This window comes from Acanthaster planci, linkage group LG01, assembly GCF_054643075.1.
Source record: "Acanthaster planci isolate LZ-2023a linkage group LG01, COTS_SCS, whole genome shotgun sequence".
Classification (NCBI taxonomy): Eukaryota; Metazoa; Echinodermata; class Asteroidea; order Valvatida; family Acanthasteridae; genus Acanthaster; species Acanthaster planci.
The window spans coordinates 6,296,591-6,420,682 of record NC_141777.1 but is presented as its reverse complement, the minus strand read 5'-3'; the positions used below and the strand labels follow the sequence as shown (position 1 = coordinate 6,420,682).

At 39.4% G+C, this 124,092-nt stretch overlaps 6 protein-coding genes across 12 annotated transcripts; 3 read left to right on the top strand and 3 right to left on the bottom strand.

Annotated features, from left to right (window-relative positions):
• Nucleotides 1-8,958: 8,958 nt before the first annotated feature.
• On the bottom strand, nt 8,959-11,683 carry LOC110986247 (lactadherin-like). The gene is made up of 4 exons (XM_022247980.2): nt 11,427-11,683; nt 11,090-11,224; nt 10,624-10,838; nt 8,959-10,080 (listed from the first exon to the last, which is right to left on the bottom strand). The coding sequence occupies exons 1-4, from the start codon at nt 11,620-11,622 to the stop codon at nt 9,943-9,945; spliced, it is 684 nt and encodes a 227-aa protein (XP_022103672.1). The 5' UTR covers nt 11,623-11,683; the 3' UTR covers nt 8,959-9,942.
• A 4,072-nt stretch (nt 11,684-15,755) lies between these two features.
• On the bottom strand, nt 15,756-24,781 carry adck1 (aarF domain containing kinase 1). Of its 4 annotated transcripts, none has more exons than XM_022248015.2 (10): nt 24,571-24,781; nt 23,257-23,395; nt 22,986-23,069; nt 22,491-22,694; nt 21,980-22,138; nt 20,840-20,998; nt 20,115-20,231; nt 19,251-19,397; nt 18,448-18,645; nt 15,756-18,054 (listed from the first exon to the last, which is right to left on the bottom strand). In XM_022248015.2, exons 2-10 carry the CDS (start codon nt 23,362-23,364, stop codon nt 17,686-17,688), a joined length of 1,545 nt encoding a protein of 514 aa, XP_022103707.1. In that variant the 5' UTR covers nt 23,365-23,395; nt 24,571-24,781; the 3' UTR covers nt 15,756-17,685. The 4 variants fall into 4 exon arrangements, with proteins under 4 accessions (XP_022103707.1, XP_022103705.1, XP_087001902.1 ...); XM_022248013.2 differs by having other exon boundaries at nt 23,257-23,444; nt 24,571-24,780; XM_087145776.1 differs by lacking the exon at nt 24,571-24,781 and adding an exon at nt 24,383-24,508 and having other exon boundaries at nt 23,257-23,444.
• A 1,155-nt stretch (nt 24,782-25,936) lies between these two features.
• snw1 (SNW domain containing 1) lies at nt 25,937-39,368 on the top strand. The gene is made up of 15 exons (XM_022247991.2): nt 25,937-26,083; nt 27,838-27,895; nt 28,610-28,687; nt 28,893-29,054; nt 29,594-29,689; nt 30,529-30,635; nt 31,800-31,904; nt 32,634-32,703; nt 33,293-33,358; nt 33,510-33,626; nt 34,481-34,616; nt 35,459-35,558; nt 35,978-36,098; nt 37,411-37,574; nt 37,882-39,368. The coding sequence occupies exons 1-15, from the start codon at nt 26,067-26,069 to the stop codon at nt 38,090-38,092; spliced, it is 1,608 nt and encodes a 535-aa protein (XP_022103683.1). The 5' UTR covers nt 25,937-26,066; the 3' UTR covers nt 38,093-39,368.
• A 799-nt stretch (nt 39,369-40,167) lies between these two features.
• Nucleotides 40,168-89,258, top strand: LOC110986243 (serine palmitoyltransferase 2-like). Of its 2 annotated transcripts, none has more exons than XM_022247974.2 (13): nt 40,168-40,381; nt 40,602-40,913; nt 50,402-50,572; nt 59,789-59,943; nt 65,491-65,636; nt 71,355-71,479; nt 72,622-72,715; nt 73,645-73,750; nt 76,381-76,600; nt 79,032-79,158; nt 79,878-80,013; nt 80,873-81,002; nt 81,470-89,258. In XM_022247974.2, exons 2-13 carry the CDS (start codon nt 40,644-40,646, stop codon nt 81,578-81,580), a joined length of 1,791 nt encoding a protein of 596 aa, XP_022103666.1. In that variant the 5' UTR covers nt 40,168-40,381; nt 40,602-40,643; the 3' UTR covers nt 81,581-89,258. The 2 variants fall into 2 exon arrangements, with proteins under 2 accessions (XP_022103666.1, XP_022103665.1); XM_022247973.2 differs by having other exon boundaries at nt 40,169-40,388.
• A 488-nt stretch (nt 89,259-89,746) lies between these two features.
• LOC110986235 (reticulon-1-A-like) lies at nt 89,747-117,588 on the top strand. Of its 2 annotated transcripts, XM_022247957.2 has the most exons (8): nt 89,748-90,388; nt 92,374-92,409; nt 107,006-107,213; nt 107,911-108,049; nt 109,103-109,172; nt 109,689-109,735; nt 111,063-111,121; nt 113,934-117,588. In XM_022247957.2, exons 1-8 carry the CDS (start codon nt 89,941-89,943, stop codon nt 113,974-113,976), a joined length of 1,050 nt encoding a protein of 349 aa, XP_022103649.1. In that variant the 5' UTR covers nt 89,748-89,940; the 3' UTR covers nt 113,977-117,588. The 2 variants fall into 2 exon arrangements, with proteins under 2 accessions (XP_022103650.1, XP_022103649.1); XM_022247958.2 differs by lacking the exon at nt 92,374-92,409 and having other exon boundaries at nt 89,747-90,388.
• Nucleotides 117,589-118,730: 1,142 nt separating this feature from the next.
• Nucleotides 118,731-121,920, bottom strand: LOC110986249 (32 kDa beta-galactoside-binding lectin lec-3-like). 2 transcript variants are annotated; one of them, XM_022247982.2, is made up of 7 exons: nt 121,783-121,918; nt 121,301-121,375; nt 121,003-121,056; nt 120,677-120,813; nt 120,230-120,434; nt 119,710-119,820; nt 118,731-119,568 (listed from the first exon to the last, which is right to left on the bottom strand). In XM_022247982.2, exons 3-7 carry the CDS (start codon nt 121,042-121,044, stop codon nt 119,551-119,553), a joined length of 513 nt encoding a protein of 170 aa, XP_022103674.1. In that variant the 5' UTR covers nt 121,045-121,056; nt 121,301-121,375; nt 121,783-121,918; the 3' UTR covers nt 118,731-119,550. The 2 variants fall into 2 exon arrangements, with proteins under 2 accessions (XP_022103674.1, XP_087002334.1); XM_087146208.1 differs by lacking the exon at nt 121,003-121,056 and having other exon boundaries at nt 121,783-121,920.
• Nucleotides 121,921-124,092: the final 2,172 nt, after the last annotated feature.

The following is a 124,092-nucleotide window of genomic DNA, read 5'->3' as shown; positions in this document are numbered from 1 at the left end:
GGTTAGAGATAGGCTTAGAGTTACGGATGTGGCTAGGGGTAGGGTTAGAGATAGGGTTAGGGGTAGGGTTAGGGTTAGTGATAGGGTTAAGGTTACAGATAGGGTTAGGGTTACGGATAGGGTTAGGGTTAGGGTTAGAGAAAGGGTTAAGGATAATGGTTAGGGATAGGTTTGGGGTTAGAGATAGGGTTAGGGGTAGGGTTAGGGTTAGGGTTAGTGATAGGGTTACGGATAGGGTTAGGGGTAGGGTTAGGGTTACGGATGTGGTTAGGGGTAGGGTTAGAGATAGGGTTAGGGGTAGGGCTAGGGTTAGTGAAAGGGTCACAGATAGGGTTAGGGGTAGGGGTAAGGGTAGGGTTAGGGTTAGTGATAGGGTTAGGGTTACAGATAGGGTTAGGGGGATAGGGGTAGAGATAGGGTTAGAGTTACGGATAGGGTTAGGGTTGGAGATAAGGTTAGGGATAATGGTTAGGGATAGGGTTAGGGTTACGGATAGGGTTAGGGGTAGTGTTAGGGTTAGTGTTACGGATAGGGTTAGGGGTAGGGTTAGGGTTAGAGAAAGGGTTAAGAATAATGGTTAGGGATAGGTTTGGGGTTAGGGTTAGGGTTAGAGATAGGGTTAGGGGTAGGGTTAGGGTTAGGGTTAGGGTTAGTGATAGGGTTACGGATAGGGTTAGGGTTACGGGTAGGGTTAGGGTTAGAGAAAGGGTTAAGGATAATGGTTAGGGATAGGTTTGCGGTTAGGGTTAGTGTTAGGGTTAGAGATAGGGTTATGGGTACGGTTAGCGGTACGGTTAGGGGTAGTGTTAGGGGTAGGGTTAGAGATAGGGTTAGGGATAATGGTTAGGGATAGCGTTGGGGTTAGCGATAAAGTTAGAGATAGGAATAGGATTAGGGATAGATGGGTGGGGGATATTGTTGGCGTTAGGGGTAGGATAGCGCGAGTGTTGGGGATAGGGTTAGAGAAAGGGATTTTTTGAGCTATATATGTACATCAACATTTGACACAACGGAATATACTACTATATCCCTATATATCCCTAACCCTTTCCCTATATATAGGGAGAGGGTTAGAGATAGGGTCAGGGATAATGGTTAGGGATACCAGTGGGGTTGGGTGTAACGTTACGATATCGTTAGGGGTAGGGTTAGGGTTAGAGATAGGGTTAGGGTAAGGTTAGGGTTAGGGGTAGGGTTAGGGTTAGAGATAGGGTTAGGGTTACTGATAGAGAGAGGGTTAGGGATAATGGTTAGGGATAGGTTTGGGGTTAGGAATAGGGTTAGAGATAGGGTTAGGGGTGGGGTTTAGGGTGAGTGTTAGGGTTAGGGTTAGGGGTAGGGTTAGGGGTAGGGTTAGTAATAGGGTTACGGATAGGGTTAAGGTTAGGGATAGGGTTAGTGATAGGGTTACGGGTAGGGTTAGGGTTAGAGAAAGGGTTAAGGATAATGGTTAGGGATAGATTTGGTGTAAGGGTTAGGGTTAGGGTTAGAGATAGGGTTACAGATAGGGTTAGGGTTAGGGGTAGGGTTAGGGTTAGAGAAAGGGTTAAGGATAATGGTTAGGGATAGGTTTGTTGTTAGGGTTAGGGTTAGAGATAGGTTAGGGGTAGGGTTAGTGTTAGGGTTAGGGTTAGGGTTAGGGTTAGGGGTAGGGTTAGAGATAGGGTTAGGATAATGGTTAGGGATAGGTTTGCGGTTAGGAATAGGGTTAGAGATAGGGTTAGGGGTAGGGTTAGGGTTAGTTTTAGGGTTAGGGTTAGTGATAGGGTTACGGATAGGGTTAGGGTTAGGGGTAGGGGTAGGGGTAGTGATGGGGTTACGGATATGGTGAGGGTAAGGGGTAGGGTTAGGGTTAGGGTTAGAAAAATGGTTAAGGATAATGGTTAGGGATAGGTTTGGGGTTAGAGATAGGGTTAGGGTTAGTGATAGGGTTAAGGATAGGGTTAGGGTTAGGGGTAAGGTTAGGGTTAGAGAAAGGGTTAAGAATAATGGTTAGGGATAGGTTTGCGGTTAGGGTTAGTGTTTGGGTTAGAGATAGGGTTAGGGGTAGGGTTAGGGTTACGGATGTGGTTAGGGGTAGGGTTAGAGATAGGGTTAAGGGTAGGGTTAGGGTTAGTGAAAGTGTCACGGATAGGGTTAGGGTAGGGGTAGGGGAAGGGTTAGGGTTAGTGATAGGGTTAGGGTTACAGATAGGGTTAGGGGGATAGGGGTAGAGATAAGGTTAGGGTTACGGATAGGGTTAGGGTTGGAGATAAGGTTAGGGATAATGGTTAGGGATAGGGTTAGGGATACTGGTTAGGGATAGGGTTAGGGTTACGGTTAGGGTTAGAGGTAGAGTTAGGGTTAGGGTTACGGATAGGGTTAGGGTAGGGTTAGGGTTACGGATAGGGTAAGGGGTTACAGGTAGGGTTAGGGTTAGAGAAAGGGTTAAGGATAATGGTAAGGGATAGGTTTGGGGTTAGGGTTAGGGTTAGGGTTAGAGATAGGGTTAGGGGAAGGGTTAGGGTTAGGTTTAGGGTTAGAGATAGGGTTAGGGGTAGGGTTCGGGTTATTGTTAGGGTTACGGATAGGGTTAGGGGTAGGGGTAGGGTTAGGGTTAGAGATAGGGTTAGGGGTAGGGTTAGAGATAGGGTTAGGGTTACGGATAGGGTTAGGGTTAGAGATAAGCTTGGGGTTGCGGGTTTGGTTGGGGGTGGGGTTAGAGATAGGGTTATGGGTAGGGTTAGGGTTCGTGATAGGGTTACGGATAGGGTTAGGGGTAGAGGTAGGGTTAGGGTTAGACATAGGGTTAAGGATAATGGTTAGGGATAGGTTTGGGGTTAGGGTTATTAATAGCGTTAGGGTTAGGGGTTGGGTTAGAGATAGGGTTAGGGATAATGGTTAGGGATAGCGTTGGGGTTAGCATTAAAGTTAGAAAGAGGAATAGGATGAGGGACAGATTGGTGGGGGATATTGTTGGCGTTAGGGGTAGGATAGTGCGAGTGTTGGGGATAGGGTTAGAGAAAGGGATTTTTTGAGCTATATATGTACATCAACATTTGACACAACGGAATATACTACTATATCCCTATATATCAATAACCCTATCCCTATATATAGGGATAGGGTTAGGGTTAGAGTTAGGGTCAGGGATAATGGTTAGGGACACGTTTGGGGTTAGGTGTAAGGTTACGGATAGGGTTAGGGGTAGGGTTAGGGTTAGGGTTAGAGATAGGGTTAGGGGTAGGGTTATGGTTACGGATAGGGTTAGAGTTAGAGATAGGCTTATGGTTACGGATATGGTTAGGGGTAGGGTTAGAGATAGGGTTAGGGGTAGGGTTATGGTTACGGATAGGGTTAGGGTTAGAGATAGGCTTAGGGTTACTGATGTGGTTAGGGTAGGGTAAGAGATAGGGTTAGGGATAATGGTCATGGTTAGGGTTAGAGTTTAGGGTTCGGGGTATGGTTGGGGTTAGGGGTTCGGGTTAGAGTTGCAGATAGGGTTAGGGTTAGGGTTAGGGTTAGAGATAGGGTTAGGAATAATGGTTAGTTTTAGGGGTAGGGTTACTATTAGCGATAATGGTGAGGGGAAGGGTTAGGGTGAGAGGTAAGGTTAGGGATAGGGTTAGGGGTAGGTTTGGAGATAGGGATAGGGTTAGAGATAGGGTTAGGAATAATGGTTAGAGTTACAGATATTGTTAGGGTTAGGGTGAGGGCTATTATTAGCGATAATGATGAGGGGTGGGGTTAGGGTTAGGGGTAAGGTTAGGAATAGGGTTAGGGTTAGGGTTGGAGATAGGGATAGGGTTAGAGATAGAGTTAGGAATAATGGTTAGAGTTACAGATAGGGTTAAGGTTAGGGTTAGGGCTATTATTAGCGATATGGATGAGGGGTAAGGTTAGGGTTAGGGGTAAGGTTAGGGTTAGGGTTAGGGTTAGTGTTGGAGATAGGATAGGTTTAGGGTTAGAGATAGGGTTGGAAATAGGGTTAGGGTTAGAGATAGGGTTGGAAATAAGGTTAGGGTTGGAAATAAGGTTAGGGTTAGGGCTAGGGGTAGGGTTAGGGTTATTATTGGCGATAATCGTGAGGGGTAGGGTTAGGGGTAAGGTTAGGGATACTTTTAGGGGTAGGGTTGGAGATAGGGATGGGAATTATTTTTAGGGTTAGGGATAGGGTTAGGGGTAGGGTTATTATTAGCGATAATGGTGAGGGGTAGGGTTGGGGGTAGGGGTAGGGTCAGGGTTAGGGTTGGAGATAGGGTTATGGTTAGGGTTGGAGATACGGTGAAGGTTAGGGGTAGAGATAGGGTTAGGAATAATGGTTAGGGTTAAGGGTAGGGCTATTATTAGCGATAATGGTGAAGGGTAGTGTTAGCGTTAGGGGTAAGGTTAGGGATAGGGTTAGAGGTAGGTTTGGAGATAGGGATTGGGTTAGAGATAGGGTTAGGAATAATGGTTATGGTTAGGGTTAGTGTTAGGGGTTGGGTTATTATTAGCGATAATGGTGAGGGGTGGGGTTAGGGTTAGGGGTAAGGTTAGGAATAGGGTTAGGGGTAGGGTTGGAGATAGGGATAGGGTTAGAGATAGGGTTAGGAATAATGGTTAGAGTTACAGATATTGTTAGGGTTAGGGTGAGGGCTATTATTAGCGATAATGATGAGGGGTGGGGTTAGGGTTAGGGGTAAGGTTAGGAATAGGGTTAGGGGTAGGGTTGGAGATAGGGATAGGGTTAGAGATAGAGTTAGGAATAATGGTTAGAGTTACAGATAGGGTTAAGATTAGGGCTATTATTAGCGATAATGATGAGGGGTAGGGTTAGGCTTAGGGGTAAGGTTAGAGATAGGGTTAGGGTTAGTGTTGGAGATAGGATAGGTTTAGGGTTAGAGATAGGGTTGGAAATAGGGTTAGGGTTAGAGATAGGGTTGGAAATAAGGTTAGGGTTGGAAATAAGGTTAGGGTTAGGGCTAGGGGTAGGGGTAGGGTTATTATTAGCGATAATGGTGAGGGGTAGGTATAGGGGTAAGGTTAGGGATAGTTTTAGGGGTAGGGTTGGAGATAAGGATAGGAATAATTTTTAGGGTTAGGGATAGGGTTATTATTAGCGATAATGGTGAGGGGTAGGGTTGGGGGTAGGGGTAGGGTCAGGGTTAGGGTTGGAGATAGGGTTATGGTTAGGGTTGGAGATACAGTGAAGGTTAGGGGTAGAGATAGGGTTAGGAATAATGGTTAGGGTTAAGGGTAGGGCTATTATTAGCGATAATGGTGAAGGGTAGGGTTAGCATTAGGGGTAAGGTTAGGGATAGGGTTAGGGGTAGGTTTGGAGATAGGGATAGGGTTAGAGATAGGGTTAGGAATAATGGTTATGGTTAGGGTTAGTGTTAGGGGTTGGGTTATTATTAGCGATAATGGTGAGGGGAAGGGTTAGGGTGAGGGGTAAGGTTAGGGATAGGGTTAGGGCTAGGTTGGAGATAGGGATAGGGTTAGGAATAATGGTTAGAGTTACAGATAGGGTTATGGTTAGGGTTACGGCTATTATTAGCGATAACGGTGAGGGGTAGGGTTAGGGGTAAGGTTAGGGGTAGGGTTAGGGGTAGGGTTGGAGTTAGGGTTAGGGATAGGGTTAGAGATAGGGTTAGGAATAATGGTTAGAGTTACAGATAGGGTTAGGGTTAGGGCTATTATTAGCAATAATGATGAGGGGTAGGGTTAGGGTTAGGGGTAAGGTTAGGAATAGGGTTAGGGGTAGGGTTGGAGATAGGGATAGGGTTAGAGATAGAGTTAGGAATAATGGTTAGAGTTACAGATAGGGTTAGGGTTAGGGCTATTATTAGCGGTAATGATAAGGGGTAGGGTTAGGGGTAAGGTTAGGAATAGGGTTAGGGTTAGGGTTGGATATAGGATAGGGTTAGGGTTAGAGATAGGGTTGGAAATAGGGTTAGGGTTAGAGATAGGGTTGGAAATAGGGTTAGGATTAGAGGTAGGGTTGGGGTTAGGGGTAGGGTTAGGGTTAGGGGTAGGTTTGGAGAGAGAGACAGGGTTAAGGTTACAGATATGGTTAGCGATCATGGTGAGGGGTAGGGTTGGTTTGAGGGGTACGGTTAGAGATAGGGTTGGAAATAGGGATAGGGTTAGAAATAGGGTTAGGGATAATGGTTAGGGTTAGGGATAGGGTTAGAGGGTTAGGGTGAGGGTTAGGGGTAGGGTTGGGGTTAGGGGTAAGGTTAGGGATAGGTTAGGGTTAGGGGTAGGGTTAGGGGGTTAGGGTTAGGGTTAGGAATAATGGTTAGGGTTAGGGTTAGGGATAAGGTTAGGGATAGGGTTAGGGTTAGGGTTGGAGATAGGGATAGGGTTAGGGTTAGAAATAGGGCTGGAAATAGGGTTAGGGTTAGAGATAGGGTTGGAAATAGGGTTAGGGTTACAGGTAGGGTTGGGGTTAGGGGTAAGGTTAGGGTTGGAGATAGGGATAGGGTTAGGGATAGGGGTAGAGATAGGGTTAGGGATAATGGTTAGGGTTAGGGATAGGGTTAGGGTTGGAGGGTTAGGGGTAGGGTTGGGGTGAGGGGTAGGGTTAGGGTGGGAGATAGGGATAGGGTTAGAGGGTTAGAGATAGGGTTAGGAATAATGGTTAGGGTTACGGATAAGGTAAGGGGTAGGGTTAGGGTTATTATTAGCGATAATGGTTAGGGGTAGGGTTGGGGTTAGGGGTAAGGTTAGGGATAGGGTTAGGGTTAGGGGTAGAGTAAGGAATAGGGATAGTGTTAGGGTTAGAGATATGGTTAGCGATAATGCTTAAGGGTAGGGTTGGGGTTAGGGGTAGGGATAGGGTCAGAGTTAGAGATAAAGTTGGACATAGGGATAGGGTTAGGGTTAGAGATTGGGTTAGGGATAATGGTTAGGGATAGGGTTGGAGTTACGGATAATGTTAGGGATAGGGTTAGGGATAGGGGTAGAGATGGGGTTAGGGATAATTGTTGGGGATAGAGTTGGGGTTAGAGATAGGGTTAGGGACAGTAGGGTGAGGGATATTGTTGGCGTTAGGGTTAGGATAGTGCCAGTGTTGGGGATAGGGTTAGAGGAAGGGATTTTTTGAGCTATATATTTACATCAACATTTGACACAAATGAATATACGACAACTAAAGTCAACATATTAAAAAATATCTCATAAAAATGACAGAAACAGTGCTCACTTTTCAAGTACATAAGGAAGTTCCTGTAAAGAGGCTCGATTCACAGGGCAGGGTATCTGAAGAAATAAACCACGTATCAGATTCACCACAAAATATAACATGTTATTTAGCAGAACTGCTCGGTTCCCGATTCACCTTCCCCCGGAAAAAATAGCCTGCATGATACCATTGAGGGTGCATTTCGCGAAATGGTTGTATTTTGTGATCCCACGGGTTCTTACAATAAGACATGCCATAATCAGGAGGGATCAACGAGTCATTTCTATAAATCCCGAATTTGTTACTGGCAGTTTCCAGTTTGGGTTATTTCTTTTGCTAAAGCCCTAAATTGCGGGCATATTTGGATAGAGGCGGGCGGCGACAATCACAGCTGGGCGAATAGTTTTACTACTTTGGAGGTATCTTCCAGGAAAGGCGAATAAAAACTAATTGTGGCTAAAACCCATAAAATTGAGAGGAAAAGTGATCTTCTGGCATGGCCATAATCTTGAATTTCCGCTGCAAAAAAGGAGACAAACCTCCTCCGAGAGTCAAGAGGCGGCGTTTTTACGCTCTGATATTTTACTGCTTTCTATGAGCGCGTATTATGGTGTAGTGCAACCTGCCAGAGTTCAGGGCTGTACCACTACAGATAAATTCCCATAGACAGCAATGATAATGCCCACACTTCACAAATATTTAAAAAATACTCACCCCTCTCACAGGTGTCCATACTGCTCAGAAAAACGATGATCGATATGTCCCCTTTCATTTTCCTTTCAATTTTCGGGGGGTTGACCAATGGATTTTTGAGAAATTTTCACCAGAAGCAGACCACCCCTAAAAAGAAGAAAATGTCCCTGCCCAGAAAAGTGGCCATTTGGAAAAACCATCCCTCTGAAAAATGGCCAAAATAGTGCCACTTTCGGACCCGACTGCACCCAAATTGCTCATAATTGCAAGACCAAAGTCCGGGCTGGAGGTTCAGTGCCACATTTCTCCAATTCCTCGATTTCACGGCTCTGAGGACCTCTCTACTATAGAATATTTTGAGTTTATAACTTTCATTAATGAGCTTGGCGGACAAATTTTGGCCTTGTTTGCAAGGGTGCACCCTCAGACGTGTCCGGACGTACGTGTAGTCCGTCCGGGAACTCTCTCATATTGATGCACGCATTTAATTTACCAAGGAGAAGCTGTCAGGGAGATTTGTGCGCGGGGCCCCTTGCGCATTTTGCTACGTGATGCACTATTGTAGCGTTGTAATCACTCAGTCTTTGCAGAGCAAAATTCTGTGCGGTATTACTTGGTTAATGGTTTTGTTATCTACGTAAATATGAACGGCCAAAAGCAATTCTCTGAAATTGCCAAATGGTTAAGCTGGTGGTTATCTGATCGTCAGATGGTGGGTTCGAATCCCACTGGTGACTTTTATTTTCCCAAAGCTTGCTGTCAGTCAGTAGCTATAAGAGACTCTAATTTACCCCCGCCAAATACCAACAGTACCTTAGCCCACGGGATAAGCTCTTCTGCTGGGACTGTCCGCGAAGTCCAGGTGAGCGCCTTAGTACAGGTTCGAGACGTATGGCCGACTCGGTGGCCAGGGCTCAGGGGCTTGTCTCGTTTCCTCTCTTGCATGGTCGCTCGAACTCTTTTTTGGAGTTAAATGGATGGGCAGGGAGGAAGTGTGGTGGGCCGGGAACTTTGAGATCCCAGAAGAGTCCTATATGGAAGCCGGTAACTGCGATTCACATAACTTTTCGATTTTTCCCTCACTTCTTTTTTTTCCTTTTTTCTTTTTTTTTTAATTTCCTGAGCGCAAAACTCCCAAGGCAATTTTTTAGGTTGAATACATGCATTTTTAAAATCTATAATCTGAATTTGAGGCTTTTTATTTCAATGACAGCACACAATGAAAAAAATATGAACCTCTTACATTTTGAAAGCAAGGAACAGCTTGATATAAAATGTCATAGAAAGCTAATTTTTAACGGATTTTTGTTTGTTTTTGGCATCTTCTGGGTACAAATATTGTATAAGTTGTGTTTAGGAACATTTAGTGACATTTTGTTCCTGCATACTTTCTAAGTACTTCTAAAACTCGGGAATGGAATACAATTGAATGTCTCCAAGGAGGAGAAGAAGCATAATTAATAATTATAATAAATGTATAATTGTCATGAAATAAAAAAAATAATAAAAATCATGAAATATTCCTTGAAGTCTAATTAATTCTAATTTTCATTTTACTGTTAAGGTTACTTCGCCCGTGAAGATCTCTTTGTGTCTACATGTAAAATGTAGGCCAACTGTCAGTACTTTTAAATTGTGTAACCTTAGGATCATCGACTCTAACCATCAACATTTCTTTATAGGTCAGATTGGACCTACATGGCGTATGGTGGGAGCCACCTCGATTAACACCTCACCCGAAACCACGGTTTTTCAGGAGAATTCCTCGTTCAAAAGCATATCCCCTTTTCCTAAGGGTGAGAGGGGTTCATCGCTAACAGGTAATTTGAATTAATTCATCACTTTTGGAAATTAGAAAATGTGTTCTGAAATTAAAAAAAATCATATGTCAGATGTGACAGGGACACAAAAAATGGACCCCTAATTTCTGGCATTACCCGCTTCTCCCTTTCCCCGAAAAAAACTTAAATTCTCAGTGAATGAAAACCCGGTTACCTACCCACAGCGTTAAACTTAAAGACCTAAGCACTTCATATGTTTATCCAAGTCCATTAAAGTTTGAAAAAAAGATTCTCACCAAAACTGCCATTGTTTAAACGTGGCTAATAACAACCTACGACCTCAAACCTCATGCTGCAGTGCGAGGTCCAATCAGTGGGCAGAATGCGTAAGAATCTAGTATGGATGGCTCGCGAGAAACGAGTGGTCACCTCGCTGTCTATGACTATGTTACCGGGGAACTGTTGAGAAAACATTATTTGAAATCAGAAGACAATCTTCAAAGTGGAGTACATATTTGTTAATTTTTGGACGGGAGTTTAGTGACCGAGTCCTTACCTTGAGAGAGAGATTTACTTTTCAACAGGGGTGTACCGGGAATGGTTAGGTTAGTAAGTAAGTTAAAATAAGATTTACACAGTACATTTACCAATTTTTCTTATATAACGTTTTAGAAAGTTGTCAAGGGAGAATCGTTCACAACGTATACTTTGGCTGTACTGAGATCATCCCGTTCCATGTGGATTGGTTCTCTTTAGCCTGCTTAACCTGTAGACCACGTAAAAGTGCGGGGTTTTCAATTCACCTGGTGGACTGACGAGTTTGTAGGCGGCAAATGCCATATTCTTAGCACCAGAACACGAGGTAATGGCCATTAAAATGGGTGGTTGACTTAATGTTTTCAACATAGGCCTAAAACCGGTTACATTCTGTCCAATTGACGGATCGAAAGATTTTGGTTGTTATTTTAATTGGAATTTAACACCCATCTTGCATGGGTTTACCTTTGTGGGTGTCCCATCTTCGTTGGATTCTTGACTCCAAGCCTCGCCATCGTCACTAAACATTACTTGGTACTGTGTAACCCGTTGGACATTATAAGGCGGATCACCACGGCCTTGGGTAATGAGAGCAGTGACGTAGACGAAGGTATTGAAATCAACCTGAATCCAGGGATTCGGGTCACTTTGTCCAGCGTCAGCCCAGGCTGCCGGAAATCCTATTCAGAAGTAAGCGGGAAGTGCATGTTTTATAAAAGGTTATGCAACAAAATCCATTGTAAATTAACATGTAGGAAAGGGTGTAGCTTTTTCAATTTTTACTTGTTTGTTTGCTTGTTTGTTTGTTCGTTCGTTCGTTCATTTGTTTTATTAATAATAAACTGCTCCACAAAAGGTTATGAGAGCTGCACTGATCGTCTTTGCTATTGTAGAATTCAATGCGCATATCTTTTGTTGAATTGTAGCTTACCTTGAGTATTAAGCCTTGCTCTCGGAGGCGCATAGTTCGCGTCGTTACTAAAAAATGACGAAGCTGTGATGCTACCATCCGGAATTCGACCATCCTCCATCCCAAGAGGCCCCTCCTCAGAGCAAACACGTACACCTGTATAGTATCGATGATTTTGCACGTTGTTAGGGCTGGTTATTGGATACCATTATTTTCTAAAACTAGAAGCAATTAAAAAAGTTATTAGGAGGCCTGACGTTTCGGTCAACGTTGTCATGGTCAACCGCTATCACCAATGAACCTGTTAGGAGCACAAACACATTCTTTTACCTCAATTTATACAATACATTGTACATACCAAGCCTGCAATGGAAGGGGATAAGTGCCTTGACGACATGGAGTTGATTCTTGAAAGTCTCCAGTTGAGAGTACAGTGGTCGAAGCGCTATTTCAAGAGCGGAGGTTGTGTTATGTTGGTGTGAGCATTCACTGTTGGCACAGCTCAGAACCAAGACCACGACACTAGCAACCAGGAGGCAGGCCATCTTGACCATTGGAGAGCAGTGTTCATCCCTAGCCTCGATCACTTTCAGACCCGCGCTTAAATAGGTTTACCGGTGCTCTTGAACCCTTGAACCTGAAAAGTGTGCACGCCAAGGCACCACAAAATGAGAGCAAAACAATTTTATCAGGTCATGTTTCCTCCAACTGTACAAAATCAAGTAAATGTCAACAGTCGTGGTATCTATAGCTAGGACTACAAAAAGGTGACTGAATCTATCAAAGGCGAAATTGTACGGTGGTTCAATGGTGAGTCATACGAGGAAAAAATGTAAGCAAACAGATTTTGTTGAGGGAACAACAAAATTTTGTGGAGGCAAAATTAAAATTTATTTAAGGGAACAACAAATGTTGTTACTTTACAAAAGCGGACACATCGGACAACTGATCTGACTATTCACCACTGTTAACAAAACCGTTAAGTTCCTTAAAATTTAGAACTTAGAGAAAAAAGTCCCTGTTTGGAACGGAGTCGACAGAAAGTGCCTGAGCGAGAACGCTCTGAAATGAAGTTTAGTCCTTAAAATATACTTGAAGGCTAACGTGAATTTGGGCAGTAGATATTTGTCACAACCTTTCAAAATTGATCTTTTCAAACAGAAGATTCCTCTTGGAATTTGAACCAACTCACCCACAATACTATACTTTCCTCTTATACCTGCAATGCCACGATTATGTTTATGTCCAAGACCCCACATAATGACGCTACAGGTACAATTCAGGAAATGCCAAAATATATCTCGGCCCAGTTGCAAACATGGGCTTTTCCCCATCTGTAAAATCAGTGGGTAGTCAGATAGAGTGCATCTAAATAAAAAGCAATGTTACTGATTAGAAGTTTGAAACAAATCCCAGGGTACGTGCAGCTATCACGGGGTCATCCGCCGGAAAGAAGCCCGACGCCCCATCCAAAGGGTTTTTAGTAAATTCATAAAAAATATTTCTATTCCTGGTTCCTTTAAGAAACGTGACCGACATTTGGTCAAAAGCAACCAGGGGCGTTAGTTGTAGACTATCGCCACCAAGTGCGCACGATGTGAATTGGTCCACAAAATTATTTATCACAAAGTCGAGAGATACACCGTGTACTATGGAATAATGGCTTAATTGCCAGTCTTGAGAGGAGAGTAGTCCTCATACCTCGTAGAAGCTTCCCCTGTTGACATGTCAGACCGTACCCTCCCCCCTTTGAAAAAAATCAATCAGCCAGAGTCACAATTTTATAGTCTAGTGTCCCCAACGTGTTGTTAAAAAAGACGTGTTCACTCGGTCGGTCCTCTGATTTCCTGGAACAGGAACGTACTTACAGGAACACAGAGGAAGGTACATGTCTAGACTTAAAGGAACCAGGAAATAAATTTTCCTGAGAATCACTTTTTGTGTATCTCAGTACTCTTCTTCCATGTATAAAGACTGTTCAAGTTGACATCTTTTTTGAGTTACATAACTGAAATGTGCACTTTTGCAAACATTGAAAATTGACCAAGCATTTCTGGACAATTGAGGGCACTTTTGCTTTGAGGTAAATCCAGGAAGACATAGTTCAGGTTGCATGTTCTCATGTTCAAATTGTGAACCCCAAATTTGCCATCTGGGAGCATTTCTGTGAAAAGGATTTTTGCTGGATTATTGCCATATACTTGTGCAGCAATAAATTGCCAAAGAAAATAAAATCTGCCACAGCAGTGGTTAAAAAAATCTAGAAATTTTCTGTGCACAGATCAGTGCAAAATTAAGATTCACTGCCTTGGATGACATCATAGTTCTTCTCATGAATATGCAAATATGCATTAATATAAAACCACAAAAAGCATCAGAATATGGGTTAAAATTGCAAAACAAATATTTAAAATCAGGTTAATTTGAAACCTAAAGATGCAGTTTCAAGGGTTTTTAGTAAATTCATAAAAAATGTTTCTATTCCTGGTTCCTTTAAGAAACGTGACCGACATTTGGCCAGATGTCATCGATGTATTCCCCGAGAAATGACCATGAGTACCAATGACGTCCCAGTGGCTCGTCTTTGACATGTTGAGAAGCCATTAGCCCATTTAAAGGGTGTTTTGTCAAGTTTTTATTATAACTTTTTCACTTTTTAATGTTTTATAGCTCGATGCATGTTACATATAACTTTTTCTCAACAAAATAACTGGCGTTTTCGTGGAGGCGCCAGTGCGACTGACGAAAGTCAAAATTATTGAAAAAGAGGAGTACAGTGCGCATGCAGTTCTTGAGACTAGGCTCTGCCCAATCTTCACTCACTTCCAGAGGATTTATCAGAGGGTACGAAGGATGTCTTTTATAATATTAAGCAGGCTTCACCCATGCTTGTAAAGTGAACAAGATGTCTTGTTGAGATGACTCACAGAAAAAAATCTGGTCTCGTCGTGTGTCTGCCTTTGATCCGCTGAGGTTACCTTTACCATACGGTTGCAGAAGGCACACTGTATTAAAACACTGTAGCCTTGAACATCAAATTACCGTAACAACAAAACTCTGTGTGTGATTGAGTTCAAACTTCCAATTAATAATAAGATGAAGTTCTTTTTCTACTTGCATGCTAAGTTTTTTTTTTTAATCAAGCATGGCACAGCCAAGTTTTTTGGGGCGGATTCCACCCCCCCAGCTGTGAGATGTGCCAAAATAACCTGTCTCTTTTCGGGTTTAAGAATTTCAAATACTCGCATAGATGACCATCCGCACTAGCGTTCCACTGCAGGTACTTCTTCGAGCAGCGCAATTTGTGTCATCGAGTCTTTTTGACCGGCAAACATGACGAGCGGACATTCACATCATGAATGTGGATTATTTTCTAAGATAAGCTCTATGCTGTGTTCAAAATTTATGCAGCAGCATAAAATCTTACTCTGTGAAGAAATTATTTTTTAAGCAGTATATTTATAACTGATATATAGTCAGTCAAAAATGAAGGAAACCTTGACTCTTAGGACGGAACGGCCAGTACGCGCGGTTCGTAGGCGTATAATGATGAGGAGAAGAAGGCCACGATGAAGGGTTTGAAGACCGGCCACAACACATGCATCGGGTAGCAGTCTTAACTGGATTGCTACTAAGAAAAGAATTTTGATATTAAAATAAAGTCATGAACGGAAACTAGCTCTTGTAATTTCAATTTTTTTTCAAATTTTTCAACTTTTTGATATTTTTGATAGTTTTCAAAAATGTCTGTGACACTTCTTATCTGATTGGATTTGTACTTGGATTTGTACAAGATTCCACCTTTAAGGGGCTTCTGACATGTTGCATAAACAATTTCGTATCTGGAAACACGTACACTTTGACCAAAAAGGTTGACCCTTTTTTTCAGCTGAGTTCATATCTTGTGACATTGTTAAATTGTTGGTGCAACATGATTATGTTCACGCAGCTTGCTGAAAACGTCACCCACGTTGAGTGACTTTCAATTGGGCTCTGCACTCTAAATACATGTACATGTATGTCATTATTCATTCAACTCTTCAATTCCAACATTTTCCTCTATATACCGCTGGTCTTAATGCAGGTTTGGAGACTTCCTCCCTTGCGTACATTTGATTCAAATTAATTTGAAACCGACGACAAATGATGACGATAAAAATTCCATCTAGTCCGACTGAAGTTAAAATGCTCGACGATACGCTTGTCCTCCATTGGCACTTCGGTTTGTCCAATTGTGGATCCTCAACTGGCCATATACGGAACCAATTTCCCCAACGATTGGTAGTAGAACTGTTGATGCTGTTGGCAATTCTTGAGGAAAGCGGAATGAAAGCAGAGCTTACCATATACTTCTTCAACTGGATATACAGGTTTCTGTCTGAAAGCGTATCTTTATCTGATAATATTTAGATTGTCGAAAATTTCTTTTCAAAGGGGAAAATTTAGGCATTATTGTAATGGTGCCCATGGCACGTCAGCCGCACAAATTGTGGCCCGAAACGAACAGTTACTGCATGCCTGCCTGGAAAATTGTCGAAATAACTCGAGATGTTGCCCTTCCTTGTTTATTCCTAAGCACACACATTTAATTTCAAGGCACTGTCTCGGTGAAATTCTGAAAAAATATACCTTGATGACATGTTAGTAAATTAACCTTAATAAACGAACGGGAACAGCTTGTCAGAAGTCTGGAAATATAATTTTTATTTCTTGAATATACCAATGTTGGGAAGAAATGGGAATTTAATGGATAAAAAAACATCCCGCAATTATACTGCAGACATCCAATCAGCAATCGATTGTCGGCAAAACGTGCCATTATCAACTACAATAAGACTGATATTATTCATGTAACAGGTACAGTGGTTTCATGTACATGAAAAAAAATGGGTCCTGAAATACAGTTCAATCAATTGCCAAACACTGTGAAATAACAGAGAAATCCAAGCAAAGAATGGATACGCGTGCAAGCTAACCCATTGGTATGAATTCGTTGTATGCCAAGCAAAAGGACGTTAGCAGCTCAGGCACACAAGCATTTTGGAGATAAACGGTTTAAACGTTTTGGGGATCCTATTTGTAAATACAAAAATCACACAAGTCTGAATCTTAGATGGAAGAAGTTTGGTTGAAAATTAAAATAGCATTGTGACTCATTATAAATTAAAAACCTTGAATTTTAACAGTAATTTACTTTTTATGCTGACAACCTTGCGCTGGGAACTCCTCATGCCTAATAATATGTGCGGTAAAAGCAGCATGTTAACTCCTCCTGACCCTGAGTGCCTCCACACTTTGTCACACATGCTAACATCCTTATTCCGACAAAATGAAAAATAATCTTCCGTCTTTCATTTTATTATATAACATGGCGCACTGAGGCGACATACCAAATGAAGGATATTTCAAATTTTCAATGTTCTGTCAATTCCCCCCCCCAAAAAAAAACAACCTAAATTTTGATCTTTTGACCCATTTTTCACCCTTACGACCTTCTTCCGGGCATCCGATAAATCATTCTTTGTTACCTTAAATTTTGAGTGTGCCCATAGAGGTAGAATTGAAGGCATAAACATGCATTAATGAAGATTAATTGTTCATGGTCGATGAACAAGCCAAGGAGTCAAAAGAGTGTCACAATAAATATACACGTAATGGTTTTTTTTTAACTTTCTGAAAATAAAGTACTGAAGTGAATGCGTCAAGCACGAAATCTGTGTAAAAGGCATTAGCACCAGACCAGCAAGTGAAACAACACGAGCATATACATGTGCTCCATTCTTTTACACTACACTTCCTGGTTCAAATGACATCATTCTTGGGTACTCTATGGCAAGACTAACCTTTGTTGACCTTCTCAAATAAGGAATCCTTCGACCAACATTAACCACGTCCCCAGAAAGCAAATAAAAATCTCGACAGCAGCAATTTTTCTGTACAAGGCATTTTTGAGTAAAAGATCCTGAAATGAATCAAATGTTCTTCGATGCAATAACATACAAACAAATGCAGTTGGAGGTCCTGTAAATAAGCCCGTCATCATGCATATATAACATTTCACCTGTCTCATAAAATACAAAAACAACCAAAACCTTGTGCAAAATGGATACTGTTTGGTATGTGATGTTGACTTCTTCCAATAATGCCAGACAAAATATGGCCTCAATTGGCAACCTCTTGTTATGGTGAACTGTCCTGTGAATCATTCTAAGCAGCAGTCTCTCTATACATAATGCTTCTAAATATATTCTCTTTGATTGTCAAGTGTTCCACGAGCACGCCTTAGAAGAGGTATCCTGGCTACATTGTCCATTATGCAATTTGCAGCTCATGAAGATGCATGTTGTCTTGGATGACTACCATTCAGTGCATAAACCCAAGCTTAATGGAGGTGAGGTGACAAGAGGTGTTAAGAGAACAAAAAGCATGAGGCTTACCATGGGAACAAGAACACCTCTAAAATACCCACTGACCAATTAGGAAAGTCACTAGAAGCCAACCGCATATAACTGACATTTGGTGGACTTATTCACAACACACTAAATTGCACTTGATATTGTGCAAGCACAACATTACTGAGAGAGTGGTGTAATATCCAACCTAACAATCACCACACATCATAATGATAGTAAACTGATTCTTGACATAAATATTCTTGTCAGCCAGCCATAGGCATTGGTCGTACTCAGCCATAGGTATATCTCATAGACACTGATGGCCAAAAGACGAGCATGTTTGCGAAGTGTGACCCGAGCACGACACACCCAACCGGGACACTGTCTGCGGTCGTGCTCAGCCAGGGCGCGCACACAGCAGCGGGACATGTTGATGAAGGAGCTGGCACTCTTGCGACTCCTGAGGGAGAACTCGATGCCTCGGAGCAGGTCGTTAGTCTTGAGGAGAAGCAACATCTGCCGTGGGATGCGGTTCAAGATGCTAGAGATCTGAGGGATGTACAAAGCCACGCTTCTCTGGATTTCTTCATCCTGATTTGGGAGGAACAAAGCATCATCTGTCAAGAAAGTACACTATTTTTGATTCTTAATTTCCCAAACAAGAAAAAACTTGATATCTCCATTCAAGTAGAGACAAGTGATTGAGTGCATTTACACACCAATTTAACTGCCATTGCTACTTGGTTTTGGACACTTAGTTTCTTGTCTTGTCAGATTATTTCAAAAAACTTACATGCTGAAGAAGCATTTTTCTGATAATTCAAGAGCATTCGGTATGGGGAACCAAACCTCCACATACATGAGCAACCTAACAAGCCAGAACAAGAAACATTAACTAAAAGAAAAGTCACACAAGTCTCATTAGGACTGAGGTAGGGTCAAAGAGAGAAATTCTAATATGAAATAAAGTTGAGTTCTACTTACCTCTTCATTAGATGGAGCAACTCTGTCGATACCCGTTGTGACTACATCCCAGCTCCTAGCTGTCAGCATGCAGGCAAATAAGGCATACATGTCTCCTGCCCCTAATGCCTCACTGAATTTCTTGATACCGTCGATGTCAGCTGCTATGATGGACTGCCAGAAATTGGCATAATTCATCCGAAACTCATCTGTTAAGCTCTGTGAAAATCAACACAAAAATTCCAGAAAATGATATAAGAATGAGGTAAACATTTAGCAGAAGATTACCAATTGTTCTGGAACAAATTCATGTCTAAAGGGTCCAACGAAATAATAATATCCAATCACACTGTCTGTTTGGGGAACATTATTGAAGAATTGACCCACCGTGTGCCAAAATTTCAGCAATTTAAAAACCCTCCTGGAAAAACACGATGAACATATTATTCAAAAATTAAGTCCCAAAAGGCTTTCAATCAATCTCTCTTTCTTTCTTTGTTTTCTCTCATAAAATTAAAAAAAAGGTGGTCTGTAACTGCAAATATCAATGGAATGTAACAGAAAATTCATGTTATATGAGAGAAGTTTGCCGGTACACCACGTGAAATCAATCTCTTCTTTGCGAGAGGTGATTCTGAGAAGTACCGTTGAGAGTGAACTCGACATTTTGACTAGGATGCTCTGACTGTCCTCAAGAGGGATCAGGCATTTCAAATTGGGATTCATTGAGAATTTGATTCATAAAGCAGGTATCTACATTCTCAGCTAGAGTTTACCATAAATGAGCGCTTTGTAAACAAGACTATTAAGGTAAAAACACAAACCTGGTAGAGTCCATGATCCAGCAGGACAATTTCAGGATGACTTTGGGATGTCTTCCGAACCAACACATTGCCAGGGTGAGGGTCACAATGCACAAAACCATGGACAAAGATCATTTCACTGTACATCTTACCTAAAGCCTGGGTCACCTGTCAAACAGAAATAAACAAAAAACATAACGATGATACATATAGTTTACCAATATTGACTGCTTTGAATGGCACATAAAACTAGCTTCCAAAGACAGCCTTTACACTGTTCATTTTGCACAGGTGACACAAAGGAAATCTTAACTCTCCAGAAACAACCAAAGAGGGTTTTTAACCTTCCTAATAAATTTAGGACAGTTAAGAACACCTAACACAAAAATTAAATACTGTATTTTATACAAAAGGCTGAGTTGATGAGAGGCATCTTAAACCTGGAACATTCCAGTTGTTTCAAATGTTCTCAAATTTATTCATTACCACTTTACTTTGTGTTTTTCGCAAGAGCATCGAAATTCTACACTGAGGCACCAAATTTTTAGATTAGGTATGCATTCACGGAAACTAACTGAAATTCTCATTCAACTATCTCATATGCCAACCATAAGCAACTTTCTGCTAAAGTGTGCAAAGATTCTCTGCTTCTCAACACTGTTACAAAGTGGTTCTAGACAGAATTCTCCCACTAGAATGTTTCAAGCATTCAGAATATAAAGAGACTATATATTTTGCGCATAGCAGTTTGAAACTCAACTGTCCAATACCTGTTTGGCAAAAAATGTCTGAAATTTAGAACAATGATTGCCGAATTCAAGACATGCCAATGAATCAAACAGTGAGATATCAGACACACATTGGGTTCATAGTGTAATGGCCCACCTTGTTGACATCAATGTCATGTTTCTTCATATATTTGGCATCATCCACTCGTCCACCTTGGCAGTACTCCATTGTCAGCACCCTGGTTGTAGACAGATCCCAGTAAACTGTAGGGACCTGCAAACAATGAACATGTGCCACACCCAATCATTTCAATGATAACTCTATTGTGATGCATTTAACCAATTAACATCAGAGGAAATAAGAAACAACTTATTCAGAGCAAAAGACCAACTGTGTGCGCTCAGTCACGTGACCTACAGTGGGTATCAAACACCAACAAACATAGAGTCCTCCCATAGCAAAATGTGTCATATGTGTCATTAGCCGACAGTCAGTAAAGTACTAAGATTACTGATGTGCTGAGCACTATCAGCATTATTTTTAGTGAACAACATTTATGACACACTTTGCACTAAGGAAGGACGCCATGTTAGTTGATACCTGCTACCGGTCATGTGACTTAGATGGTGCAATCGGCCTGTTTCACAAAGAGTGTGTAAACACAACGTAGCAATGCAATGTGTTGCACAGATCAGGTGACTGGCTCAACCATCAGGGTGAAGTTACTGGAAGAAGTTACTTTTCAAATAACTCTCAAGAATCCCTACTTGTGATGTTTGACATAATTAACTAATTTGTCCTACGCACTGTCTTGATTAAAATGGAGCTTTTCGGCCCCAACAATCCCAGCAACAAGTTGTTAAAGGATGGAAGGTATAAACCTTGAGGAATTTGAAGTGACCCAGGAGACGAGCAGCTTTCTCTGCATTCTGACCTTCTTGTACAAAGTCCAACTCAACAGGCAATTTCTTCTTCATCTCCTCGCTCAGCCACAGCAGCTCAAAGTCAGGAAAGAGTCGTGCAGCAGCATGTAAAAGGAACTGAAAGAAATCATGTCCAATTGAAGTGGAAGGATCCATTCTAGATATGATCGTTTTAGAGACGTACATACCTCTGTGGGTGTCTCTTTGATGCATCAATAGATGAAGCAAACTTACCTCGCAAACTTGCTCCTTGCAAACTTTAAGCCGATTTTGAAACTTTCCAAAAAACTCCAGCCACAGTGGCACGCCGCTATAACAAACATGACGGGTTCCACGCTAAATGTTTAGTACAGTGGTAGTTCGGTATAGCGAATATAACTGCCAAACGTTTCATTGCCATGTTGAATAGCACCCTCTCTTGACTAACTGAAGTGCACTCTCTTCTGATACTACGATTCGCTGTTTTTGTGATGTTTTGCCGTTGCATTCACGTTCGAGGTTTCTAAAAATGAATCTGTAAACTATTTTTGTTTTTTATTAAATCTTGAGTTACAAAATGGATATTTAGTCTATCCTAAAAGTCGTGAAGCTACCGCTCAGGATCGATCTCTGATGCATGCTGTGGCGAATCTCGGTTGATTTCCAACTACATAATGTTTGGTAGGTTTTGTGCACAAAATATTGACAGCTAAGGATGATGTTCAGTACAGCCGAATGTTCGGTATAGCCGTTTTCAGTATAGCAACGTTCCACTGTACACACACAAATAAACAGTGACACACATGTATATAAATGGGGTGGGGGAGGGAGACACCAGGGACATGTCCTTCCTTCCTTAAGAGGAAGTCTGTGCCACAACTTCCCCCTCCCCCACGAGTGTGCATCCCTGGGTGTACCAAAGTTACCCTTTTGTGAATAAATGTCAAACACATTTCCTTACCAATAAACTTGTCAAACCGAATCTGTAATACAAGCCACGTCACTCTACAACATGCATGCTTAGTTTAGGGGTTTGTCAATCTTCCAGGAACTGACATATGGGTAGCCCCAACGTGATCACTCAAAAATTTGAAAAGCCTTCAGACAAGTTGAACTTACATCAATGGTTTTCATGTCCACATCAGAGTAAGCCTTGACGTAAGGGTGTTGAACTTTGACCGCTACCGACCTGCCGTCCTTAAGTGTAGCATGGTGCACCTGAGCCAGGGAGGCTGTGCCTATTGGCTTATCAGAAAAGTCCAGGAGCACATCATCAACCTGGTAGTTAAAGAGACAATAGTTTTTTTTTCTATGCAAGCAAATAAGATTCCAAGTAAAGCACAGAAAGTAGGCAAGGCGAAAAACAAGCAATAACCTACGAAGGGACTGGCAGGGAAATTTACGAATAAAAAATTGAAATACACACTGAAAGGATATTGGGATAACACAAACACCAACTTACAAACATAAGAAAGGTTCCAGCATCTCTCTCTTCATTTTGGGCAAAGCTTAGCGTTTGAGAGCTTAGAGTTTGTAGAATTAGAGTTTGTACTTCAGGCAGAGTACACCTACAAAACACAGGTGCCTCGGGCCTACAAACCACATTATTTGGCCTTGCTACCAAACATACCTTGCAATGTAAGTCTTCCTCAATGACACTTTTGATATCTTCCAGCCTGCTGCAAGGGGCATCATTGTGAAGCACCTTCATTGTCTCTACGTACTCCTTTGGGAGGAGGTAATCCAGCGCACCAATGTGCTGCCCTGCTTTGATGAAGATGCCGCCATTCTTGCAGCAAAGGCGGTAGAGTCTTTGGGCCGATCTGAGATGCACCTGATAAGTTGCACAACAAAATGATAACACATACCTATTCAACATTAAATTTCCACTTGTAACTTAGGGGATGGTGGCCTCAAAATCTAAAAAGGTTAAAGACTGATTTTGTGGAGTTAGCAAAGTATTTCCAAATGCTACTGTTTTTGTTCTGCTCATAAAATTGTTCAGAGGTTCTATCTAGTCTAGAAATTGTTCCAAAGGAGAGATGACCCTGCAATTTTCAGATAACACTGCAATGCACAGTGCACACTTACAATGGGCAAGGTTTTTTCATTTGCCAATACTCACCTTTGATTTGAGTTCATTATATCTCTCTGATTCCGAGTCCACTCCAAATAATGTGAATTTATAATCCAATGCCACAAATGCTGCCTGTGTAAACCAAAGACAGAGGAAAACAAATTATAATCAACAAATGAAGCAGAAATGAAAGTCTTACAGGGTGTCAGCCTTTTTTACTCTCCATCAAAACTGCCAAATTTCCTCCAGTTCAACCAATCAAAAATATATCACTAAAACGAAGTTATTATAGGTCTTCTATTTTTAAATGATTACATACACTGAAGAATGCCCTTCCAAATCTGACGGGAGCAAACGATGACCAACTTGACTGGACTGTCCTGCTGTTTTTGTTCAGCCATATACCAGAGGAACCCACCGTTGCCATGGTGACCAATGAGATGGGAACAACATATCCACTGTGACGAAAAGAGGAGTGCAGGATAGATGCGATTACCATATTCACATCTGTAGGACAAAATCAGGCAATATGTTAGGCAAAATGGCTGTATGCTTAACCGCAAACAAAACTGAAAAACATTGGTGTGATGTGGTCGGTTGAACCATGCTGACAAGTACATGTACATGTATGGCCAAGTCCAGCCACATGTACATGTACAGGTAAGTTTAGCACATTTTACCCTCTTGTAAAACACCTTCCATATTTGGAGAAGCATTTTAATATTTCTATTTGTTCAAGTATCAGAAAATCTCATAACATATATGAATTTCTTTAGTGATGATAAATTTTGATAAAACACTTTTACCTCCAGTCACATAAACAATTACAAGTTTGTAAGAAAATTGTTTTCTAATTTTGGGGCGCATTCTAAAACTGAGATGTTGTGCACTAGGAAAAAAATCACAAAATTAGGACAAAACAGAATTTCATTGGAAGTTTGTGACGGAAACCCAAAGTTAATAAAAGTGCAAACTGAGAGCTATTTTCACTTTTTGTGAAATTTTAATGCCTCTGATAAGTCACTGGAGGTGACAAATCAACTAATCAGACATGTATGCATGTCACCTGTCAGGTATTTTTCAAAGTAGGCCACATTTAACCTAGTTAGGCACATCAACTAAAGCAGATAAAAGTTACAGTGCCAAAGAAACCACGGAAAGAGTTCCATACAGACAACACTTATTTTCCCTTAAGTTAAAATGTTATAACAGCCGTCAGAAAGAGATAACATGTCCTCAAAAGTAAAATTTGGCTAAGACACTTCAAAAGTATTTACATAGTTAGAAAACCCTTTTTTTAAAATAAAGTCCCATAGTCAAAGGTTTGTGCACAAGGCCTCAAGTGTTGTCCGTATATGGAACTCTTTCCGAAATGACAACTGAACAGGCCTTGCAGTAAAGATAATTTTGCACTAAGCCTAATAAAATACAAAAGTTGTAAGTACATGATATAGGGTACAGACTGGCGGAAACCGGCCTCATGATTCATCGCCATGCGGGTCAGCGGCCTTTCGCTTGTCGTCGGATCAATTTCGTGAGAATTTTAATCCGGCATCATTACTAACGATAAATTTGAGATATAACGCATCCACGTATGAAAAAAAAATGAAGTAATAGGCCTAGGTCTACTTACAGCAGGAAGGACTTGCGAGCAGTTAACCTACAGTGAAAGTTTCTGTGAGTTACATCACAAAGCGGTATGAAAACTGTCGTCTGCTTCACATACTTGGATGAGAAGATGTTGCGTAATCGCAAGAGGGCGCTGTTCAATCAAGAGCTGCGTTTTAATCATAAGCTTAAGATTCCAGCCTGCAAGAAGCCGTGCGGAAGCTTAGGCCACATGGAGATACCCCCCCCCCAAACACATTGCGAATTATTTTGAATTCGACATAACAGGGCATAATCAAGGTCTCAACCCCAGTGAAGCTGAGACAGGCTTACTATGGTGGCCCTTAAGAAACACTAGTTTCAAGAAAATCTATAAGATTCGAAGGTTCGCACCGTTAGTGAAAGGAGCAAATAAGATTGAAATAGCAATTCCATTCAGTAATTTTATTAGACTCTGAAAATAGAGTTTATACATATTTATATCGGAAGGATAACATCTGTCCTTACACCGTTGGGAGACGGCACCAATCGTGGCAAGTTGGAGCGACAACTGCATGTCGTTAATTATAGGTTGTTATGGCCGGGCCCCCAAGCGATTGAACGGTTCGGAACATCTCAGCTTGAAGTCGACTTGAAGTACATAATCACCATGGTGATCAATAACAGATTACTTTTGTCAGAGCGGAGAGAACCAATCATACGACAATATTGGCAACAGGGATCGATGAGTCAAGGTTTCAACGCCCTCAACTTGCCAACCAACTGTGAACTGTCTGGCGATGAGATTTTACAAAAATAGATCGACAAAGCGGGACATTCAAGTCGAATGTCGATTGTTGAAAACTAATTGACTAGTGATGAAAGTCAAACTACTGTCCACACCCAAACTTGTAAAAAATGTTGTTAGTTAAATTAACAAAACTATTTTCACAGTTTTGTCAAAATGTTTATAAATTACAGTAAGTGTATACTCAAAATATCGGGAAGATGCGGATCAGACTCGGATGCAGAAAGACCGCAACGGATGAAGTGAATTTTAATTCTGATGGAAAACATTCTCATAAAAAGAAGGATATTTCGCCTAACAATCGCTACTGATAATCGCATATCGCTATACCCATCGCTGGATGGGATACCCTCATTAAGGACGATTTAGACGATTTTTGATAAATAAATTGGTCACTAGTGGGACAAATGACGTCTTAGAAGGTTTGAATGCTCCCCTCCTCCTTCCTGAGCTGGTGATGATCCAAAACTTGCTATTTTTAGGTTAAACTGCCGCATATCGAGTGATTCTGAAATAGATAGAAGTAGAAGAAAAGGGTAAAGGTGACCTCATCATTTTTTCTTTATTGACCAGTCAACCATCGTGGTGTTTCTTGACCATCGTACATTTAATCGATACCAATTTCGATTCCGAATATTAATACAACGGGATAAATGAAGGCATACTTATTCGATTCTTGAGTGAAATTTACCATTTGGACCTCGGAAAGGAAAGGATTCGTCCTGACTTGCGAAATGGTTTCCCTCGCAGAGTAAGTTGCTGAAATTATGGCCTGAAATTGTTGGAGATGTTTGCTTAAGTAATGATCTGTCTTAATTTACAATGATTTCTCCAACACGCCCCTTGAATTGAAACTTCTTCACGGTTACTCGACTGCTTATTTGGCACGTCCAGTTTTCGGACACGAACAAACACACATAGGCCTAAGGTACAAGCACACTGTACACACGTACGTCACTACATCATATAGTACGTGTTGTGTAGTATTCCTACTAGTACTACTAGATAATTGTAATTCACACGCCAGGCAGTCGGCCATGACGGCCTAGTGCACCTTAGCCTCACTAGTGTGGCACAGACTCTCACTCCCGATCCATCTTTAGCCACACATCTGTATATGCAATTTCGTGTCGGCGCACTGAACATTTTTTGCGCATCCCACTTATCATCATGGGCACAATTTCTTTTGCACACGGACATGATCCTTGACCTTTCCGCTTTCTAAAAACTATTTAATTTGAATGATTTCACTCACGTTATTCAGGTATTTTCCAGACATATGTAATACACGGACTGAGCGATAAGATACTACATGTACCAATGGGCTTTTCCAAAACTTTGGCAGCAGTTTAGATGTCTTGACATGGAACAGCCGTTGAAACGATGAGGGGTCAAATGACGTAATGTTCAACGACCTTATTTTAAAGCCCGTTAGATAAGCCATTTCGAAGTTTCAATCACGCATGCGCCAACCGGCCTTGACAACCCTTTTTTGGATAAACAAACTGCACCGTTCCATAGCAATGCACATTTTGCAATGGGTAGTAAGTAAGTTTTTCGCATTCCCGTTCCGATTCACATCGAATTGCGAAAGCAAAAGGACGTGTGCCTTGAATATATAACAGGTGACACAATTCATCTAAACTGTGTCACTTTATCTGTTCATCTAGCCCTATGGCCGATTACATGACATTTGTAAACAATATGACTTTGGCACATGCTGGGCACATCATGCACACAGGACCTCTCTGCTGTAGTTGGGCCGGCCCAACTCCAGCACTCTAGTTGGGACTGATGCTATACTTGGGGCGTAACAGCGTCAATAACATCAACTGACATCAGGACATGAGACATGAATATCCTGTCATAAGAAAACGAATGAAGTCACATCCAGAGCTCGGCAGGAAAATGAAACATGATGCTCATGAAGATTGGAGGATGCCATCTTTTTTTCTCAACACTCTTGAGAAGCGGCTCTGGAGCTGCATGAGCAGCACCGTCATTTTCATACTTAATCAATAGTCCACAATTAAAATTTCAAATACATTGTAAATGTGATGTATTGAATATGATATTTAAAACCTTCCTTTTGCTGTTACAACTTACAGTCACAGCCAGTCAAAACTTCCTTCCACTTCTCCCTCTTCGGTACATAGACATACAACTATCATATGTCATTTGACTGAGTGGTCGGACAACTTGGTGCAGATTGCAGCTTTGCATAGGATTTTAATCTGTCTAGTCACACATCGTTTGCATCATTTTCTGACACTTTATTGATACTTCTGCACACTAAACAGCATGACCCATTTGTTTTAGACTTTTGCAAAATAACATTTTGTGCATAATTCTTCAATTTGTTCTTCAAATCAAGTTTTTAGCAAAACTTTAAAAATCTTGGTAAAACCTTCTCAATGTCTCTTCAGCTGTCCTGCATGTATTTGTCAAGTCTATACATGCACGCAGACGTGAAATTTATAAATTATTATCCATCTCTTGGTCCAGCATTCTACCTGCACCAAAGCAATGGGGTCAGGAGGAATTTGAATCAGACAAGCCTCAGGTGAGTGCAAGATACATGTATATTACTAATTTTTCCCCTATAAAGTAAACCTTTGACACTAGGGATGCTACTCCTGAAGTTTTATAATGACTCCTGTAACAGCTCCATGTATAAGTACATACTCCTTACTGAACTGAAGTAGAAAGGGTTGAGTTGACAAATGCCGTTGATGTTGTGTGTTTGATACCCAAGCAAAGACATAGCTTACATGTTTGGCTAATTTACTTCATACTCTTTGCCAGATTGATATAAAGCTATGTGCATGCAGTGTGTGCCAGTCAAGGGAGATTGCTGAATGGTATAATTAATCTTCTTGAGGTATTCATAGATGAAGCCCATATCTCTGTGCCTAACAGAAGGCAAAACACATTGCATGGTTTACCATGACTATTCGAAACCATCCTCATTTTAACACCAGCAGATTCAGAACTGTAAATTGTAGCCATTAGGATTAATAAGAAGTACAAAGAAATACTAAAACTTTGTTTGTATGCCAGGATTTTAAGTTGTGGTAATGTAAAGTTATTGAAGTTTCAGTTGAAAAGTAGAATTGTAAACAAACAGTCCACTCATTTTGGTTTTTTGTGTGTGTGTGTGATTTTTTTCTATAGTCATTTGCTCAAAACAAAATCAAATAGAATATAGGAAAAGACATTAACTTGGCTGCAGTATTGGACAGTGACAGTAATTGTGTTGCATTCTTGATGTTTTCAGCTAAATATTGTATCGATTTCAAGAAGCACAGCACCACCATATGGACGAAGAAAAGGATGGGTGCCCAGAACACCAATGGTGAGTTTATGAATGGCATAGTCGTGGAGGTTTTGAATTCCAAGAATTATTCATAAACAAATCCAAACCAATTGATTTCAGCTGTAGCCGAAAGCAGGACAGATAAACTTAACCTATTGTAATATTTTCAATTCAGATGCACTCCCACCTTTTTTGGGAAGAGGAAAGTATCCGACTTATTTGTGTTTTTGTGTTCACTTGGAAGGATTTTGGCGATGGAGGGGCCTACCCAGAGATACCGGTGGCTCAGTTTCCGATGGACATGGGACGTACCCAGGGCAAAGGGAACTCCATAGCCAAGACTGTAGATGCAGAAGGTCACGTCAAATATGATGCCTTAGCAAGGGTTGGACATGGAAAGGACAAGGTCAGTTTCCAATTTTTTGTTCATTTATTTTTATTCATTCCTGCACAGATATTTGTCCAACCTCAATTACTTTGAATGTCATAATGGTTACTCTTTTGACCTCATTTTGTTGTTTAAGAATGTCAGATTAAAGTTAAATATAGCTTGATCTCACATGTTGGTTCCCCAAAATCGAAAAAGTAATATGAAGTTGGTTTCCCAAAATTGAATAAGTAGTAGAAAGCTTTCCAAATTCGAAAACTTGGTGTAGAGATTTTAAATTGTTTCCCATTGTTAAAAGTTGAATTGTGTGATCTTAGAATGAAGCAATTTTAAAACGAAAAGTGTAAAGATACGTGTGGATACTGAATCCAAAGAATACTTACTCCAGAAGATTCTTACACAGGTATAATGTTGGTGATAATTTGAGATAAAAAGTTTCACTTTATTGTTTTGTGGGTATGTGGTTGTTCTGTTTTTCATTCTTTTTTCTCATTGATATTTTTTTCCGTCAATTTGAAATAATTCCCTGAAAGAATCTAGTTTTTCTTTTCTTTCAGGTTATTCATTCCAAGCCCCAGGATCTGGTGCCGATACAAATCACCAATGAAAATGATCCAGATCTACAGAAACCAGACGAAGAAGAAATTGAAGATGTAAGTTGAAAGGGGAGAATTTATGATTTGAGGTGCAGCAGAGCATTTTCACTGGAGCCTATGAAACAGATGAATTCGCAAACCAAGCAATGTGAAGCTGCACTAAGAGTAGTCAAAGATAAAAATAGATTTCATTTCTGTACTTGCTGACAAAAAATCATTGCACTGGTCCCAGAAGACGAGCCACGTGTGATTTATAGAGAATGCCTTCTGAGAAGAATTTATTGAATATTTCTTTTCACCTGCATCAATTATGTTTAGCCAATTGCACCTGATATGACAGCATCAGGTGAATAGACTTCCCAGGGAGGTTAGATGGTGTAATGTGCACTGATGATGTCACATTTAGTTTACATGTGCACTTGTGTATGGAGCAGGGGAGAGGGAGGCATGATCCACTAAATACCACAAGAAAGCACACTCGTAAACACAGTGTGGCGTCATCAGTACAGCGGCCTATTGAGACAATAAATACAGACATCAAAGATCCCCTACATGTGGGCCATTCCTGCTCCTTCACCTGTACACCCTACTACATTACAATATCCCATGTAATTCAGGGGCCTTCCATTTTTCTGCAGCATTTTCATTAGCGTTCAGTGCATACATTTTTCTCTAAACCCCTTTCCTTTCATGAAGCCTACAAACTGAAAAGGACAAAATAGGATTTCTGAGCTGGGGAATTGTTGTCATTGTAACATTTTGAATGTCCCCTGACTACCTTTCAAAGCATGTGGTTTGTATGCTCATGAAAATGATGCGGGAAAAAGGGATGATGCTTTTAATACAGTGAAGACAGACTGTTGCACGTGCATGTGCAAAATCATTTTTATACTCAGACTACTGAGAAGACCAGGCAGGCTCTGGAGAAACTGGTACAGTCCAAGATCTCTGCAGCTATGCCTGTGAGGTGTGCAGAGGAAAAGGCACCAGCTCAGTATATCAGGTAAGTTTAACCTTCGACCTCATGGAGCTCACTTGTTGATTGTGCTCGAATCTGGATACAAACTGGAATGCTCATGGATTGTCCTTTGGTCATTAAAGACAACCAAAAATGTAGTTTTACTCATAGCAAAGTCATTCACTGTGCATAAGTCCACTAAGGTAAAATCAAATTTCTGGTTTGAACAAAGACCTGTCACTTTTAGTTTGCATGAATATGATCTGTACTTTGACAAATTTATGCATGCACGTTTTGTTGTGAAAAAACTAAACTCAAGTCTCTTTGGGTTGATTTGGTATTTCTTTGGTATTTCATTCCTTGTACATGTAGCGGTCAGTTTGTTGTAATAAATAATAAGGCCAAGAAAAAACAACAGTTTTGCTTCTGATAACATGCCTCTCAAAGATAGGATTGGTAGCTTGGAAACTTTTTGGGTCATTTTTTTGTGCTTATTGAATGGCATGAATGGGGATGAAAACTTCCAAAAATTGCCACAAAAAAGTGATAAAACCTTGCAATAATATTTGTAAAAATTCCTACAGTTGACAATTCATAAGAATTATGGACAATTCACATCACTATGTATGACGGCAAACTGGCCAACAATGTCTGTGTATTGCATGGTAAGCATCCATGATGCATTCAAATGGGTAGGCCAGGCGACAAACCTTGTTCCGTGGCAGGAAATTTTGTGGAAACACGCTCATTTCAAGTACGAGCTAAACAACTTCAAATTAAGCTCGTGGACCCAGAAAAAGAATGCATAGACAAGAGACCAAGTTCTTTGAATTAACTTGCAGAAATCTTCTTGCAACATTGATTTTTTATTCGACATGCAGCTGCAGGGTTGCGTGCGTGTACGGCTGATGTAGTATAATACGGCTATTTTGACTGGAATGTGTAGACTGGTTGCCACATTTACATCACATGTTCTTTAGCATGGGCACATCCTGGTGGGAACCAGCGCAGTGTTGCTGTAATACATTGAGCTTTAATTTTTAATGTTTTTCTAACTTGCCGATAAAAACTTTAGGGGTGCGCCGAAAAAGTAGGGTCATACAAGAAACCAGAAGCACAAGTATTTTTTGGTGGCCTAAATGGACTGGAGGGTTATTTGTGTTTCTTCACTTGTCTTTCATGGCTGCTTTCACTGTGAATTGTTTGTAGATACACACCATCACAGCAAGGTGTGGCATTCAACTCTGGCGCCAAGCAGCGAGTGATTCGTATGGTTGAAGTACAGAAAGATCCCATGGAACCACCCAAATTTAGGTGAGTTGGTCCAAGCATGGTATTAGTCTTTGTTTGTAGATACTGGGTAGAAAAAACATCAAATCCAGAGTGTAACCAGACTAGTTTTGGGGCTTTCATGTAACTATGTATGGATTGCAGCGAATCTCTCAATCCTCAGCAAATGACCAACAAGCAAAATGTTTTCGGTTTAGGCTACCCACCCAAACTTGCCTCAGACAGTAGCTTGATGGCAAGCCGGATATTCACTGGGCAGACAGTGCAGTTCATTACCTAATTAATTCAGGAAAAACTAACACTTCATAAACCTATCAAAAAAAATTCAAGAATAACTCACTGCTTAATTTTAATGGTCTCCTAAGTTTTTCAAAATACTTTCATTAATAACCACTTATTTCAGTAGCATAATATCTGTTTTTTTCCTGAGTCTAAACATTACAACATGATGAATCACGTCAGAACTTTGTTGCATTTGTGCATAAAATTTGGCCCGGGAATCCAGTACAGTGTATTTTTGGCCTACTTGTGAAGTCAAATTTGTTGCTCACTTTTTTTTATGCAGCATTAAGACAAGTGAGACTTTCACCTTAGTGTAGTCCAAGGTTTTCTAAGGTTTTCTGAGATGCTCTCAAATTGTCCAATTTGCTTTTAACGTCGTTTTGATCGTCACACTTCGTATCCTTTCTTTAAGGCAAGGAAACTTGAAAGATCATTCTTGGCTGTTGTAGTTTATTTCCTTGAAAATTTCAGGACAAACAAGAAGATTCCTCGTGGCCCACCATCTCCACCAGCCCCTGTGATGCATTCTCCAACAAGGAAGGTGAGTCCAAATCATAACTAATGTCCTATTTTGCATGAAAAAACCTCACACTTCTTTGTTTTTGGTGAAGCAAACCTGAAGTGCTTGAAAGAATGAATGAAAAGGTTTAATCTATACTCAACCCTTCCTACTGGGAATAACAAGGTAGACATAGTTTGCTCTCCAGTCACAAATCGGTCAAGTAACAATTTCAGTTGTGCCCAAATATGCAACATCTAGCTGGTACCATTCGCAGCTTGATAATGTCACTGATGTAAAACGTAAAAATAACAACAGTTCTTAGAGCCTGGCCCATCTTCAACTAGTTGACTGGTCAAAGGTCACAGTGCTTACTGGATATATGATCTGACCGGTGATGCATGAAGCAAAGCAAGGAAGCAGAACTTGGTTTCATTTCTTTGACCTTAAACACGTTTAGGGGTTCAGGTGACATTTATGGTCATTTCATTTAGATCCGTATAATCCATATTGTTGGTAACTGTACGTTGGTCGAAATCTACCGAATTCATAATGTTAACATTTTTTGTTTGTCTGACCTCTGTAATTCTCTTTATTGATGCTCTAAGATTTTTCCTTTTTTACGCTTCAGGTCACTGTGAAGGAACAGCAAGAATGGAAGATTCCTCCTTGCATATCCAACTGGAAAAACGCCAAGGTAATTTGAAAACACTAATTACTCTTTTTGCATTATCTTAATGGGTATTGGGGTAAATTTTCAATAAAGGTTTTGGCAGCACTATTTTCTGTAGAGTGAAGTTACTTCTTCCTTTGACACAAAGCTCCTCATTATATCTTATTGGTAACAGGGCTACACTATCCCACTCGACAAGCGACTGGCAGCGGATGGCCGTGGGTTACAGAATCCTCAGATCAACGAGAATTTCCCCAAGTTGGCTGAAGCCTTGTACATTGCTGACAGAAAGGTAAAAAACACTCTCTAGCCGTGTCACAAAATGGCTTCCAGAGCTACAGCTAGGTATATTGTCTATGCGTCTCCATGCATTTCCAATGGAGTGAAGACCTAGACCTAGCTCTAGACAAGAGATTCGGATGCAGCCTCTGTTGTACATAACATGTATCCAAAAAACAAGTTTGTCAGGCTGAAAGTCACTTCCCTGTGACCCTTGTTACCTCTCGTGCGTTCATTGTCAGAACACATTTCTAACTTTCACCTCTTCAGAGAGAGCAAATTGTTGTTTGCTGTCTGTCACAACTAGCTCAAAATGTTGACACCTGGCTCCCAGTGCACATTAGACACTGAGACAGTTTCAAGGAAACTTTACCAAGTGTGTTAACCTCACTGACCCGAAACCTTTTTTAACTCCACGGCAAACATTACAGTTTTTGTCTAAGAGCTTATCAAGGTCTATGATTAGTTTTGCAAGCAGGAGAATAAAGCATACAATAATTCAAACATTGATGTTTTCAAGCACCTTACATTGGTATTGTAAGTCCACTACTCCGAGTTCAAGTCCAACTCTGAATCTAAATATTCCAAGTTTGAGTTCAGGTCTGAAAAACCAAAATGTATGGCCAGGACAGAAATGTAAGCTTAAATTTGTGACGTGGATTGCATTCGGGTCACCAGCTAGGAAAAGTTTTCAGAATGTTTTGTAAGAACAATTCTTGACAGGTTGGAAACAATACAGAAATATTGCTTTGGTTTCTTCTTATACCAGACTTAGGCCAGGTCTTTGAGTCGTTTGGCTCAGGCTCAGCCCTGATACATTCAGTGTATAATTTGAAGTGGCTAAATTATGAATGATTTAACCAACAGGCTCGTGAGGCAGTAGAGATGCGTGCCACCATGGAGCGAAAGCTGGCTACCAAGGAGAAGGAGAAACATGAGGAGAACCTGCGTAACCTGGCTCAGAAAGCCAGAGAAGACCGTGCTGGGATCAGAACACAAGCAGGTGGGTGTGGTCTGGGGGGGGGGAGTGTCGAGGAAAGCCATACACATGTAGCTGAAAGAATTTGGGTGGAGTGCATTGAGGACATTAAACAGACACCAAAAAGATCTGTTTTTTAAAAGTGCTCAGTTGAGAATTGAGCTGAGCAAAGGATAATATTTGCTTAGCAAAAATGATGTGATGAGCAGTATTGTTGAACTCTGTTCTACTGATTTTCACTTAGCATATAAATTGTGTCAACGTTTTCTTTTGCAATCCAAGGAAGTAACAAAAGACCATAGCATAAGCATGTTTTCTTGTTTAACTCTAACCACCGTACACCCTTTACATTCCCAAAGGAGTTTGGGTAAACTTTGGCAGGATTAACAAAACGTATGACCCAGTCATAAGTACTTTTTGTGGAGCTTGATGGCACTTCAAAGTGTGATACAAATACCATGGCATTGGTTTCCTGCACAGTGGAAGATCTAGAGTGTCCAAGAAGGTGGTCTCTAACTACTTTTACTAGAAATTTGTAGGCAAGTAGGGTTAATGAAGCTAGTAAGCAAATAGTGTTATTCTCCTAATTGATGCGCTAACAGATAAAAAGTTAAAAAAACCAGTGATATTCATTATACAGCATTAAGGCCGAGTTTCACACTTTCCATGATACCCTGACCTGTATTGGCTTCCACTTTTGGCTGTCGCATAACATAAGGACATTTTATATGACAATGGTGACTTTAATATGACAGTTAATTGTTTACCATGTGGTGTTACTAAAAAAAAAAATGAAACTGTGAATCAGGATGCAGTCACTTTTGAATTCCATTTAATCACTGGCTGCACTTATTTTACCCTATCAGAGGCTGATGATGAAGCAAGAGAAAGAGACAAGATTCGTGAAGACCGACACCGTGAGCGACAGAGGGATCGTAACATCAGTCGAGCTGCCCCTGAAAGACGGTAAGAGGAACTTGGCCTCCACTTTTGTCCCACTCTAACAGAATCCAGACAGTTATATTTCATCATTTCTGTCCAGTGATCTTTTGCTGCTGAGTTTTCCATACAGAAGGTTAGGAGTTCTTGGGGTGGTATTTTATGATGCAACTAAGCCCCGAATTAATTGTCAACAGAAACTTTGCTCATTTTGTAGAGAATAAGCAGGAACCATAGCAACGAGTTCACCAATTTCAAGGCAGAATTTGTCCAAAAAATCTCACAACGAAAAGCTCCCTTCATACATATGCATTATTACTTCTTTACCAAGTAATGTGCATTCCTTGAAAACAAACGTGCAATAAAAGTGCAACTGTCCATCAGTCAGATAGCACTTGATTGTCAGCTACTAAGCACATGTGTACTTTTTTACCTTGTTATTTCAGAGCCAAGTTTGACAAGCAGAAAGAGAGAGACATCAGTGAGAAGATTGCCCTTGGTTTGCCTAATGCTGGAGGTCGAGCTGATGATATGCAGCATGACCATAGACTCTACAACACGTCCAAGGTAATTGCTTGTCTTTCCTCAATAGACAGAAAAGTGAGACAAGTCAGTTGTTTAGAGCTGCTGTGAATGGACGATAACTTTTGTAGCGAATTGAGATTGTCCAAACTATTTTCTGAAATCACTCTATCCTCATGTTCCCTTTATTCTCTCTTCTAATTAAATCAAGCTTTGGCTTTTAACAACATGTAGAAGAAGTGATTTGCTGCAGTAAACGACAAATAATAAAATGTTTTGTGCCAAAATTCACCCCACTTAATACCTTCAAATGTTCAAAAGTTTTAAAAAATGATGTATTTAATCACTTCCTGCCAGACGACCCGTTTTCGGGTACATAGGCTTTATATGCAGAGCGGGGGAGCCCAGAACTGGGACAAGAGTTGGGCCTTATAACAAAAGACCATGCTCAGCACAAAAGACTGAGCTGCTGGGCATTACAGACATTTTTTCGCTCTCAATAGTGGAGATAATCCAGCCTTGTTTTGAAACAGTATACCATGGTTTGAGGCATTGAGAGCGAGCGGATTACCACCGGGGACAAAAGCTCTCCACCACCACAGTGATGAGCCACACAGCACCCCTGCACGCTAATCTGGCCCCTATTGAAAAGAGGTCAGCAGTGCACTGTGCTGGTTTCGGGAACAAAAGAATCTTATGTAACACCGCACAATCTGGGCTCTTTTTCCAAGGCTGCAGGCCTGGCTGAAATATTCAGGAGTCAATGAATTTTACCTGTCAGCTTTAGAATAGTGCCCAAAGAATCCTTCATTTTGGTATAAACGGCCATTAAATGAAATGATGAATTTTTGAAGAATTTTGAAAACGGAAAATCATGAAAATGACCCAGCATCTTGTCCTGCTCAAGAAAAATCCACCCGGCAGCAAGTGGTTAAGGTTTACATTTTAACTTATAATAATAATTTAAACAAAATCATGCCAATTGTGCCGGGGAGAGAGTTTAATGCACTTTCCACAGTTTTGATGTAAACCATCTGCAATGGTGAAAAACATTTTTAGGTGGCCTACAACCCAAATTCAGTTACCAGACAAATGGGGCCCCCTGTATCATGGCATTATGTACAATTACTATAACTGGTAAGCCAGCATCACAGTTTGCTTAATGCTGCAGGATATATCTGCTTAAGACAAATAGGTTAGTTACCAGCTAACACATGTGATATATATTGTGGGTGACTGGTTCTCATGTGGGTTTTTCTTGGCACATAAATATGCTGTCGATCCAGCCAAATGTCTGGTCTAACTCATGTGATATCCAATGGTTATATATCTCTGTTTTTCTCTCTATGTATCACAGGGTCTGAGCAGTGGATTTGCAGGGGGTGATGACGAATCTTACAATGTGTACAGCGAACCGTGGCGTAAGGACCAGAACATGGCCAGTAGCTTGTATAGGCCCAGCAAGAATGCCGACAAAGACGTGTATGGGGATGACCTAGATACCCTCATCAAACAGAAGAGGTAGGCCTTGCTTTGGGGGTAGGAGGTTGGTTATAGAAACAGATCAGAGGACTGGAATTTCTAAAAAATGTCTTTCTGCAGTAGTTGAAACTTTTTCCTCTTTTAGACCAAGGAGACATTTCTCAATGCTCACTTATGAAATGTTTCTGGGTAGTTCACGCTATGACAACAAATTCAGATAATTATAAAAAGAAACATATTTTAGTGTTATTTCTCGTTTGTCATTTAATGAGACCGTTTATTGATATTTTGCAGAGGAGTCAATTACTTGATTTTATTATCCGTGCATTTTCCTCATATCATCCAGGTTTGTTCCTGACAAGGATTTCAGCGGCACTGATCACAGTCGTCGTCGCAGCGGTCCTGTCCAGTTTGAACGAGAGGAAGAAGAGGATCCCTTCGGTCTGGATAAGTTCTTGAAGGATGCCAAGAAAGCTGGAAAACGACCGGCAGAGGGAGGCAAGTCACGTGATCATGACGACCACGACCGAAGTGGCAAGAGAAGAAAGGATTTCTAAGCGGCATCAAATCTGATATTTGTCATGAAGCAAAGGGAAAACAAGGGCAAAGAATTTTTTTGTTTTTGCTTTTTCCACTGTCCTGTATTTACTTGAGTACATGCAAATCAATTTTTGAAAACATTTGTATTCACACGTACAAATGCAGTCAGTGATTGATGGTCCAGAGGATTTGTCAGCTAAGAACTGGAGGACCCTTGAGTGGAAATTCAAAGTTCTGCTCTTTTCCTGATTTGCTAGTTTGCAGAGGGTAAATAGTCAGAACCAGAAGTTTCAGTGATTGATTAGACGCTCATTGCAAATTTATCATTTTTGATTAAGTAAGATGCAAAACAACAATACCATTTTTTCAATATTGTTTCATGTCCTTACTACGTTATATCCAACAAGAATGAGACTGAGGGGCCCCCCAAACATGTCCAATCGCTATACACACTCTAGACTATTGTTACCTAACACATCCCCCCTAGATGTCTGAAAAGAATTTCTGAGATTCCAGTGAGACAATGACCAACACAAAGCATGGGGGTTCTCTCGGCCACATATCTTGCTTCATTTGTACTGCATACCTGCTAGTGTAATTGCAAGGGAGATCTGTTCCCATTCACATTACCATTTATTTTCATGTCGTACATTTTTCACTGGATTAGAAAGCAAGGAATGTTTTCTAGGGCCGGCTCTTCTAGGATGCTGACAAATGAAATTATTAAGCTTTTTTTTACTTTTGTCCTTAGATGAAATAAAGGGTAGGTTTTGAAAAATCTTCATTTACAGCAGTGTGATTTGGCTTTCAAGAATTTGATTAGTTTTATTTCTCTCATTACAAAAAAAATCGTGATTTTATATAAGATCCGTTCTCCAATGAAAATGTGTTGTGCATCTTTTATTATAAATAGTGGTATGACATGTACATAAGCATGACCTTTAGTTTGCCTAACATGAAACCATTTGGGAATATTCTAAAACAATCATTTTAGTTCTGTCAATTGTTCGTTTAAGTTGACTTTGTTTTGCAGTGATATGTATATGCTAATTCCTTATTAAGTAACATCAGTGAAGAAAATGTTACAGTCCAGATTAATATGGAGTAGCCTGAAGTGCTGTAAGTTTGAAATCTCGGAATCGATTGTTTACTTAAATATAAAACTCTAAAGGGAACACAGAGATGACATTTAAGGATGACACCACACCTTCATCTTGACAGCCAACTCAATCCATTTTTGCTAACAATTATGTGTAAATGCTTTTCTTGTGACAAATAAAAGCTCCAACTCTATTATCTGGTGTTGTCAGTGTTATCAATCAGTAGAAGTTTTAAAGTCCTGTGCTGCCCGACCGATCATGAAATTTGGAAAGAGCTTGATTTTTTTTTCTTTTCACTGAAAACCTAGTTACTTACTCTTCAGTATAAAAGGTAACATCTCCTGGCCCTAACATACGTGTGTATTAGGCATGTTATTCTGATAAATATTCAGCGTATTGCCTTTGAACACGATACAAACATACCCAAACACTCTTACCCAAGGTCCCACTAGTACAAGATTTATTCAGAATGATACTTTGAAATAAGTGCCCGTGAAAATGTACATGTATTGTGAACAATTAATGAAAGCATTAAAACACACGGGGAAAATTTCAGTTGTGTTGGTGCGATGTTTTTCTCAAGAAAAGGCTTGCTCTCTTTGTTTTCAAGAACGAAGTGCAAAGATAAAAACTGCTTTGTGAGGCCGCGTCCAAATGGCTAAAGGTTTCTTCGGTAGTTGACCTTGCATCAAGACTGGATTGAGACCTCTTGCGTTTCTACCCGTTTAGCTATTTCATAAGTATATGGGGTTTCCAAATGCCGGTCTCTTATCCGTCACAGGATTCTTTCCTGATAACAGAATCGCCCTGAGGACCTCTCCTCTTAGAGTAGACCCCTTTTTAAACTGACAGTGAAATTTTATGTGTCTTAGTGAAATAACTTTTAATAAGAGCTTAAAACACTAGTTAAAAAAAAGGAGGAAAAAATCTGCATGTGCAACAAAGCCATGATTTGAAAACCCCGCATATCCTCGTATGGTACGTACTGTGTACATGCACGTCACGCGTGTACAGCGAGTTATCAGCTGTCTTTTTCACGCTCGCTTGAATGTGTGGTGCATGGTGTGGGCGGGGAACAGACTGGACGAAGCTCGCCGGCTTCCTCAAAAATCCATAGGCTAGTCCCTTCTTTTGAGTTTTCACTAGTTTTCTGACCGTTGAACACTCAGTGCGACAGGATAAGAAAAGGCTGGAGGAACGGAAGAGGTAAATGGTGAGTGTTTGAGTGTCAAAACTGTTGTAGAATACGAGATTGTAGGTAAGGGGAAAAATCGTCGGACCGTCACCCGGTCAGCTAAATGACGTGTCCAGTCTGAAGATCAAATTCTGATCTGAAAGACAAACACATTATCCACTCAAACATGTCAAAGTGAAATGGTATTTACTGGGAGCTATTTAAACTGTCTTTCTTCTCTCTGGTTTACAGAAGGCACGATACACCCCTTGTTTCAATAATTACAAAGCAAACATGGTGTTTCTCCGTGGAGCAACCACCACGATGCAGAAGCCGGAGTGCGAAGTGGACAAAAACGGAGCGGTAGCCGGTGTGAAGATGGCGAACGGGTTCGACGGCTGCAGCTCAGCGGTGAGGAATGGAGCAGTGCACGGTATGATGATGGCCAACGGCAATGGGGTGCACAACGCTGGGCTGACCAACACCTATGCTGTATGTAATGGCAAGATGAATGGCTATGCCAAGACTGAGAGTGTAAAACCAAATGGCACAGCAGTGAGACAGGTAAGGCCCATATTAAGAAAATTAAAATAGGCCTAACATTTGCTACTGTAAAGTATTTTCCTCCACAGCAGGCTTCTGTTTTAAAAACTGGTATAATTAACAGTGTGCACGGGATAGATGTTTTTGTAAAAATATATTTGATAAAGCTTGTTTCAAAAATTACAATCAGGCAATGCAGGTTGTTGATCAAGTGAGAGTATTTGAGAAATGTACCACTTAAATATTAGTAACAAGTTAAAACTTACATTTGACTAGCCCAGGTTGGACAACGTCCACATTGCATTGCGTTAGTTGCAATGCAGTGTAGACGTTGGCCAACCTGGGCTAACATTTGACAGACTTTTTTATAATTATCATTTGAAACAGACATGACAGAGTGATGTTGCGTTTGAGAAAATCCTCATTCAACTCTGTAGAGTTTTCATTTGCGCAGTCGGCATGATGTCACTGTGGCCTTTTAATACACCTCAAAGGTATAAAATTCCCCTTCGTGCTATTTGATGCAATACAGAAATGCACTGAAGTTCCAGGATGTCCGACCACAAGAAAATGTAGAATGCCTGAAGATTTACCACTTTTTTTAACACAGCTTGTTCATCAGATTTAAAAATGTCCTACATGTACCCTTGAAATTCTTTTTAATTGGTCAAATATTTATTTCTCATACACGTATGCAAGTTCTGTATTTGTACATTTATAAAAAGCATGTTTTCCATTTGTTGAACATGATAAATGCTTGGGTTGCTGTAATGAATATTCATGTTGTGGCAGTTGTGCTCAGTTGCTACATTAGCCATGTTGCATGCTATTTATATCATCCAGCCAATAAGAGTTTCATAGAGGAAAGTAAGGCTAGGTAGGTTTGACTACAAAGATTCAAAGTTTATTTTGGTAACTCTGAGCATACAGCAGAAGTATGTCTTTTCCAGTCATGCCAGTTGCTGAAACAAAAGAAAAAAGGACACTGCCATTAAAGGATAACATTTTAACATAAAATCTTGCAAATTCTTTTTTTATGTCTATATGGCTGCGTGCTTGGGTTCTAATGATAGAGAAGTGTAACACAGTGAATTTTATTGGTCGCAAATTGATCACGCGATATGCTACAAGCACGCATGTACCGGTATCATTCATGCATCAAGAGCTCTGGCAATGTTACCGGGCCACAAAAAATGATGAATGACAGTGACCTTTCCTACAGTTGATGTGTAGTATCTATTGCATTATACACAATGTAATAGTGTAATCTTTGGTACAAGAGTGGATAACCACGGTGGTACTACACGCCAAGTAGGAGATGTGCTCTGTGTTGAGACATTGAAGCACTGTGTCCGTTCGCATGTGCTACTCTCTTCACTCTGACTGTGACAGAGACCTGTGGGTTATTGAACTTCAGTCCGTGCACCCAGTTCATGGGTGTATGCTCTGATCACTGTATCTGCTGGATCATCATTGCTGTTGAATACTCATGCCATTGTCTCTTCTTTTCTGCTCTTCAATCTTTGTTATAAATCCCTCACCCCCCCAAAAAACCGCATAAAACATAGTTCAACAAAGGATATCACTATCAATAATTTTCCTTGGAATTTAGTATCCAATTTACTGTTCACGTGTCTGAATGTTTTAATTGATCTTGCAATAAAATATATGTGCCCATCCATGTACATGTATACGAACTCAACTACATGGCGTAACAGAAATGTACACATACATGCATGTGGCGTAATTGGTTCGTCAACTGTGCAGTGCAGGGGATTGTCAAAATTTATGCAGTTTCGCTTTTTAATTCACTAAAATTGTTATTAATGAACTAATTTTCTGGATCAAGAAGAAAAGAAACAACAATCTTGCCTTCATTACTTCATTTCAAATTGTTACCACAAGCAAATTTGATTCAAGGAGTCTGAAGAAAATGCCCTAGACATACCTCACCACAGAGCATGCAGGATCCAAAATTTCCTAGGGACCCGCTCAAGGCCCCCGACCCCACACCATAATGACTTTGCGCTCCACGCTTGCATTGTGTGCTGCCCTGCTGTAATTTTAGGCTTAGGAGAACACTGAAGGTTATTTCATAAAACAGCAGGAAAGCTGGGAATGTTTGTTGTTCCTGTACTCCATGAAGTGATCATTAGCAAGGCGCATTAAAGAGCCTTAGTCCACCTCCTAATGGGTTTTGTAAGACCGAATTCCCTCGGTATCCATACAACCACTGAACAGGTACAGTGCTACCCAGTACCACACTGGCTTGTTGACTCTGCTAAAATCTAACAATGGGGCTTATCGTTGACAGATGGCAAGGGAAAAATCCAGAATTAATCAAATAATAGCAAAAACAGGCATTAAAATGAGCAGACTTAGGGCAGTGCAGAATGTAAGCTGACCGCAGCTAATCTGTTACAAAATGATTATGTACCAGTATCACATCAGTCATATTGCATAGACTCTAATCCCTTCTGCGGTTTGGTCTCATCACACTGTGGAGATACATGTACATGTACCAGTAGCTTGCTTTTGTTGTTGAGTAACACTTTCCAGGATTTTTATACAGGTGTAGAAAACATGATTGTAAATTAATTTTGATAATACATGTACATGTATATTAAGGATGGGCTGATACTTTCATACCAGTACATGTACATCACTATGGACACGTACGTATGTTACATACATGGACATGTACACTGTGCATGTACATGTAGTACATCCTGGTCTGCAGTTTCAATGAATTATTTATGTGAAAACACCTTCATCCGCAGCAAAATCATGTCTTTTTCTCCAACAAAGCCTTTTTCCAATCAGCTTTTGCTCACTTCTTCAGCAGAATGTAATCCTCAGCTTTTACTATGGGAAGACTAGAAACCCTGTTTTGCAGCGTCTTAGTCGTCCCCACATAATGAGATCAGACCACAATACCTGTACATGTATGCATGAATATGTCCTTATGTAATGGAAAACGACTATAGTCTGAGGCCTTTTGTTTGAAGACTTGACTGTTCTCTGCATTTACAGGCTGGGCAGGATGTGTCTTGTGTCTTCTGAAACACATGTGGCTTAGTCTTGTATTGGCTTACATGTACATGTATGTGCCTTCAGGCTGTCCTCTGCTCTGCATTCTGAGGACCAGTGGGGTTTTCTGTGCTACATGTACATGTACATGTAGTTGACACACATGAAATGTGTAAATGGAAGGGATGAAGAGGAGAGCACTGCCCTTATTTAAAACAAAAAGACTCCCCCCCCAAAAAAAGTTATAATTTTTATGCAAGACTACTTTTCATTTCTCAAATTCCTTATGACAATACTAAGAAAAATGATTCTATGTTGTACATGTAGACAAGAGTATTTTTACCATTGATGTGCAATTCACGAACGGTGTCTTTTCCAACCTATATGTACATGTGTGTGTACCGACAAGCCAGAGTTAGGTAAAATTGATTGCTTCATGATGTACACTAAAATTTTTGAGAAAACGTGCTTTGATGCTGGTATCAGTCTAAATGCAGATGAGAAATGGGTTGTAGCGGTGTTCATTCTTGAAGTGGCTGTTTTACCTTTGATGAGAATTCAGACTGCCTTTGTCAATGAAAATTTGTTCCAAGGAGGTGATGGTTGACATCGCATTCAATATGATCAATTTGTTTTAAATATTGAACTCATACAATGTACCTTTCCTTTTTCGTTTTTTTTTCTCATAATCTTTGGGGACATATACTTTGTCAGAAACATACATGTACATGTATGTGTAGCATGCCAGAGTGTGACAAATGCAGGCAAATGGTCCAAGGGAAAGAATTCCATATACAGATGCCACTAATTTTTCCCTGATGTGACGCACGGCCGTCCAAATGCAGTAAAATGTCAAATTTAGCAATAAAAATATTATGTGTTTACTCAGAAAGTACAATTTTTCAGGCTGGTGTCATAGAGTTTGTTTCTGCATTCAATTGGGGACCCTTAACAATAGAGGACAATAAGGTCCCCGATTGACAGAGGGTCCCCGATTGACAGCTATGTACAAAACATATGAGTGGTCTTCTAAAAAAGTTAAAGTACAAACAAAAGAGGAACAATAGGGGGTCCCCGGTTGCAGGCAAATACACACTTGCATGGGTTTGTGGACAGTGTCAAGCGGTGTCCGTACATGAAATTCTTTCCAGTCCAAGCTTTCAAAACCAACAAATTATACATGTACATAACTACCGGTACATGTACATGTAAGTATGGTACATGTACATGTACCTACTCTATAATGGGTAACATCATTTATTATTTATGAAGTACTGAGCCTTCAAGTTTGAACCCCCCCTTCATTCTTTAATGTATAATGGGAGTGAGGGAGGGTAACATCTGGAAAGAATGGGTAAAGAAGCTCCTGTACCATCTTGGAGCTTGCTTACAGATTGCAAAATAGTGTGATGACCTGGGGGATGATTTGAAAAAGCAATGGCATTCTTGAAGTCTTGTGACCTGTCAACTTCAGTTAAGCTTTTTGTTGTGTTTTCTGTCGTTGTGGAAATATATTATACATGTATTATGTGTTCCTTGTACATCAGTGCAGATCCAGGGGGCCCAATGGGGCTAACCCTCAAATGAAAAGAACAAAATATTTTTTCTTAAGTAATGAAAAAAAGTAATGGGGGGACTTCCTTTCCTTCCCATATGGATGTAGGTACCAGGTACTCTGAAAAAACAATGAAACTTCAATTGTTTCCCCTCCCCTAAAAAGCCACCCTTGTACAAAACTGTAGTTGCGGGAAGTCTGTGCTCAACTGTAGAGTTGTATGGCATTGGAGAATGTGAATTGTATAACATTGGATGCGAAGCCAGGCATTTAAGAAGAGGACAACTAGGAATGAACTGAGACAGGTGTGACACCTGATGTCATTATTACATGTACATGTACGTCCAGTGAGGAAAGGAGTGTAAGGATTTTGATTCATGTACATGTACATGGGTGTGTTATAAAAACAGACCAACTTCGTTTTATTGTTTATACAAATTTAATATTAGCAGTCCTACATTTTGCTTTTTAAAAACCAAAACTAGTGAAACTGAGTTCTTTTACATGTAGAAAAACTTTTATGTTTAAAAACTGTTATGAGTCTGGAAGCATAATGGATAATATTGGAAACAGATACTGTATGTTACAGGGCATTGAAAAAGGCTTCTTCAAGAAAAAAGTACTCTTTACATTCACCGCAGTGTGCAAGTATTGTACATGTACAACAAAAGTGCTTTTGTGCTTTACTGTTCTAGGTTTAAGCCTGGTTTCCATTATGGTCATTTGTAACGCAAACGGTCCGCAAGACTTGAAAACGCAGACATGAACGGAAGAGACGGTGTATGACATCATTCCGCCCAAAAATTTAAACCAAATGGTGTCTGAAACTCCGTGATTTTTTTTGGTAAAATACCCTTTTAGATTGACTGTACGTTGTCTTGATGCCAATCTGTACTCCAGTTTCATATATTTTTGGTGATAATCAGCTATTTAGTCGATCATGAGGGTGTAATACATGTACGGTATTTATGCATTAAGGAGAAAAATGGGCAAAAATTCATGGAACTAAGAAAGAGGACATCGTTGCGCGCCGGTCATGTCAGCATGCATGTTTGTATACAGATACCACGGCTACTCAATGCAGACAGTTGGTAAAGTTGAACCCACCTCAACTTTGCCGATGGTTCACAGGCTGGTCTGCGTTTGTCTTCGTTGTCGGCAACACAAATATTTGACATGTTTCCAAATGTCCCCATTGCAGTTTGCGCCTTGATTGCGTTGCCCTCTGCATTTAAGTCGCTATGGAAACCAGGCTTATAAATGCATGTACCGTGCATTACAAAGTACATGTAAGTAGAGTGGCCAAGATCTATTAAACCAGGATTCCAAATTTTGGGGGTCAGTTGTTCTTTTGGCTTTTGTGCAAGTTGCAGGAAAACCATTGATGTGCTAAGATTCTTTTCATATTTTTTCTTGGTCATATTTTTGCTCCCCATATCGCAACTGAAATTTGGCACTTTTGGCAGTTTGAAATCAAGACAACATCCTCACAAGACTTGTAAAAAGCTACATGTACATGTATCAATGGTTAATTCTTTGAGGGCAATACATACATGTATATCTCCAAAACCACAAGTTCTTGTAAATTTGGAGGTTTTTTAGTTTGTAGTTCTTGCTGTGGCTTTTTGTTGGAAAACCTGCCATGGAAACATACATGTGCATGTATCTCATTGGTCAAGATCCATGCTCTTTTTGCAAGTTTGCTAGGACCATGACAAGCTTTTTCTTTATGGCTGCATCCCCTTAACTCCCTGCTGTCACACTCCCTTTTTATTGCTTCTTCAATTTGATGTGCATTTAGCATATTGGTACATGTTGTCAGACATGTCATTACGCACCTGTCCAGTGTCCACTGCTTCTACATGTACAGGTACTGTACGTGTTTGAACTTACCACCTGGTTCAGTTTATCTCAGTGTTCTACACCAAAGAATAACCTCTGGTAACATGTCATGCATACAGTATGCATTTGCTGTATTTATTCCAACCTTGATGGAATTGTGTGCAATTAGGACATTTTTATATTGATTGTTCCTCTTTACTGTCCTAACTTTACATGTAAAAGAGAAAGAAAAACTGGTGATGTAAAAATTCATTTTCAATACTAATTTGTAATTTCTTAATATGAAGTAGACATTTTCCCACTGCGAATATGGTTTTGCATTGCCCTGGCATACATGTACCAGTATTTTTTACGGGAAATGAAAGCAGAGGGTGCTGTGTACATAAGAATCGACACCAAGGGTTCAATGTGTGATTTAACAACATTCAGCAGTGTTGACTTTTACAAAAACAAAATGCATAATTTTTCACCTGAACTAAAGCAGTCTAACTTCTTAAATACATTGTAGAGAAAAAAGAGATGAAAACATACAGTAAGCAAGAATGTTAATCAAATTTAAAGTAATTTACATGTACATGTGCATAGGGTACTGTACCCTTGTATTGCCTAAATATGGTTAATTCCTGAAATTAGGGGTCCAAACGTGTGACATATTCGTGCCCCTCTTACCTCTGACCCTTGTTATTTGACATGGAACTATCAACATAATTGATTTCAAACTATTAGTATTTGTTCAAGGCAGGTAAGTTGCATAATTCATTAATCTTGGAAATTAGAAAATGTGTTTTGAACTTACAAAATCATATGTCCGATGAAACAAGGACACAAAAAAATGGACCCCTAATTTCTGGAATTACCCACATAATCTTATCATTTGATCAAGTAATGTACATGTATTCGTCTATCATGTACTGGTACATTTACATGTTTATTGGCCATATAAATCTGTATATGTACATGTTCCTATCATTTGGTAAAACACCGGTATCTACCACTATGTGCATAAGCTTAGGGGAAACCCACGATATTGTTTGCATGGTTTGATGATTCATTAGTCGGGTGTCATGCCCGAGGGGCCTTAATGCGACTGACACCTCCCCCCCCCACACACACACACACACATGCAGGTGCACATATTCTGATTGAATCAGGGTCTCTTTATCATAATTTGCCCATGTGGCTTACCCAAGGCAGATTGGAGATGTCACTGCTTCAGTTACTGTGCATAGACTTGATTTTGAGTCATCAGGCTCACTGATTATTTTGAATAATATATAATATAGGGGTAAAAAGACAATATCAAGTGTTATTGTATTTTATGCAGTGTCAGGTTCATTCACTGTGTTGTTAAGGAAGACATGTTTTTATTTTTGAGAGGTGCAGTAGTTGAGACAATAATGGAGAAAAGTCTTGCATCTCTGAGCAGCTACATGTACATGTACATGGGCAAATGTTTTGTTTTTGTAAGGTACATGTAGTTGTGATAATCATGGAGAAAAAGTCTTGCATCTCTGAGCAGTATGCGGCATGTAGGTTTAAAATGTACACACTTCAAGACAAATACATGGGCAAAGAGATCAAACTACGGTACATGTAATATTTTAGACGTTTGTGGACAGTCACACCAAGGAAATGGAATTGGATAGAGGCTGAGTGGGTGAACAGATAACAGATTGCAAAGAGTAACAACATGGATGGAGACAGAGGGATGACATGACCAGCAAAGAGAGAGTAAACCCCATCCTGAAATGAAGGAATGTTACAAGGAAATGCATGTGGAGAGCCACGTAAACAAAACAAGCATGAGCGTGCTGAGACTTCTGTTCGGCAGTGAGTTGTTGGATTCACTCATGATGAGTGTCTCTGTTGTCTTTTGCAAGATCAAGATACCGGTGGTCTTGCAGACAAGCAGTTTTTGTATGGTTTTCCAAACCTCAGGCTTAATCTTGTTTACGAGCACATATTTGTATTTGGGAAGCTCATGACAAACTCTTACAAGATACATGTACCATTGACAGTATTTGCTGAGCTTAAATGTTGTTAGTTGTGTTTACTTACTTGAAAAGATCCTTGAAGATGAATGAATTATGTAATCTGTCAATAAGGAAAAGGATTAACATACTGCGCAGTTTACAAACTGCTGCATGCACTGGTACATTTGTCCCTGTGATTGGACCACCACTGCACGTACTGGTACATGTATCTCTGTGGAGACCATTTGAAAATCAATAACATGGATTACCCATTTTATTTGGAGTGCCTCTTTATGAATTATTAACGTACATGTAGTCATTTATTCAGGCTTGCAACATGAAGGAGAAAAATCTCTATGCCTGTAGATTAACATACATGTAAGTAATGCTACCTCAAAGAGGAAGATGCATTGTGTCTCGTTGTTTGATGAGTTTGTTCTCAACTTTGCACAGCATTCATTTTGAAATCTTTAAAACTTGTAGACTTCCTGAGGAAGTGTTTGAAACTTGCCAGTTAAATAAGAAAAATGTAAAATGAAAATACAGGCAAGTGTAATCAGAATTTTGAAAGAGAGGAAATCAAATGTAAAACAAAATCGTAAGTGAAAGAAAAAACAGCACAACAAAGACATACATGTAGCATGTAGCCATTGGTGTGTGCTTTGGACTGATTTGATCAACCCTAAACCTGTCAAAACTCGTTTCTTTAGTACTTTGGTTTCATTACTTACCACATTTCTGGCCATTGTTTAATGTAGAAGTTCTAAGGTAGTTTGCATTAGCAGTGTTGATATAAAGCATAAATGAAATTTTGAAGAACAGAAATTTTATTAAAGTCACCATTAAAGTTGTTTAACAGTGGTTTAAATTCCTGTAGCCAAATTACATGTTTACAGTGAACATGGCCGATACTGTTCATGTATTTTTTGTTGTGGGTTGCTGTAATATTTGACACAACTACATGTAGAAAGTGACAGAAGACTAGAAGAGTGACCATCATTGAGGAGTGTTGATGCTCTACAAATATCAGTCTCATTGTTGATCTGCTAAAAGCTGAGGAATACCTCTCTTTAAATGGTTTCCCCAATTTGTTATGATCTGATCTGCAGAGGCCAAGGGAAAGCAAGTTTGAAGAGGTTTTTGAAGAGACCCCCTTGCATGTTGCCGTCATCACCTACTTCGGCTTCCTGGTTCTCATTCTGGTGGGCTACATCAAGGAGCATCTCTGGAGACTGGGAATCATGAAGATGCCTGGTGCTCAGGAGTCCCCCAAGCTCAAAGTATGTGGATTTATTTTATCACTTGTGCTGGGTTTGGACATTTTAATCTAAATTAAAAAGGAACCTCTATAAGACAACAAAAAAGGTCACATACAAGTACATACGTGTGAGTGTTGCTGACCAGGGTAATACTGTAAGTACATGTAGTTACTGAAAAGACTGAAAAATGTCTTTAAAACATGTACATCTACATGTATACAGTTTTGTAGTGGTAGATACTAACCCTAGCCCCCTAGGGTGTATGTAAAATTATATTGAAATTGGAGGACTTGGGACTGTTACTGTTGATAGGCCGGCTTTAGTTTAGCATGAACTTTGAACAGGCAACTAAATTTTTATGCATCTATTATCCTGGATAGATTTGTATACTGACAGTGCACTTGGATAGAGACTTTACATGTACCGGTAGGTTTATTGGGAACAAATTAACTGACAAAAGCCATCAGCTGTTTTGGATGCACATACATGTACATGTACGTGTACCAGCACTGGGGTTCAGTAAATGTACTGCACCTGTTCTACCTGTGCTTGTACATGTACATTACTATATGTAGAATAACAAGAAATGTTCCATTTGTTCTTGTGATGTTTCCTTGTTAAAGTTGTTTCCTCCTTGAACCTTTAATTTTGAAGAATAGATAATCCTCGTTTCCTTGTTCCGATGTAAATATGCATGTATGTCAAATACGGACATGTACATGTACATTGTACATGTAAAAAGTGACAGACATTGTGCACGCACATGTATGTGCACATCTACATGTATGCCATACATATACATGTATCAAGATTCAATATAAAGTTTTTTTATGTAGTGGTACAAATCTTTGTTTCAGTGGGTGTCATTTGCCCTTCCAGGCTTAAACATTTGCATGTACATGCATCCACCATTTCCCTCAAGCATTATTGCTACGCTTTTGTGCTCATTCAGTGGAAAATTTGTCACAGCCACAGCAGTTGGCACAATCAGAACATGAACACAATGTGCTTGTTTTCTTTTGTGAGTAGGTCACACAGTGTCATTTCACAATTCCTACACCAAGTCTATCCAGCTGGCAAGTTGCTTATTATGTAAGACATGCATGTACAGTGTACCGGTATGTGACACAAAATGCAATAAAGAGGCCAGTCATGTTAGTTATGTTTCCTGATGGTTTTGAATATCTGTAAGTGTTTCAACTTCCAAAAATATTGTGCACTTGTGACATGCAAGCTGTGGTTTGAATGAGTTCTTTTTTACAGTCAAATTAAAAAAATGGACAGACCAAAATTTACTTACATGTACATTTATCAGTGTGACATTAAAATGGACATTGAGTTTCATATCAAAACAGAAATCACTCTCTTGTCATAATCTTCATACATGTACTTAAACCCTTTACATTGATATCATACACATGAAGAGCAGCTTAAATGGGGGTGCTTAAAATGTACCAAAATCATCAGGGCAACAGTGCTAACATGATGGTAACCTACGGATACTGAGCCCACTTTGCTTCATCTTGTGCCATGTGTCTTCTTATAGAAGCCATTGCATAAATTTTTGACCTTGGGTCAGAAGAAATTCTACTTATGTCTCTGGAATCCAGGAACCAGGGCAACCCAAACTTTCAGCTTTGAATCCCCCCAGTATCAGGGTATGATCTGCATAGACCAGGTGTGTGTGTGTATTAAGCTGTACATGTGGGTGAAAGGCAAATGAGAGCTTGACATTGAACCCTGAGTGACAACCTTGGCCCTCTGGTTCTTGATTACACAGTGATGTAACAATTCATGATACTGTGACCTCAGACATCGAGGGCAAGCATTGTATTCAGGATGGGGTGACGTGTTGGAAGCATGGGGTGATGCGAGGGGTGTTTTGTCTGCAGCTGCTTGTTGCCAAGCCTGTGCCTGAATTACTTGGCTATGGCTTGAATTCACACAGGACTTTTGGGTTGTGGCTGTAGCAACTATCATAGACTTGTGTGTAGTGCCAAGCCACAGCCAAGTACTGGTAATTCAGACCTGGCCTCAGTGGTCCGTGAAGTCATGGAGCTATTAAGTGTACTGTACATGTGGGTGTCAGTTCAGAGGAATGCTGTGAATGAGAATTGAGTGAGAGGATTTGAGGCATGGTGTAGGATAGATTGATGGTTTTTTGTCAGCCACATTCATTGTGTTTGTTTTAAGAGATGAAAGTTGAGAAAAACACATGACCACATTTGCAAAATAAATCTTCAGGCCTTCTTTCAACACTTTTGTTTGAGTTGGAAACAACAAACTGAGTTCTTTATTATGATGCACTGTTGTCAATAAGTTTAACAACCTGTATGTTGCTGTGACTGAAGCATATTGAGGGTTCCTGTTTACATTAGCCTTGTTCAATTTGTATACTGAAGTCAGTTTGTTATGTGACAATGCATGTATTATACAATCCCACAATAATCCACTACTCCTACTGTACTTGTGCAATGTAATTGGAGAGTGATCTGAACCCTGTGCCCAACCATGCTGTGACCTCATGGCATGTCCCAGTACAGTACTGGTACAGTGTACCAGTTTACCACCAGTTACTGGGTAACTTGTGGGGCAGAGCTTTTTGATTGGCTAAGGATGGGTGACCAGGGTGATGTGAAGGGTGTTTTGTCTGGACACACCTGATTCCGTGTTCCAGCTCAGTGGGCTGCGCAGTGTACAGTGCATACTGGTACATGTACAAGCATGGTACATGTATGGTCTTTTGGTATGGGTCATTCCATGGGGTTGGGTTGCAATTCGTGACTCTGTCCTTGTAACATTTTCCACCTGTCATGACCTGTAGAGTAGGTCATTTACTTTAAAAAATAACACACCTCTGTATTCTGCCTTGCAAGATGTATACCAATGTCAGTTTGGAATCCACATGCAGGGAAATAGCTGTTCATTTTTACGGAACCCATGTAACAATTGACACCGTCCCGACCCAACCTCATGGAATGACCTATATCAGAATTTTTCGATCATAATCAAGATATCGGCATTCTCAGTATGGAATTTCAGTACTGTGGTATTCTTACTAATGTGTTTGGAATGTTTGCAGAGCCCTTTAAAATAAAGAAAAACCACCATATCCACATGTTTCATTCCATTCTTCATGGCTAGTTATCCAGTGTTATGCTTACACCGTCACTCCGTGGAGGAAGGACAGTGGAGAGATAAGAATGGTGCCCATCTGGACTTGGTAACATAAAACTTGAGCAGCTGCCAACTGTCCTTCGAAATTTTATTTTTCACCGCTGGTCTCAAAGAAAACCTCTGTAGTAGGAAATATCTCAACACTGTCCAAGCCTAGATACCACACCAGAAATCTGTTTTTTTAATTAGCCTGATTATTATCATTGGCCCATTAAATAGTCAGTGAAAAATAGTGAAAAATGACAAGAAATGCATGTTATGATTTGAAACACACAGTGCGACATGTTTCATACCAGAATACTGGTACATGTACATGTATAAGCATTCAGGAAAATGCACCTTTAGGTAACACCGAAACTATAAGAGTCAATAAAAGAGGAAAATACAGTAAGTATGCATTTTAAGTGTCCATTGGGGCAGATGAGGCAGTGAATTTGAGTGGACAATTCCAATTTCCATGGAAAACAGGGATCAGACATCAGTACTATTCAGCTATGATTTATTTCTGGTCACAGACACAATTGACCACTACATTGCACTTTTAAATTCCAAGCAAAATTCAAGTAACAGCCATGTTAAGTGTAACTCAGACTTGAGATTCATTTTGTCAATGATTTTACTTGCTTTCAGTATTTTCACTATCACATCCAACACTGAGATTTTTTATATCTGGTACGATTTTAGAATTCATTATCGACAGTTTTAAAAGTGATATCGAATAATCAGGTAAAATTGATACATCCACAGACCCTAATGTTTGGAAGAATACTGTAAAAAGTGGATATAGGAGGATTTGTGTAGGGTAGATTGCAGGTTTTGTCAGTCACATCTACTCCCTAACATACACAGGTACAGAAGTACTATGTATGTACAGTGCATGTACATGTATACCAGTACCATAGTCCCGGTATGATTGTGTAGTCACATTGATATGTACATGTATATGTTCATGTAGTTGTTGAGGAATGGAAATAAAGAAAAATCCTAGTAATGTTGACTTTTCAACAATATTGACTGTACATGTACATTAGCAGAGTCTCCACAAAGCTATCTCAATCTACAAACGAGTACTGGTATAAAGCAAATAAGAAAAGAACAAATCCCAACCAAAGCTAAAGAACAATTTTCTGCATTTAAAAATATTTTCTTTACACAGGACAGCTAAGAAAAATTGTTTCAATTTTTCTAAGTGCAGTATTAAACATTCACAAAATTGACTACAATAGATCTGCTTTGTATATGAAGGTGGTTCTTTGGGCCGTAAGCTTCAGGATTATCCGTTTTAAGCTACTTTGATTTAAGCTAAAATGACATCAGAATGCATGTGTAGGAGAACAAGAGATCTGCTTTGCTACAGTGGAGGAGTGTCCTCATGAATAACTTCATGTGCAGAAGCTTACATGTCAATTACTATTTTTGAGCATGTCTGGCAGATGTCTTGTTACGTTAAAATATGATCTTGTCACTAGAGTCACAGCTGTCTTTGCATCGCATTGCTTTGACTCGTGTACCAGCAGGTACATTAACCATGATACCCAGATAGGAGAATTCTTTGGAAGTGAACAAGTACATGTAAACCATTGTGGGACCTTGTTCTGTAGCATGCATGACTTTATTTGTTTTTCAAAAAATGAACTTGATAATATTAATAATTATATCCAAGCATTTACATGTATGGTGCACCGTATCATTCAGTAGCTATACCGGTACATGTAATTCAAAGGTACCGTTATATTATCATTATCCCTACACATTAGGCGCATAGCATCTGAACATTCCATCTCAGCTCCCTGGGGAGTTTACTAGCCCAATACTGCCATATCAGGCACAAATGGCTTTGTAGAGAGGCACATACATGTACTTGTACATGTACATGTACTTGGCAGTCTTATTTGGGCAAAGGTGTACATTGTATGTAAATGTATCACCACCGGACCACCCCCCTTAAAAAATTAGTACATTATAACAGTGTCAATTAGCTTGGTTGCCAGCCAATTTTTTTTCCATTAGTTGATTCAGATTTGTTGTGTATATGCAGTGTGTACATGTACATGTATGTACATTTGAATAATAGAGGTAAAGCATTAAGAAATGTGGTCAGTTCTAATTAGCCTGCAGTACAGTTTTTTCTACAAGTTAACTGAGTACTGATGTATTCATTCACTAGAACTATCACCTGTTAAACATGTAGGTTGTGGCCAGTAATTGTAACCTGGCACATGTATGAAACAGTTGCCGTACCATTTGGCTCAATATACCTGTACATGTACCGTTGTACATGTATATGCCAAGGTCCAAGTACATATACGTGTATGTGTATAACAATCAAATGTTTATCAAAATGAACTTTAATTCTCACGTCAACATACGTTGTACATGTACCAATCCATACATCCAATCCAATCATACCATACCACTGAAGATATTAAACACCAAACATTAATTTGAAACTCAGTTGTCATTAGGCCTACCCTTTATTGCTCTCAATTTTGGTTAAGGTTCATAGTCAAGTTAATCCACTTTATGACAACCTGCAGTTACGCATGCATTTGCAGTACTTATGATTAATTAAATATGCACCAGTGTAGTGCTGTTTTACCGGTATATTAGGCATTGTAAAAAACAAGTTGTGCTTTTCATCCTCACCTACTGTACCGTTAGTTACTTGCTTGGTTGAATCCACTTACAGTGTAGATATTTTTTTGTACCTCCAGAAAGTGTCGACTTACACATATCCATCAAAAATAGAATACATACATGTAAGTTACATGTATTTTCCACACTTTACACATCATGGAGTCATGACCATGATCTTTACCATGCAATCTTCAAACCTTCCTGTGTCACAGCATTCGGGTTACTTTAACCCTAATTGCCAAGCATATTGTTTGGCATACACTACACAGCACTACAAAATACTAAGCACTATAGTCTGATCCTGAAGGACCCAGTGCTGCAGATAACTACTTCTGGCTAGGTTACTTCCATTGTTACTTGTACAGAGAACAATAAAGCCATGCATTCATAGAGCCACAGCACTGTATGGTACATGTACATTGTCTTATCTATTGTATTTTATGGCTTCAGAGAACAATAAGGTCATGTCCTCTTACAAGCAACAGCGCTCAGTACTACATTTTACTACAAGTAGTAATTTGTAGTATTATGTAGGGTTAGGGTTAATTGTTTCATTTAGCACATAAATAAACAAGTACACAGTTACATATACATGTACAGAGGGACAGTGTGTGTTTTTGTACATTTATAAGTAAACCGCATTTTGTTGAGAGATTTTTGGGATACAAGGATACCTGTATCAGCATCCTTAATGAAGGTCTAGGTGATCATATTTGCCAAAATGCATTTGAAGTTCTGATCTGTAATTTGTCATTTTAGATACAGCAGGTTGCATGGAACAACATTCATGTACAAGACATGGAACAATTATCATTTTTGAGAACATATACACATGTATACCTGTAGTCTCCTCTGTTTTTATAGGCACATTAATTAATACTAATGTCTTGCATTCCAAGTTTCTCTTATAAAGTTTTCTTCATAGATGTTGTATTTTCCTGCTCAAATTTGAAGGCTCGAAGCGGGAACATGATTGCTCAGAGATGAAAACAAAAGTAACATTCAGGGGGAAATTTTTCTTCCAGTCGCCCAGAGTGAAACTGAATGTTGGGTTTGCATTGTCTTAGAACTGAATGAAGCTTCTAAACTGGATGCGTGAAATGACATGATTCAGTGTCTGTAAACGAATGGAAAGGCTTTAAGTTTGAAATTGAAACACAAGAGCAATGATCTGAGAATACTTATTTGAACATGAATCCTCGTTCATAAATTTCACTGCTGTTTTGACGCATTTGGCTGGGAAAACCTTCGCTACATGCACACTTATTGAAAATGCTGAAAACATACAATCCTCTTCATCGTTTTGTGAATTTTGTAGCTTTGAACAATGGAAAACCAAGGATTGTTGCATATGAAAAAAAAAATTCACCCATCTTGAAATTAAAAAAAGAGTAATCTGTTACTTTGTTTTTTCAAAACCCATGGGCAAAATTTGTCTTTTTTGTACCTAATTACTTGGGCCCCTTCCTGGCAGCAGTACAGCTTATAGAACATCCACATACTTCTTTCAAATTCAAGAAGACATGCAAACAATACATACACACTGAAAGAACCCTAGTTCATTGAGGTGTACACGTTCCCTAAATATTTAGTTAATCTTCAGTTTCAATTCCAGTTGCACCAACTTTATTTTTAAATGCCTTTGCATGTTATCGGTATCTCACACACACAATATGGTACCAACTGTAACAATACTGAATACTGAGAAAATATATCATGCATTATACTCATGCACTGCACTTGCGGTAATAGAAGACCTCTAAATGGCCAACTGACTTTTCAAAATAAGCCGCAGTTCCTAATGTAATGGGTTTTTATTTTTAGCGTGTGGATACCTTAAATATACAAGGTTTTCTACCGGCATATTGATGAGGTGATGCATGTTATGTACCGGGAAGTGTACATGTATACATCCGCTACATGTACATCTACATGTACATACCAGCTACATGTACATACCAGCTACATGTACACGTAGCTGGCAGAGAATTGTATTGGCTATTCCAGTGAGATGTTTTGTGCCGGTTGCCAATACTCCTGTGCTCATTCGATCCAGTGTCATATTTATTAGGGACTGCGGGTGTGTATATTTTTTCAGGGGGTTCCGGAAGCTGGTGAACTACAGCTTGAACATTTAGATGGGCACATTTCAAAATTGTCAAATGGAGGAGGGACACCTGGGGAGAGGGGAACAAGGACACAGACCTCCTTGGGGGGGTTTGAGGACGGGAGTGTTCTCCTCCCTTAATTACACTATAGATGCATCCTTGAACATGGGGCACACCTGCCTGTGACACATGGTACCAGCTAGCACAGCTATGAGTAAGGCTTTTACTTGTTATCGATTTACATGTACACATGTATAGTCGATAGATGTTTAAAAATCAGATTCAATGTACATGTACATGTACCTGTGCATTATTATTAACATACCGGCATCTTTTGGACATTTTGTCTGGCCACCAATACTTTCAATAAGACAAATACCAGAACTGGTCAGAAAATGGCCAAAGTGTGATTCTACCTGTAGCTTTATGGCACTGAATGTTCCTAAAATCTGTTAGGGCTGAGTCAATTCAAATAATTCACTATTCAAATATTCGACCTTCACTTTGATCAAATATTCGGTTGTACTGACCAGCAGATTGTTGATGAAGAAACCATACACAAAATAAGTTGCAATAACACACAGAATTGTACATTATAATCACTGTACTGGTAATAGCTTTTAACTTCTAGGACTCTCTCCAGCCACGACTTACCAAGATTTAACAGATAAATAATACTTCTTGCCCTGTTTACAGTTTATTCCTTTTAGATTTTTTAATGAATGATTTACTTTTTGAATCCTTGTAAGATATATTATTCTGTCACTTTCATTTGAATCTGCATGAAACAAGCCTCCCTAGTATGATTTTTCTCATTTAAAACAAAAGAAAATTCTCCCTTTACATTAATTTTGCATTCGAATATTCAAATTTGGAAACTAATATTCAAATATTTGATAATCGATCGAATATTCGGATATTCGACACAGCCCTAAAAACTGTTACACTATTCACACATGGAGATGCTCACTTGTCTTTTTATACAATTGCAAAAATAATATTAAATATACTTATTTATTTTCTTCTAAGCAGAGTTATGTTTGTGTCACAGGAGTTGACAGAGAAATGACAGAGGACGTTATTCTTACTTTTCTTGACTTTTAAGATCTTGAAGACATTTCCAATGAAACCACAACTTGATCCCATAGAGGGGAAAATGTTTGAACGTGTACTTTTTGTCTCCTCCAGTGTAGAAACTTGATTTTCACATCAAACTTGACAATAGAGTTTTCACAGTTCATTTCATTAATAGAGAACAGAAGCAATGATTCCTCGTTGTCTTTACTCTTTGTGTCTCTTTTTCTTTGTCCTTCAGGACTTTGTGCCGCTGTTTTCTGATTTTGTGAATTTCTTTGCCCGCAATATCTACATGCGAGGCAGAGATTGCGGACACGTCCCGATAGCCAGTTTGCCTGGTCCTGAGGTTGACATCATGGAGTATTCCACACCAGACAACAACTGGACTCTTAAGTGAGTATTGGGTTACTTTTCGTACTGTATACATGTACGGTATGTCGTGAATAGAAATACCTCCTTGATCTGCCATATATCAAGGTCTCACAAGATGTGTACAGAAATATCTTTGATAAAATGAAATAGTTATCAGAAAGCAGGATTTTTTTTAATCAGTCTTGACTTCTATACCCAGCAAAATATGGGATGGAGGGGTACCCCCAACTTATATGTCCAAACCTTATAGACACTCTAGACTGGTGTTACCGGTACCTAACACATCCCTCCCATCTAAAAAGAATTCCTGAGATTCCAGTAAGGCAATGACCAACACAAAGGGGGGGTTCTCTCTGTCCCTTATCTTGCTTCATATTTATACTTTCACATTCACATTTGTCATTCAGACAAAGCCAGGCAGTACTTCTGATAGAGCACATCCACTTTTATTGAACAAATAAGGTAAATGGAAGGAAAATGTCAGTCCGTCCACAATGTCGCCCATGTGTACACATGTATGAAGTCCAAAACTAAACATCTGCTGGTGGGATTTTCATCAGTGACTCATGTACATCACTGTGGTATATGAGGTCCAATGAGGTTATGAATAAAAAGCAAGTGATCCCTAGAAATTCAATTAGAGAGGCATCCTTCATTTGATACCTGAAATTGAGTTGTTTTATGATCAGTAATGGCAGTCGTACAGTGACTGAGTGATACATGGCAATGACATGTGCTCTTTATAGCAGATCAGTGCAGAATAATTGCTTGCCAACTGGTTACTGTACTGTAGCACGAATGTATTGTCATTTGATACCATGTACCTGCAGGTGCAAGAGTTTTCTAAATGTACATGTACACATCACAGTGTAAATGTACTTGCACCTGTACATGTATATGTTTATTTAATACCCAGTTCAACATGTTTAGTTGAGTCCCTTTAAATCTTTTTAAAGTTCTGTAAATTGATAAAGTAAAGCTTTGCTAAAAAAAAACACAATACAACATTAAAAACACATCAAAATACATTGAATACATATCCTTAAAGTTGATCTTAAAATTTCTTTCTCCAAACACCCAAATCTAGCCCTCGGAAGTGTTGTTGAAGTACATTATAAGTCATGCATGTATTTCTACAACAATGCTGACAGCAGCGTGCTTGCATTATGTTTTGATCACAAGAGAGTTGGAGCAGTAAGGAAGCTTATTAGTTTTTTATTTTATAGTTTGTTTAATCTAGTCAGAAGCAAATGGTATTGCTTGTATCTATTTTCTTACTTGTTGTGCCCGGGAAGTCTGTGTACATGTACATGTGGCTACATGCTGCTTGTACCAGCAACTTCCAATCATGAATGACCTAGAGACCCTGGGGTCTAGAAAAAGGACAGAGGCTTTGCATTTTTAATGGTTTTTCCACATCGGTTGAAATTCTGTCTGCTGATGGAGACCTTGTGCTGTACATGATGTACATGTACATGTATTTTACAATACTAAGGGCTACAAAGGTCGAATGTTAAGACCACTGGCATTTCAACAAAACCTAGATCATACAGTACATGCATAAAAGTGTGAGACATACTGTACATGTACATGTAATGCATACATGTACATACCATTCCTACATGTACATGTACACTACGTACATACTGACACAATGTATGCATACAAACACCCTTGTTCGGCCTTATACCCATGCTCAGAAACAACCGGTACTGTACATGTACTGTATGGTTTTGTTGGCTAACTCCATCGGGTGCATCCTATTTAGTGGACCTGCATAGAGGTGTTGATATTCCAAGAGATGAATTTAATTTACATCATCCCATGTACATGTACGGTCCTTGGTACCCGTACATGTGCTAGTACATACATGTATGTACATGTACATATACATGTACCGATAATTACAGGCTTGTCTGTTGCTTGTGGGGTGATTGCAGCAAGTCTTGTCTGGTTTTTTCATTTTTGTTTTCTGTGGTTGAGGCATGCCTTTGAATTATTGCTTTGTGTGGATTGTACATTTTTAGGCCCTGGCTCTAATGGGGGACATTTGGTCCCTTACAGGGTTTATTGTACCGGTACACTGTAAATGAAAATTTGGAGCGATAAAGCAATGCACCAGTCACAAATTCTGTTGTACAGTTCTAGACATCAGGCCGTTGAAATCATTCTTCGGGTGTGGATACCTGTGCCATTACAAAATGAAATGTACATTGTATATGCACCGGTACATGTAAAAAGTCCTGTGCTGTTTTGGATATCGACTTGTTACTGATCTCCCAGTTGAGTTACTGTTTGTGCCAATGGACCAATCCCAAGACTTGTCATTACTTCAGTGTTATCACATGTTCTTCAACTGAGGACCATCTACTGTATTTGGCAAGTTACAGCACCCCGTTAGTCGAAAAGCGGTAGTAGTACAGGTGTGTAAAATAGACACGTCCATCCAAGTGCAAGAGTGGTACATCACTGTGGTAATTGTTTCTGTTACCCAATACTATCGGTTACTAATGAGTAATGCACCTGTACCGGTATTATAGAAATCAATTATTACTGTGTTGATGGGTTTTTGTTAAATTTTACTCGTCATATGCTTCTGAGTATACATGTTATCATGGAAAATGCTCAATATAAATGAATGAATAAATAAAAATTATTATTTTATTATTCTAAAATACTGTTCACTACAAGTAGATGATGCGGCACCATATTCTGTAGTTAAGCATGTGATGTACATGTATGTACATTATACAAACAATTTCAGTACTGGTACATTTCCTGCAAGGTTTGAAATCTGGTTTTTTTTAGTGTTGCAGTTTACACAAAATTTGTCATCAATCAAAGATACATTTGTTGCTTGTAGTCAAACAAATTTAAACTTTTTCTTGTTTTATCTTTGGCTGTTTGGATTGTATTTATAAGTATGTGAAACCAGTTCACCTCGGTTGAGACATTATCAAGAAATGTGTGAACACTACAAACGCCGCGTTTACACTTTGATCCTGCAAAGGAGGATCAGATCCAGCGAGAGCAATCAAATGAGGGGGATCAGATCTGTGCCGCATTTACACTTGATCCTGATTCCACAGGGAATCATTGAAGCCCTGCAACCTCGGGGCAAAGGTTGTGTGAACAGTTCATTGATTATGCGCACAGGAGCAAAGCGGCAGCGGTTGTTACAAACTTGGTATATGCGGCTTTTGTTTGAGATAAAGATTGACCTTCTCAGAAGCAAACACGTTGACGAGCCTAATGAAAAAACTTAACAATAAAAAATAAGGAAATGGAAGGTTTTGGAAGAGCGATATGTAGCGGTAACAAAAGTCAGAAACTCGACGTGGAAAGATAATGGGAATGGCAAGTACCAGTTTACTACCAAGTCACAGTACAAAAGCACACAGGCTTAACTGAGAACCAGTGTAATGCTGGTTACGGACGTGGCATCCAGGCCAACAGCGTATGTATGGTACGTGCACAATGTCATGTACGTATACATGGCATGTAGGTCTTCATGAAGACACAGACCTGTTTTTCGCTCGCTTCAAGACTTGCACCAGATGTAGTTACGCCAACTTCCGGGATCTGATCTGGATCTTATCTGGCATTGCGTTTGCACTTGCAAATTGATCTCGCACACGGGATCTGAACCAGATGTGATCCTTCCCAAGAGAAGGATTAGATCCCAGGATCAGGATCTGATCCTGCGTTGCGTTTACACATGTTTTGATCTGGATCTGATCACCCCTTGTTGGATCTGATCCTCCTTGAGGGATCAAGTGTAAACGCAGTGTTAGTGTACTTCCTTATGAAAGCCGACAGCACGTTACCACTTGAATTGAGAAATGCGGATCTTGATCCAGCATTTTGGTGTGATCTTACTGCAACGACACTGCAAGTCACGTTCCCACTAGCACTTGATCCGCCTTTTCGGACGGAAATATCGAGCCCGAAAGGTCACTAAGTTCGGTATTGCGCATGTGCTACCTTGCTGAGTGCGCGCGTGTTACCCTGCGGTGTTTTGGGTGCGGAGTTCTACTGACGTGACGATCTTGAATCAGACCGAATGTTCAGCCTAGTACGTTGTCTCTTCAAACGTTGCTTCCGTTTTTGATACTCTGTCACACGCTGCGGGCTATACGCTAACACGGAATTAGTTTCTGATTGAAACCAAGTGAAATTACAAAATGAAAAAGGTTAAGAAACGGACGAATGCACAACGAAAATTATGAAAGGGCAAGGTACACATAACAGCATGCATGCATTGCGCATGTGTGGTGACACATTTTGCTAGCCCATAGTTCAGCAGTTGTTTATTGTGGATGCTGTGTGAGTTAAAGATTCCACACGAGCTACACGCCAAAAAATGTATTTCTTTGTTCATCAGACCGCAAAAGTTTGGCGCTACTCATGCACGGACTGATGTTGACAGGTCAAATTGCCGGATCAGATCCACCTTTTGCGTTCCCATCTGATCGTGATCCGCCAATTGCAGGATCTGATCCACCACTAGGGGGATCTGATTGAGCAATTTGGCAAAAGGTGAATCGGATCCCTCAATTGGTGGATCAAGTGGGAATGGGCTGCTACTACTAGTTGGCTATGCATTCCTCCCTATCAATATCACATTCAACACAAGGAAGATAAGTATGTCAACATTTACTCCTTGGAAAAGCAAACAGTTAATTGTGATAGCTTTGATGAGTTCTAAGCTGATAAACTGACTAGTGGGAAGGTCTTTTGTGTGTCCGATTGCAGTAGGGTTCTTGGACTGTGTACATGTACCAGCAAGTAGCCCTGAGTACAATGACTGCTAAAACAAATTTGCTTTTAGAGCCTCCATATAACTCACACCTGTTACCTCATGATCTAGTCTACACTAACCTGGTTGGGAATGAACTGTCCTGATGAATGGGTACCTACCCATTTATAAACAGATAAAGAATGGTAAGAGGAGGATATTTTAATTGAGGTTTTGTGCTAAGGTGAGGTAAAAAAAAGTGCAGCATCTAGTGTGAGTAAAGAGATTATAGAGGAATGTCACAGAGGAATGTTGAACAATTAACAAGAAAAAAAAGTTGAAATTCAAAGAAGGCCACAATTTAAGTTAATGATTAGACATTCCGGTTGTTAGAAGGTGACATCCAAGTTTGTCTATGCATATGTACAAGGCAGAGGGAAAAAATTAATTCAGAGAAGGTCATCAAGAAGTTGGGGAAATGCTGTAAAATGAAGGATACATGTACATGTCTTTAGACAACAGAAAACTAAACATAAAAGTCGGAAATGGTATTGTACATGTATGCTGCGGAAGAGTTTTATTACATTTGCAGAAATGTGGGTATTTTGTTTCATATTGAGAATTCACATGCAGATTTGGGTTTTTTAAGGAACGATTTGCCCAAAGCTTTAGTATTCCAGAAATGTCCATTGTCTATCTGCCAGCATGTACAATGTACCACAAACACAACAGATGACTGATCAGAAGCTACCTCCAGTCAGCAGGCTGAGGTCAAAAAGGTAAACTCCATGTGACCCATTTTTCTCTCTTTGTTGATTTTCTTTATACAGTTTTACAGGAAGGACTAAGAGAAGTATCAACTTGGGTTCCTATAACTACCTGGGATTTGCTGAAAACTGTGGGCCACGATCAGTGCAGGTGGACACAATAACAAGACAGTATGGATCTGGTATATGCAGCCCAAGACGAGAACTAGGTATCAAACTCTCATTTAGGAAGGGGGCGAATAATGGGTCATGTGATTTTTTTTTAAGTCTGCAGCGGCTACCGTGCCCTAGGTCCCAAAGCGAGCCAACAGACCTAGAATCAAACTTGCATGTATCCATTGTTCATGTTTGGCTTATGCAGCGTCATGTTCCAATTTGTAAAATGTGTGTGCGGTTAGTATAATGCATGTTGTGAAATTTTGGGAAGGGGAGGGGATTGTGAGGAATTGAGGGGGACAGTATGACACCAGCCCCCATCCCTACAGCTACTGACCCACCTCAACCAGTGTCAAAAACGTAATTCTTCATAAGTATCTGAAATTTGCTGAGGAATTCTCATTTGTAAATTCAGCTGAAATTTGGCCACTGCTTGCCATGAATTTCAGACATTCAATCCAGACAGATTTCAGACGTTTGAAAGGCCTCTAGTTTGCCTGGACTAGTAACTGCTGACTTTTTGTTTGTTTTTCACCAACCCCTTGCATTTTCCATGAGCAAAGCTTGCAGACGACTGGGTAGGCACACTAAATAGGTTTATTTTGCTTGTCCTGAAGTGAACTTTGCAATCGATCATTCAAAGCATTTCTTTGTATATTACCCACCCCATGAGGATCTAGAAACCTGCAACGGCCGCCATTTCCTGGAATGGTGTGATTACAGGTCAAAGGGGTCAGCTTATATTGGTTGATTTTTGTGGCTTTGTGGTTTAGACAGTATTGGGGAGAAAATCAGACTGACAGAGAGTTGGACAGTTAAGCTTGAAAGTCAGTGGGAATGAGTCAGGGGCATGAGGGGTGCCTGTAACCTCAGCTGACAGGGTTAAAACACCGGTTCTGGGTTCAGCTGCAGATTAGTCCGTCTGAGTAAGGTTGGAGTCGGCTGTGTACACTGCATGAGAGCAGTGGTGACATGTTGGAAGATAAGGATGTCAGGACTCTATTTATGCAGGGTTTCCGAGGTTATTTCAACCTACATGTATGTCCATAGTCAAAGACAGTTGAGTTCACGTGCATAACACTTCACATAGAGGATTTGTTGTTGTTGACAAGTTCAGGCAGTTTCTGTGTACCTGTACAAAAGGTTCTAGTATTGGGTTTGTATACGCACACCATCATGCTACAGCAGTTCCCACGGGTTTTGTGCACACATGGAGGGGTCTGACTTGAGGATGACTCTGTGTGGTACAATACAGCTGATTGTCATAGCAAATATCAAACTGCAGCATTAAGTTCCAAAAAAAGATAAGTTAATGTAAATGACATGTACACGTAGTTAGTCTCAGGGCTCAGCAGTGGTTCCACTCAGTCATGAAAACCAGCCATGCTACATGTATTTCATTATTTAAAATCAGTGGAGAGTTTTTGCCAAAAATGAAATGAAGGGACCCACTCATTGCAAAGTAACAGTGTCCACAAAGGGTGGAAGGACAACACTTGCTTCCTCTTGATTTTGATTTTGCCCCAGAATGTACATGCACAACAGCATGGAGCTATTAAAAGGATCACAGTGACAATTCTGTCATATTATGCTTCTCACATTACAGTCTTATGATTTCAGAAAGTTGGAAGTTGTGTGCAAATACACATTACAATAATTAGTTCATCCTTAGGATCACTGCCTGCTGTCATTACTGTGTTCATTGTACATGTAGGTCAAGTTATGACCCTAGCATTATGGTGTGAGTAAACAGGATGGACCAGTTTTAGGCTAACTCCTTGTCATCACCTCCCTTGCTGAAGCAACAACCTTGTCCTAAAGCCAAAGGGGTTGTATTTTTTTTAAGGCTGAGGGCCAAGTCTAGGTAGAAATGCTGCATATGTAAGTACCAGAGGTGGCAGCAATTCACATTTTGCAAGTCAAGTCACAAGTCATTATATGCAAGTCCAAGTCAAGTCACAAGTCATTAGGTCCAGTAACAAGTCAAGTCACAAGTCATTTCGTCTAAATACAAGTCAAGTCACAAGTCTCTTTGTCCAAGTACAAGTCAAGCTGCACATTTTGTCCAGCTGTAATCAGCAAAAAGAACCAGGCATCAACTTACGAAGTTACTAGTTTATACGAGTTATGAATATGTATGGAGCTGGTTGAGTAGCGTCAGACTTGGGTTGGTAACAAGTCATTTTTTGCAAGTCCAAGTCAAGTCACAAGTCAATTTTTGCAAGTCCAAGTCAAGTCACAAGTCAATTTTACAAGTCCAAGTCAAGTCACAAGTCAATCTTTGCAAGTCCAAGTCAAGTCATAAGTCATAGCTGGTATTGTCAAGTCACAAGTCACAAAAATAGAGATTTGAGTCCGACTCGAGCCCAAGTCACATGACTCGAGTCACCAACTCGGGTAAGTACAGGTGTGAATTTTGAATTGTTTACAATAAACATTTCATAACAAACTCTTGTACATGTAAATCTACTCACTTTTATATGAAAGCATGCGTACACGTACAGTTTAGATCCAAGCTGCATTCAGTATAGAAATTGATGACATGGTGAGTATCATAAGTGATCTGTTGGAGTATTGACCTTAAGGCCTATGTGTGCCTTACTGTAAATTGCAGGATGTCCTTGTTAATCTCAGTGTTTCCCATCGCCATGGTAACTAGGAACTTGGCTAAGCACAGTGTAGCACGGACTAACCACTTCCTGTTCTTTGTAAGTGGGTATTTCTCCTAGCAAGATTAGATGTGGTAAATATTGCATAAATTTTGTAATCGACCTTTTCACTTATAAAATCACAATTATGCACGCAGGCGCACAAATGGCCTTGGCGGCAATAAGTGTGAGCGGGCCATAGAGAATGTATAGAGGTGTAAATTTGCTGATCATTTTCTCTCAGGTTTTCCGGCTTTGTTCAGTTTTTTCTTCAGAAAATCCCATTAAATTGTTTTTGCTATTAGTTTCTACTCTAAGCAGGATTTTTAGCACTGTAAAAAGACTTCATAATCGTGAGTTTTTCTGTGAAAGTATTGAAAAGGTCTATTGCTATCCATTTTTGAGGTGGATGGCTTCGACTGCAGCCTGTGAGGTTGAAGTAATCAGTAAAATGTCAAATAAAAACAAAATTGGGAAGAAAAGAAAAGTACATGCATTCTGGCATAACAGCACCCAAGAGCATCTGACATCAAAGGTGTTGTTTCATACCTGAATTACATGGATGTCAATTAAACCCCTTATCTCCTTACAATAAATTGATACATCTTCTAACTTACCGGTATTGTTGTCCAGAAATTGAGTGTACATGTCTAGTTGTTTCCTGTCACTTTAAAACCAGCTGGCAGATGTTCAGGAAAGAATTAATATGCACTGTACTATTTGCATGAGAAGCTTCAACATTAACCACTTCCTACCAGGGATTCCGGATCCAGACATGTATGCTTTATATGCATAGCCGGGGTCTCTGAACTCGGACAAAGGGAACAAGGCCTTGTAACAAAAGACCGTACTCCGAACAAAAGACCAGGCTGCTGGGCATTGCCAACATTTTTTCACTCTCAAAAGTGGAGATAATCCAGCCTTGTTTTGAAACAGTATACCACGGTTTGGGGCATTTAGAGTGAGTGGATTACCACCAGAGACAAAAATGCTCCACCACTGCAGCGATGAGCCACGCAGCACGCTAATCTGGCCCCTGTAGAGGGATCCCAATACGATGCTTTTAGCGTCGATCTGCGCACTTCCGCGTTTAAAAACGAGGCTGTGTGTGTCAGCTTCAATTCTTAATACGATCAAACGATTGAAAGTAAGGAGTCAAGACACAAAATACATAACGGTATGTTAAATTCAGACTTTTCAGGCTGCAAATTTTTCTGGAAGAGTCTTTCAGGATGACTCGACACGTAAAATCAAAATAAAAAATAATTACGATTGACCGCGAACTAACGTTCCTGTGATGGTCGTGTATCTTGTGCAGTGGGCGTGGTTTAAAATGAAGTGGCGTCACACTTACGAACCGGATACTCCATGTACTGTGTGGACTCCGCGGGCGCGCACGACGAAGTGCAACACAGAGAGCCTCGGTTTCGATGCAGATATGTACAGACAGTGCTTATATGAAATCCCTCTATTGAAAAGAGGTCAGCAGGGCACTCTGTCAGGTTTGTGAACAAAAGAAAGTTAGATAACACTGCACTATCTGGGCTCTTTTTACAAGGCTGCAGGCCTGGCTGAAATACTCGGGCGTCAATAGATTTTGTCTGTCAGGCTAGAGTGGACACCAGACAGTCCTTCACGTGTTTGTAAGTGTCCAGTAAATGAAGATGAAGAATATTTAAAGAATTTTGAAAACAGAAAAAAATGATAAAATATCCCGGCACAGCATCATCAACATTGATAATTGCCCCGACAGGAAGTGGTTAACCTTAAAAGGGGGGTGGGGGGCAGAATCCAACCCCCCCCCATTTTTTTTTGATATCACCACAGTGCTTTTCCTCACAAGCCACACCTGTAGGAGTTCTTCTCAGAATTCAACTCTCTCCAGTCATTTTCACACCACTTTTGTGGCAATTCAACGTACCCGCACTGATATTGTCATTCGCCCATTTCTCTGAGACAGGTCAGCCAAGAGAAACTTTTTTACTGCTTCCTCAGTGCATGCAGGCTGCAGGCCTGTGTCCTTGAACTTACTGATAAGGAGTGTCTCTTTATGCATGCCAAGTTTTCAAACTTTTGTGTGGGACAGTCGAGTTCTTGGGGAAGGATGGAGCCACCACCCCTACCCAGTCTGTGAGATGGTCTGAAATAACCTGTCTCTTTAAGGGAAGCTGTACATGTGTAATATTTACAACTGATGTTCTGTTGGTTCCTGAAGGATGAATGAACAATATCCAGGACTATACAACCAGTACAAAGTTAACACGTTTTCTACTTAATACAAATTGCATTTAGAATAAGCTCAAAGCAGTGCACATCATCTGGCATTTTGCTAGGTAATCCATTTTTGCTATTGAGTAAAAAAAAACTCAGCATAAAAAAACCTATTGGCTTAGCAGGTCCATCAAATTGGTTTTTACCCTTGACGGTAATGGTAGAGGGAGGGTTGTAGTTAGCATTAATGGACCATAAGCAGGCTCTATTTACCGTAGCTATGACCTCACCAAGATTATTGTTGAAGTAGTAAACAGGATGACATGACAGAGATGTTATTACTATCTCCCTCTCCCCCCCCAGATAGTTTTGGTATTCATCAACCATGTTGATGCTGTTTTTATTTCTTCTACTCCGAGAGTTTATTTTTGTATCTGTCAGTGTTGTGAGTTCCTGTCTTCACATTTACTGCAAGTGTATTCATAAATCATAGGCATCCACCAGTATTGGTGCCCGAGGGTGATAAACATGTACATGTACATGTATGATGCTTACCCCTGCTCATCAAGCGCAAAGCATTTGAGATCATCTCACCTCAAATGACTACTTTCGCTTAAAACATTGCAATCTCAAACTTCATCAATAGCCATTTACATGTAGAGTTAAAAATGTTGATACAATTTTACTAGAAGTGGAAGTTATTTGTTTAGTTGCTTTGCCAAAGACTTGGTTCACCAGATGCAGAAGTTAATGCCAGAATGGAACCTACAAAAAATCACCCACAAAATGTCAAGTTTAACGTGTTCAATTGTTGGGCCATATTTTTCAACAAGTGTAGTAAATTATGTTATGATATTACATTACATCTGTTTTGACAGTTCCCTTGTTCATACATTCTTTCCTCTCGTACAGGTAATTTAAATATCCATTCTGAGTTAGATCATCTTGTCTCTCGCTTCACGGGCAAGGAGGACGCTGTCACTTTTGCCATGGGCTTTGCCACTAATGCGCTCAACATGCCGACGCTGATAGGAAAGGTAAGAAGTGGCTAACATCTCCAGGTGATTGTAGACCAGGCTGTGCTTGCTTGGTCTTCGTAGACCATACACAGCCTGAGCGAGTTATGAAAATAATTTATGTCTCACTTGTCATCTCAAGATCTGCATATCTCTTCTCAATTTGAAGTTTTCGGTTGCCTTACATATTTTTTTGTTAGTCATGGAGGTATTTTTGTCATACGAGGGAAGTAGGTTTTAACATCTTATCCCAGAGGAGTTATGATGGCAAGATGCATCCTTAATGCCCAAGCGGTGGGAGTTGTTATTTCTGTTACAAAAACGAGGAATTATATCTGCATTTATGCATTTGCTTTATTGCAATTTGCCCAACATTTGTGTTATTAGAATCTTCTTAATAACACATGCACCTATATAGTAATTGTTTATTTGGAATCTTCCCTGGAACTTGTATGCCCCATTTGTTGAATGTGTGTTATCATACTGGGGGAACATTTATATTGCAATTTGTCAGTAAATTTTGCATTTCTATATTTTTCATTGAACAATTCCTCCTCTCCCTGACCTTGTGTTTTGTTGGCAAATTGATAATCAAAGAAAGTACATGTATGTATTCCAGCATAAGTCATTTTTCAAATGTACAAGCGCAAGTTTTGTGACAGAAAAGAAACCCGACCTACATGTAGATGAGCATTTGAATTGCTTTTATTCATTTATATCTGATCATCCAAGAGCGCATTTTAGTGCCAATTATAGGATGATAATGAGTGAAGAAGACAGTGGAGAAATGTTCAGTTTTAGACGGAGAAACACCCCAGATAAATGTTTCAGGGAAAACCCATGGACTCAGGTAGGGACTGAAAACCCAATCCACATGCGGACTGAGGCGCACTCAAACCGAGGCCCCCAGAGGTGGAAGGCGAGGAAAGAAACACTGTGCCAACCTGGTTTTTAAATGCATGTTAAACTTTTTAGCTGACAAACTTTCCTTTTTTTTAGGCCTTTTCATATTTGAGTGAAGTTTTTGTTCAGTAGCACGTATTAATAAGACTATCCTGCGCACCTCTGGCATGCGTTGTGTTCATTTCTCAAGTATCCTGTACTTTTTTATGCACGGTTGCCTGGTAACCACTCTATTCTTGTTTCTAACATTGTTGATGCAGGGTTGCTTGGTAGTCAGTGACAAACTGAATCATGCATCTATTGTACTGGGTGCCAGGTTGTCAGGTGCGGTAGTCCGTATATTTGAACACAATGGTAAGTCATTAGCCGTATTCACTGGTCTGCTGTCTTGTAATCTAAAGCGAGATCAGCCTTAAAATTTGGTTCAGAAACTTAATATATGGGAATAAATATTGCAATCAGGGCAACTTAAAGATTGCTCTCTCTGCTTTGATTGGTACATGCAATTCCAAATTATGGAGAAAATGTTACTTAGCTTTTATTGTCATTTTCAAAATGCAAAGTGACACGCAAAACAAACTTGTACTTTGCATGCCAAATTAACATTATAATATTTAGCGGGGAAGTATTTTTTGTATGTGACAATGGCCTTGTTCATACTGTACATAAATTACAAGTTCATCATTGTTTGTGAAAGGTCATGTGTTTAAGGACTCGTTGAGGCTTAGTCATCAAAGAGCCAGATGAGATAGAAAAGATCGATTACGGTGTCCTTGAAGAGTGCATAGGATATTGAATGAGCAATTTTCTTGACTTTTATGGCAGTGTCTGTATCATATAGTTAATGGGATAATATTCATGCAAATAAATCCTCCAAGCAACACAACAATGATTGGACAGTCTTAATGAGTTTACTTTGTTTTGTCTTCTTTTTTGCTTTCTTTCTTTTTTTCCCCCTGAACTCATGGTGTTATCGTGGTGTTTTCAGGAACATAAAGAGTATACAAATTGTGAACTTAAAATGAAGAACACAGCTCTATGTGCTTACAGTGCCCTCTTCGGCTGTCCGTGATATACCACATTAACAATTTAAAATACAAAAACTACAAATTACAACAGGGAGAATGAAATACAAAACTCGTGGCAACCTTTTGTTTTCAAATAGTTGTACTATTCTACTTCTGCCGGTGGTGACCACATAGAGGTTCACCCTGGTGAAGACTTACAGGGGACTTCAGGTGTGTCTTCACATGAAGCTGTTGAGTTGTCTTTTTCACTTGTAGACATGGAAAGCCTGGAGAAAGTCTTGAGGAATGCCGTTGTAGATGGTCAACCTCGTTCCCACAGGCCCTGGAAGAAGATTCTTATAGTGGTTGAAGGCATATACAGGTAAAAATGCTAGCGTAACACAAGTAGATAACACTCGCTAGCTAAATATTCCCACCCCAAGGATGCATTTCAGCTACTTGGCCAAACCAGAGTTTATAACAAAACCTGCCCATTACAGGAAAGTGGCTCAGCCACATGTACTTGTCAACTGGGGTGTGAAAGCTCAGCTTTTTAGCAGATTTCCACTTTTTTGTTGAAAATGCCGAATTTAATTTTCCGCTTTTTTGCTATCGACAGGCCAAATTTCCTCATTTTTCTTCCTTTCGCAAGTACCAATTTTCCGGGTTTTTTCTATCAACACAAAAGCCAGGCCAAACTGACACCGAACAGTACTGGGGCACAGTAATGCAAATGACTGAATCTGCTGTTATAATGTTCATGCACAGTGTATGCCTCTTGCGGACATGCATACACAGATCTGTGTGAGGGCATACATTCGGCAGGGAGCAAGCCTTGTGTGTAAACAGCATCCCCAGACCATCTGGTCATTGTGATGTGATTGGCTGCCAATAAAATATCAATATTCATATAATGTCAGTGGGACTCATTGCAGCCATTCTTGGTGAGCTAAAGCAGTGACTAACAAACCCCACTGGAACCCGTGACATGTAGCACACATTTCATTGTAAATTTGCTGCTTGAAGTAAGGTTAGTAACTTTTCGCTTTCACTGATAGAGGGCTTCGTGACAACTGGTGCAGGGCATGCACAGTTCTTCTTGTGTCATGCATTCTCACATGGTTTTTGCATTGTTTTGAACGGGCTTTGACACAGTTTTTGGACTTAAACTCATCAAAATACACGTATCAGTTCCAACACATAGGTACATTGTGTACAATTGTCCAAAGAGGTTCTGACATGGATACAGCCTTTGATAAGACCAATCCTCAAGTTACAAATCCGTGGAAATGGACCATAGATGTGACGGACAGGCAACACAGTCCGCCCCTGGAAAATCCAAATGCTTGGACATGCGATGTATGCGCGATGTGCATTATTTCAAGAACTGAAATTTTTAAAACATGCTGAGATCAGGTGGGAAAAGGGCCTACTCATTCTACAAACCTCGATATTTGCAATTTTGGTATAACTATTACGAGTTTATTTGGAAAGAGTTCCATATAGGGACAACACTTCATGCCCCTGTGCACAAACCTATGAGACTTTTCTGAAGAAAAAAGGATCTGTTTTCTAAGTAAATGCTTTGGAATTTTCTCAGCTGTTTTTTCACTGTTAGGACATGTTTTCACTTTCTGATGGCTGTTATAATATTTTAAAGGAAAATTAGTGTTGTCCATATGTAACTTGTTTCATTTCTTTAACCTCTTCAGGAGTTTCATACAAATATGAAGAAAAAGTCAAATTAGAAATATGCATAGCCTAAATTGCCAGGAAAATAAACGATCAACAGTCACACCAGAGGCTGTAACATATACCACAGAGCATCTACATCTCAAAATTTTCCCGGGGCCCAAATAATAGACCCCACGCTGTATATCCTTTGCGCTCGCGATGTCAGCTATTTTCAGCAATTTTTTAAAATTTCCACTCACACCCCTGTGTCAAAGTTGAATATGCAGGGCTAAAAATACCTTCCTATAAGTAACATCTATGGCATGGAACATTAACATGAAAGTGTGAACTGCTTTTTCTCATTTGGTGTTGCTACCTAGTCCTGCTACCTGTTCCAGGAGCTGTCGGACAGTGCACTTTGCTTGCAGACATACATGTATATCACTGCTGAAAGATGACCAGCATGTATACAGAGCTCCTTAGACGCAATTGACCCCAAGCCAAAGTTATCCCACACCCCTACAGAGGGAAAAAATTACTAGAGTCTGTCATTTGAACACCATACATGTATGACACACAGTGTAAAGCAATCCTACTGGTAGCTCGCTGTTGGTTCATGGTCTGGGCCAGACAACCAGAAAAACTTTCAGCAAGTGTTTTCCTTGTCCTGTTATAAACACCAGGTGCAGTTTTCGTACCAGAACCCTAACTATTTTGTAACTTTGGCCTGGTTTCTTCAGAGGGCAGATTGGGGTGGGGGGGGAGGTGATAGGCCATGCTCTCTCAAATGCCTCCCCCAACTTTTTGGTATAAATTATGAGCTAAATAAAGGCAGGGTTTTTTTCGGGGGGGGGGGAATCTGTTTCATTTCCATCCTTCCAAAAGCTTGTTAAAAGGCCCTGAATGTAGCCTCACTCTTGAAAAGGCCATAACAGGTAACATGAAAAAGTCCAAATTCCCTTCTCCAGCCCAAAAAGTTGAGCCCCCCCCGGAACATTTGGGTCTGGATCTGTCCTAAATCCACGCTGGAGAGGTCAATGGAAATTTATGGGAAGAAAAGATCTTTTTTTTTGCCTTTCGCCATGACAATTTGGTTTTGGATCTGCCATTGGTTTCCACCAATCAGACCGACTGCACCCGCCAAGTCACGTGACCTGTAGTGGATATCAAACATCAACAAACTCCATAATAAAGTGACTAAGCGGGCGCAATTGGGCCATTGGACCAAGTACTGCATTTTGTGTGAATTTCATGTTTTTGCTGACATCTCCATTTGGAAATATGAATTTGAATTCCTACAAGCTGACATATTGACACACTTTTCCCCTCAAAATACAGCATGGAGGGCTCAATTGTGTGTCTTCCAAAGGTGGTTGCTCTCAAGAAGAAATACAAGTGTTATTTATACCTGGATGAGGCCCACAGCATTGGAGCAATGGGACGTACAGGACGTGGTATCGTGGAGTACTTCGGTGTCAACCCTGATGATGTTGATGTCATGATGGGAACATTCTCCAAGAGTTTTGGAGCCTGTGGAGGATACCTCGCTGGCAGTAAGGTCGGTAGCGCTCACCTTAACCACTACCAGCCGGGGATTCCGGGATCGGAGCCATATGGTTTATATGTGTGGCCGGGGTCTCCGAACTCGGACAAAGGAAACAAGGCCTGTAACAAAAGACCGTACTCTGAACAAAAGACCAGGCTGCTGGGCATGACCGGCATTTTTCACTCTCAAAAGTGGTGATAATCCAGCGTTATTTTGAAACCGTATACCAGGGTTTGGGGTATATAGAGCAAGCGGATTACCACCGGGGACAAAAGCTCTCCACCACCGCAGCGATGAGCCACACAGCACCGCTGCATGCTAATCTGGCCCCTATTGAAAAGAGGTCAGCAGTGCACTGAGCCAGGTTCGTGAACAAAAGACAGCTGTATAACACCGCACAAGCTGGGCTCTGTTTACAAGGCTGCAGGCCTGGCTGAAGTATTCGGGTGTCAATGAAGGTCACGTGTCAACTTAGAGTAGTGCCTGAAGATTACTCCGTGCGGCTATAAACGACTGTTAAATGGAATGATGAATTGTTGAAGGATTTTGAAAACGGAAAAAATGATAGTCATTCAGGCCCAGCATCCTCAACGTTGAAAAATGCCCCGGTCTGAAGTGGTTAACCAAGACCATTCCCAATCCATGAGAATCTAACACCCGACTTTCGATGAAATCGACAAATTTGGGACTTTGAGGCCCAGATGCCATGAGTCACAGGGCTTTATATGTTTTATGTCCTCAGTTTTCCAGCCACTTCATGCCAAAGGATATGTTAACCCGTAGCAATTTTCTCTAATAAGTTCTTTGAGTGTTGAATTCACTTTGGTTGTTCTCACAGCAGATAATGTAACCGGTAACCACACACTGTGTGCCATGATTGGTTGTAGCAAATCGTTTTCTGTGGTGTTGCCCTGAAAGCACTGGGGTACAAAAGACAAGGTTACCGTAAGAATGCCTAACAAATCTTGTACACATGACTCTTGACAGTTGAGAATTGTTGAGGTCCCTCTTGGGTATGACAAGTGGCCATGTATTGTGTCGTTTTAAAAAAAGGCAAAATTTTCGGCCAGTATAGAGTACAGAAGTGTGATGCCATTTTGAACCAGACATTGTAGTGCAAATGAATGGCATACGTGCGTGTGTTGGTTCACGCGCTGGTTCTCATGCCTTTGACTCTCATAATTGTGCATGTGACATGTTCACTTCAGTACTCTACAATACCACACCAGGGGCTGATTTGTTGTGAAATGGTACCATCGGTAAGTGATAAAATGCAGAGATCATGCCAATGGCACTAAATGGTTTAGTAGATTCCTGAAGGTCTCTTAATTTCTTTGCCCTGCACCTGTTACCGGTACATACATGTACATGGACCAATATCAACTCTTTAATATTCAACAGTGGATTAACAGTCTGAAAATAGAAATGTCAAGGTGTCTTTCTGTATGTCAAAATAAAGGAAATATGGACATTAATGTCCATGGATAAAATATCAGAAACTGACAACCAAAGTTCCGATGTTTCAGCTGAAATCATCTGCAGGCAGCAAAGTGTTATTGAGCCATCTGTTGTACTTCAACTTTGCATTTAAAAATGCCCAAATAGCCTGCTGTCGGGCACAAAACAAATGACATTTCTGACATTTTTAAGGTTCATAGAGTTTTTTGGTTTGGTTGAGCCTTGCAGTCAAAAAAAGACATTTTGGTCCAGCTGTTTGAATTTAGATTCAGCAGGCTTTACAATTGACCTAGGTTAGATTTGGTAATTTGCAACGTGGCACAACCCCCAACCTCTACCCCCCAAAAATTACTTTTGTTTTGGAACCAAGAAATCTCAAGGCAAACAGTAATGTATTTTATTCACCTGCGAACTGAAATGTTACACTTAATGCTGCCCATTCATTAGTATAAGCAAAGTCAAAGTTTTCACACACCGAATGGCCAAGGAACTCGGGTTCCCATATTGGCCAGTGCTGGCACACTTGTCCTTACACCTTTACTCAGGTTAAACCTCATTTAAATATCCACGCATGCAGTTTTTCATGTAGATTCTGTAAACCCATGTTTTACATACTTGTTCTTGAAACCCAGGCCACTCGAGCTTATAAGATAGAAATGCTAGTGTGCACAGCAACCAATGTGACTTCACAAGCTTTGAGGCAATGAGGTTGTTAAGTATTGCAAGTCCAGTCACCGCAAGTCCATGGATACAAATCCATCACAAATCTCCAAGTCTCATGGAATGTGACGAAGCATACATGTTCATTTTTCGTAGTTCATTCATCTTTTGACTGGACTTGAAAAAGGACTTGAGACTGGACTTGTGAAAGGACTTGATGGACTCTGTTACAGCACTGCTCAGAGGAAATCGCATGTCCTCTTAGCGCATGATGTGAGGCGGAGTCCTCAGTCGATCTTTATACCTGAATTGCTCTATTTTGCAGGATTTGATAGCTTGGATTAGATCCAAGTCTCATAGTGCCGCCTATGGATCCCCTATGGCTCCCCCCGTAGTACAACAAGTCATAGCCAGTATGCGAACCATCATGGGAGAAGATGGCACAAGCATTGGTAAGATTCTAAACACCCCATCTTTTTTTCAGTGGGAAATTTTTGTAAACTGGACTCTCAATGTTAGATACGATGGAACAGGAAGTCATTTGCCACCCAACATTTTATACTTAGAATATCTGATGCATATTCACATTTTTGTGAACAATTTACTGATTTTAGATTCTTCAAGTTGGATTATGATGTTTTTTGCACATTCAGTGTGGTCAAGATATTGAACGTACATGTAGCAGGTAGTTTGTACAACCTTGAGTCTGTCAGGAACGTCAAGGTTCTGCACATTGGAAATGTCTCTTATGAAATGTTGGCAGATGTTTACACAAGGCATGGCAAGACAGATTTAGTTTCCCAAACTTGACATTTGCATCATCTTTCTATGATTTCAACGGTATTCCAAGTGACAATAAAACTTGTTTGACGCAGATAGTCAATATTTCACAAAGGTGTTGTAAAAGTTTGAAACCTGTTTCTGAAATCAAACCTTTACCTAAATTTGAGTTAATATTATGAACAGTACTGTCAAGTGCATAGTAAATTTCATATCTGTTTTAAAACATGTTATTTATTACAACCACTTGTTTTGAAATCTTCAGTCCCATGTTCTGGAGCACAAACAAAGAACAGGGTTTTTTTGTCGTTTGTAGATGTTCTTGAGTACTTGTACAGTTTCAGTGTTGTCAATCTTTTGAGAGAATGTTTGTCGCTTTTTTTCTTCAAAGGATCGAATCGCATTAGTCGTCTGGCTTGGAATACCCAGTATTTTCGCCATCATCTGCGAGAGATGGGGTTCATATTTTATGGCAACCAGGACTCACCTGTCATTCCGATTGTGATTTGTGTGCCAGCCAAAGTACCGTGAGTAGATCTTATCAATGTGTGAAGTGTGATGCCTAGGGTTAGGTCTGGAATGAGTGGACTTCAAAACCTAGTGGCTTTGTACAGCATGAGAAGGAATCATTGCAGGCACTGTGTTGCCTACTCATGAGTGTTTGGCTGTGCTCAAGACTTAGGGCTGTGGCTGTTGATAACACAGCTGCTTATGGAAGCCACTAGCTAGCGGCTGTAACCACTTCCCATGAGCATGTGTATGACTCTCAGATTTTGCCACTGGATATTGTAAAAGAAACCTGTGTTGCAAACACTTGATTTTTCAGCCTCAAATTAAAGCCTGTAAATCTGGTCTACAGTAAAAATGCTTCCGAAATAAAAATGAAGTAAAATTTGACTAATTCTTAGTCACAGAGAATGGAAATGATTAAATTTGATGATTGGATGTAGTTTTCAAGAGAACATTCCTTATGCCATATACATGTAATGTAAAATGTAAACATGAATGTTGGAAACAGTTACTAATCAGCCATTCTAATTGTCTTATTTAATTTCAGCACATCAAAAAAATAGTAAATAGAACATTTTATGCTATATTAAGCAGTGCTGTGCAGTTGGGTCCTGATTTTTGTAAGAGAGGGTTTAATGTAAGAGTTGTGCTTTGATTAACAAGAGACCAGCAGCAAGCATCCTCAAAGTCTCTTAGCATATCTACTTCCTTGTTCTTTTTTCTTACAAGTTGTCCTTGACCCTTCTTCCCCTATCCGTTGACACAAATCAATGGCAATTTGATTGCAAATGAGTGGATATTGTCATCAGCTAATGTGACCATCATCCATGCCTACATGGTTTGCTATACGAATCTCTTCTTGTTGCTTTTGTTTAGGGCATTCAGCCGAATGTGCCGTAAGCGTGGTCTTGGTATCGTTGTCTGCGTATTTCCTGCTACGCCACTGGTTGAGAGCAGGGCAAGAATCTGTCTATCAGCAAGCCACACCAAGGAAATGCTGGATAAGGTACCAGAGTTAAACCTCTCGTAAGAAAATCAGGGGGTAAAGTCTGCATGACGGGAAATGTGAAAGCCAGAAAGTTTTGGATTCTACCATTGGTTTTGCATTGCTTCATTTGTAGCTTCATGTAAGAATCTTTATCCATAGATGACAACTCCCATTTGAGACATGGCCGAGGTCGCACATTATCCAGCGTGTTTCCATACAGCTACGTTTGACCCGATTGCCAGAACCCTCAGGCTTACAGTCGTGTCCATCATAACAAAACAAATTCATTGTTTATTTAAATAGCCTTTGACTTGGCTTGAGACTAGATAACTTGTCTACAACTCGACTGCAACCCTTGTGCTAGGTGTTTTGTTTTGTTTTTTAATTTTTGCCACTTTCATAAGCGGAAGAACTATTTCGTCTTAAGGGAGAGAAACGAGGAATATGCAAAACTGTAAATTTGAATTGCTCCTCTTTGTTTGTAGGCTCTGGAAATCATAAGTGAGGTGGGTGACTTGTTGAGCTGTAAATTGTCCAAGCTGCCTAAACCCCCACCAAGGGAATGGACCGACCAACCTCCACTTGTGGAGGACTAGAATCCCTTCTGATGTATGCACATGGAGTCCATCCAGCCGGAATCTTGGTGTTCGTAGATACTCCAGCCTGAAGTAGTGTCTTTTGTTTGGTTTTCTTGGTCGTAGCAGCATATCCATATCTGTAGAAATTTGGCTTTTTTTCTTGCCATTCTGAAGTAAAATGGCTCATTAGCCATAGTTCCTGTCAATGAGGCTATCACGTCATGGACTTCTACAAGGATGGAGCCCTGAACCCCTCAGTACAGAACCTTGAGTTGTGAAGATGGCTCAAATGGGTTGTCAACTATTAGCAAATGAACATGCAATAACAGCCACATGCAGTGAGAATTTTTGAAGGCTGATTAAGACAGGAAGGTAATGACCTATCAAACTTGTGCCCGTAACTGAGAAGAACTTTCCAATCGTTCAGTGCATGTGAACTGCTCGTGATGGTCGGCATCAAAGAAGTGATGTCGCTGAACATTTTCAATCAAGCTGCATGCACTGTGAGTGAATGCAGTTGGAACAACGATAGACATGTTGGCACACAAGGCCCTTGTCTTATGTGATAAAAACAACCTAGTTCTTCTGGTGCGGTATTGTCTTGCTGTCTCAGTGAAGTAATAGTATATTCCATGATATTTGACTGCTACCTTAAAGGAAAATTGTCTTGTGGAGTAAAAATAAATTATACACATTTATAGACTAAAACTGAATGGGAAAATTGTCAAATGGAAATAACAATCCTTCTAATGACGAGTTTGAAAAACTGTTTTTGATTCAACAACTGTGAATCCAGAAAGGTCTTCTGAACTCTGAAGTTGAATTTGTTTAAGAGCCTGATCACAGATTTTTTTTTTCAGCAGTAAAGTGAATGCTACTCTCTTGATTTAACTTTGAATATTTAATAAGGTAATAAATATGCGTTTGGCCAGTTATAAACAAGCTTGTTTCAGATCGGCTTGGCCGTCAAAGCTGTGAAAATGACCCTCGTCTTTGGTTGGGGTCATTATCAGCTTTTATCAGTAAAAGTAGATGATATGCATCAGGGCCATTCATATGTATATGTTTTCATACAGTTCAGCAAAAACTCTGAAAGTTTTGTATGTAAACTTCTCTACTTTTCCACTTCGTGTGTTTGTTTCCCCTCTTCTGTACACAGTGTACATTAAGATGATTTAAATGACATGAAAAGGCCGTTACTACCATCGGTAATCTAGGAGATTGTTCAAGAAAAACAAAACCTAGTATAAAAATTATCAACATCTGAAATTCTTTTTTCCTAATATTAGCAAACACAACACTGTACATGGATATGCCACCGAATATAACCTGACAGTTGTAAATTTAAAAAAAGACTGACTTTGATAATTTCGATAATTTTCATTTACTGAAAATGGTTCACTTGGGAGACGTTCCCATAGGAACGCGCACAAAATTTTTTCAAACTCTACCATCCCATAATTCAATATTCCCTAATCCGATCTTAACCAAACTTTGCACGTTTTCCTTTCAGACCCTAATCTATCGTCTCTCAAAATGTGGACGGTAAAAATTTTTCTCCTTTTGGTAGTTGGAGCATTAGGGAGACATTGAAATGTTCCCTAATGACCGATGTCTCCCTAATGTTGAAAAGTGTAACACAAAATGTCTCCCAAGTAACCTATTTGGAAATATTTACTTTCAACTATGACAGACATCAAACAGGTTGGTTGCACTTATGCTTTACAACTTTTGAGGCTTAGTCAAGACGTTTAAATACTAGATGCTTTTTGTTAATTGTCTTACATAACAATGATATTCAAAAGTGGTTTTAAACATGATAATTCTCTTGCCCAAAGTATTCTGGGCCTTGAAATGCACCCACATTTGGTGGAACCCTTAAGCTTCTTTGATTAAATAAATACATTTTGAAATTGTGATGTTACCCAAAGATGCCAGTGCATTGTAGTGTATATGTATTTAGTTGTTCAGGGGCCACTTTTGTTGCTGGGTGGTGGTTTATCAACCATTCAGCACTGGTCATATGACAGGATATTGACCAATAGGAATGGCTATTTAACTGTCTCAGGTTTTTATGAATAGACAGTAGGATGTACATGTAGACTAACTTTATTGTGTTCTTGTCCTGCTTCAAAGGATATAGATGTACATTGACTGTATATTTTATGTCTTCGGTATTTTTTTCTGCTTTTTAAAGTAAAGGACCGCTTGACGTTCAAGAAAATTAGCCGTCACTTTTTTTTTTTTAAGTTTGCAACTTCACTGATAGAAAAATTTTAAGTTTGATTAACACTGAGGCTGGTTGTTATTTATTATATGATACAAGAAAGGGCTGGATTCAGATCCTTTGGCTACGTGTAATGTGCCAGTCTCACAGAAAAAACTTACTCCTGCCCCTCACGTTGATTGGAACACCCTCGTGCTGCTCTAAGCATTGGATGCAATTATGTGTTACTATCATCTATGATGAAAACGCCTGAAGTATCACTGTCACACAGTTTCTGAATTGGAAAACATTTATTGATTCATCAGAAAGGAGGAAAGAAAAGGTTTGATTCCCTATTTTCTGTAAGAGGGCTCAGTGGTCATTGGAACACTTAATCTTGTATTCCTGTTGTCAATTCTGCATAACAAGCACAGACTGTGTTCTACTTATCGCACTGCCTGAATTATAAGACAGCACAGAAATGAACTTGGGGCTTGAGGAAGTACAGTGAGCAAGAAGTTCCAATGTGTTGTCACGATGCAGTGGCTGGTAATGGAAGCTGTTTTCCTTGTCAGGTTATGTGAGTAATAGACACACAGTACATGTATATCTATTTCATCATTGATGTATACAATTGTTATGTACCGGTACATGTGACCTGCTCTGTAAAAATGAGTCAGAAGGCACTGGAGCCACTTTTGAGTTTTACATTATATTAGATGGAGGAAACTGAGTGCTTTGTTTTTGATGTGTCACTCAGTTTGGTGTGATGAAAATGGACATTGTTTTAGATTTTAAAGCGTTGAGGATTCCTACTGTTTAAAATGCTGAACAAGATTCTTTCAAAGGCCTTTAACTCAAAAGTGGCACTGGCGATATGTAACTCACTTTTGCAGAGCTTGTCACGTATTTGATGGCTTGGACAAAGCCGTGCACCGAGTAGCAATGTTTGGAATCCCAAATTAAAAATTTAGCGTTCACTAAATACAAGTAGTGGACAAAAAACAACAAATGTAATTTGAGGTAAAGATGAAGTTACCTGACGTCTTGCTTGCTGGACTCTGGTCGTGATGCTCCAGTGAATTATAGTCATTGATTCCGGAACCAGACTACCTTGAGGCTGGCACGTATTACATAACCAATGGACCTTGACTGTAATATACTTCCAATTTTACTGTACATACTAATATTATAACACTTATATATTCATTAACTTTGTAGTATTATAGGACAGTGAAATGTTCAAGAGAACGTTGATGTAAGCATTCCGTGTGTGTTGAGACCATTGCTCAGCTTGAATGCTCAAAAGACAAGTCCTCAATGGGTTTTGCTTGACTTGGCATAACCTGCAGGCCTTTCAATATGTTAATGAACTCAAGAACAAGTAACTTAGTGTAAATTTAATAGCTCTATGTTCACAGATTTTGGAAATGCTTTAACTCGTTACAGTCCCTTTGATTTCTACAACCTAAAAGTATCACCGAGTTTTCAAGTAATTATTGAAAATGTGCCTCCAATATCTACCTTCCCGATGTTGGCTGCTGTATTACAGCTGAAATACATATTCATTTTGTTTGTGTTCTTTCAATTAGTCATTTCAAAGATAGATTTGCGCTGGGGAGATGTAAATTAATTTTGGACTTTTGCCCTGCCTGACGTGTATTTTAACACTTTGTACTCAGCGCATGCCCCTGAAGGCTTGTGAAAAAACTACAAGCTTAATCGGGTGGGACTCGAACCCACGACCTCCTGCTTAGTAGTCTTTTGATTAGGTTTTTAAAATGACAAAATAAATATTCAGCTCTTAAGTTGCAGAGGTAATATTTTGGCCATGTTCTGTGGTGGCAGTTTCCTCCACGCTCTGCTGAAATTCATATTCACCAGCTTTGAACAGATGTTTGTTCAGATAAGTAACCAGGTAAAAAAAGCACATTCCTCCATATGCTATTAATGCAGCTAGAGGCTTTGCATGCTGAATAGCACGCAAGTAGGCAAATAAATCGGAGAGACCCTATGCATAACTTTCTTAAGTAGAGCAAAGTAGTTCTGCGTGGAACCAGACGTGCTACCCAGTACCTGTGAACACTTCTACCAGAAGAAGTTTGACATTTGTGAAAACAAGATGCTCTCTGGAGTATGTTATGCATGGTGGATCTGAAACTCGTCAGTCTTGTAAAGCCTTATGAATCAGTTGCCACTATGCAGTTGATCAAAAAGCGGGAGTTTTTAGTGATGCTACAAAACAGCAGAACATAGTTCATGACTTCCAAAAATTGTTTGTGAAGAGTGAAGCATCATGGGTAGTGAGGCATCATGGGTAATGAAGCTTTGTTGGGCTGAACATCTGTGTGCCCACCTCAGAGAATCTTACTTTAGAATCATAACATGCAAAAGTGTACAATTGTTGTGTTGTAGGTGACGTCTCATGACAAAATTTGTAGGTTATTTTATTAAGTTTGTCTGCAGTGACACAGATATTTATGCATTATTGAATTTCATTGTGTAAGGGTATTGTTCAAAGAAAATTTGTTGGTGTGTGGTTTAGATTTTCTGAGTGACTTGCCAGTATGTTTTAAACTGAAGTTACAGAGGTGTGTGTGTCTGCGTGCTTACGGATTCCGATGCATGCTTGTAATGCAGGTATTGTTATTTCTGTTATGTCTTCTCTGTGATAGGTGTTAGAGATCATTTATGATCATCAACAGAATGGAAAGAATTTCCAGTATGGTTGACTGGCCAAATCTTGACTTCTTGCCCAGGATGTAATGCTGGTTTTCCCAAGAACTGGACAAAGTGGATTAACCCAACTCAAATGATACATCTAATGTATTTAAAGGTGTTTCAGTCGTGCTTGCTATGTGACTGGTAACATTTAGGTAATATCACACAGGAACTTTGTCCACAAGAATGCGGGGCTTTTACAATAGCGTGCCTCCAAGAGTTTGCAATGCGTTGGCCAATGACAATGCACGACATCTTTCGACCCAGTGAGCGTTTGGAAAAGGTTGACATATTTCGCGCATTGTGATTGGCCAACGCATTGCAAACTCTTGGAGGAGAGCTTTTGTGAATCCCTCGTATTGGACTTCCAGCTGGTAATGTTATACTTCCATATGAAATAGGTCGTATTACTTACAGGAAAAAGGAAATATTCCATGCTTTAAAATATGTTACACATTGCTTTGTTCTTCAATAACTACAACCAGTCTGCAATGTTATTAGAAACTGGAAAGCATGTATCTGTTAGATGCGGTGTTTCTTATATAATTTATTGTATTTTCTCTTTGTAGAATTATACATGTTCCTTCACTGTTGATTTATTTGTTGTAAGGCCTCATGCCATTGTGTTTCCTGTTTATTCTCCAAATTGTCTCAAAAATGTTTTTCCAATTCGTTACAAAAAATCAAAGATGTCAAAATTAAGATAGAAACAAATGAGTTTTTATTAATGTACAGTTTCCAGATATGACTACTGAGTTGGACAAGTAATCACCTGAAGGCCCTGCAATTTTTGCTCGTTTTCAATTTGCTATATTACACTATAGCAATATTGTACTCCCAACAATTGAGACAAATGATTGTGAAAGGCTTTGTATTTTGTTTATATGTCCTATTTGGCTACAACCGTTGGTGGCCAATGTTGACCACTTACTTGGAAAAAAAAAGTTACTGACATGCTCACCTACTTCTTTTTTAAGAGTACAAAAACATATGCCAAGATCAGTTGTTGAAGTATACTCTAAGGTGATGATTAGACTAGGAGATGCAATGGAGTTGGAATGACAGTAACTGTTGTGTTTTTCTGTATGATTGAAGCCAAGAGCAGAGTCTGATATCTTGGACATCGGTGCTGAACCTGTGTCAGTTAGTTCTGCTTTTAGACGGCACTTGAATCTCATTTTCATACAATAATTTATTGATTATGTTACTTTTGGGGGGGTTAAAATCCCCCCTCCCCCATTTTCCAAATTAATGGCATTGTGCATGTCTTATAGTGACATGCATGAATTATCGTTCAACCTATTGGGACCAAATCAAGGTGTAAATCTGTCACTGCTGTCAAGCCAGGCACTAAGAAAGGGTAGTATTAGTGTTCATTCTAATTTGGGAAGTCAATATTGTGTAAAACCTTCATTTGCCTCGCAAGAGGACCCACATCCATTTTTTGTTCTCACCTGATTGTGTTGTACCCATCCTTACTCCTAGCTTAGTTTTCATTGACGTTGAAAAGTATGCTTATAAAATTAATTTATTTCAGTTGAAGGATTGTGGAACAAAAACTTCTGCTGTTTAGCATAAAGTAACTCTCACTTCAACAAAAACCCACGTGACTAACCTAAATATTCTATTTAGCTTTGTTTTAAGACAATCCAACTGAATATTCATTAAGATTGTCAGGAATGCCAAAAGTTCCATTCCAATCTTCAACACAGTCTTTGCTCGAAGGAAGCGTACTTGAGCTGGTCTCAACATAACATTGATGTGTATTCCATTGTGCAATTTCCAAATTTCTTTTCCTTGATATTACATGAATGGGAAAAAATGAATTAAATCAATATATTCCTGGAAGGTCAGTATGGAATTTGCCTATTTTAACTGATGGAATGATAACATTAGTTTGTAATTGTATTAAGAACTATAAATTGAACATTTGATGCGTAAAATGTATAGAAATTGTACACATGAGACAGAAAGTTTGCAAATCTGTACTTGCCTATTCTTTTCCATGACACCATTTTTGGAATAAACATTGCTGGACTCTGTAATATACGAAGAAATTGACCATTGAAGAAATAAGCCAGATATTGGAAAAAGTTTTACTTTCATTCAAAAAGTTGATGTATCAAGGAGAGTTGGAATTGTTTGTTACTAAGCTCAAGTCAGTTCACAAATTAATTCACAAATCAGGTCAGACCTAAAGAGATGAACAGTGACAAAGGAATGGTGGCATGAACAATGTACATGTATGTCACAGTTCATTTGTAGAAAAGCTTGTGAGTTGACCTAGGACTGAATGACTTGTGACTGACTTGTGACTGATGCGATTTCAACTATTTCAAGAGGTACGGCTTTCCACCATTTCCTTAAACACTTGTACAGTCCCATTATTTTAAATTAATATACAGTCAAGAACACTGTTGTAACAAATACTGTTGTAAAGAGCAAATTCTAAAGAGCCCAAGTTTTTCTAATTTTTGTGTTTTCCTTGTGCTTTCCACTCCTTTTATAACAAAGTCTTGGTTATAAAAAAGTGATTTGCCTGGTCCCTGTTACTTTGTTATCATGAATTGACTGTGTATATTGAACAGCAACATCTTGTTAAATTTCACTCCTTAATTCTATTTAATTTAAAATGATGTATGTGTTATCAGTATTTGTATTAATTCAAATGTGGATTTTTTTGTATTTTATGTATTTGGGTATACTCTGTTACGGTGAACTATCCAGTGAAATTCAATAAAACTTGCAAACTAAATCTCTTTCCTGTGATATGCTCGTTGTTTTCGTACTTTGTTTTTCCATTTGATCAAGTGGAACTGCATGATATTTAGAAATGTTGTCTTTTTGAACAGTTAATTTTGTTTGCTAGTGGTTTCTTGATTTTAATTGTTTTGACCAGTAAGCCACAAAAGGACAATCAAAGTTTTAAGTGACATTTCTGGAATTCATGATTCAGAAGATGATTTCTCAAGGAATTTCAGATATATTTGTATCCATCATTTGACACTAAATAAAAAATGTGTTTGATTTAATCATGTTTTATTCCTCCATGGTTTAATAGCGATTTTGGATGGGGGTTAATTTTGTATGACACAGTGGATTAGGAAATATTTTAGATCGTGCAATGAATGAAATGATTGGACCGCTCTTCTACGCGCATACCCAATGAACTTGGCTCTTCCATTTTATTAATGACGAGCACGCAAGGGCAGTGCCGGCCGACCTTTGACCCTGGTGGCGCACAGCCCTTTTGCATTACGTCATGCTTTTTAGAGATTTGCGAAATCTTCAGCCATATTGAGGAGTGAACGTGCCAAACGGTAGAGAACAAACCTTTATTGTAACGGAATTTTATAACTCGCAGAGTGCTTTTAAGTGAAACAAATTAACTGTCATTTTCGCAGGATTCTGAGGTTTTTTGTTTGCTGGGACATAGGTAGGTGCATCCGAAATGGCTGATTTTGATCAGTTCAGTGCAGAGCCAACGCACGAGTCGTACGACAACGACTTCGAGCGGTTAGATCCCGACTCCGTAGAAGGTAAGATTGCCGGCGAAAATCCCGAGGAAGATCTGTATTCAGCAGACTCGTCCCAGATCCCAACGGGCGAGCTCCTATCCTTTGAAGACAGCCCACCGACGGAGACACCACGCAGTGGCTTCGATGCAGGCTTCAGTAATCCCATTCCGGAGGCGGTGCCTGATTCGACGAGTTATGAGCCCGAATCAACGCCCGATGCCCCGAGTGATCCTTGGGCGGCGTCAGAGGCCGTTGAACGGCAGCCTACGCCACCTCCAGCACCCGCCCCGATACAGACGGAACCTGAGCCCGAGCCCACACCAGCAGCACCCGTCAAAGAATATGAACCAACTCCTACCCCACCTAGCTCACCAGCATTAGGTTGGTATGCATAATGTTAGGCTTTAATTTGAAAGGAAAAAGAAAACGTTTCAGGCCTTTTTTTCCCTTGCAGTGCCAATGGTTTATGTTTATGCCCTGAGACGGTGACAGCATGTCCTAAAACTAAAAGTCAATTTTAGCAGTGAAACTATTGAATCATTTACGTAGAAAACATTTACGGTCTCAGGCTAGGGCCTACATGATTTAGAATTTTTCATATTACTATTACTAAAGTATTAGTAGTGCACATGTTAAGTGATGTCTGTGTGTGGTACTCTTTCCATAATTTAGAGAAGATAATAATTCAGAGAAGAACATAAAGAATTCCATAAACAGATGACGCTTGACACGCTGTGCATTTGCACAAAAACAAGTGTTTTCTAACACGAATACCTCAATACTGTATTTTCACTGGTCGCTGCAGGGAAATATTAATCAGAACATGGAATTCTTTCTGAGGGTATAAAAAGCTTCACACATGCGTTTAGTCTGGTACAAGAATATTCAGTAATTGCAGATTTCCCTTTTCTCACCAGAAAATGAGACTTTTTTCCAAGATTGTCCATTTGATACCAAGCACTAAGCTGCAGGACTGGTAATGCATGAAGTTCCACAGCACTGTTGGACATTTTTGCCAGTTTTGTTTTCAGTTCATGCCATAGATCTATGTTAAATTACAATAATGCTAACTAAATACTTGTTATTTCCCACACAGAGAAGCTTTAATGCCTCCTGGCGTGATTGGAAATCATGCTCGTATTTGTTGAATATTAAAATATTAATCAGACGGAAAGAATGCTGAAAGTAGTCTAAATGCAAGATACAATTTTGTCCATTTCCCGATAATAAATTTGGTATCTGCAGGGTATACCGGTATGCATGCATTTGTTCTTGGCATGTCAGCTTTGTTAAAAGAGTACAAACACATAGGGCCTACTGTACATACATGTACATACATACATGTACAGGTATGCAAATAACCGTACAAAAGCCATACAAAATGTCAAGATTTCCATTTCCGGGCTGTACCCGGCAGGCTTAACTTAGCACAGTGAGTTGGCACTCTAGTAATTGTATACCTGTAGCTCTGTGGTTCATGCATACCGGTATGTGTCTCTTTCTGCTTCACACACTGTACTTCCTGGAAAAAAATAAGATTTCATCTTCTTCCTATGATGTTATCACCACTGTGAATCCAAAGTTGTGAGAGTAGATTTGTGCTGAACTCCACAATTGCTGAGTCATGGGACAACTGCTAAAGCTTAATTTTTAACTTAACTGTGTTTCGAAAAGGGCATCTCATGAAGAAGGCTTCAAAGGGCCTTAGAAGTATTTTTTATACCTTGCCTTATTGTTTTTGAGGGTTGTGTGTATTTCCAAGTTCCAACCTTTCAGAGGATAAAATCAAAACTGTACAAAATCAAATGTCTTTGACATGGAAAGTGGTTTTTACAATGTACATGTAAATAAAGAGTGCTGCAGTTTGGTTTAAATCCTTCCTGAAATTTGCATGATAATACATTTTTCATCTTCTGGTCCAGCTGCCAAGTACATATACATGTAATGCGCACCTGTTCATCCCTGAAGCTTGAAACCACCACAGCATTTTTTCACTGGATGGTATTCACCTCTGACCTTTCCACTTACAGAGAGCACAGTTTTTGCCTATTTGGAGGCGGACTTGACACATTTCTTGTTTAAAAGCTGTAGCTGGGGAGCCTTTTACATGTATATTCCAAGGAATATTATATTCTAATGGATTTTCAGCTCCATAGCTAATCAGTATTTAATCAGTATTTGTTTGCTTTCCTGGATATTGATAGTTGTTAAAAATTTTGTTATAAACATGTTTGGAAAGGTCAGGAGTTTGCAACACAAAACTCCAATCCATTAGCTAAGTTTCTAACTTCATTCATGGAACGGCTTATTAATAATGGAATGAATTGACCCTGTTTTTGCATTGTGCATGCTATACTTCTCCGCAGGAGCCTTGATTGATACCTCCAAGATCGACCCCAGAGGTACTGTCTGTTCCTTTGGAACATCATTTGTGATCATTGTTTCTTCCATGTGTTAATCATTTTTTTTCCTTTTTTTCAGTCGTGGCTTGCTTTTGTAAACATTGATAATGTTTGTCTTTTCATGGTTGTTGTTTACTAACACATACTGTACTCCTCATAGTTTCATGTATTTCTAACATAATAAAATGAACATTCATTTATAATGAATACAGCATAATTGTGTTAATTATTACAGCTTTGTAATGTACAGTGATATTTTGTTATACCGATAACTATTCCATTTGCAAACTACCTGCTTCCATTCCCTAAAGGGCCTAAATCTCATTCATTTACTTACATGTACATGTGACAGTCCAACATGTTACTTTTTCCATAATGTTTCTCTGTTCATTTAACTTTTTGCATTTAATATGTTAAATAAAGCAAACCTGTCTTTTCATGGGAAAATGGGTGTCTCATACCATACACAATTCTTAGCATACATGTATGTAATCCATGTCAAGTTACATGTAAGTCCTTCATGAACCTTTTGTCGGTTTTGATATCTTTGAAATGATGATGACTGGAAAGACCACGAATTGCATAAACAAATAAATTCTATTTTTTTCTGTGAAGTTCACTCCTTTAAGAAAAGTGAAATTCCAAATCATTTCTTTGTTGATTGCTCTATAAATTGGAACATTTCTAATCAGAAAAACCCATGCTAGGAAGAGCAGGAAAGAGTCAATGCCATGTCTGTTCTTGTGAGTGGTTGTACATGTAGATGTACATGTATGTCATGTGCATGTATGTGTACATGCACTAAAACCCCTGTTGGTGTCTAACTTGAGTCTTGGTTCCCTCCATGGGTTCTATTCCAGAACATACATGTACATGTAGATCATGTACATGTACCATTGTGTACCTTCTAGGTGAAATCTGAACTTGGTTACTGTGGATATCAGTATATTCACATACATGTAGGTACCAGTAGTGTGCAGTGTACCTGTATGGTACATGTACATGATTTACATGTGTAAATGTACATAATGTAGTCTACAGTGTAGACTGAGTTTTGTGAAAAAATACAACGTCCATAAAATGCATGCACCAGTACCATGACATGTATGTTTAAATATTTACCTGTTCAAATCCCTCTGATTGGCCAACTACTTGATTGGATCATCTACATGTACATGTACATACCCGAAATACATGTACATGTACCAGTATGCAGGCATGTTGAAGGGTCAGTGTCTCCTGCACCGTAGTTGTGGGGACATACAACTGTACATGTACATGTATATGTACACTACATAATATACCGGTACACTCAACATTTCACCTACTGGTATGTGTATGTTACGGGGATCAAAACATTGTGGGGACTCGGAAATGTCCCCACAACTCGCTTCAAATTTCACTAACAAAGGAACCTTTCCCCTGAACACAGTGAATGCCTACCCAGAATAACCTGTTAAAACCCCTCTGGCAGTTGATCCAGTATTTGATGAGATCATTTGCATACATGTACTTATGCATGCATGTCGGGAGGGTGAATATACATGTAACCTGTAATTAAAATCCTTCCGATTGGTCCAGTACATGTTTTTGATGGATTCATTTGCATACATGTGTAGAAAACATGGCCGGACCCCAGCATAAGGCTGGGGCTCCGGTATGGGTATGGGGTACGAGTAGGAAAAACAATTGATAGGTACCAGTCTATTACGAATCATGTGTTGTAAATGTGAGCTGTGAGTCACTATTGAATTGGCAGCCCATTCATGAATAAATGACTAATTGTAGTTCCTCTCACTAAGCATACGGCGACAATTTGTGTTTCCTCTTGCTTCAATATTGGGTTTGACAATCCTGATCATAGGGTCATTGGTGGGGCAAATCATCGTTATTGTACCGGTACATGTACACTCCTGATTTGTCCCAGTTGTGTAGGTGCGGTGCATTGGCACCAGTTCATCCAGATCAATCTACAACATGATTAGATGTCACAATGATAGTATCCACAACCAGAAATTGACAAAAGCCTGGGGTGACTATTGTGGCATTAATTAGCCTGGCATTATTTGTGAATACAGCACATTTCTTAATTGGTGCAAACAAGACAAGTACATGTAGTGCAGTGACTCTATAATGTTTTACATGTTGTGTTCATGCAGTTTGTTACAAATCCCTTGTGTACCCTTTACATTTACCGGTACATGCAGACATACATGTACATGTACATATTTTGTTATGGTTTTTAATTGAATCAAGCTTTAAGAAGTACCTTTTTCATAGATGTTTTGAACCAACACTGTTTGATGGATGATGGAACCAATAATCTGATTTCATTTGTGAATGTACATGTACACCTACAAATTGTATTGTAAGGCATACTGTACATGTTACCGAGTTTTTTACAACCTGTTTTGTTGTACGTGCACAGGGTAACGCGTACATCATGTACACTGTGTCAGTTGTAGTATGTACACTGTACATTGTGTTCAGGCATGCTGAATGTGTTCTACATGTACTGTAGGTACTTCATGTACATGTCTGGTTTAGTACCATACATGTAGCGTCAGGCCAGACTCATCATGTACTTGGTACATGTATGATTCACCTTGGCAGGATATCTCAAGGGTTTCCCTGTAGGAAGTCATGTCTGCTCCAGAGACATCCACTTCTTTCTTGTCATTCTGCAGCAAAATGAAAGAAAACAAAGAAAACTATGTGTGGGAGTACTTGGGCGTCAGACAGCCTGAGATATCACACTGAATATTCATGATCTCAAAAGTGTAGCATGGACATGAATTAACATGCTCACTGCTAATGTACAGTGAATACATGTCATGTACAATGTACCGGTGGTGTACATACCAGTACATGTAGATTGTACATTTGTGCTTCAGGGTTATTAGAGATTCAAAGGGATACAGGCTAATGTTATCTGATACTTCTAATATGGGCAATTCATAGCTCAGTGCACCGCCAGGAGGTTGCCATGGCAGCCTTTATTGCATCGTGAGAAAATATTCAACAAATTCTATTCATCAGCTTCTTTGTGCGCAGGGAACTTGAATACGGGCGATTCACAATAGTGCGCCTCCACGAGTTTGGCCAATCACAGTGCGCTAAATCTGTCGACCCAATGCGCTTTCGGAAGGGTCGACAGATTTCACGCGTTGTGATCGGCCATCACCCGTATTGTTCATGGTTCTTGAATTGTTCTCCTGACGAACATTGGACTAGGGTTTTTGAGTATTAGTGTTAATTAATCAAAGTGATGGTTTTTGAAAGGAACATGTAAAGTGTGCCCTGATCAATCAAACAGTTTCCTCAAGTTGTTTGTTGGCGTTGACATTTGCTCTAATGCAAATGATAGCGAGTCGGCCATGTTTTCGTTGACTGTAAACTCGAAAAATGTACAGTGAAAAATTAACACTCAGATAAACGTAAAATAAGCACATTAAATACCCTTGTAATTAATGTCATTCAAATGCATGTAAATGAGTAAAAAAATCCACAAAGACATTGACAAAAAAGATTTTAAAAGGCATGAAATCAGTAGATAGCATCTGATCACGTACTCAAACATGTATGCATGCATAATGCCCTGTATCCTATTAAAAGTGGAATCAACCTATTTAATAACCAGCATAAATGCAAATGTAAAATATCTCGTTCCTTGCATTTTTTTTGTACACATGGTCAACTGTGTGACATCTGTTGCTTGGGGCTCATTCAAAATAAGTAATGGACGTGCACACTGCCCAACACGTGCATAGTTAGTCTGGGAGGTTTTTTTTTCCAAATTCAGTCACATTGAATTGATCGTCTGGATTTGTTGAAATAATTGAATAATTAGGGTAATTGCCTTGAATTTGTAAATTCTAGAATTGCATGTACATGTATACATGTACATGTACATTGTTTGTGTAATTTTTGCATTTATTCATGTTTCATCTTTCACACAAAGTACATGTACATGCTTGTGTAGCAGTCATTAGTGTTTACATGTAGGTTTAGTTCATAGGGACCTTCAGACCGTGAGTCATTTTTCTAAAATTCAGTCATTAACACTTATCCATTACTAAATGGACTTGATTGAAGGGAGACACTCGTTTTCTACACGTCCAAATTAATAAGTATTAAAAGTACATGTAAAGTTCAGTGGGGGCAAATCAAGTGGAATGAAGCTTTTTAACTGAAAGTCCAAATACCATAGTACATGTATATCTCATTGTTCATTTTATACTGTTTAAAGTACCATGTTCTCACAGCTTACGGTATTTGGTCAACATAGATGTACATGTACATGCACTGCTATATTTACATGTACATGTATGTACTTGGATGAAAATTCTTGGTAGTCAGATCGATATACATGTATTTAACATTCATTTCATTACTCATCAAATAGTTTATTAGTTAATAGTAGTATTAAGTACCAGATTTTATTGGTATTTTATGTACATAAAATAAATACAGATGTTAGAGTTCACTGTCCTCAATTTTTATTGTCTGAATAGCTATAGCACATGTCTTCATCAGAAAATTTGTACTTGGTTAGAACTACCGTACACACAGTATGCTTTTTTTTGGCTAACACATGAAATGCCATTCAGTGCCTCAGGCCTCTGGTATGGTGCTGTAGTTATTGAAATAAAAACAACAATCATATTATGTTTGCTGATGCTACAGGGCTCTGTATTCATTAAGAAATGAGGATTAAATTTTATGATGGGTTCCAGAAGGCGCTTGTACATGCCAACGACAAGGATATCGACATTTTACAGGAAGACGAGGCGTAATCCTGTCCAAGAATGTCATATGTACTCTTCAGAGGGAAAAAAAATCAAATTATTGCTCATGAATTAATGGATCCTAACAGTATGATACTTATACATGTACATGTAAGTGTGCACTCATCGTTCGTGCACCAGGAATATGGATTTAGGGGATGCTTAATATTTCTGCCCAAAGATCATATTACATGTGTAATGTTCTGCAGGCAGTTTTGGGTTTATCTATTCACAGTTCATGTGTTGAGGTACACATGTAAACTCTGTGATTGTGGTATACATGTATGTATATGTACATGTATGTTAACATGTATATTGAAGTTGTTCTGTATTTGTCAGATAAAAGTGGTTTCATCATGTGTCATGAAAGAGTAGATTTCTAAAAGGTTGTCCAGGTTTATCAGACTGGTATTGTGTTCAGGTTAGAAAGACTTTCAGGACAGTTTTGGGAATGGCACATGTTTGTGTACCCGGCCAAGAAAAAATATGCTAGCAGGTAATTCCATTGATATATTATTCATTATTGTGAAGTTAATTTAGTATTCTGGGATTACCAAGTGTACATACAGTAGAAAGCTTAGAGTGAGAGACTAACACATTCTTCAGAGGGTGACTAAGGCCAGTGGTCATCCATAGGGATAGATTTTGTATCTTAGATGAGTGTCCTGCTGAATATGCCATGTGGGATAATGTGGAGTTGTAACTAGAGGTACTGTACATATATGGTTGGGAGTGGTTCAATTCCATTTTGATGTTTGTCAGGGCAGACTGGAAGGATGGGTTCTTGCTGAGCAGTGGTGGTGACATACATGTACATGCGTACATATTGGTCCAATTTGGTATGGGAGTTTGTTCCAACTCCCAACCTGATGAACTAAAAAATAGACTGGTTACTATTTATGATTAAGATGATGGTTGAATTGTATGAGTGTGTACTGTGCTTGAGTGACTTTTTGATGACATCAACTTTCGTGCACCAACTTTTGCCTCTTTATAATTATCAGTACAACTGTAGGTACATGTATCTGTATATTGACCCTTCTTTATTCAACAAAAAGTGCCTACTTTAATTTTCCAAGACATGGAACAGACAAAGAAAACACAATATCATAAGTTAACAAGATGCAGGTTTAAATTTTCTCCCTTACAAAACCTCCTGGCATATTCGCTTGCTGCATATTGAACAAATATCTACAAATGGATGCCAACGAGTGTCCCTCCTGGTCGCTGCAAACTTCTGCTCACAAGGGTATCAGGAATAGACATAGCCTCGCAGGAGAGCATAAGTACAAACATGTATTGGTTTGGACTGGATTGTTCTGGGGAAATCAGACAAGGGGGTGAATGACAAGACGCACATCGTGAATCTATTGTAATTCATACCCCCTCCCATGAACAGCAGTTGAGGGACTGTTTTTAGTAGGGACACAGGAGACGAGATATTTGGATGAAAAGTCAAGATGGTGCTGTTTCCATGGCAGTGTACTGGCATTAGCATTCACCTGTACATGTAGGTCTTGCAGTGCTTTAGATTTTAATGATTTTTATTTCACATGGATAAGGTTTTGTCAAAGAGGTTCATTTCTCTACATAAACATTGTTGCAGTGGCTTATGTCTAGTGTGATTTGTGGACAAAATCAGCATGATTGAACAAGCCTTTTAAATTTGTGTTTTGGGCATGATTTTTGCCGTAAGTGCAAATGAGTCACATGTCAGGCCTGTTGATTCAAGCCATGTACAGTGTAGATATATATACCGTAGCACAAGGAAACAAGCTCTGGTGTTTGGTGTCGGTTGTGAATGATTGTACGTCGCATATGCACGAAAATGTCTGCAGAAGTGAAAAATACTTCAGATAAGCCAAAATAAAGCTACCATTTATCATTGTAATGCCACTGTTGTGAAGCAGCCTGTTGACGTGACCTTTGAGAAGAATTAAAATCAGCCCCCAAAAAACTCTGAGAAAGAGTCTCAATCAAAAAGCGACCACTCTCTTACTTAAGTCTGTTTCTAGGGTGCCAGGGTTACAACAGTAACATGTACACTGAACATGTTATATCCAGATGCATGCAATGTACTCATTTTTTCCTCAGTCTTGGAACAAACATGCATCCAAAACAGATGCTAGGTAGGTGCTTCTTCAGTTCCTTAGAGACCAGCATTGGCCTGCTGACATGCACGGTCATGCCCTTTGAGAAATTCACTGGTTTTACCTTTTTTTTTCCCTCATGCCACAGGGCCATGAAATCTGATGTTCTGATCTGACATCCATTTGTACGGGTAGATTAGTACCACACTTTCATAAAAATACAATTGGCTTGAACAGTAAAATATAAGTAAATAAATTGACCCAGTTTAGTGTTACATGTATTTTGTTGGATGCTGTAAGCATTTTTCACAGATTGTGTGCAACAGAAAAATATAAACCCAAAACCCAGCCAAATTCTTTTGCGTACCCCACCAAAAAAGTACATAAGTTGTAACCAAAAAAATCATGAGGCCCAAACCTGTGCTTTGCTGACATCCCACTAACAAGACCATTCTGATAACTCAATATTATGCAGACTCCATAAAGACTAATGAAAGCCATGTTTGATTCAATATTTCGTTCTTTATTCAGAACATCTTCAGGAAAGACCATTCTGATTATTTTTCTTCTTCATTCTCAAATAATTTGTTGGGTATTTTGTTGAAAAGCTCGGGGAAAATTGTGATAAACATTCTCAGGTGAAATTCGGAGCTTTTAAATACACTGAAGGTTAGACTCTAATGATATTTCATGTACATGTACATGAACCGATACCTGGAAATGGCTTTGGGCAGTTTACAGTGCAGGCCCCTTGTTATGGTTCCGGCAGCACAGGCCCCAATGTTGATACTGAATGCCCACATGTACATGTACATCATGCAGGCAGGCAGTGGTGCGCGCCTCTGTGTTCACCCACGTATGGAGATTGTATGCAGGCTTGTGTGCCCACTGCGTGCCTCATTGATATGCTCAGTAGCAGGCAAAGCCCGTACCTTCTCGTTCAAGGATGATAATGATGTCGGCGCAGGGCAGGGTCTTGCTGCATGACTCTGTGCTAGTGCTGACCTAGACTACAGGAATTGTGAGATGTACATAATGAGCTTGTTGATAGCTGTGGGCTGCTGTGAATTTTTAAACTAGGTAGTGTACTGTATGCCGCTTTGATAAATAGACACAGACCTTAGATACATGTAGTTATGTTTACATGTTAGGAGATGATATAACAGAGAAATATCAAAACAATGAACACATGCTAGAAAATGTGCCATGTTGATGATATTCTACAGACATCTTATGCACTAATTTACACAATATGGACAGGTTTTTCATGTAAGGCTTTAAGGCATTTCATGAACTCAGCACATGTACTATTCATTCTGTGTACAGGTACATGTATACACGTATTTAAGCACACAGTATTCTGAGACGTCTAAAGTCAGAGATTAACCAGAAGCTAGAAGCATACTCCTTTCTTCAAAATCAATTCATCCTTTTTTAGCATGCATGTAATGTGTTACATGCCCATGTGTACGTTCAGTAGCAAGCAGAATGCTGTCAATGCTAGCATAACACTGCACCGGCGCGGTACAGGCACCTTAGTAGATTTTATCATCCGACATTGCTCCTAGTTTCTGTGTTGATTGTCAATTTGTCGTTGCGGTCAGCATACATGTAAATGTACGTGTCGTGACAAATTATCACAGGCTATATATAACCTCTGAATTTCCTAAGCAGGATATTGAATACGTAATGTGGCTCCCTATCATCCTGAAATCAATTGTGTTTGGGTGCGTGTGTACCGGTATGTGTTTAAATTTCTTAATTGTTTTGCCATTAAAAGGTAACTGCAGATCCCAGTCTCAAATTTTGGATGTTTGTGTAAAAACCGAAAGAGTACGGAAATGTGAAGACCTCATGTGCCATTGCCATTTGTTGCATGCACTTGTACTCCAGCTGTGGATTGCCTCATTTAATTTTTTCTTCCCAATTTTCTTCCATTTTGTTTCCATTTCATTTCCTGTCTGCCACCCAATAATTGCAAGCAGGATTACCTGGTTGGTGATTAGTTTGTTTCATTGCTAGTAATATAGACACTTGCTGACTTGTAAACTTTGCACAACATAACAATTCAACCATGCTGCATCAATTAATATACGTTGTAGAAATGTATGCTCACTGGTGTCTGACATCTCTTTTTAAAAGTGTATTCATAATATCTACATTTAACCAAAATACGTGAATTAAGATGAGCAATGCCAACATTTATTCATAGTAGAAATTTTTTTAAAGTGCAATGCACACTTTTCTGTGCTGCTTAAGTGAAATTTGAATTGAAATCCCAATTTTTGACGAGAAAACAAACGCATTGCTGAACACAATGCTGTTTTGCATCCAAATTTTGGTTCCCACAGTTGATTTCTGAAATTCTTTTTCAACATTTTTAAACAATGTAAAAACTAAAAAAGGGCAAAAAATGAGTTCTCTCTGACATGCTCATCATGATGTTAATGTCAACTGAAACTGAATGATCAATTATCAGACACTGATTTTGGAAAATCTCTTTTAGCAACCTGTTTCTAACCACAGCCAGTCAACAGACAACATGTACATGTACTTGCATGTTTGAAACTGAAGAATTGTCTCATTTTTAAATGTTTGGCAAATGATTTCCTTCGAAAGTTGAATTCCATTTTATAATAGAGTAATGACATGGTCTGTTGGATCCTTTATGCTTTAAAGATTGTGCCCAGTGAATGCAAGTATTTGGCACTGTTTCAAGCATTTTGAAATTACAGTTTTCTTTATTCAATTTCTGTTTATCTACTCACAACAGTGTGCATTTTGTGATTGGTAGTTGCGCCCTCAACAGTTGCACTAATTAATGCTTTGTTTTGCAGTGTATTGCTATAACTCACAGCACATGCTGGTACCTTCTTGTACATGTACCTGTTTCTGAGTGCACATTTAGCCCCCTTCCCATGTTTTGGGGTCACATTTACAAGTGTTCTGTGTAATAGTTGAATGATTCACTGGTACGTACTAAAGGGTGCCATTTTGTGGTAAACTTAACATTTATTTTCTGTAAGTATAAAGACATAACGTACATGTATTAACATGTTAACAAATGTGAGAAAGTAGGAATTTCTGAAAAACACAATTTGATATAATGAAGACCAAAATCCTATGTACATGTATAAAGCAGTGTTAGATGTACATGAAGGTTGAAGCAGGTACATGTACATGTATAAAGCAGTGTTAGATGTACATGTTGGTTGAAGCAGGTACATGTATAAAGCAGTGTTAGATGTACATGTACATGTAGGATGAAGCAGGTACATGTATAAAGCAGTGTTAGATGTACATGTTGGTTGAAACAGGTACATGTATAAAGCAGTGTTAGATGTACATGTAGGATGAAGCAGGTACATGTATAAAGCAGTGTTAGATGTACATGTTGGTTGAAGCAGGTATATGTATAAAGCAGTGTTAGATGTACAGTACATGTACATGTAGATGTACATGTAGGATGAAGCAGGTACATGTATAAAGCAGTGTTAGATGTACATGTAGGATGAAGCTGGTACATGTATAAAGCAGTGTTAGATGTACATGTAGGTTGAGGCAGGTACATGTATAAAGCAGTGTTAGATGTACATGTAGGATGAAGCAGGTACATGTATAAAGCAGTGTTAGATGTACATGTAGGATGAAGCTGGTACATGTATAAAGCAGTGTTAGATGTACATGTAGGTTGAAGTAGGTACACGTATGTACATGTATGAAGCTTCTGTACACGCATGTCGCAAGACAAGTACACACATGGCAAGCCATCAGTGGTTGGTGACCAAGACAGAAAAAGACAAGCAAGCATTAGCTAGCAGGAGTAGGCCAAGTGCGAAATTCATGTAAAGTCAGACATCACTTTGTTATGAAATAAAAGTAATTACCGAGACAGAGAATCAATTACATGTACATGTATTATACATAATTGTTATCCAGTTGTCGCAGTTAGGACAAACTCAATATATGCTCTCAGTTACATGTACAGTACTGTTGGAATGAGCCACATTGGTGTTGGGTAAAGAGAGATTCTGCATTTATGCCTTGATGAGTATACAACAACCCTACCATGTCAATCCTTAATAATCTACCATAGTAAACATTGAGCACTTGTATTTCCTCCTATACATGTACGTGTAGGCCAGGTTCGTATTTTCTGAAGAGTTCACTTTCTTTTCACCTACATGTACATGTACAAGCCAGTAAAAAGTGTGTTGATTAAAAGTAGCTTCAAGGAAGGCAAAGACATTGTGCATTATGCAACCTTCCTCCTGTACAATGTACATGTACAAGCCAGTAAAAAGTGTGTCGATTAAAAGTAGCTTCAAGGAAGGCAAAGACATTGTGCGTTATGCAACCTTCCTCATGTACCATGTACATGTACGTCATTTATGTGAAATATCTTGGTGTGCATGAATTACTGTGTTGCTTCACCCTTAGAGCATTGATTAGAATTAGTGTTATGTGTAATTCACTGTTTCAGTGTTGCCAACCACCTGTCTGCTTAAACATAACAGAAAAGTATCTTGTTGAGTGGAAGTTAAGTTTCCTTGTTCTGCATAAATCATCGTATAATGAGCCATAATGTATTCTGCACTGTACAGAGACATGTCGTTTCTGCTACAAGTATAACCACATTACATGTATAGTATATTCTAATCCTAACATATACAGGCAATAGTATGCATATATATGCATATTTCGATTGGTTTACATCTGACGCATAATGCTAGCCTATGAACAATTCTTAATTTCTTAATTTCAACACTAATTTTTTGTACACCCTAGAGGGAACATATGCACTTATGTACGGGAGACCTGTATCTAGTTCATTGTTCTTGGGAACAGTTCTGTTGGATGATATTTAATGTACATACATAGGGCAAAGTGTGAGGGGGGGAATCTCACAATGTTCTTTATTCTTACTGGGCTTAATCGACCTATCACGATAGAATCTCATTAAGAGAACTGTGAAATATTGTCCAATCGTATGATGCTTAAAAATGATGCGGGATGGACAAAATCTGAGAGACAAAATGCAACACAAGAAACTCCATAGGGTTGTTGAAGGGATGTGACAACGTACATGTACATGTACATAAATGGAAAAAGGTTAGCTGCCTGCAGATTTTCCTCAAATGCCATTTAGAGTGTACCAGAACATTGCATTTGTAGTGGACAATGACATTATCTTCATTGAAGAGAATGGCTGGCAACCCTTGATCTTGGGAATGTCTCATCTTAGCGTGGACTTTGTTGATTAGTCAGTTTGAATGTGGCAACAAGACGTACAGTTCATTGGAATTGAATTTCATGTTGGTTGTTACAGGTCGGGGTTCTAGTTACTATCCTATAGGTACATGTATCTTTGGCCTAGCATTGGTGTCTGTTCATACTTTGTGGTTGTAATGTACATGTACATGTATGGTGGGCCCTACTTTTGGGAAGTGTCAAACAATTTCTGCACATACATGTACATGTGCATGTTCTTAGTATTGAGTCTAATCATCTTTCTGTGTTGTTACAATTATCACTTTTGTTAATCCTAACAAGTCCTCGATTTCATTATGATTTGCACACTCCCAGGGGAATTAGGATTAATCCCAACTTAAGTTGTCGGTGATATATATGTGTGACCATATATGTTCGTGTGTGAAGGATATCGAGGAGATCAATTCTTGCTGCTAGGGAGGTTTTGTTGACCTCACAAGCTTGAATTTTGATGTGAACACCACCATTAGCAACTCCTGTCATATGTTTTTTCTTGTGTGTTGTATGAGAAATAATCCCTTCTTTGTTTCACTTGAACTATGTTCTTTCCTGTAATCACAGAGGTTCTTTTGATTCAGTTTCTATTTTTATTTATCTTATACAAGTACAGAACTACCAATAGTGTTGATGTATCATTTGTCTTCCTGTTTCTTACTGTAAAATTTTACATATATTCACAAGTTTTTTTATTAGTCAAGTTGTTGATTGCATGCTTGTGATTGTGATTTGATTGTAACATTATTCTTTTGTCATTTAAAGTGTACTGTTTTGTAATATAGTTGTGGACAGTGGTAAATGACTCAGCATAATATGAAACAAATATAACATGGTTTGATGGAAGACAGTTAATCCTTTCTCCTGACATGCCTGAGGTATTGGATGGTTCATATAGTTTGTCAACAAAGAAGTTACGCACAATATCAGCCACTCAACCAAAATAAATGTATACATGTACTCCGTACCATGTTATGTTTGATTTACCATCCATGCACATGTGCCTTCTACATATTCAGTTGGCATTAGAAAGTTAACATTTCGGGAGTAACAGAAAGACAGCATAACAGCCAGGAATAAACTATGTCGAGTTTTTATGTATTTGTGCAAATGCTTGCATGTGCGTAGTTTATCAGGGCAACAGTTTTCGCCAGGAACAGTTCAGTAGTGTACATGTGTGTATTTGACCTCTGCATGGATCCTTACATACAGCAAAAATAGCACCAGCTCGTAAAGATGACTGGACTAGTGGGAATGCAGTTTTTGATCATGATTACATGCACATTCTAGGGTAAGGTTATACGCAAGTATAATGTGGTTTGAGGATGGATAGACATACTACAGTTGCTCCAAGGCCTGGGGAACACCACAATATGTGGACCATGCATAGTTTGTGAACTACCAATATATTACTGAGAGCAAGGTACTGTACATGTAATATGGTCTATCCACATGATATGAACCATGCTGTATTTGTTTTATGATATACTTTGTACATACATTTACATATTCTCAAATTTGACGTCATTTTTTGAGTGTAGGAAACTGCTGAACCCATGAACTACCATCGTCTTGTGTGTATACATAATTTAGCAAGAGCTAAATTTCTGCATGTATTATATGCAGTGTAATACCCACTGTTGGTTGTGTGCTGTAATTCATATAGATGACATTAAAAATACCAGCTGACTTGTCATAGTTTATAGACAAGTGACAGTTGGGCTCTGACCCATGAATATGTACAAGGTACCATAGACCTGTGTTAATCATGCTGTTTGTCTTGGTTAGCTTCATAGTATTTCCTACTATTTTTGCTTTGAAAGTTGCTGTCATGATAATACTTGTTTGTAAATGTTACATGCAACGGTGTGTTTACTTTAATATTGTGAAGAGAGTTTTGAAAAGAAGTTCAAAAAACAGTTCTGTTCTTTGTCAACATGCTCACATTGATGGCAGATATCCGCATGATATATGTATATGTATGGATGTGTACCATTCGTAGCACATCTCATTTCCTTTCTTTTTCATTGTGTTTGAGGCTTTAGAATAGTCAAAATAGGCTAGAGATGTGACAGTAGGTATTGCTGACATGAAGATCACAACGCACATGCTCAAATAAGATTTCCATTCCACATCTGACGTTCCCGTTAGCAGTAGAAAGGATCATACAATAGAAATACATGCATATATGTGTTCATGATATGTTTCTCTATTTATCATTCCAAAGTTCCTACCAAACAGTACACTTTCATCAAAAACTCAAGAAAAAAACAGTAACTTGTTGGTAGTGAAATCACTAATAACTGCCAGCTTTGATGAAACTGCATACATATATCTGTCCTTGGTTTCAGCAGTGTTACAAATACATGCACTGGTACGTTGGTTTACGCAGTCGTTCCAGATTGCCCATATTCACAGTCTTTGTATCAACATTGATGCTGTACCATTCTGTAGTGGTGGAATTAATCTACTGGCGGGATCCTAAGAAGACTGGGCCTGTGTTTGCCAGCGTGCTGCTGGTCCTGTTGGCTCTGAGCATGTGTTCCTTCATCAGTGTGGTGGCATACCTTCTACTGGCTGTCATGACTGTTACCATCAGTTTCCGTGTCTACAAGACTGTCATGCAGGCAGTGCAGAAGACTGGTGAAGGCCACCCCTTCAAGTGAGTGGAAAATCTCCCAATTTGGGGCTTGGTCACCAGCTTTTGGAAACATTGAGCGTGTCATTATAGACATTCTGCGTGGCAGCCATCCTTCCGGTGACTGCTCTTGTTATGGAGGGATAGAATTGAAGGTCTACTCATACGTATCCCTGTAGAACAAAAGTACCCCACCGGAAATATGGTTGCCATGCAGAAAATCTATACCGGTAACTTCTCAACTTTTAAACTCGGCAGAACCTGTACTTAATTACACAATTGTGAGCATGAAACATCGAGTGTTACCGCACTTCTAATTGGTCAGTTCAAGTTTGGCATGTGTTGAATATGGTACAGCTCCATGATACCATGGTATGGCGCCATAGTCATGTGATGAACATGGTACAAACTATAGACCTATACGTGTACCTTGCCATTTGGTGTCAGTAATGTGTCAGACTTCACACAAGTGCTGTGAAAAAGACTTGGTATTTCTTCAATAATGTCAGTGCGGTGTAAGAAGTTTGTGTTTTCACTCAGTTGTCAATCAGATGACTTGTTGATGTCAAGAAAAATTGAAATGTTGAAATGTTGAAATGTAGACTGGATTTGACATTAGCAGTGCTAAAGTAAAGACATATTTGCACAAGACTTTAAGGGTAGAACATTCTGCACTCTAATCAGTGTGTCTTTTCTTTCTGTTATTTACATCCCATGGCAGGCCTTATTTGGACCAGGACATTACTCTGTCTAAGGTCCAAGTGGAGAAGTACACGGACAAAGTGATTGATCACATCAATGCCCACAGTGGCTCCCTGCGACACCTGCTGCTTGTGGAGGATCTGGTGGACTCCATCAAGGTAGGAGACGAGACTAAGACTGTGTCTTTTGCTTGGCTTAGGGTGCCTAGGACGGGTTAGACTGGCATCCAGCATGCATCCTCGTTAATTATTGCTGGATGATTCAGCTCCACCCACCTTATTCCAAAAAATAGGCATGTTGTATTTCATTGTGTGGAGCATTTGCTATGATGGTTAGGGTTTGTGACTCATGATCAAGGTGTGTCTATGGGCAAGCCACTTTACCCTGACTTGCCCTTCTCTGCTCAGGAGTATAATTGGTTACCAACATTAGCGAGGGAGTGACGTGAGATGGATTGGTATCCCATCCCATCTCAGTTTTATACTGCTGACACTGGAGCTAGACATCAGCCCGGTGGGCCACATTGACCTGTGGCAGTCTTGAATTTTCTTTTTTGTGTATCCATGGAAGTCTCAGATTGCACCAGGGATGATGGGAATTCTATGGGGAACCCAAGGAGTCATCAGTGGGTGCTGGATCCCTAACTGGAAGGGTTATTGAACTGCACATATGCAGTTATCAGCTACACAAGGGATATAACCCTCAAAGATTAGGACCCCCTTCTGGTAGAGCCAAGACCTTCCCCTGTGTATTGTAGATGACAGATTGTATACATCAGCACAAACACCAAAGTGACCTTTTTAAAATGTCAGTAGTGAAATTTAGTACCCCCAGTTTAGTGGTGATGTCACTGTGGTTGGTCAAATATCAAACATCAACAGTGCATCTTTAAGCACGTTTGTACGTGTAAATGTAGTTATCTTGGTCAGATTGTGTGTTCAGGATTTATCACAAATAGAGATGCTGTGTGTGTTTTTGTAGGCGAGGTCAAGTCTGTCGACAATGCTGTTATAATCTGTGGTTCTTCTAAGTTTCATTTCAGCTCAGGCCCAAGTAATATTTACTCGGCTCCTCACCATGCTCATGAGAAATAGACTGAAATAGGTTGTAAGCTTACCCCATCTTAGAACTTGCACCGTCATGCAGGACAGAAATTGCTCAATTTTGGTTTGTGATGCCTGACTTTGTTTTCCTCCCTTTTTGATACTTAGTTTGCCGTTGTACTGTGGCTCTTGACCTATGTGGGGGCTTGGTTCAACGGACTCACCCTGGTCATGCTAGGTAAGGACATGTTTTGTCAGACATTGGCTTCATCTGGTAGCAAGTTGATTGAAGGAGAGAAAGTACTGCACTGGATTGCCGCCGATTACGCTTCCAACTGACATATCATGTATCTAGTTGGCACACCACAAACTGAGATATCTTGTGCACAAAGGCTATGCAACATGCATCACTTTGTGGTGTGGTAAAACCATTATATTACTTTCGGTGGTATAACTGACAAAATGTTGCATTTCTGATGACTATTTGTGATTGTATAAAAGAAAATTTTCTTAATCAGCTGTGTTTATGGACAAAAGAGATTTTTATCGAGCTCTACTTACCTTTAGGACAGCACATCAGGTGTGTATGCTCATTACCATGCCACAGATGCATTGTACCCAATGTGTTGATGTGGATGCACCATACTAAGAGCATTGGATTGTCACTCCAGCCTCTCCATTTGTCACCTGTGAGGGAGCTCTTGTGCACAGAGTAGATTCTTACAATTTCCTTGGTTTGTTCTCCTTCATGCAGCCTGGATTGACCTGTTCACTTTGCCTATTGTGTATGAGAAGTACCAGGTATGATTGTTGATTTCTACATTTTAAATTACAAAGTATCTGTGGGTTACAATATCAGAGGCATTTTGTGTCAAAAATAACCTGCCAGTCCTCTTACAAATTTCTGGGTCATGCATTGTACAGATGTAATTTACTCAGCACAAATATGTTAAAACCAATAAATTTCTCCTTTTTTTGGGGGGGGGACAATTATTGTCCTGTGTAATCAATATTTTTAATGCTCAATAAATTATTGTGCCACAAGTTCCATGAATGGGCCTCTTCACCGAGAAAATTCAGACAAAGTTTACTCGGTCTGTTTTCTCTGTATTAACAATTTTTTGATTCCTTGGAATATAATAAATTTATTGTACCTGAGTTGATGTCCTGACATGAAGTTAAATTTCATGCACCAATCACTTTATCACAAGTAATGCTTGTGGTGATTGGATTACACATTACATGTTGTTACTGAGGCAAAAATAGTCTCCTGGAAGTAACGCAGTTGGCATATGCATCAGCCTTGTGCCCCAGGTGAAATATTTGCTGCACATGATACGTGAACTAGTATTACTCTGTACTATGTTGGCGTCGTTATCCTTGAGAAACCCATGCATGTGAGCATGTAGTGTTGGAACAGTTATGCCTATGGTATCACCACAGTTTTCAAGGACGAAAGGATTTCTTCTCACTGACCAAACTCAGTTTCCCTCTGTGTGAAAGTAGCCTCAGTATAGAGACACAAATTCAAGACTTTCATGTCAACCGTGAATGGTTGTAAACCATATAAGTGCTAAAAATGAAAAAGACTAACTTGACTAATTGCCATGTTTTTCCAGGCTAATTCTTTGTGATGTCGTGATAGAGTATTGTTTTGGTTTATTCTGTCTTTTGTAATGCAATATTTCTTTTTCTGTGGAAGATTGATGTTTTTGTAATTGATATAAGACAGATTGGCCAACAGGATTAAAACTATAAATATTGAATAGTTAAGTTCCATTCTTTGAAAATCTAAAAACAAAAACAGTTCCTAACAACCCTGTTGAAGTAAGCCTCTTTCACATGTATATGCGGTTTTTCAGTACAGATGGTTTCATTCTAATTGGTAAAAGACTATGTCAACCTCTTGGTAATAAGTATCGGGAAAAATTTGATTACATCCATGGATGAGCCCTTGAAGTCACAAAATCTCTTGATTATTAGAGCTTCTGAAATAATGTGGTATCCCTTAATTTTCACCCCAGCACAACCCCAAGACATTCATTTTTACGATGGAGTCAACTCCCCTCAGAGCAAAGCATTTTGCCATGTGTAAATTTGATCCCTCTGCTTGTCATATTCCATACAGGTCCAGATCGATGACGCAGTTGGCAAGGCACACGCCCAGATCAACACGGTCATTGCCAAGTAAGTCAACATCAGAACCCATTTGCATAGAGCTGTCAAGCTCAGAAACTCTATTAAGCCTAGGAAGCAGTTACTAGTCAAAAATGCTATGCAATGCCTATCTTGTGACTGATTCTCTGCTCATTTGGGCTTAGATCCAAAGTTTTTAGAGTATGTTATGTGAGTTATAAGTTTGGGTCCTTGGAAGGGATTTTTTTTTGGGGGGGGTGGGAGTAAGCAGAAGCTGAGTCATTTAAAACAAATTGCATAGCGTGATTATGACTGTTTACTCTAGCTTTTCAAAAGTTTCTGCATTTTGGATGTTGGCAGCACCAAGGAATGTTGAATTTGATGATGTAGCTGCTGAAATCCGAACTAAGGAACTAAGACCAAACTCGTAACAAAAGACTGAGCTGCTGAGACTTACCAATCAAAGTTAAAAAATCATTTGCTGTCAGCACAGAGTGCTGGCATTAGCAGAGGTGATCCGTCATTGTTTCGAAACAGTACCATTGTTTGCCGCTGCCAGCGTCAGCAGATTATCAGCGGGGACAAAAGTCCTCCAGCAGTGGGCAATACAATACCGCTGCACGGTGGTGGAATCTGGCTGCATTAGTAAAGACTACACCGCCACCCAGCAACGCACTGGGCCCGTTTCCGGAACAAAGGAAATTAAGCAACACCACACAATGGGAGTTCTTTACAGGGCAGCAGGCGTGGCTGCAATACTCACTCACGCGTCAATGGAGGTTGCCTGTCAGATTGGACTAGCCAACAAACAGTAATTCATTTGGGTGTACAGGTCCAATTAATGAAGATATGAATTTTGGAAGAATTTTGAAAATGAAAAATCACCCGGCAGCATGTCCTGCATGCGCAAACTCCACCCAGAAAGAAGTGGTTAAGACTTTGCTGTATATGAAGTCCAAATTGGCTTGCAGTTCTCAAACATGTTTTCACAACAGGGTCGCTACTTGATGTAAAGTTACTGCAAAGGTTAGGATGAAACTCATATTCACAAAATGAGTGTCCACTGAGACTTATTTTGATCAGAGTGATATCATTGTTAGTGTATTGAAATGGCAAAAATATGTTAATTTAAAAAAATTAATAAAATAAATCAATTTGTGCGCTCATCAGAATGTGCCTTTAAATCCATGATACAAATGACTTCTTCGTGTGCTCCAAACTATACCATATGTATCTCAGATCTCAAGCTGGGTGTTGCTAATGACTGAAATTGTTCTTCATATTACCAGATGCCCACTGTACGATTTCCCGGAGCTGTTTACATTGAGCATCGTAGGTTATTGTCTGTAGGCAGAGTTTCCTTGGCCAGACATGTAAATTGATGGATATTGTTATAGGAGGTGATTTACACTATAACACGGATACAGGAAAGTAACCGTCCTTATGTTTCCATGCTGCATGTTACAGGCATGTGGTACATCTGTATAGATACATCATGTACATGTACAAGCTATTCGCATTTCACCAATAGCCACTAAATTAGATTTTGCCTCAAGGCTGTCAGCAGCTCAACTAACTCCCTTCAAGTTGGCCAGCGTACAGCACACGCTGACAACTTCTGTCTCTTGGCAAGGATTTGAGTTAAGCAGTCATATTTACTTCCTCTCGTGGCATTTCTACTGGGAACCTTTTTGAATCCACTCCAATTCCACAAACCTGGAGGAAATCAGTGACACATTCCTTGCACTTCAGTGAAATTGGGACATCAAGATCCATGTAAAGTATTGGTCTCTAAGATTTACAGAGTCCTGCTCGCTGTCAAGTGAATATAGATATTACAAAGGGAGTACATGTAAATATATGCTTGACCATTGTTGCGTGTTCGTTTAATGAGAATGGATGCTGATTATATCCCTGGCCTTCAGCAGAGTACGCCTGGGCATTATCGGCATCCATTAATTGGCCATTCTTAAACGAATGTTTAAGAATGGCCAAGCACATATTTAATTAGAGCCTTTTGAGTCATATAGTCAAAACAAGTTTTCAAACTGAAAAATCTTGCTTAATTTTTTTTAATGCCTCTCTAGCCATGTTGTGGTACATTCTCTCATATGAAGTCATAATAAACCATCTCCTTATACGGAGATGGGCATGTGCGTGGTGCAGACTGCATGAGGTGGCACACAGCCAGTCTGTGCTGTGTCAGCTTTTTAAGACTGGTCATGTGACGAGCTCTCGACCAATAGGGATGATTAACTGTCTTAGTTACAATGAGTGAAGGCACGTAGACACCATTTTCAATATGTTCCTGTGCAGTTGTTTCAAGCAAAAGCTGACAAAATGAACATGTACATTGTAACTACCAATATTAGGCATATGGATAATGCACGCTGTTGAATTATGTGGCCATATGTGTCCAAAGCTCTGGTATGAGGGAAGCATTCTCACTCATGAGCAGGACCATGTTGAGAGAGACAACCTGAGGTCATGTGTTGTTTAGTGTAGGCCTTCAGTTTGTCACCAAATGGTTGGTGGTTGTGCATTGGTTTTACACCAATCAATCAGAAGAGAGCTGCAAGTTACAGCACTTTGATGTGACACGACAAGCCATCAAGTTTGAGGAGTTACGGTTTGTGCTTGAATGCACATGTGGATTTTGGAACCCAAATGGCTTCTGATTTGAAGTTGTCGCAACTCTCTACACAGCCCTGCTCACGAATAGGCAACAGCGCCCTCTGCATTAATTGCACGGGATTTGACTCAGTCAATTCATTGAAATTGAATGGATTAATTGTTCTTATCACAGATTTATTTTTCTGATCTATATTTTCTCTCCCCTTTTTTTTTCCCCTCGGGCTTACAGCATCAAGACCAAGATCCCCTGGTTGAAGAAGAAAGAGGAGTAAACTCCCTCCTTCCCAGAGCTGTGTTCTGTTGACGCAGATGTCAAGACACACACGTATACAGCAGCATCTTACATGAGGCATGATTTTATCAGCATTCCCCCGCACAGAACAACTCATTGTATACACGCATCAAGGAGTTTCCAACATTTTCACAGAACACCATCCCATGTATCTCATTGACAAGAAAAAATTAAGTATCAAAGTATACTGGATCTGCATTTATCCACACGCTAACATATAATACTCCGTGAGCAGTTTGCTCAAAGTCGTATGCAGCTTTGTCGTGATAAGCATACTTGATGTTTCTGGTAACACTGCGAAAACCTAAGTCCTGTCCAAAAAAAAAAAATCAGTGGTCATGTGACTGGATGGAAGTCAATTTTCAAACATTGGTGATATTGTTCTGTAGGTGTGCCGTGCTCCTAGCTAAAACTGTGTGCAAGTAAACTAACCACTAAGAGAAATATCCATCATACTACTGCGATGAAATAAGCTTATTTATGCATTTTCTGTATATAGAGGACTTGGCCAGAATAATGTAGATCATGCCCACAACTTCATGAGTAACAGGTGTGTGATTTTGGGGAGGGGTTGGGCTTTGATTTCAAGGAAAGAGAAATTTGAAGGAGTTTTAAGGCCACAGATGTGCGACATAGTCTACAGTTTATCACGCATGCAAGTCCAGTTGAGATTTTAAACATGAAACTGAGATGTAGCAGTGTTTTCAGTTTTCAAAACCTTGTAAAACATACAGTTGATGAAAGCCTTATGATCATATAGTTGACGTCAGCACCTATTTGTTGTACGTTATCTAGTTGAAGCATCCACATAACATGAGGTACTTGTGAGGCCAGCAAGCGAATTACATTACTCTCTTAGCATTGTAAGAATTTTGGATAATACAAATGGTCGTTTTTCCAGCTACTGCCGTCTGTTTGTAGAAGTGATGGTGTGTGTGTCCAATTGACCTGGGTAATGAAGTAACGATGCTGTTTTGTGCTGGCACAGTGTTAAGCTTTTGCTACGTACACCTGCCCCCATCGCCGAGGAAAAAAAATCCCAGATAAGGAACTGCTGAAAAACTGTCTTGAAAAATATCTGTGAATAATGCTTCAAATTCCACTGGAGCAGTCTGTTAGATTGCCCTCCAGAGGTGTGTATGTGTAAAGTAATTGTAAGCATGACAAATAAATATTGATATAGCGCTTGATAATACTAGTTCAAAAAATGCTGAGAATTCTGGGAGTGACATTGTTTTGTAAAAAGGATGTTCCATGCTATCGAATGTAGTAAGAATGCAGTGGTCTTAGCTGTGTGCAAATCAAGTCTGTTTGGTTGAAAGCTTGAATTTATACCATTTACCACTTGCACTGGTCACAAATGCGCAATTTGGATACAGTTTGGTTACACAGCGGACGTCTGTCTTGCTGCAGTCATGTTGTCGTAATCACCAAATTCAATTGTACAGCTAACCATTTGACATGTCATAGGAACCTAGTTATCTACCTTGTGTTGACTGAAACAGCCTCTTGTGTATAAACCAATCCAACGTAGCTGTAGTACAGTCTAGATCAGTGAATCACAGTTGTCATTGTTACTTGGTTAGACAGTATATTCTGAGTTTGGATTTTGGTCATTTTTCCTACAATTCATCATTCAGTAAGACTATTGTAATGAAAAAAGGCGAGCTAGAATTTTAGGATAGGATAGACAAAGTATTGTAGTTACTGCACTATAAATGTTCCATCAAAATTGCTTGATAAAATCTTGACAAGTTGTGAAATAAGTGTATGTACATCCAACGTTGTGATTGTGACTGTATATTGTGTCTTCAATCAAGTTTTTCACCATCATGTTGCTTGCAGACAAGACTTTGACTTGACAATCGGGTTGCTCACGTACCAGTTCTTTAAACTCTGCATTCCTTTGATCGAACAAAATATTTACAAAAATCTATTCTGTTGTAACTCCGATGTTGCAAATAAGACAAAGTACAACTTATAGGATGTTTTGTGTACACTGTATTTACTACTTAGTAAATTTTTTGAAACACCAACGAAGGCTTAAGCTTGTAGGTTGTCTTGGATTCATTAGCATGAGCTTGGATAATTTTTGTTCATCGAAATTGCCGATTGTAGCTACTTTGCATGAACCTTTGCCATTATTTCATGGAGAACCTTAAGAGCAAGTTGTTCAGTGTCCATATTCTAAGTAAGTGCAGTGTAAGGAAGTAGAATATAGGTTACATGTTGTTGTTTAACTGATCACTATATGGGAGAGGACGTGTAATAACGAAGCAGTGTTTTGTCACAAGGGGGTTTTCATAGTGAGTCTTGTTATCTTACTGGACAAGTGTACTGATACGATTCTGTAATTCTGTTTGCAAGACTTCCACTGATTCTTACAGGACAAATAAGAAAATTGTAAAAGTAAAGAAGCACTTCATCCTAATGCCAGATGAGTCACCATGAAGCAGTCGTTTTGTGTAGGTCCTGCTTGCCATAAAAATACAATTTTTTTTTATAATCTGCTGTTTGTCAAACTGTTAGTTTACGCTTAAACCGTTTTGACATCACAGTGCGAGTATTAGTGTGCTTTCATTTTTTTAAACAAATAATTACGTTACGTGTTGCCAGAGTTTTGTACTTCATATTTCGTTCTGTCGTAAGAGTGCAATTTGCTGGAATTAAACATTCTGATGCTCTGGGTTTTGAGTTCAGTCGATTGTTAAAATCTGTAAATACAATGATATCTTTAGTAAATTTTGCCTTTCGCTGGTAGTATTACTGAATTAGTGCATTGTTGTGTTGAGAAAACGCAGCTTGAAAAACACTTCGAACTCAGTGGCTTTATAAATTCACAATGATTTGATTTAGGGTCCAGAAATTAATTAGTTTAAAACTTACTTGTACCTGCTTTTTTGAACAGTCCTTACGGGATATCGTTCTTTCTTTGTGATCGTTTAGTTTAGGCTCTCTTTGGGTAACAGTTAAAATAAAACCGAGTATGGCTTGCAGACACTTGATGGGACAATCAAATTGAAAGGAAAAAAATATGAAAAATGTTTGAAAACCATGCTATGTTACCTGCTGTGTCATTTCTGCTTTAATTAATCTCGATTTATGCTGTAGGAAAACAGCATCGTGGCGTTCTTTTACGATTTGGAGAGACCTGTTGCAAGAACTATATTAATGTGTTGCTTTGTGTACAAGTAACGTGTAAAATATGCCGTTATAGCTCTAAAAGAAATGTTGGATAGGATTCAGGCTCGTTGAAGTAATGAAAACATTTCGTATCAAGATAATTGTGTTTCTATTGTTGGTTGGAAGGAGCTATGAAACTGGTGTAATTTTTTTTTAAGTCTGAACGATTTGTACTGCGGTTTTGGCAAGTTTCACAATATTTCAAGAAATCTTTCAGTAGATGAGAATGGTTGTTAATCTGTCTTGTGCTCTTTTATTTAATGCCAGTGCGCTGGTTGGCAAATCATTTAGGACTTTGTTAATTTAAGTTGGACTGGATTTTGTTTCGGCATTTGGCATTCCCTCACCGTGTGAATTTGTATCGAAATGAAATAAAGTGACTATTAAAGCCAAAAAGATGTGAACAATCGCCATGAGCGAAAATTGTCTCCTTTTTTCTGTCTTTCGAACAATATTTCTGCAAATCGCACTTTGCTCTGAGTTATTAGTGAGTCAGAAATTGTACAAAACATGCAGCTAATTTCACAGCTTTCTCTGTTAACATTTTCAAGGAAGGGTAATGCCTATACCACAGCTTTCTACAATGTTATATTACGCTTTCCGCGTAAAAGGTTGATGGGGATACTCCGGGCGAAGACGTCAGTTTTGATTTTTTTTTTTTTTTTTTAGATTGCGACAGTCAGATGATTTATCGTTTTCGATAAAGTGACCCGCTCAATACATGTACAGTTTTTATAAGGGTCTTTTTTGGGGGGAAAGTCATTTGGTATTCTTTATCAGATTTGTGAGAGGCCTGTTTCTTCATTCGAGGGCTTCCAGTGATTATTGTTCTATTCAGGCTCCTCGGTGATTCCTTACAGAACACCATGATGATATCGAGAGAAAAGAAGGTCCGATACTAGAATGTCTTGGCCAGCATTGTCCACCTTTTGCTGCACGCTATCTTTTCTAGTTGAGGCAAGAGCTGAGTCTTTCAGAGAGAGAAAAACATCACATCCAAACTAGTCGGTAGATATGACACATACACTGCTTCGACTTTCTGCTGCCACTGCGTGTGAATGGTGGTACCAAAGCTAAGTATATCTTGTAAGCCAATACAAATGAAAGCCAAATGTATTGACAAGGTCAAGTAAACCAATCACAAGCACAACACAAATTCCAAAACTCGACATGGTCCTTTGAGGCTTTGTTTTTGGCGATTTTATATTAGATTTACCATTTTCTGAAAGGATTTTAATAAGACCGTCGCAGTTTCTATGTGTTGGGGCTTGGTTATCATCACTAGTGTGCATCTTTTCTTAACTTCCACCTCCATGTTGCTGCAAAGATTGACCAGTAGTATCCAATTTAATACCATATCAAGACACGAATAGACCGAGTGAATGGGTAGGACATGAAGTGGGGAATTTTTTAAATATTAATTTTGTTCGTTAGAAAGTGCACCTTGTCACATTCACTATGTGTGAGGGCGCTATTTCTCAGCCCACAGAGATCCTACGATCTCTGTGTAGTCACCCACTTAGACACCACGAATGGACAGTCCTCTAAATATCGTAGGCGTATTGTTATTTTATTTTTTCCCATTTGCCTTAAGTTCTCTTTGTGTTTTGTTTTATATCTATCGCTTTCACATTCTAGGTCGATTTCAAACAATTCCGACTATTTTTAATCGATGTTCAGTTCATAACTGGAACTCAGAATTACACGATATAGTTGCTTTGGATCCGATACTGACATTTAAAATTTTTTCATTCCTTAAATCAAACTGAAATAAGATCTACATGTATATGTAATATCATATCTCCTCCACAAAATCTAATTTCTAACCCCTATTGGACCTACTGCTGGCATTTAATGCACTGTCTGTGCCACTCGAATTTTTCTATGCATTTTACAGTTTTTTCTTTGCAAAATGTCTGTGGCGATTTTAAATTCTAATTAGCTAATTTCATTGAATTTAGAAAAGGAAATAATTGCATCACTTTTACTCTTACAGACATAGTGATGTTGTACAAGTCCATTTAATTATCTTTTTAACAAAGCAATGCAACACATCTGCTTTTACTGCTTTTCACTTTTACTCGCTGGATGATTTTAAGTGCTGACTCCCACAGTCTCAAGATAAATTCTCATTATATTACTTTCAACTTCAACCATCCATTATATGTAAATATTACGTTATATAGTAATTATTATGAACATGCGCTTGTCAAATTTGTCACTTTCCCCGAAGAATAAGCCTAATGTGTTGCAGACCTTGCACTCCTGATTCCAGATCTCCTACTTCTTCCATTTCCTTGACGTAAGATTCTTGTGCTCAATCGTTACTTCTCAACCTCGTTCACTTCAGTGAGCCAATGCTGTCGTCTCACTAACCTTCACGAGAAGGCTGTAAAATAATGGAGTACAAATTCAAAATCGCGAAATATGTCTTTTCCTGTGACGAAAAAGGATGCACCCGTTTCAACCATCATACATCCGCATCACATTATGACCTCGGAAACCTCCACTGGAAAGAAATGTCACTTACCCTATAATCGATTCTTTCGACTTGTACATCTGATTCGATGAAGAGAGATTGTACGGTGTTAGGGTCAACGCGGTGTTTGAGGTTGGCGAGTTCTCGGCCGTTTACAGACACCTACGAAAATAGGAAATCGGGCATCCAGAAGTTAACTGTACCCATTGTTATTCCTGTATCCAAGCAGATTTTGAACTGAACATCGACGGATGCCACGCCCAGGAATGTAACTTAAAAAAATCACCATACACAATGACCTCTTTTCCAACACAACTGTTGGACATGGTAGATTAAAATTTTTGAACTGATATTCCGCAGTTAGGAGACTTTCATTTGTTATAATTAGTGGATGACGAAACCTCAGAGAGTCGTCACTAAATAACAACTTTAAAGGGCCATTCGATGCGGTAATATCGAAGGGAAAATGGACAAGAATAAATCGTATTCAGCCAAAGTTTTTGTGCGTGAATGTATGAGGGCAAACAAAATAAATCAAATTTCCCTAAGCGTAAATGGAATACTGCACTACCTGATTGTGAGATCCCATGTACTTGATCTGGATGACAGCCTCTCCTCCTTGCTCCAAGGGAAGCTTCTCTGAGGTTTGCAGCGTGCCCCATCTTTGCCCCTTCCTTGCATAGAAGTTCAACTCCTTGGTGAAGAAATCCGCCGAGATGAGCAGGGCAATATCGTCCATCTGTGTGTTGATGCCAGCCAGGAAGCCAATGTTCAATCTGATACAAATTAAAAACAGCTGATGAGGGGAAGCATAAATTATACAGGCTGCAAGATAATCGGAGTCCAGTTGGTTTCGTGTGCGAGCGTCCCAGTGACACGTTGTTAAAACTCCGTATTTGTTCACTTTCACTGGAGCATTATTTGTTTAAACCTTTTTTCTTCCATCTGTGTTACACATCTTTGTCCTTGCATTTGTCAGTCTTCATTGGAGTATTTTGCAGTACGCCTGTTCACTTACCTGCGACTTCTTTCAGGTATGGTTAGTGTTACGTCTACCAAATCCCCCACTTCAAATTCCTTCACGGAATCACTGTAGCTCACGCAGGTAGTAGACCTGGTCCGGCCCCGGGAACGTCTTGACATACAGCAAATGTGCTGTGAAAAGGTATAATTTGCATGAGTCCCTCTCTAGCAAAAATTCCACTTGTTAAGGCTCGGGTACGGCTGCTGTGCACAAAACCCAATAAGATTGACTTCCCAAAATATGAACGTTTCACGCTGGTACAACAAAGCAACAGTGTGTTTTTTTTCGGACAGCAAGTATGTGCAAGAAGAGTTACTTACGTTGTTGTTTCCATTAACGTTAACAGAGTTGTTGCTGCCCATTGTGTCGCTTGCCTTTCGAAGAACAGAAAAGCGTCCAACGACAAGTTTAAATAGAATATTGATAATAGTTTCACACTTTATTGTAGCTTCATATCGAATTTGTCTTCATTATTTCGGACACTATAGAATGTATTGATTAATTGATTAACATAGGTCAATACCCACATAGGGGCTTTTTAATTCTCACGGAAACACAAGGAACATGAAACATAGTCCCAATGGCTATACTTTTAGGAGTTTAAAAGCATGTGCTTACCTCACTGTCCTACGAGTGGATGAACGACGATTATCGGCTTGACAAGTCCACACCATACATCAACCACAAAATGACCTGCACGGGGTATTTTATTGGTGGAATAAAGTCCTTATATGGGGTACTTCACGTTTAACTTTGATTGGTTGCGGTTTGATCAGTGACATTTTAAAGCTTAATGAGTGGTTTAACTGAATTTGACGGATGTCCTCCCGAAACACGTGGTCTGAATATTGATGGTGACATTGTAATTGGTTAACCTGACTGGATCATCTTTGGCTTCTAAAACCCTGGACACCCCTCACACTTTTCCACTTACAGATGAAAAAATGCATCGTAATTCAGTAAAGAAAACTCAATGCTTTACAACAGTACTCCCAGCCTACTTCTCAGTTAATTTGCTCGACAAGGAATCGTGTATAAACGTGAGATTTCATCGCATTATCGTGATTAAATATACATAATCAATCTAACATCATTAATACCGATCGATGATGATCAGTGTTCTGCGACTTAACGAGGATTGACACTGTTTCATGTAGACTCATTTCATCTTATGACAACGCTTACTCCGACGAGTTGTATCCTCAATCTGCAAGGCGTAGCATAACACGCGTTGGATGTTCAGAGATTACGAGTCTAGAAGTTAGATAAAATTCTTTGTCGAAGGTGGCATTAATTACAGTTTCCGTATGTGTTTTCAATCATTTTTTCTCTAAACACAAGGAAAATCCGGAGTGAGTTCGATTCCCTGTGGTTCATGTCCCCACAACCGTTTCCAGGACAGGTTAAATGCACACCTCATCACGCGGTTTTCCTTTTCTTGGTACAGTCAAGGTTACAGCTAGGTAGGTTGGCACCAACTTTGGGGTTATCCAGCGTTCAGGTCCCTTGGCAGCTGTTAACAGAACTGAATCAACGACCGTTGAAAAGTTCTTATTTTTTGCACTTTTCGGGATCACCACATTTGTAACAAGTTTGATATTGTACAAGTTTTTGACAACACTAACTTTTTGCGTAAGATTATTGCACAAAAGGTGAGGTGTATTTGGGGCAGGTTGTTGAGGGAAGAACAGCGAAATTTTGGAGGGTGGCAAGGATTATGAGAACTTTTTCATCTCTGTGGTCTCTCAGAGGCGTGAGGCTAAAGTTTGGGAGTTACCCATTTTCAGGGAGGAGATAAAGTGAAACAGTGACAGTCGCTCTTCTTTTACTGTATTTCTAAACGAGAACAAGTTCCTCTTTGGGGGTTACTTAATGCGCCAGGAGGATCCAAGTTTGATCTTGGTTATCTCAACATTATGGCCCCTCTCAAGGCAATACATGCATTCAATGAAATAGATGAGAAACTACAAATACGATGTTCCCCAATCCCTCCCTTCAAAGTTGAAAGCACTAATAGACAATCGTTGAAAATTTTAGTTGCGAAAAACCAACACGTCACCCCTTCTGTCACAGTTCTCTCGTGTCGTCATTAATTAAACAATAAGCTTCTTTTTTTAAAAAACAAGTTGGAGCTTCAACAATTTTTACCGAAATCTATACCCGATATCGGAGGTTCATGGTACTGACATTCGTTCCATATTATCATTATCTCCAGGCACTCTACATTTGGAGAGGGGTGGGTTTCTGTCGGTTTAGTTGTCAGATGTACTTTCTTCATTTCCCCCTTCAAATCTAGGAAAATCCGGAGAGATAACTAGGTATTAAATTTCAGGTTGCCGTTCCAGGCCACACAGATATTTTCTGTCCTTGATCTAAATTTACAATCATGCATACTAACTTCGCAATTCAAGTCCAAATCCACCTTTTGGATTTAAAATCTTACCCAACACCGCTCACTGAATTTTGATCAAACAAAACTCGATTAACTTGTCATATTACATCTTGTTTTAAGAATGTCATTTACACATGATTGCTCATACAGTCATGAATACTGGAAAAATCGTTGCGAGTCTTTCGACCTCCGACGAGGTAAACTGTTCTAGTGATAATTTTGGAAAAGCAACTGAAACAAAAAGGGGAGAATCAAAATAATGGTAGAATAATCAACACATAATTAGTGTATTTAATGGCCGTGTAGCTGGTGGTGGGTGGTATTACCTAATTTAGATGTGTCATTCGTTCACTTTGTTTAGTAAATTTATTCCACTTTCACCACGCATTCAGCAAATCTAGTGGCACATTCTTTGTGGACGAAAGACCTCTGAATTTCATGTAAAATTGCTCTGTGTCAAGACTGTGTGGTAGTATGAAAAGATTAGTTGGGATAAAGGAGTCCATTTGTTCAGACTTAAAATGGGAATGTTTTTAGTCTCAACTCCTTCAGGGAAAAAGAAAGCACTTCAATCTAGCAAACATAGCGGCCGAAGGGGTCGAAGAGCTGCGTTTAAGAATGATCCATATGGTTTTTTTTTTACATTTATGAAAAATACTGTTGTTCTCTTTGTACTTTTTCGAATTTGGCACACCTCAGCTTGCAAAAAAGTGTGTACAGGTCGCTCGGTGGAAGATAATAATGAATTCTGTCTTGCAACTCAGTTTAGGCGAAAGCGATTTCCTTACGCTTTCAACATAAAGGGCCTCAGCTTAATGTTTCGTTGTTAATGACACCAATAGCGGTTACAGGATTTCTCGGTTTCAGTTTTTGTATTAACAATGTACATCTTCAGGTGAATATTTAATAGTTTCTGCTTTGAACTAATGCATGCAAATGTATGTATATTTATGCGCTAATTATTGATTACGGAGCTATGGAAGTGCCATCCAACTCGTTTAGATACTGAGTTATGGCA

What these genes read in the sequence shown, in the direction of transcription:
- LOC110986243 (XM_022247973.2), top strand. An exon ending in GATACCTCGCTGGCAGTAAG is followed by an intron (nt 76,601 to 79,031) that starts GTCGGTAGCGCT and finishes TCTATTTTGCAG; the next exon opens with GATTTGATAGCTTGGATTAG. An exon ending in TGTGTGCCAGCCAAAGTACC is followed by an intron (nt 80,014 to 80,872) that starts GTGAGTAGATCT and finishes GCTTTTGTTTAG; the next exon opens with GGCATTCAGCCGAATGTGCC.
- LOC110986235 (XM_022247957.2), top strand. Translation starts at nt 89,941, where the DNA reads ATGGCTGATTTTGATCAGTTCAGTGCAGAGCCAACGCACGAGTCGTAC. An exon ending in GGTGAAGGCCACCCCTTCAA is followed by an intron (nt 107,214 to 107,910) that starts GTGAGTGGAAAA and finishes ATCCCATGGCAG; the next exon opens with GCCTTATTTGGACCAGGACA. An exon ending in TTGTGTATGAGAAGTACCAG is followed by an intron (nt 109,736 to 111,062) that starts GTATGATTGTTG and finishes TATTCCATACAG; the next exon opens with GTCCAGATCGATGACGCAGT.
- snw1 (XM_022247991.2), top strand. An exon ending in GCACCAGCTCAGTATATCAG is followed by an intron (nt 30,636 to 31,799) that starts GTAAGTTTAACC and finishes AATTGTTTGTAG; the next exon opens with ATACACACCATCACAGCAAG. An exon ending in TGCATTCTCCAACAAGGAAG is followed by an intron (nt 32,704 to 33,292) that starts GTGAGTCCAAAT and finishes TTTACGCTTCAG; the next exon opens with GTCACTGTGAAGGAACAGCA.
- adck1 (XM_087145776.1), bottom strand. Translation starts at nt 24,419, where the DNA reads ATGAGGCCGGTTTCCGCCAGTCTGTACCCTATATCAT. An exon ending in CAGTCTGTACCCTATATCAT is followed by an intron (nt 23,445 to 24,382) that starts GTACTTACAACT and finishes TTTGTCCTACAG; the next exon opens with ATGTGAATATGGTAATCGCA. An exon ending in GTCACTTCAAATTCCTCAAG is followed by an intron (nt 20,232 to 20,839) that starts GTTTATACCTTC and finishes CATTGTTTGCAG; the next exon opens with GTCCCTACAGTTTACTGGGA.
- LOC110986247 (XM_022247980.2), bottom strand. Translation starts at nt 11,622, where the DNA reads ATGGTCAAGATGGCCTGCCTCCTGGTTGCTAGTGTCGTGGTCTTGGTT. An exon ending in CCCCTTCCATTGCAGGCTTG is followed by an intron (nt 11,225 to 11,426) that starts GTATGTACAATG and finishes GATACTATACAG; the next exon opens with GTGTACGTGTTTGCTCTGAG. An exon ending in AAGATGGGACACCCACAAAG is followed by an intron (nt 10,081 to 10,623) that starts GTAAACCCATGC and finishes TTTTCTCAACAG; the next exon opens with TTCCCCGGTAACATAGTCAT.
- LOC110986249 (XM_022247982.2), bottom strand. Translation starts at nt 121,044, where the DNA reads ATGGGCAGCAACAACTCTGTTAACGTTAATGGAAACAACAAC. An exon ending in ATACCTGAAAGAAGTCGCAG is followed by an intron (nt 120,435 to 120,676) that starts GTAAGTGAACAG and finishes AATTTGTATCAG; the next exon opens with ATTGAACATTGGCTTCCTGG. An exon ending in ACATGGGATCTCACAATCAG is followed by an intron (nt 119,821 to 120,229) that starts GTAGTGCAGTAT and finishes CTATTTTCGTAG; the next exon opens with GTGTCTGTAAACGGCCGAGA.